The sequence below is a fragment of the Heterodontus francisci genome, chromosome 7 (genome assembly GCF_036365525.1).
Source record: "Heterodontus francisci isolate sHetFra1 chromosome 7, sHetFra1.hap1, whole genome shotgun sequence".
In the NCBI taxonomy this organism is placed as follows: Eukaryota; Metazoa; Chordata; class Chondrichthyes; order Heterodontiformes; family Heterodontidae; genus Heterodontus; species Heterodontus francisci.
In genome coordinates this window covers 95,759,674-95,890,003 of record NC_090377.1, presented here as the reverse complement: position 1 = coordinate 95,890,003, position 130,330 = coordinate 95,759,674, and the positions used below count along the sequence as shown (strand labels likewise).

The following is a 130,330-nucleotide window of genomic DNA, read 5'->3' as shown; positions in this document are numbered from 1 at the left end:
GGCAAAGGCAAGATGAGTCTATTGACCAATTTGTTGCAAGACAGATTGCCAGAAGGACATTGATGAAGACTGTACTCGTGTAAACAGCGAGCAAGCATTCCACATAGTCAATCCGGAGTAGCATGTCAATGCTATTATGCAATCTGAGGCATTCACCATGATCAGGATTATATGTCCACAGAAGCGTGGCAAGCACAAGCTCAGAGCAAAAGTTGACATGGCAACAAATGTGAATATTCTGCCAATTCGTATAATGAAGGACATGTACTCCAAGAACTGGAAATTAATGGCTAATGGCCTACAATGGTTCTCCAATCAAGTGCATTGGGACGATAACCTTACAGTGCAGCTATGGGAACTCCGAATGGCGACCGTAAGCATTCGGCATTGTAGACACAACTAGACCGCTATTGCAGAACTTCCAGTCTGCCAGGATTTGCGAATTATCACAATACATAAAGTCAGAAATGCACAAAAAAAGCAGAAAATGACTAGATCGAGCATGAAGAGGTGGTATGACCGGGAATCGCTCCTTAGACTTCAGTTCGTTGCAGCAAGTACTCAGAGGCCGGTGATTGTCTATGTTGCCAGTCATCATTTTTATGAGCTTTCCAAACGCGGGAAAGCATTCACGACTACCAGATCCGGATGAATAAGCGAACCTCCTCTAAGATTTAGAGACTGTTAAGTTTGCATATCTGTAAATAATGTTTTGTTCAATCATATATCGTTTGTCCAAACCACAACATGATTGTTTATTGTAAATATGTTTTTATCTTTGGAAAAAAAGGGATGTTGTGGGATGATCTTAAGGGCAGATCACCGAAAGGACATCAAAGTAAGTGATGTCAAGTCACACATGACCAGTTAGTTGTGGGTGGAGCAGGACATAGTAAGATGTGCTCCTACAATTAATACAGTTATTATGTATGTATATATGTTCCAGTTCTATTATAATAAAACTCCACATTTATTTTGAATATTACTTGTATTCCTGTGACTCTTAATTTGCAGAATTGTATTCAATCACAATCTGTAACCTCATGGCCCAGCATATCCCCCACTCTACTATTACCACCAAGCCAGGGGACCAACCTTGGTTCAATGAAGAATGCTGAAGGGCATGCCAGGAGGAGCACCAGGCATACCTAAAAATGTGGTGTCAGCCTGGTGAAGCTACACAACAGGACTACTTTCATGCCAAACAGCAGAAGCAGCATGCACAGGGCTAAGCAATCCCACAACCAACAGATTGGATCTAATCTCTGCAGTACTGCCACATCCAGTCGTGAATGGTGGTGGAAAATTAAACAACTGACAGGAGGAGGAGGCTCCACAAAGATCCCCATTCTCAGTGATGGGGGAGCCCAGCACATTAGTGCAAAAGAAAAGGCTGAATCATGTGAATCCATCTTCAGCCAGAAGTGCCGAGTGGATGATTCATCTCGGCCCACTCCTGAGGTCCCCAGCATGACAGATGCCAATCTTCAACCAATCCGATTCACTCCACGTGATATCAAGAGACGGCTGAAGTTACTGGATACTGCAAAGGCTCTGGGCCCTAACAACACTCCAGCAATAGTATTGAAGACTTGGGCTCCAGAACTAGCTGCTCCCCTAGCCAAGCTGTTCCGGCACAGCTACAGCACTGGGATCTACCCGGCAATGTGGAAAATTGCCCTGGTATGTCCTATACACAAAAAGCAGGATAAATCCAACCCAGCCAATTACCGCCCTATCAGTTTACTCTCGATCATCAGCAAAGTGATAGAAGGGGTCTTCGACAGTGCTATCAAGAGGCATTTGCTTAGCAATAACCTGTTCACTGATGCTCAGTTTGGGTTCCGTCAGGGCCACACTGCTCCTGACCTCATCGCAGCCTTGGTCCAAACATGGACAAAAAAGCTGAACTCCAGATGTGAGGCAAGAGTGACTGCCCTTGACATTAAGGCAGTATTTGAACGGGTATGGCATTAAGGAGCCCTAGCAAAACTGGCTTCAATGGGAATCGGTGGGAAACCTCTCCACTGGTCATACCTAGCACAAAGGAAGATGGTTGGTGTTTTAAGGTCAATCATCTCAGTCCCAGGATATCACTGCAGGAGTTCCTCAGGGTAGTGTCCTAGGCCCACCATCTTCAGCTACTTCATCAATGACCTTCCCTCCATCATAAGGTCAGAAGTGGGGATGTTCGCTGATGATTGCACAATGTTCAGCATTATTCACGACTCCTCGGATACTGAAGCAGCCCATTGCCATATGCCGCAAGACCTGGACAACATCCAGGCTTGGGTTGATAAGTGGCAAGTAACATTAGACTCATAGAGTCATAGAGAGATACAGCACTGAAACAGGCCCTTCGGCCCAACGAGTCCGCGCCGACCATCAACCACCCATTTATACTAATCCTACATTAATCCCATTTTCCCTCTCACATCCCCACCTTCCCTCAATTCTCCTGCCACCTACCTACACTAGAGGCAATTTTTACAATGGCCAATTTACCTATTAACCCGTAAGCCTTCGGCACTTGGGAGGAAACCAGAGCACCCGGAGAAAACCCACGCGGTCACAGAGAGAACTTGCAAACTCCGCACAGCCAGTACCCAGAACCGAACGCGGGTCACTGGAGCTGTGAGGCTGCGGTGCTAGCCACTGTGCCGCCATTGCTGAATCTTCCACTATCAATATCCTGAGGATTACCATTGCTCAGAAACTGAACTGGACCTGCCACATAAATGTTAAAAGAGCAGGTCAGAGGCTGGGAATTCTACGGCAAGTAACTCACCTCCTGTCTCCCCAATGCCTGTGCGCCATCTACAAGGCACTGGTCAGGAGCATGATGGAATACACTCCGCTTGCCTAGATGGGTGCAGCTCCAACAATACTCAAAAAGCTCGACACCATCCAGGACACAGCAGCCTGCATGATTGGCACCCCCATCCACTACCCTCAACATTCACTCCCTCCACCATCGACGCACAGTGGCAGCAGGGTGTACCATGTACAAGATGCACTGCAGCAATTTATCAAGGCTCCTATCCCAGCACCTTCCAAACCCGTGACCTCTACCACCTCGAAGGACAAGGGCAGCAGATGCATGGGAACACCACCACCTGCAAGTTCCCCTCCAAGCCATACACCATCCTGACTTGGAACTCTATCGCCGTTCCTTCACTGTTGCAGGGTCAAAATCCTGGAACTCCCTTCCTAACAACACTGTGGGGTGTGCCTACACCCCAAGGACTGCAGCGGTTAAAGAAGGCAGCTCACCACCACCTTCCCGAGGGCAATTAGGGACAAAGCCTGGCTCGTGTATAAAATTAAAAGCTGACCCAGGCCCGACCTGACAACAGCCAACCCGAACCCGACCCGGGCCCAAGTCCTTTAATTTTTTTAAATGCCTGACCCAACTCAAACCCGACACATGTAGTCGGGTTTGGTCGGGTTCAGATTGGGTAGTCAGGCTTTAATAAGGGATGGGCAGCAAATGCTGTCCTAGCCAGCGATGCCCACATCCCAGGAATGAATAATAAAAGAGAACAGATCACACACCAATGGACAAGTAATATTACACTCACAACCCTCCAAGCTTTCTGCACATCTAATTCTGGTCTTTTGAGTGTCCCAATTTTAATCACTGTTACCATTGGTGGCCGTTCCTTCAGTTGCCTAGGCCCTAAGCTCTGGAATTCCCTCCCTACACCTCTCCGTCCCTCTAACCTACTTTCCTCCTTAAAGACACTCCTTAAAAACCTACCGCTTTAACCAAGCTTTTGGTCATTTGACCTAATATCTCCTTATATTGCTCAGTGTCATATTTTGTTTTATAATGCTCCTGTGAAGCACCTTGGGCCTATTATTATGTTAAAGGTGCAGTATAAATATAAGTTGTTGTTATCTACAAGACGCACCACAGTAATTCACAAGGTTTTTTCAATCATAAATGGGGAGAAAGGCAAACAATGAAAAAATAACTTAGCCATTCATGTTTTACTCGTCTTATCCCTTTCATAAGCTATTTGACATTTAAGAAAATAGAACTGTATTTTGCTTCTGCTGTCAATCTTTACACCAACTTTGTTAGTTTAAAATCTCAGATTTTAGGAGAAACTATATAATTGATCAGATTAAATATTGGCATTTCACCAGTGGTACCTGGGTATGAATGAGACCTATGGATGGGACAGATATATCAGGCTGAATTTTTGGGACCTGCCAACATTGGGAATGGAGGCACCCCACAAGGCGGGCAGGCAATTAGGCTCATTAAGAGTCTTATTAACCAGGAATTAGGAAGGCCAATAGGGATTTTCCAGTTGGGCAGGCCGATCAACTGTCTGGCAGCGGGCACCCCACAGCAGGCTATGGTGACAGCTCTCCAGGTAGGCCTACAGGCCCTCCTTGCCTGCCTGGGTAGGGGTTTAGCCCTTTAGAGGGGCTACACTCCGCCCCCAAACCACCCCCCCCACCCCCAACCACCTGCATAGTGATGGCCTGGCTGCCTTTTGAATTTTTTATTTAAATTTTAAACTTTCTTATTGAAGTGCTCTCCGAGTTACTTACCTTATACTGCAGCCAGGTGCCCCTCTGAAGCTGGAAGGCCTCTGATTGGCCCTCCAGCTTCGAGAGCCCACCCATCACCCTTAATTGGACAGGGAACCTGTATCCATGCCAATTATGGAGGTGCCCCAGTCAAAGTTCCAGGTCATTGACTGTTTACCCAACCCCCGGGGGTGGGTTCCAACCCCAAAAATAGTCCTGGCACCTATTTCCTGCCCCCGAGGTGAAAATTCAGCCCATCCTGTTTGATTGTAAGGATGATAGGATAATATGTGAAATAGGTTTGCACCATCTCAACCTGGTTCCTACTGATTGTTGAGGAATGCTGCATGAAATTTCTTTGTAGAATAGATTTTTCATCTATATGTGTACAATATTTCATAATCTGCAAAACATAACGTACAATTAAAGGATACAAAATATTGCCCCATGATGGCTCAGTGAGTTTCTCAAGTGAGGCATCCAGGTGAGCTTGGCCAGACAATGCATCAAGCTAAAATCAACCACCCAGCAGCTATAGCCAGCCATTACTTGCAACCATTTACCATTTATAACTGAGCCATAACCAAGTCATCTGACTTGGAAATATATCTAGAAGCCAACCTAGAGCCAGCAGAAACCACCCGCTGGAAGCTAGCCCAGCACCACCAGCTGCTAGAAACCAACCAACCACAACCAGCTACTAGATGTTATCTATTCATAATTATCAGCCAGCCAAACAGAGCCAGTCTGTACACATACAACAGTAGTAAGTCTGTAGCTCAAAGCAGCTATCAGTAGGAGACTCGGAGTTGGGAGGAAGGCAGAGGATTCAAGTGCCTTAGGTTACAGGAGTTAGAATTGGGGAGTGTAAGACAGAATTGGAAGAGGCAGCAGCACTTGTACAGGCAGTTCCTCCTTGCTCCTCCCCTTCACTGCTTCTTTCTCCTCCCCTTCCCAGTTCCTAACTCCACCCCCTCCCGGCTCCTCGCTCCTCCCTCTGGTCTCCTTACTCCTTCCAGGAAAGATATATCAACCTTGGAGTCGGTGCGACGCAGTTTCACCTGGAAGATACTGGGGCTAAATTATGAGGACAGTTTTCTTGGATTAGCCTTGTAATTTCTTAGGTATAGGAGATGAAGGGGTGAGCTAACTTAGTCATTTAAGATGATTAAAGCATTTGATAAGGAAAATGGAGAGAAACTGTCCTCATGGAGGGTTAACTAGTACTGTAGGGGAGGGTTTAAACGAATTTGGAAGGGAGATGGGCACCAGAACGAAATATTAGAGAGGAGAAACAAGGTACACAGAGGACTGGGACAGGCAAATAGCACTAGAGTGAAGAATAGTTCAGAAATAGGAGGGATCTGACAGGGGGAAAGTGTGAAGCAGTGTGAGTTGGGATTAGATTACATTTATATAAAATGCACGGAATGTGGTAAATAAGGGTGTGATCTGCAGACACAAATTGCCAGATAGGACTATGATATAATGGCAATATCAGAGAATTGGCTCAGAGGATTAGGAACTTAATGCGCTAGCAATTCCGTTGCAGAGGTCAAGCACTGCATTTTTGGAGTTGGTGACCTGTCCACAGAAAGGCTGCAACAGGGCCAGTCTTCTGCGTCCACAGCACGACAGGGAGATGGAGCAGAGGCTGCAGAGAGGGCAAACTCTGTGTCATGCCTTCTGCTAACTTGAGCCGGACGGACCACTCCATGCTCCTTCTCAGTGACAAGAGGCTGCCTGGCAAGGCACCCAACATTTCAATGTGTATGCCCATCAGCACTCTCTTGTACGCTGCCCCATAGAGGTCCTCAGCTGAGTCCTCTGCAGCAGAACTCATCTGCAACCTCACCCTCCAGTGAGCTAGCAAACAAACCCTTTATCCTTGGCCTGGCTGTAGCCCACTCATGCCCACATGACTCACCACATCCCAACTCTGTTTGCCTTGAAGGATGTGCAATGCCAATATCTGAGCTGGTGGCTGTAAGTTTAAATCAAGTGATGGGTCCTCTTCATCAGTGCTGTGCTGCTACTCTCTCTTCCTCCTTGGGCTGCTGTGGCTGGGCAGGTGGAAGTTCTTGGGTGTCTGAAAGCAGGAACTCAGAAGGGGAAGGTTGGGGTGAGGGAAGGAGAGTGGGGTGGGAAGTGAGAGATCCACGGTCACACCATCAGCAACTTGCTCATGCCAAATATTAGGATGATGCTGTGCTAGGAGTTGAGGAGAAGCATATGGCAGGAACATACCTTCATCTTCAATGTTCTCAGCGACACCGGATGCCATGGGCTCTGTTGCAGCCAGTCTTGTGATGCAGCTGATCATTTCCTCCATAGGGTTCAAGAGATGTAGGTGTCCTTGTCCCCTGCTCCTTCTGCTCTATTCCCTTCTATTGTGTGCTCTGCAGGAAAGACAGCAGAATGTCAGTGATTGTGCAGTGCTGTGTTTAGGTGATGTTCCTGCCATAGTATAGGTAGAGAGGGTTGGATATGAGGCTGGCAGCATTGGTACATTTGTGAGGTTTAGGTGGAGTATCTGGATGTTCGACCTGAGACCCGAGTTGGTGATATCAAAGATTAATGCATTGATCTTGACCACTGACGTGAGGTCATTAGACCTCTTGTGGCACTGTTGAGAGGTTCTTGGGTCTAGAATCTGGGAAATGACCTTCCTGTTCACCTACTCCCTTCTGAATGTGGTCCTTGAAGGCCTTCTGCCCACCTGCGGCTCCCCCCCCCCCCCCCACCCCGCCACACATCCCCCGCAGAACCAGGGCATCTTTCTTCCTCCACCATTAATGCCTGTAGCGCAGCATCCTTCACCCTAGAATCCTTTCTCTATCCTGCTGTTCACTTTGCCATCATTTAAATTGCAACAATATTCTTCAATGCAGCTTCCCTATAAAAGGGACAGCCTGCCTTTTAGAAGAGCTGGCTGAACCACGTGGTGTGTGAACAATCCTATTGGGCTCCCCTGCTGAACACAGTAGCAGCTTGCAGCGTCAAGAAGACAGCAGTGCTGGACCCACTCGGTCAGATGCTATGATCAGTCAGATGAGGTAGGTGCACCAAATTTTCGAGTCACCCAACTTGATCTGAATGGGCAAGTCATGATCCCCACACCCAAAAATTGGGGCAACCCACTTTCTAGCCCAATATTCCTGCCTACAAGGTATTTAGGAAAGATGGGAAAGGAAAAATAGAAGAGGTTGTGGCAGTATTGATCAAAGAAACAACTATAGCACTGGGGAGGTATGATGTAGTTGAGGGGCCAAAGACAGAGTCTATTTGGTTAGAATTAAGGAACAATAGAGGAACTATTACTCTCCTGGGTATATTGTTAGGACCGCTCCAATCAAAGGCCTCAATCAAAATATATAATTCTGATTGTGGTGGGAGAAACGCACTGTTAATTCAATCCCGTCCCTCTACAGGTCGCCTAACATATCATTTTACTTTCCAAAATAAAGGAAGACCAAATTGTACCATCTATTAACCCCTGAACGAGGCTAACCAAACAAGGTGTCTTTAAATCAACAAGTTAACTGTTTAATTAGAAAAACTAAATTCTTAAACACTACTAAGACATAAACAACATTTAAAATAGAAAAAAATTAGAGTCCTTGCAAATTTACAGTCCAATGTTGCTTGAAGTCCTCACAGCCGTCCGATGTGAAAAACAGGTTCTTCCACAGTAAAACAGTCCGTAGTCTAACTCCAGCAGTAAGTGATGCTTCCTTCTTCAGCGATGGATTTCAACAATTAACAACTTACAAACACTTTCAATAGAATCAATCTGACTTTAGAGTTTTTGAGGGATAAAAGATTGTCACAGTCTAACTTCCCTTCCTTCAGTTTAAATTATCAGAGATCTCTGTTTTGGCTTGACTTTTTTAGAATTTTGAGAGATAATAATAATTAAACAGACAAAATTCTCTTCCTTCAGTTTAAATGGGTGATAGCTCTTTTTTCAGGTGCTAATACCAGCTGTCTGTGTTCTTAGTTTAGTGATACAGCACTGAAACAGGCCCTTCAGCCCACCGAGTCTGTGCCGACCATCAACCACCCATTTATACTAATCCTACACTAATTCCATATTCCTACCACATCCCCACCTGTCCCTATATTTCCCTACCACCTACCTATACTAGGGGCAATTTATAATGGCCAATTAACCTATCACCCTGCAAGTCTTTGGCATGTGGGAGGAAGCCGGAGCATCCAGAGGAAACCCACACAGATACAGGGAGAACGTGCAAACTCCACACAGGCAGTACCCAGAATTGAACCCAGGTCGCTGGAGCTGTGAGGCTGCGGTGCTGACCACTGCGCCACTGTACCACTCTGTTAGAACAGACTGTCTTCCACTAAATACCAGTTCAAAATTGAATTGTAACAAATGTATCGCATGATGCTCAATCTAAATGGCTGTATCCATGGTAACAAGAATGCACCCTTTGAACCGCAGACTCCAAATGACTGTATCCAAGGCAACGAAAATGCACCTTCTCGGTAATTCCGGAGGCCTGCTGGTTCTTAAAGCAGTACTGATCCTTTGCAAGCCTTAAAGGTACACTGCATATTCCTGGAGAGAAAAAACTACAGGACCATGACAATATATTATAGCCCACCAAATAATGGGAAGGATATAGAGGAGGAAATTCGCAGGAAAATTTCAGAAAGATACCAGAACCACAGAATAGTAATAATGGGAGACTTCGATAATGCTAATATAGACTGGGATAGTAATAGTGCAAAGGACAAAGAGAGATAAGAATTCCTGAAATCTGCAAATGAGAACTTTCTTGATTAGTATGTTTCCAGCCCTCTGAGGAAGGAAGCAGTGCTGGATCTTGTTCTGGGGAATGAAGTGGGGCAAGTGGAGCATGTTTCAGTGGGAAAGCATGTGGGGAAGAGTGATCATAATATCTTAAGGTCCAGAATAATAATTGAAAAGGACAAGGTGCAATCAAGTGTAAAAGTACTTCACACAAGGAGGGCTAGCTTCAGTGAGTTGAAAAGGGATCTGACCCAGGGAGATTGGAATCACAGATTGGTAGATAAAACAGTAAATGAACAATGGGAGGCCTTCAAAAGGGAGATAGTTCAGGTACAGAGTAGATACATTCCCACGAGGGAGAAGGAAGAGCTATGAAAAATAGAGCTCCCTGGATGACTAAAGATATATTTTTAAATGAGAGTAAAAGGAGGCTTATTTCAACTGGAAGATTCATAATACAGTACAGAACCAAGGCCGATAAAGAAAGTACAGAGGAGATGTATAAAAAAGAAATGAGGGATATAAAGTATGATAATAGTTTAGTGGCTAACATAAAAGGGAACCCAGAAGTCTTTTGTAAACACATAACTAGTAAAAGGTTGTCAAAGGAAGGGTGCGGACAATAAGGGACTGAAACAGAGATCTTTGGAGGCAGAGGGCATGGCAGAGGTTTTAAATAAATACTTTGGATCTGTCTTCACTGGAGAAGAGGATGCTGCCACTGTAGCAGTAAATGAAAAAGAAGTAGCAATATTGGATAGGATAAGAATAAAGAGGATGTTGTTACGACCTCAGTCAGAACGTCAATGTTAAAATACGACCCCACACCAATTTAAAAGAATTACATGACAAGGTATCACATTTTAAGACCTTTATTATAACAATTAAACTAAAAGAAATCCCCAATACCTAAATAGTACTTTGTAAGTACCTGGTACCCCAAATCACAAGGAAAGTATTTTCTTTACTTATTAAAACACTTGAAAACCTCGTTACACAGTCCTCCTTGATGGTGAAATCTTTAAGGTTATAAGTCCCAAACTCCTGCCAGTTGCAATAGGTTGGATCTCCCAGACCTTTCTTAAAGTCAATGTCCTCTTTGCTCACTTCTCAGAGCACTTTTAACCTGGACGTCCATGAATAAGGCGATTTCTGGTGATCCTGTTGGTATTTTCATTCTCCGTAAACTTTGGGGGAATTTTATGCTCTCTTCCGCGGTGGGTTTTGAGGCAGGGAGAGCATAAAATCGGGTGGGATGGTGGCGGGGAGGGGTGGAGGGTTCCTGCCTCCACCGACACTTAGTCCGGGGTGGGTAGGCCTGTGTATGGTCTTTCTGCCTGTCACCAGTTGAGGCCCTTAACTGGGTAATTAACCAATTAAGGGCCTCTTCCTGCCGCAGCCTTAATTATCTGTGTGGTGGGCGGCCCTGTCGCTGTACAGGAAGCACGGCATGAAAAACCATGCAGGCTGCTTCCTGGCTCCAGGGGGGGCCATCCCTCATTCAAAGGAAATCAGTGCCTGAACGAGGCAACTGGCCACCCCCTACCCTAGCTGCCAACCACCCCCCCCACTCCCCGTGACCCCCATCCCAAAAGATCCCTCCCGCCCTGACCTACCTGAGGCCTGGTCCAGCGATGACCCTTGGCCTCCAGGACGGTCATCTCCAGCAGCAGCCACTGCCTCCGCGCTGGCACTAAAGCTGTCGGCATCTGAGTGGCCAGCAGCTCTCCAAGGTCCAGACGTCAGGCGAGGGAGTCCTAAATCCTATGGAAGGCTCGCCATTGTCCACTGAAGTGCCTGATTGGCACTAAATTCGGCAGGCCTTCTAGAAAAGAGCAACGCAGGGGTCTTGGCATCGGTTTCCCCCAATGTCGAGACCCCCACCGCCAGCATAAAATTCCCTCCTTCAACTTTCAAAACAGGTTCAAGTTTTTGCAGCCTTTTGCTGTATCAAGCTTCCGCGAGCAGTGTTCCCTCTCTCTTTCCTTTGAGGTTGACACTGCTGATTGTCTTCCTTACAGCCTGCTCAGAGGCTGAAACCGCTGGACTTTTTTACAGTCTCTCTGCCTTGAGAAAATCTGTTGAATTTAACTGGAATCAAAAGTCAATAGCCCATTGACCTTTTCCAATATGCAAAGTCCACAAGTCTGGCTTTCCATTGTTTCCAGATGTTTGGAAGCTGCCATGCACATTTGCATCCTCAGAATCACTAACTCCTTGTTTACGATCCAAAAATCTGGATGGGTGAAACACAACATTCTTCAGGGCTATATCACTGCAGTCTCTGGTTCCCTGGTGTCTTGCTAACCAAGATTTCTATCTTGTCTTTAAGCAGAGTTGATGTGAGGTCACTTGACTTCCCTGACTCCATCTTAAACTTTTAAAAGTTAAAATTTTTAAAGCATTATCACATTACAAAGTCCAGCGTTCTTAACAACGTACTTAAAAGATTGGCAGTGCTCAAAGTAGAAAATGCAGAGGCTCTGGCCACAATCTTCAAATCTTCTTAAGGGTCACTGACCTGAAACGTTAACTCTGCTTCTCTCTCCACAGATGCTGCCAGACCTGCTGAGTATTTCCAGCATTTCTTGTTTTTATTTCAGATTTCCAGCATCCGCAGTATTTTAATTTTATCTTTGAATCTTCCTTCGATATGGAGACGGTGCCAGAGCACTGAAGGATTGCAAACGTCATCCCTCTTTAACAAGTAGAAGAGGGATATACCCTGTGACTACAGGCCAGTCAGCATAAAGTCAGTCGTGGGGAAACTTTTAGAGACAATAATCCACCCCAAAATTATTTGGCATTTGGAAAACTATGGGCATATAAATAAAAGTCAACACAGATTTGTTGAAGGGAAATTGTGGTTGACTAGTATGATTGAGTTTGGGGAAAGTTGATGATGGTAATGTAGATGATGTTGTGTATGTGGACTTTCAAAAGGAGTTTGACTAAGTACATAATAGGCTTGTTAGCAAAATTGAAGCCTATGAGTAAGGGGAAAGTGGTAGCATGGATAGAAAATTGACGAAGGGACAAAAAGCAGAGAGTAGTGGTGAATGGTAACTTTTTAGACTGGAAGTATACAGTGTTGTTCCACAGGGATCAGTATTAGGACCAGTGCTCTTTTTGATAAATAGTAATAATTAATAAGCTGGACTTGAGTATACAAGGCATAATTTCAAAATTTGAAGCTTTTTTTTTATTCATTCATGGGATGTGGGTGTCGCTGGCTAGGCTTGGAGAATTGTAGCAGACTCCAGGAGCAAATGGACAAACTGGTAAAATGGGCAGACACGTGGCTGATGAAATTTGTTGCAGAGGAATGTGATGTGGCACATTTGGTAGGAAAAATGAGGAGAAGCAATACGAACTATATGGCACGATTTTAAAAGGTGTAGGACAGAGAGACTTGGGATTGTATGTACACAAATCTTTGAAGGTACCAGGACAAGCAAAGAAGGCTGTTAGAAAAGCAAATGGGATCCTTGGATTTCTTAGTGGAGGAATAGAGTACACACACAAGGAAATTATGCTAAACCTTTATAAACACTGGGTAAGCCTCAGTTGGGATATGTGTTCAATTCTAGTCACCTCACTTTAGCAAGGTTGCAAAGTATGGAGGGGAACAGAAGTAATTTACAAGAATGGTACCAGTAATGAGGGACTTCTGTGGAGTGACTGGAGAAACTGGGGCTGCTCTTCTTAGAGCAGAGAAGATTAAAAGGAGAGTTGATGGAAGTGTTCAAAATAATGAATGGTTTAGATAGAGTAAATAAGGAGAAACTGTTTCCAGTGACAGAAGGATCGATGAAGAGAGGAAACAGATTTATGGCGATTGGCAAAAGAACCAAAGACCACACGTGGAAACGTTGTTTTACACAGTAAATTGTTGTGATCTGGAATGTACTGCCTGAGAGGGTGGTGGAAGCAGATTCAATAGTAACATTCAAAACCGAATTTGATAGATACTTAAAGGCAAAAAATGTGCAGGGCTATGAAGAAAGAGCAGGGAGTGGAAATAATTGAATAGCTCTACCAAAGGGCAGGCACAGGTACGCTGAGCCGAATGACCGCCTTCTGTGCTGTATCATTCTATGATTTCAGGCTGTTCTCGACTCCAATCAATAATTCAGTCAAGCTTGATTACTAAGTATAATAAATCTTCGCATGTGAATTCTTGGAGAGGGGGGGTAAGGTAGAAACAAAGTGTACAATCTTCAAATTGCCACCGCCACCCTGACTGAATACATCCTCAACAGTTCCCTGCCTGTACTTTTGGAAATGCACAAAGCTCAGCAGCAGTTTTCCTCCAGGCGGTAGTTTATAGGGTTAAACCGGTCTATTTGGAAATCCAATGACGTTCTCTTTCCGTTCATTGGCTGCCTGGTGGTTGGGAAAGTTTAAAAAGATCCGTTGGCCGCGCGCGGAGGCGGCGGTTGCAGGAGGATAGCGCACGCGCAATCCCCACCCCCCGGGAAAAAAAAATCAGTGGACAGCACGCGAGTTTTTGCGAAGTAACCGTTTGTTTGGCGAAATAAAGCAGCTGGTCGTCTGAAGCAAGGAGATCGGTCTGCTGTCTCTCTGAAGTCATTTCTAAATCTGCGAGCGTGAGAAGTCGAAGGGACTGGCCAGTGCCGCACCGGCACGTGTCCTCGTTTACGGTTAAAGGAGCCGGTGGTGGAAGTTTAGAGCGGGGCGAGGTGTGGGAGAGGAGCGAGAATGTGCGAGAGCCGTTGCAGGAGGCTGGCGGACAGGGACAAGCGGTCCGTCTTATTCGCTCATATCCAGACCTCTTTCACGACAGACTCCTTCTACAGCAACTACACGATGGCACCGAAGGAGCTAGGCAGGTGAGCACAACATTTGAAAGTGCACGCACACAAACTCGTTAGTTTGCGAATGTTTTCGTGTAATTCGGTCACTGTTGTGTCGTTAATGGGGCAGGATTGCATGTCGAGTTGAAGTTTATAGGGAGGGCTCAGGGCGTGATCTGACTTTCCTACCAGTTTGTGACTTTTTTTAAACGCCTCCGTTCGTTGCCTTTAATCCTTATACTCTGAAGTTATATTGAATGATGTACAACAACTTAATTTATATAGTGCCTTTAACGCAATTACAGCAGCCAAGGCACTTCACAGGAGCATTCTAAAACAAAATATGACCCTGATCCACATGAGATATTGGGTCAGATGACCAAAAGGCCAGAGATGGGCTTTAAGAGTGATGTAGAGAGGTGAGTAGGTTTGAGGAAGGAATTCCAGGGCTTGGGGCCTAGGCAATTGAGGGTATGGCCACCAATGGTTGTCTGCAAACTTAGAAATGTTACATTAATTCCCTCACCCAGGTCACTAATAGCTCACCCAGGTCACTAATAGCTATTGCGAATAACTGGGGCCCCTGCGGTATCAGAAAAAGACCTGTTTATTCCTACTGTGCCTTGTCTGTCAATCAGTTCTCAATCTATTCCAGTATGTTACCCCCAATCCCATGTACTTTAATCTTGCACACTAACCTCTTGTGTAGGACCTTGGCAAAAGCCTTCTGAAAATCCAAATACAACACATCCACTGGTCTCCTTAATCTATTCTACTAGTTAAATCCTTAAAAAAACTCCAGTAGATTTGTTAAGCATGATTTGTAAACCCATGCTGACTTTGCCCAATCCTGTTTATACTTTCCAGGTGTTCTATCACATCCTTTATAATAGACTGTAGCATTTTCCCCACTACTGATGTAAGGCTCACTGGTTTATAATTCCCTTTTTTTTTTCTCTTTTTTTTTTTAAATAGTGGGGTTACATTTTCTACCTTCCAATCTGTAGGAACTGCTCCAGAGTCTATAGAATTTTGGAAGATGCCCACCAATACATCCCCTATTTCCAGGGCCACTTCCTTTTCTACTCTGGGATGTACATTATCCAGTCCTGGGGATTTGTCAGCCTTTAACCCCATTAATTTCCCTAGTGCTTTTTTTTTTCACTAATACTAACTTCCTTCAGTTCCTTCCCCTCATTAGACCCTTGGTTCCCTAACATTTCTGGGAGGTTATTTTTGTCCTCCTCTGTGAAGATGGGAATTGTTCTGCCATTTCTTTTTTCCTTATTATAATTTCCCCCACTTCTGACTGTAAGGGACCTACATTTGTCATTACTAATCATTAGAGTAGTCAAGTCTAGAGGTAACAAAGGCATGAATGAGTTTCAGCAGCAAATGAGCTGAGAAAAGGGCAAAGTTAAGGAGGTGGAATAGGTGGTAAAGGTGCAAATGTGGTTGGAAACTCCTTTCCGGGTCAAATATGACACCAAAATTATGAACAGACTGATTTAGTATCATAAAAGCTAAATAATGTGGATGCTGGAAATCTGAAATAAACGCGTAGTGCTGGAAATACTCAGGTCTGGTGGCATCTGTGGAGAGAGAAACGGTTGATTTCTCAGGTCTGAGAGACTTGAAACGTTAACTCTGTTTCCCTCTCCATAGATGCTGCCAGACCTGCTGAGTATTTCCATAGAGTCATAGTCATAGTTATACAGCATGAAAACAGGCCCTTCGGCCCACCATGTCTGTGCTGCCCATCAAGCACCAAACTATTCTAATCCCATTTTCCAGCACTTGGCCCGTAGCCTTGTATGCTATGGCGTTTCCAGCACTTTATTTCTGGTTTAGTATCGGACTATGTTGCCAGGGTGACGGATGGAGTTTGGAGTGAAGACTGAAAACAATGGTTTCAGTCTTCCAATATTTAATTGGAGGAAATTTTTGTTCACCCAATACTGGATGTCAGATAAGCAGTCTGATATAGCAACGGTGGAGGTGTTGAGGGAGGTGGTGGTGAGGCAGAGCTGGTTTTTGTCAAGTTAAGCATGAAGGCTAAAGCTGTGCTTTCAGTTAATGTCGCCAAGGGGCAGTGTGTAGATGAGAAATAGGAGGGGGCTAAGGGTAGATCCTGGGGACACCAGAGATACTAGTGCAGGAGCAGCAGAGTGTCAGTTGAGCACATTAAAATTTTGATTGTTTGCAAGGAAAGCAGGTAAACTAAATGCTCTGGTCAGACATCCTCCATGTCGCCTGTGGCTCAATTGGTAGCTGCGATTCTTGCTTTTGAGTCGAGATTGTAGGCTGAAGTACCGCTTGAAAGGCTATCTAATCTGACACCCAGTACTGTACTGAGGGAGTGCTATGCTGTCTCTTAGATGGACACACTGGATCCTATGGCACTATTTTTGAAGAGCCTGGTGTTCTGGCTAATATTTACCCCTCAATCAATATCACAAACCGATTATCTGGTCTTTATTACATTGTCTGTGGGGGAGCTTGCTATGTGCATATTGGCTGCTGTTTCTTACATCTGAGGCCCCCTTCCTGTGTTTAAAAAGTCCATGGATCCCTTGTAACAGAATGCAAGTATTTTTCTGTCTTAAAAAAATTATAAAATTAAACACTTAATACTTTTTGTTTTACTTGGTTAGAGCTGGTCTCATTTAGTTTCACATTTTTAGTCTTTGGTCGAGCTGTATTTTCAACCAGCCTGAAATAGATCTGCTGAATCAGAGGGTGCACTGGCAGACAGGTTCCTTCACATGCATGACTGCTAAGCCTTGGTACCTTTGATTCTCCTTCATAGTTTCTCAAGTTTAAATAATGGTCCAATTTTAACTTGGTCTACTAAACAGATATGGGCTGGCAGGGGCCCCAAAATAGCTCTGCTGCACAGAACCACTTTCTTTTACTCCGATCTTGCTCGTTACCGTATTTTCTGGGGTCTTTGGCTGGGTGGGCCTCACTACTGCATGCAAATCAGGGTCCTACGTAAGTAAAACATGGATATGGTTAGAGGGAAAAGAAAGTTATTAAGTAATTCTTGTAGGGGGAAAAAAATAGCTATACTATGCTGTTCTGATTCCTCTACCAAATGCAGAGGAAATCTATCCTTGGCATCAAAGTTCTGAACCCATTCTTATGGCTTCATTACATGTAGCACATGACTAAGATCTTTCCCTACATATTGACAGTTGCTTAGTTAATCCTGTCCTCCTCCCTCCACTGAAGGAGGGGTGCTGTTTCTGGCAGTTGATCACCTGACAGTGCTGCTTCCTCTCCCAACACCTGACACAACAGCTGGGGAGGGCACAGGTGGTCAATAAGTGAGTGAGGGTGTGAGGCATAAAGCTGGCCAACCCCTATTGTGGCTCAGCTTCAGAGGAGTATTGCAGATAGAAGCTCTGGTTAAAGCACATTTGCTGTTGTGGGGGAGGAGGCAGTCTGCATCCAACAAGTGGAGCCTTTGCAAATGGCGTGGGAATGCTGATGGCAATGACTCTCCCTCCTCCACCCCTCCCACCCTATTGCAGGTCCTTTGAAACCTTCTCGCAGACCCCTAGGGGGCTGCCGACTCATGATTGAGAGCCCTTGTTCTGCACTTCATTGGCTGTAAAGCACATTGTGACATCCTGAGGTCATGAAAGGTGATGTTTAAATGCTTTCTTAGCTCTCAAGAGGCAGTGCTCCATGTTGTCAGAAAATGGTTGGGTAGTAATGCCATTTGCAGTAAGTGTCCTTTTTAACTCTTCAGGCAACCAACAAGTTTGCAAGTTCTCCCTGTGTCTGTGTGGGTTTCCTCCCACAGCCAAAAGACTTGCAGGTTGATGGGTGAATTGGCCATTATAAATTGCCACTAGTATAGGTGGGTGGTAGGGGAACATAGGGACAGGTGAGGATGTGGTAGGAATATGGGATTAGTGTAGGATTAGTATAATATGGGTGGTTAATGGTCGGCACACACCCGGTGGGCCGAAGGGCCTGTTTCAGTGCTGTATCTCTAAATCTAAATCTAACAAACTCTGCACTGTCTTGGAGCACTCCTAGCAGTGACAATTTAAATACTTTCCAATTCAAGCACCTGCATTGTCTAAAAGTTTGGAGTGTAAATACACCAATGCACTAACAACTTGTATTTATATAGTGCCTGAAGATAATGTCCCTAGGTGCTTCACAAGCATGAAATCAGTCCTCAAAAAAGATACCAAGCAGAAGAAGGATTCATTAGAGCTGGTGATCAAAAGCTTGGTAAAAACAGGTTTTAAGGAGTGTCTTCAGAGAGGAGGTGGAGAGGTTTAGTGAGGAAATTCCAGAGCTTCGGCCTGTACAGTTGATGGCACAGTTGTCAGTGGTGAGGCAAAGGAAATTGGGATTGTACAAGAGGCAAGAATTTAGAGTTCCTATTTGGTCGCAGGGTTGGAGGAGGCCACTGAGATGCAGAGGGGTGAGATTGTGAAGGGCTTTGAATACAAATTTGAGAATTTTAAATTCATGACATTGTTGGATCAGGAGCCATTGCAGCAGATGGATAAACAGCTCTTGGTGCAAGTTAAGAAATGGGTAGCGGAGTTTTAGATAAGCTCAAGTTTATTGGTTTATATTCCCATTTTTTTTTTCCTACAGTTAATGTAATTTTTACCAAATGGAGACTAGCTTTCTCTGAAGAAAAAAATCTTAGTTACAATCATTCCATGTTCCTCCAGTCGTTTTATATTTTGCTTTGATTTGGGGAGAGTCATTTTTTTTCCTATTGCGCTCATTTAGATTTATCACATTAGTCTTTGTAGTCCTGCTGGGCTGTGATTTTGTAATGCAGCCCAATTGTAAGGAGTGTTATCATGCTAAACTATTTTTGATCTCGTACTGTGGAATGAGGAAGTCATTAAGGTTGTACTAAAGTGCCTCTCAGGAAGAGAGATCATGAGATAATTAGAATTTTTATTTTGAGTTTGAAAGTGATTTAGTTCAGTCCCAAACCAGAGTTTTAAATCTAAACAAAGCAAACTACATAGGTGTAAGGGATGAGTTGGCTAAGGTAGATTGTCTATCATATCTTTTAATGTAGTTTCTCAAATGATGGATAACATTTCAAGAAATATTACATAATTTGCAAAAGAAAAATCATTTTTTTTAAGGCACAAAGACGCAAGTCCAACCATGGCTAATGTTACAGACAGGTGGAAAGGGGTGTTCCTGCTGTTCACCTCCCAACTGATTGCAATTGTGCTTTGTTAAAATGATGCGTTAGTCCCTGAGGAGTTTTGGGGTCAAATAACTGGGCAAATTTAGTTTTTTAAAACTATAAAATTTATTTTTATATAATTCCTGAAATGGTCGCAACTTCACCCATATACACATTCACCCCCACACCCATGCACAAGAATAGATAGAGAGAAAATGGTAGGATGTAGTTTACTGTAGTAAGTGTTCATGGTTTAGAGTAAACCTGTTGAAACGTCTCTGGAGGAAATTTTTTTTAAAAGGTGCGGGCCTGGGTGTTTGTAGTCTTGAACTTGTTGGCCAAGATTTTGCTGAGCTCCTGACATCTGGCTACAGCTGCAGCCCACCACTGAGTCTGACGCTGGGAGTGTTGGGTCTGGTCTTCCCGGTGGCGGCAAGGCTCCATGGCAGTCCCCTTGCCGCTGGGCGATGGGACCCAGACTAATGTACTTAAATTAATACATTTAAATAAAATCCACAGTGCTCTTGCCTTCAGGCTGCAATCTTCTGAGCGGTGGCCAACACTTGCGCCTTTGCTTTCCCATCAGGGAAGAACGGGTGCCACCATCGTAGGGAAGGGGGGAACTTATGATTTTTTTAGTGCAGTGGGGGGGTGGGGGAAGAAATGGCGTTTAATGTAAATTACTAGTGTAGGGGAGGGTGGGAAGGAGAGACCTCTGCACTTGAATGGGGAGTAGGAAAGGGCAAATGTTGAATTTAATTATAGTGTGGGGGGGGGGGGGTGGAGGAACAGATTTATTGGCGATACATTGGAGGTGGGTAGCCCTTTTAAAATTTTAAATGACCCAGCAGGGCTGGCTGCCCTTTAAAAATGGCACCAGTGCTTGCACATGGGCAGCTGACACCATTGCTGGCATCTGAGAGCCCACTCCTCCATGTGATTGGGGCACAGGGGTGGCCTGACCTCATTATCCTGCGCCACTGCAAGGCCTACACATGCGGGCTGCCATTTTTTCCACCTGCCGCTGCCAGGAGAAGAAAATCCAGCCCAATTAAGTGTTGTAGAGTTCTAGTGGTTACAACTCAATATGAAGCTATTGGTGTGGCTTTTGTTATCTTCATAGATAGAGAGTCTCAAAATCATGTCTGTGCTGTAGTGGCTGTTCCAATTGTTCAGTCGGGTCCTACTTGCTTGACTGGATCTCTTTCACAGCCTCTGGCTGGACTGGCTTTGAGGTTTTGGCTTGATCTCCCTTCCCTCTCCAGAGGGCTACTTTTTTTTTAAGGTTAAAGATCAATTACCTTAGAGTTTGTTATTTAGACACATGGCCCTTTCCCCTGGTGTAACCACAATCGTCCAGGATCTGATAACCATGGCTCTCGATTGATGTCTGAATGGGGACCATTCTATTAACACACTGCTACTTCACCCCTATTAGTTTTGGTTTGGGCTGTGAGTCCATCTGTCTCTAGAATCCTTTTAGTTCATTCATTTCATTAGGGGTCATTATGCAGTAGTGTTCCTTTCTATTTCAAAGGGGTTTCCCCAGAGCTATTTTAGATGAGGTTAACTAGTTTAATCTTTACACTTTGTTGATTTCCAGTACAGGAAGGATCACATGTTGCTACTCCAGTTTGACTGGGGCAACTGTCCATATTCTTGTGGTTTTGTTTTGAGTTGACTTTTTTTTTTAATTCTTCCATTTCATTGTTTCATCAAGGCTCCTTCCATGCATGATGCTAATGAGGAGTTAAAGGTAGCATTAGATCAAAGGGAAAAGCTTATAATGTTGCCAAAGAGTATAATCCTGAGGATTAGAGTCAGTTATACAGCACAGAAACAGGCCCATCGTGTCTGTGCCGGCCATCAAGCAGCTAACTATTCTAATCCCATTTTCTAGCACTTGGCCTGTAGCCTTGTATGCTATGGGTTTCAAGTGCTCATCTAAATACTTAAATGTTGAGGGTTCCTGCCTCTACCACCTCTTCAGGCAGTGCATTCCAGATTCCAACCACCCTCCTGGGTGAAAACATTTTTCCTCAAATCTCCTCTGAACCTCCTGCACCTTACCTTTAAATCTAGGTACCCAGTTACTGCCCCCTCTGCTAAGGGAAAATGTTTCTTCCTATCTAACCTATCAATGCCCCTCATAATATTGTATACCTCAATCATATTTCCCGTCAGCCTTCGCTGCTCCAAGGAAAACCACCCTAGCCTTTTCAGTCTCTCTTCATAGCTGAAATGCTCCAGCCCAGGCAACATCCTGGTGAATTTCCTCTGCACCCCCTCCAGTGCAATCACATCCTTCCTATAGTGTGGTGCCCAGAACTGTACACAGTACTCCAGCTGTGGCCTAACTAGCATTTTATACAGCTCCATCATAACCTCCCTGCTCTTATATTCTGTGCCTCGGCTGATAAAGGCAGGTATCCCATATGCTTTCCTAACCATCTTATCTACCTGTGCTGCTGCCTTCAGTGATCTATGGACAACTACACCAAGGTCCCTCTGTACTTCCCAGGGTCCTACCATCCATTGTATATTCCCTTACCTTGTTAGTCCTCCCAAAATGCATCACCTCACACTTCTCAGGATTAAATTCCATTTGCTACTGCTCCGCCCATCTTACCAGCCCATCTATATCGTCCTGTATTCTAAGGCTTTCTTCCTCGCTATTTATGACACCACCAATTTTCGTATCATCTGTGAACTTACTGATCATACCTCCTACATTCACGTCTAAATCATTAATGTATGCTACAAACAGCAAGGGTCCCAGCACCAATCCCTGCGGTACACCACTGGTCACAGGCTTCCACTCGCAAAAACAACCATCGACCATTACCCTCTGCCTCCTGCCACTAAGCCAATTTTGGATCCAATATGCCAATTTCCCTGGATCCCATGGGCTCTTACCTTCTTAACCAATCTCCCATGTGGGACCTTATCAAAAGCTTTGCTGAAGTCCATATAGACTACATCAACTTCTTTACCCTCATCTACGCATTTCATCACTGCCTCAAAAAAATTCAATCAAGTTAGTCAGATACAATCTTCCCCCGACAAAGCCATGCTGACTATCCTTGATTAATCCCTGCCTCTCCAAGTGGAGATTAACCCTGTCCCTTCGGAATTTTTTCCAATAGTTTCCCTACCACTGATAGACTCACCGGCCTGTAATTACCTGGTTTATCCCTGCGACCCTTCTTGAATAATAGTACCATATTCGCTTTCCTCCAGTCCTCTGGTACCTCTCCTGTGGCCAGAGACGATTTGAATATTTGTCAGAGGCCCTGCAATCTCTTCCCTTGCTTCACATAACAGCCTGGGATACATCTCATCTGGGCCTGGGATTTATCCACTTTTAAGCCCACTAAAACATCTAATACTTCCTCCCTTTCAATGCTAGTATATTCAAGTATATCCCAATCCCCCCACCCCTCCCTGATCTCTACACCTACATTGCCCTTCTCCATAGTGAACACAGATGAAAAGTAATCATTTAAAACCTCACCCTGTGTCCTCTGGCTTCACACACATTGCCACTTTGGTCCCTAATGGGCCCTACTCTTTCCCTGGTTATCCTCTTGCCCTTAATATACTTATAAAATGCCTTAGGATTTTCCTTTATCTTGCCTGCCAGTGTTTTTCATGTCTCCTCTTCGCTCTCCTAATTACGTTTTTAAGTACCCCCTACACTTTCTATACTCCTAGTGCCTCCACTATTTTCAGCACTCTGAATCTGCCATAAGCCTCTCTTTTTTTTTAGTGATCCAATCCTCTATATCCCTTGACATCCAGGGTTCCCTGGACTCGTTGGTCTCACCCTTCACCTTAATGGGTACATGTTGGCTTTGAACTCTCTAATTCTTCTTTGACTCCCACTGATCTGATCTGATGTTGACTTTCCTACAAGTAGCTGCTTCCAGTCCAAAACCGGTTGTAAATGTTTCTACAGGTATGTAACTAGAAAGAGATTAGTGAAAGTAAACGTGGGCCCATTAAAGACAGATGGGTGAAAATATGATGGGGACTAAGAAAATGGCAAAAATATTAAATACTTTATAACTGTCTTCATGGTGGTAGGTTAAAAACATTCTGGAAATAATGGGGAACGAAGGGTCTAACAAGAATGAGGAACTTGAAGAAATCAGTATGAATAAAGAAATGGTACTGGAGAAATTAATGGGACTAAGTGGCGACAGATCCACTAGATCTGACAACCCGCAATCTAGGGTTTTAAGAGGTAGCTGCAGATACAGTGGATGCATTGGTTTTGATCTTCCAGAATTCCTTAGATTCTGGAACAAGTCCCAAGGATTGGAAGGTAGCAAACATAACCCTGCAAATTAAGAAATGAGGAGAAAGTAGGGAACAATAAGCCAGTTAGCCTAACATCAATAGTAGGCAAAATGTTAGAATCTATTAGGGACATGGTAACAGGGCACTTTGCAAAATCATAATCTGATTAAGCAGAGTAAACAACATATTTATGGAAGGGGAATAGTGTTTGACAAATCTACAATAGTTCTTAAAGATGCAACCTGTAGGATGGATAGGGGAAAACTAGTTGATGTAGTGTATTTGGATTTTCAGAAAGTAGTTGATAAAGTGCTCCAAGAGGTTAATTACATATAATCAGGACTCATGGGATTGGGGTAGTATGTTTGTATGGATTGAGGATTGGTTCATGGACAGAAGAATGGGAATAAAGGGGGCATTTTCAGGTTGGCAGGCTGTAACTAGTGGGGTGCTGCCAGGGTCAGTATTTGGGCTTCAGCTATTTACAGTCTATATTAATGACCTAAATGAAGGGACTGAGTTTAATGTGTCAGCAAACTTGGATACTACAAGGCTAGGTAGGAAACTAAGCAGTCAAGAGGATGCAGAGGGATGTAGACAAGTTGGGTGAGTGGGTAAGAACATGACAGAATCCAATGTGAAGTGTGAAACTATCCACTTTGGTAGGAAAAATAAACAGAAAATGTTTTGAATGATCGACTGAGAAATGTTTGCATTCAAAAGGGACCTGAGTTTCCTTGTCCATGAATCCAGAGTTAACCTGCAGGCGCAGCTAGCAATTAAAAAGGCAAATGGTGTGTTGGCTTTTGTTACAAAGCAATTGTGTATAAGAGTGAAGAGTATTACTACAAATTCTTTAGGGGCTTGACGGTAAGTGCTGAGAAAATGTTTCCCCTGGCTTGGGAATCTAGAACATAGGGTCACAGTCTCAGAATTAGGGGTTGGCCATTTAGTATTGAGATGGGGAGAAATTTCTTCAAAGGGTTGTGAATTTTTGGGTTTCACTACCCCAGAGAGCTGTGGATTCTCAAGTATATTTATGACAGAGGTTGATTTTTTTTTTAATTTTTGGGGTATTTAGCGATTTATAGGGATAGTGTGGGAAGGTGGAGTTGAGGTGGAAGATCAGCCTTGAATGGAAGAGCAGGCTTGAAGGGCCAAATGGCTTACTCCAGTTCCTATTATGTTTTTGAATGTAGCAATGCTGGATTTCTTGTTGAGGCATTAATTTTACAGTTTTACTAATGTTTGCCTACATTGGGTGTAAATGGGGCAGGGGGGAATAAGTTTGTACTGTGTAAGCTTGTAATGCTGAACTTAAATGTCAGAACTGAGCATTTCAGTATTTAACATTTGAAGGCTAGTATACTAGGAAGTGGGTGTTGTGATTATCACTTGTATTTCGGATTGAATCAGCAGCTGCAGTGACTTCATTCTTTTGGAGATCACTTTACTGCAATAGAGTTTGGTAAGTTTTTAAAGTAACTGCTGTTCCTGAAACAGGGTTTGAAATTATGGCTGCAGCTCCCATGGTGAGGGGAACTACTTGTGCTCAAGTCATGAGTGCCTTGCAAGGAGGAAGAGGTTGACTTTGAGAAGGAAATGCAGGAATTTGAGGAGATGCTGAGTGCATGGTCAGTTTTTAAAGAAGCTTCTGAAAATGGGTAGAAAGCTGAAGTAGTTGTGTTTGCATCCCTACCCTGTAGAATTTGCCATGTATGAAATAGTGGGGTCTGGAGTAATTTGAAAAACAGGATGAGAATCTTGACTATTTCCTGGGGTAGAGAACCAGTGGGGAGTTACGGGGACAGGGGTAGTAGTCTCGCGCTGTGCAGGGCAGAGCACTCGGGCTGCAGAGTTTTGGATTAACTGCAGTTTATGAACAATGGTGACAGGGAGGCTGGTAAAAGGAGCATTTGCAAACTTCGATAATGGATGTGGTTGAGAATTCTGCAGTGAAGGTAAGAATGTAAGTGGAAAATGTTCTGAATGTGGAAGAAGGTGACTGAAGCAGTAAATTGGGGATTTGTGGATTATGTAATCTGATCTATTCCATCATATGTTCCACTCTTGGAGAGACTTCTGAAACTCCAAGTTAAAGGGCTGGCAAAATTGGGAATCACATTACCACTGTTTGTTGAACAAGGGACTTCTTAAAATCCATTTGTAGCTTCTTCAGAAAGGATAGATGTGGCACTGTTCTAAACAGTTGGATACTGTCTCATGTAAAATTGTCCCTAATCCTCAACACTCTGAGCCTTGTTTCTCCATTTCTTTGTTACACAAGTTCTGTACAGTTCTGAATTTTTAAAGCATATTTTTTGCAAACTTTTTGTTCAGTTAGATTTTGCTGCTGCATCTTGCTTTGGAAAGATTACCTTGGTTGAGTTTCCCCCCAACCTGAGTCAGTCGTGGTATTTTGACTTCATGATCTAAGCTGAATGCTAAAGAACTCCGCTATCAGTACTGTGTTATCCACCTAACTACACTGCACAACTTCACTACAGTTTCCAGCACAAGAGTTGTCTAGCCTCTCTTCATAACATTTCACACCACCATCTCTATCTTTACCTAATCCTCATTTAAAACTATTCATTTAAAACTATTACTCTGTCCTGCTCTGGTACAACCCTCATCTCTGATCCCTTAAGCTGAAGGACAGAGACTTGAATGTATGTGACTAACAGCTAGTTTAGCCATTTACAGCCAGATATAGCTAGACCACATAAAGCACCATCAGGTCCTCCTCATCTGCCAAAACTTTACTATTCCAGAATTATCTTGGAATGCAAAAATAACCCCTGGCTTTTTTTTTCCTACTGCAACCTGTCCTAAACCCCTCTCCACTGTCTTTTTTCCAACAAGTGCAAGGAGCTTGTAGACTTTTTTGTCATTAAGATTGAGACCATCTGTTTGTCTGCCTCTGCCACTTCCCTCCTTTCCTTGCTCTGATGGGTCCAAACTTCCTCTAAGGTCCCCTACCTCTGTCCAAGCCCTGAACTCTCCTCTTTCTCTAGTTTCTCCTGTCTTCCCTGATGCCCTCAAAGATCATCTCGTCCATGAGACTTACCAACCTCCTGGTAGCTTGACCCTATTCCCACTAAATTGCTGATGACCTGTGCTCTCTTTCTGACACTGCTGCCCCATGTTAGTTGATATTGCTAATGGTTCGCTCTCCTCAGTTGCTGTCTCCTTCTCAAAACAAAACCCTTGATTCTTCTGTCCTTGCAAATTAACTTACCATCCGGGAGTGGACCTGTGGGGGAAAAAGCCGAGTGAGAAGAGGATAAATAGAGCCTGAGGATCGCAGCCTGGTCACTTACCTTTCTGGAGCAGAGAGCAGTCCAGACGCACCAGAGCTTTTGAAGGAAAAAGAAAAAAGTCAACAGTGATATCACAGGAAAGCTGCAAGGTGATTGGTTGGTGAGTAACTGCTGTTAGGGAATAACTCTATAGCTGGGTTAGGAACTAAAAGTAAAAAAAGGTTTTAATATAGTAGGTAGTTTTTTTTTTAGAGAGTCGAGGTCCATAGTGTAAATATAATTTTTGGTTGATTTAAGGGGATAAATTAAGGTTAAGTCATGGCATGGCAGCTCAGCAACATGGTGTGCTGCTTCTGTGCAATGTGGGAAGTCAGGGACACTTCGTGTCCAGGGTGAACACATGTGCAGGAAGTGTCTCCAGCTGCAGCTACTTGATCTGCATTTCGGATCTGGAGTGGTGGCTGGAGACACTGAGCATCCACAAGTCAGATCATCGTGGATAGTACGTACAGGGAGGTGGTCACACCGCAGGTGAAGACTGCTCAAGCAGAAAGGGAATGAGTGACCGCCAGGCAGAGTAGAAGAACTAAGCAGATGGTGCAGGAGTCCCCTGGGTCTGTCTCCCTAGCTAACAGATTTTACGCTTTGGATACTTTTGGGGGAGATGGCTCTTGCTGCATTCCCCCGAGAAGCTAGGTCTGTGACACCATGGGTGGCTCAGCTGCATAGGAGGGGAGGAAAAGGAGCAGGAGAGCTATAGTGATGGGGGATTCCATTGTAAAGGGTACAGAAAGGTGTTTCTGTGGCTGCAAACGTGACTCCAGCGTGGTATGTTGTCTCCCTAGTGCTAGGGTCAAGGAAATCACAGAATGGCTGCAGAACCCGACTGATCCACAGCAGACCCAAGCCCGACCTGGCCAGAGTCCCTCCAATTTTGACCCGACCATCCCTTTACTTGCGTTCTGACTGGGAAGCTGCAGCACATGTGATGTCACTCGTTCACTGTGCAGACCCAGTTTCGTCCTGGACTCCCAGCTCCGGTAATTTTTTTTAAATTTCAGTACTTACCTGCAGGGCACTTACCATGTGTGTCTAACCGGAGCCTGAAAGCCGGGCCTGACCTGACCCTGACCCATGTCATTGGGTCCTGTCGGGTAGCCAGCCTTTAGTCTAGGAGTCCCCAAAGGACATCCCACTTTCTAACCGGTATTCAGTTCTGGATACCAATGGGAAAGAGGGTTCCTCTGGAGAATGCACAATCATAACTGGAATATCATGAGTAACTAAGCTGTGCTAGGATGGAGAAAGAGACGAGGGCAATAGTGGTAGGGGATTCTGTGGTCAGAGGAACTGATGGGTGTTTCTGTGGTCGCAAATGTGATTCCAGGATGGTATATTGCCTCCCTGGTTTACGGGTTATGGATATCACCGAGCGGTTAGAGTCCTCTGGAGGGTGAGGATGCACAGCCGGAGGTAGTGGTCCATGTTGGTGCCAATGACCTAGTTAGGGAGAGGGAATGAGGTCCTGAAAAAAGAATTTAGGGAGCTAGATAGTAGATTTTTGAAGTAGGACCTCAAAGGTTGTAATCTCTGAATTTCTTCTGGTGCCACCAGCTAGTGAGTATATGAATAGAAGGTTAAAGCAGATTAATGCATAGTTGAGGAGATGGTGGAGGAGGGAGAGCTTTAGTTTCCTGGATCACTGGGCCTGTTTCTGCCAAAGGTGGTATCTGTACAAGTTGGAGGGGTTACACCTGAACCGGAATGGGACCAACATACTTGCTGGGAGGTTTGCTAGTGCTGTTGGGGGGGTGGGTTTAAACTAATTTGGCAGGGGGATGGGATACAGAGTGGATGGACAGTAGGGGGTGATGTACAATCAAATATAAATGAGAAGCTAAGTCAATTTGGAGGGCAGAGTAAATGTAGACCTGTTGAGGCTCAAGCAAATAATGCAAGGCTGGATTGTATCTCTTTTAATATAAGGAGTCATGCTAGTAAGGCAGATGAATTGAGGGTGTTGATTAACATATGGGAATATAATATTGCTATCACTGAGACATGGTTGAGGAAAGGGCAGGACTGGCAGCTTAATATCCCAGGGTATAGAATCTTTAGATGTGATGGGGGAGGGGGTAAAAGAGGAGGTGTCATTGCACTGGTGATTAAGGAGTCAATTACTGCAGTAAGGAGGGATGATATCTTCGGTTCCTCTAATGAGACCATATGGGTAGAACTTAAAAACAAAAAGGGGCAATCACTTGCCTGGGTGTACTACAGGCCTCCAAACAGTCAGGGAGAGATAGAGGAGCAGATATATAGGCAAATCTGAGGTGCAAAAATAATAGCTTAATCGTAGGGGATTTCAACATCCCCTGTATTAGAGAGGATAGTAATGCAAAAAGTTTAAAGGGGATGGAATTCAGGTGCATTCAGGAGAGCTTTTTGAGCCAGCACATAGTCCTATAAGAGGAGGAGCAGTACTGGACTTAATCCTTGGGGATGAAGCCAGACAAGTGGTAGAAGTGTCAGTGGGGGAGCATTTTGGGGATAATGATCATAACTCTAAGATTTAAGGTAGTTATGGAAAAGGACAAAGAGGGACTGGAAATAAGAGTACTGAATTGGGGCAAGGGAGATTTCAATATGATGAAACAGGATCTGGCCAGAGTGGACTGGGAGCAGCTTATAGGAAAGTCTACATCAGACCAGTGGGAGTCATTCAGAAAGGAAATAGAGGGTTCAGGTCCAATATCTTCCCGAAAAGGTGAAGAGTAGGACCAACAGGTCATGGAACCATGGATGTCAAAGGATATAGAGGATTGGATAAGGAAAAAAGAGGCTTATGGCAGATTCAGAGCACTGAGAACAGTGTAGGCCCTAGAGGAGTATAGAAAGTGTAGAGGAGTACTAAAAAAAGTAATTAGTAGAGCAAAGAGGGGCCATGAAAAATCACGGAGACAAGATAAAGGAAAATCCCAAGGCATTTTAAGGGCAGGAGGATGACTAGGGAAAAAGTGGGGCCCATTAGGGATCAGAGGCAATCTGTGGAGCTGGAGGACATAGGTGAGGTTTTGAATGATTTACTTTTCATCTGTGTTCACTATGGAGAGGGACGATGTAGGTGTAGTGATCATGGAGGGGGATTGAGGTATACGTGATCAAATTAGTATTGAAAAGGAGGAATTATCCACTGTATTAACGGACTTAAAGGTGGATAAATCCCCAGGCCCAGATGTGATGTATCCCAGGCTGCTATGTGAGGCAAGGGAGGAGATAGCAGGAGCTCTGACACAAATTTTCAAATCCTCTCTGGCCACAGGAGAGCTACCAGAGGATTGGAGGACGGTGAATGTGGTACCATTATTCAGGGATAAACCAGGTAATTATAGGCTTATGAGTATGTCCGTGGTAGGGAAATTATTGGGAAAAGTTCTGAGACAGGATTAATCGGGGACAGTCAGCATGGCTTTGTCAGGGGGAGATCGTGTCTAACAAACTTGAATTTTTCAAGGACGTGACTAGATGTGTAGATGAGGGTAAAGCAGTTGATGTAGTCCACGTGGACTTCAGTAAGGCTTTTGATGTCCTGCATGGGATCCAGAATAATTCGGCACTTTGGATGCAAAATTGGTTTCGTGGAAGAAGGCAGAGGATGATGGTCGAGGGTTGTTTTTGCAAATGGAGGCCTGTGAGCAGTGTGGATCAGTGCTGGGACCCTTGCTGTTTGTAGCTTCTTGCTTCTGAGAATGTGAATGTTTGTAGTGTACGTTAATGATTTAGACGTGAATATAAGAGGTATGATCAGTAAGTTTGCAGATGACATGAAAGTTGTTGTAAATAGTGAGAAGGAAAGCCTTAGATTACAGGATGATCTAGATGGAGTAGTGGCAAATGGAATTTAAACCTGAGAAGTGTGAGGTACTGCATTTTGGGAGGAATAACAAGGCAAGGGAATATACAATATGACCCTAGGAAGTACAGAGGGGCCTTGGTGTACTTGTCCATAGATCACTGAACGCAGCAGCACAGGTAGATAAGGTGGTCAGGAAGGCATATGGGATGCTTACCTTTATCAGCCGAGGCATAGAATATAAGAGCAGGGAGGTTAAAATGGAGCTGTATAAAACGCTAGTTAGGCCACAGCTGGAGTACCCTCTACAGTTCTGGGCATCACACTATAGGAAGGATGTGATTGCACTGGAGGGGGTGCAGAGGAGATTCACCAGGATGTTGCCTGGGCTGGAGCATTTCAGCTATGAAGAGAGACTGGAAAGGCGAGTGTGGTTTTCCTTGGAGCAGAGAAGGCTGAGGGGGGACCTGATTGAGATATACAAAATTATGAGGGGCATTGATAGGCTAGATAGGAAGAAACGTTTTCCCTTTAGTGGAGGGCTCAATAAGCAGGAGGCATAGATTTTAAGTAAGGAGCAGGAGGTTTAGAGGGGATTTGAGGAAAAAGTTTTTCACCCAGAAGGTGGTTGGAATCTGGAATGCACTGCCTGAAGGGGTGGTAGAAGCAGGAACCCTCAACATTTAAGAAGTATTTTTTAGATGAGCACTTGAAATGCCATAGCATACAAGGCTACAGGGCCAAGTGCTGGAAAATGGGATTAGAATAGTTAGGTGCTTGATGGCCGGCACAGACACTATGGGCCAAAGGGCCTGTTTCCATGCTGTATAACTGACTCTATGACTCTAATGTGCCATCTCCAGCCTGCCTTACTATGCTCAAGGACAAGAGGAATCCCTTCCCAAATCCATGACCCTTTTCCAGAATTGTTTATTTGAATCCCTCCTCCAATCATGTTTCCAGCACTGAAACGGCTCTTATTGAAGTCACAAATAACATCTGTGTGACTGACCATGATAAACTATCTCTTCTGTCCTTCTTGACTTTCTGCAACCTTTGACACTGACCACATCATCCTTCCCTAATGGCTCTAACACTATAGGGACTATACTCGCTTGGTTTCTGTCATAACCTTAGAATCTGCACCTACAATGGCTTCTCTTCCTGTTCTGGCCCCCCTCCTATTTCTCATCTACATGCTGCTCCTCAACATCACCTCTTTCAACCTTCCACTGTCACTAAGTTGTATGATATCCAGTACTGGAAGAGCAGGAATTTTCCATTCTTTGTAAACTTGAGATCATCCAAAGCTCTTGCCCATGTCCTAACTCTCAAGCCCCATTCACCAATTACCCCTTGCTGAATTACATTGGTTCCCAGTTGAGTAGTACCACAGTTTTTAAAATCCTCAACCTTGTTTTCAAGTCACTCCCTGGCTTTGCTCCTCTTATCTCAAACCTCCTGCAGCCCTACAACCCTCACATATCTGCACTCCTCCAATTCTGGCCTCTTGTGCATCCCCAATTTTAATTGCTTCACCATTGGTGACTCTTCCTTCAGCTATTGAGGCCATAGGTTCTGGGACTCCTTCCCTAAACCCCTCTCTGTGTCTCCCCTTTTTTTAAGATGCTGCTTAAAACCTCTGACTAAGCTTTTGCCCTCATCTCCTTTTTGTGGCTGGGTGTCAAATTTTGTTACTCTTGCGAATTGCCTTGGGGTGTCTTTTTTTTTCTTTTTTTTTTTCTTTTTTTTTGGACCTCCTTATCTCGAGAGACAATGGCTACGCGCCTGGAGGTGGTCAGTGGTTTGTGAAGCAGCGCCTGGAGTGGCTATAAAGGCCAATTCTGGAGTAACAGGCTCTTCCACAGGTGCTGCAGAGAAATTTGTTTGTTGGGGCTGTTGCACAGTTGGCTCTCCCCTTGCGCCTCTGTCTTTTTTCCTGCCAACTACTAAGTCTCTTCGACTCGCCACAATTTAGCCCTGTCTTTATGGCTGCCCGCCAGCTCTGGCGAATGCTGGCAACTGACTCCCACGACTTGTGATCAATGTCACACGATTTCATGTCGCGTTTGCAGACGTCTTTATAACGGAGACATGGACGGCCGGTGGGTCTGATACCAGTGGCGAGCTCGCTGTACAGTGTGTCTTTGGGAATCCTGCCATCTTCCATGCGGCTCACATGGCCAAGCCATCTCAAGCGCCGCTGACTCAGTAGTGTGCTACTATGTTAAAGGCACTATATGAACACTTATCAGTGTCTTTGAGAGGCCTTGTTTTCAAGAATCACTAAACTTAACATTTTGCAATAAAAAGAATAAGTACTGGTTCAAGAAGCAATCTTTCAGCTCCATATCAAGAACAGAATGAAGTTTCAATCGTGATCTCTGTTGGGAGTTACCTGAATGCTCTCTTTAACCGAGAGGTAAGAGATAAAGCAATGGGGTCTTAGAACTTTAATGATCAGAGTGTTCACAAGATCAGGATTCTTTACTGACTAAGGAAAACATTTTTGGGGGCACTTTTTTGAATATTCACCACTTTTTGTGTAACTCCTTATATGTAAATAGCCTAACTGAGCACGAAGTCACTTAATTTAATAGCTGCTGGAGAGTACATATGAGGATAATATCGATGACATTCAACTCTTTTTTTTTGAATTTAGTTTGGATCATTCTGTAGTTTTACCCTTTTTAGCTCTGTCGAAAGAGTTCTTTTAAATAATACAATATTAAAATTTCAAAGTGTGTAAAAGTGAAATATTTTGCAATGGCATGGGAGGTGAGGAGAAGGCATGAGTAATGTTTAATTTTGGTTCCCCTTGTTGCTGCAGCACTATCTTGATTTTTAAGGTGAGGAAAGAGTAATGAAAGTAAAAGACTAAAGACCTAATCTGCAAATGTAACTCTGCTATTCAAGGAAGGATGGAGGGAGAAAACGGGGACTACAGGCGAGTTAGCTTGACATAAGTCGTCTGGGAAAATGCTGTAGTCCATTATGGGTAGGTGGTGGCGTAGTGGTGGTATCACTGGACTAGTAACCCAGAGACCCAGGGTATTTCTCTGGGGACATGGGTTCGAATCCCACCACAGCAGAAGGTGGAATTTGAATTTAATTTGAATTGAAAGCTAGTCTAATGATGGCCGTGAAAGCATTGTCGATTGTTGTAAAAACCCATCTGGTTCACTAATGTCCTTTAGGGAAGGAAATCTGCTGTCCTTATCTGGTCTGGCCTACATGTGACTCCAGACCCACAGCAATGTGGTTGACTCTTGCATGCCTCTGAAATGGCCTAGCAAGCCACTCAGTTGTACCTAACCGCTACGAAGTCAATAAAAAGGAATGAAACCGGACTGACCACCTGGCATCGACCCAGGCACTGGAAACGACAACGGCAAACCCAGCCCTGTCGACCCTGCAAAGTCCTGATTACTAACATCTGGGGGCTTGTGCCAAAGTTGGGAGAGCTGTCCCACAGACTAGTCAAGCAACAGCCTGACAGTCATACTCACGGAATCATACCTTACAGACGATGTCCCAGGCACTGCCATCACCATCCCTGGGTATATCCAGACCCACCAGAGGTGGTGGAACAGTGGTATACAGTAGGGAGAGTGTTGCCCTATGAGTCCTCAACATCGACTCTGGACAACATGAAGTCTCATGGCATCAGGTGAAACATGGGCAAGGTAACCTCCTACTGATTACCACCTAACACCCTCCCTCAGCTGATGACTCAGTATGCCTCCATGTTGAACACCACGTGGAGGAAGCACTGAGGGTGGCACGGGCACAAAATGTACTCTGGGTGGGAGACTTCAATGTCCATTGCCAAGATTGGCTCAGTAGCACCACTACTGACTCAGCTGGTCGAGTCCTAAAGGACATAGCTGCTAGATTGGGTCTGCGGCAGGTGGTGGGGGAGCCAACGCGTGGGAAAAACATACTTGACCTCTTCCTCACCAATCTGCCTGCCGCAGATGCTTCTGTCTGAGTGAATTGGTCGGAGTGGCCACTGCACAGTCCTTGTGGAGACGAAGTCCCGCCTTCACATTGAGGATACCGTCCATCGTGTTGTGTGGCACATCACTGTGCTAAATGGGATAGATTTCGAACAGATCTAGCAATGCAAAACTGGGCATTCATGAAGCGCTGTGGGCCATCAGCAGCAGCAGCAAAATTGTACTCAACCACAGTCTGTAACCTCATGACCTGGCATATCTCCCACTCTACCATTACCATAAAGCCAGGAGACCAACTCTGGTTCAAAGAAGAGTGCAGGAGGGCATGCCTGGAGCAGCACCAGGCATACCTCAAAATGAGGTGTCAACCTGGTGAAGCTACAACCCAGGACTATCTGTGTCAAACTGCGTAAGCAGCATGCAATAGAGCTAAGCGATCCCATAACCAGCGGATCAGATCTAAGCTCTGCAGTCCTGCCACATCCAGCCATGAATGGTGGTGGACAATTAAACAACTAACTGGAGGAGGTGGCTCCACAAATAATTCCCATTCTCAATGATGGGGGAGCCCAGCACATCAGTGCAAAAGGTGCATTTGCAACAATCTTCAGCCAGAAGTGTCAAGTTGATGATCCATCTCGGCCTCCTCCTGAAGTCCCCAGCATCACAGATGCCAGACTTCAGCCAATTTGATTCACTCCGTATGATATCAAACGACTGCAGGCACTAGATACTGCAAAAGCTATGGGCCCTGACAATATTCTGGCAATAGTACTGAAGACCTGTGCTCCAGAACTTGCCGCGCCCCTAGCCAAGCTGTTCCAGTACGGCTACAACACTGGCATCTACCCTGCAATGTGAAAAATTGCCCAGGTATGTCCTGTACACAAAAAGCAGGACAAGTCCAACATGGCCAATTACTGCTCCATCAGCCTACTCTCAATCATCAGTAAAGTGATGGAAGGTATCATCAACAATGCCATCAAGCAGCACTTGCTTTGCAATAACCTGCTCAGTGATGCTCGCTTTGGGTTCTGACAGGGCCACTCAGCACCTGACCTCATTACAGCCTTGGTTCAAACCTGGACATAAGAGCTGAACTCGAGGTGAGAGTGACTGCCCTTGACATCAAGGCAGCATTTGACTGAGTATGGCATCAAGGAGCCCCTACAAAACTGAGGTCAATGGGAATCACGGGGGGTAGTGGCGGGGGGGAGGTGGAGAGAACCTTCTGCTGGCTGGAGTCATACCTAGCACAAAGGAAGATGGTTGTGGTTGTTGGAGGTCAATCATCTGAGCTCCAGGACATCACTGCAAGAGTTCTTCAGGGTAGTGTCCTAGGCCGAACCATCTTCAGCTGCTTCATCAATGACCTTCCTTCAATCATAGGGTCAGAAGTAGGGATGTTCACTGATGATTGCATAATGTTCAGCACCATTTGTGACTCCTCAGATACTGAAGCAGTCCATGTAGCAATGCAGCAAGACCTGGACAATATCCAGGCTTGGGCTGATAAGTGGCAAGTAACACTTATGCCACACAAGTGCCAGGCAATGACCATCTCCAACAAGAGAGAATCTAACCATCTCCCCTTGACATTCAATGGCATTACCATTGCTGAATCCCCCACTATCAACATCCTAGGGGCTACCGTTGACCAGAAACTGAACTGGAGTAGCCATATAAATACTGTGGCTACAAGAGCAGGTCAGCGGCTAGGAATCCTGAGGCGAGTAACTCACCTCCTGACTCCCCAAAGCCTGTCCACCATCTACAAGGCACAAGTCAGGAGTGTGATGGAATACTCTCCACTTGCCTTGATGGGTGCAGCTCCAACAACACTCAAGAAGCTCGACACCATCCAGGACAAAGCAGCCCACTTAATTGGCACCCCATCTTCAAACATTCACTCCCTCTACCACTGACGCACAGTGGCAGCAGTGTGTACCATCTACAAGATGCACTGCAGCAATGCACCAAGGCTCCTTAGACAGCACCTTCCAAACCTGCGACCTCTACCAACTAAAAAGACAAGGGCAGAAAATACATGGGAGCACCACCACCTGCAAGTTCTCCTCCAAGTCACACAACATCCTGACTTGGAACTATATCGCCATTACTTCACTGTCGCTGGGTCAAAATCCTGGAACTCCCTTCCTAACAGCACTGTGGGTATATCTGCCCCAAATGGACTGCTGTGGTTCAAGAAGGCAGCTCACCATCACCTTCTAGAGGGCAATTGGGGATGGGCAATAAATGCTGGCCTGGCCAGTGACGCTCAGGTCCCGTGAATGAATTAGAAAAAAGTCTTAACTATGCACTTAGAAGATCAGTATGATCATACAGAATCAACATAAGGGCGCGCAGTGGTTAGCACCGCAGCCTCACAGCTCCAGCGACCCGGGTTCAATTCTGGGTACTGCCTGTGTGGAGTTTGCAAGTTCTCCCTGTGTCTGTGTGGGTTTTCTCCAGGTGCTCCGGTTTCCTCCCACAAGCCAAAAGACTTGCAGGTTGGTAGGTAAATTGGCCATTATAAATTGCCACTAGTATAGGTAGGTGGTAGGGAAATATAGGGACAGGTGGGGATGTGGTAGGAATATGGGATTAGTGTAGGATTAGTATAAATGGGTGGTTGATGGTCGGCACAGACTCGGTGGGCCGAAGGGCCTGTTTCAGTGCTGTATCTCTAAACTAATAATACAAAAAATTGTTTGACATATTTGAGTCTTTTGAGGATTTAACTAGTAGGGTAGATAAAGGGGAGCCAGTAGATGTGATGTACTTGGGATTTCCAAAAGGCATTCGATAAAGTGCCACACAAGGTTAAGACATTAGATAAGGGTTTGTGGAGTTGGGGTAACAATTAGCATGGATGGAGAATTGGTTAATGGACAGGAAGCAGAGTTTAGGGATAAGTGGGGCATTTTCAAGTTGGTAGGCTGTGGAGTGCTCCAAGGATCAGTGCTGGGGCCTCAGTTATTTACAATCTATATTGGTGATTTAGACAGAGGCTGAGAATAATGTGTCTGTTTTCTGACCATACAAAGCTAGGTGGGAATGTAAGCTGTGAGGAGGACAGAGGCTACAAAGCAGTGTAGACAGGCTAAGTGAGTGGGCAACAAGGTAATTAAGTACAATGTGGGGAAGTGTGAATTTACTCACTTTGATAGTAAGAATAGAAAAGGAGAATTTTATAAAAGATGTGAAACCTTTTTTAATGTTATAGATTTGGGTGTGACATGATTTGACTTTAACCCCATATAGGGACTAAACCAAATTAAGTGTACATCCCTGAGTCTCCCTTAAGTTCAAACTAGACAGGTTCCTACAGACACTTGTTTGTTTGGGTCTGAAAAACTGAACTAGTCGTCCCTCAAAGAAAGAAAACTAACAATGTTACTATCTTCGGATTGCCTATTTTAAAAAATAATTATAGCTGTCCTAAATATTCCTGATGGGAAACTCTCTCCAATAAGTATCTCCCCGCTTAATGAGACAGGGGGTTGTTGTAGCTGTATACAGAATGGCATACGAGACAGTTTATTAACTTTTTTTATATATTTGAAGAATTGAACATGCAGTACACTTTAAGTGGCTAAGTATGCTACAATATCAAAGATTACTAAGATGTAAAACAAATCTTAGTTCTAAAATAGAATCCAAAAGTTCAACCTTGACCATGTTACAGCAAAATCTTAAAATATCCATCAAAATTGAAAGTAAACTTACCTTAAAGTACCTGAGTAAACCTCCTGCTTAACGAGACAAAACGCTTTCAGTTAGGAGCAGAATTCTCCTGTCATGCAGTCACTCATTCTTAACTTCGGTTGAGGAGCATTGATGAAGGATTCAGTTCTTCTGGTTTTTGATTCAAAACTCATGTTTATACGGTTTCTTTTCTCATCTCGTCTTCTGGAATGTAGGTGTTACCTTTGTTCCTGCTTTTGTAATCCATATATGGTAATATCATTAGCTATCATTCCCACTTAATTTATTTGCTGAGAATTCCCTTCTCTTGAAGTTGTGAACTTTTATCTGGTCAAAATGTTTGTTTGTAATTGGGTTTACTTGGCATCTGTTTTTGTAAGTACCATTCCATTTTGTGGTTTATCATCTGTAATTGTCCTTTTTTTTTATGGTACCTTGTACCATCCTCTTAAGTCAGTCTGTCTATATCACTAATGCCATCAACTAATTAAGTTTATAGTTATCAATACGGACCTCCTAGCATGTCTGTGTTTCATCAAATTCCATTATCAGAGACCTTGGAATGGATTTTTTAACTTGAGGTGTTTCTGGTTCACATTCTATTGTAATAGGGATGTTTATGGATTTTTAACCCTGCCCTTAAAAGGGGATTTCAGTGAGTCTTGAAAACTGACCATTTATTCAATCTTTAATGCAAAAAGGTATAATGTATTAACTGATCTAAATTCTACCTAATTAAGTCTATTATACCTATGTTTCATCACAGATGTACTTGTTTACGGAACACAAAGTTAGCATGCAGGTACAGCAAGCAATTAGGAAGGCAAATAGTATGTTCCCCTTTATTGCAAGGGGATTAGAGTACAATAAAGTCTTGCTGCAGTTGTATAGGACTTTGAGACTACACCTGGAATGTCATAGTCCAGAAAGCCTGTTGTGGTAAAGGATCATACCGGAGTCCATCTTAACTCTGTCTTGTGTTCCACACTGTACAGTTAAGTATATACCTCCCTAACTTAACTACTGTGCCCCCCGCCACAGTCTCAGTAGATGTCTCTTTTTTTTTTTCTGTACTGAAATAAGACTCCAATTAATGTCCTCCATCAGCTTATAATTGTAAATCAATTATATTTAATTAACATGGAACACTGTGCAGTTTTAGTCTCCATATCTCAGGGAGGGTATACTCACCTTAGAGGTGGAACAATAAAGGTTCACAGTATTGGTCCCTAGGATTAGAGGGTCATCCTATGACAAGAGGCAGTTATTTTGGCTTGCACTGTCTGAAGTTTAGAAGAATGAAAGGTGATCTCATTGAAACATACAAGATTCTGAAGGGGCTTGACAGGGTAGATGCTAAGAGGTTGTTCCTCTGACTAGGGCATCTAGAACATGGGTCATGGTCTCAGGATAAGGGACTGATCATTTTTGGACAGAGATGAGAAATTTCTTTACTAGGGTTGTGGATGCTCCATCATTAAGTATATTTAAGATTGAGATCAGTAGATTTTTGATCTCTCAATCAAGCAATTATGGGCATTGGACAGAAGTGGAGTTGCAATAGCTGATCAGCCATGATCGTAGTGGTGGCAGAGCAAGCTCAAGGGGCCAAATGGTCTACTGCTATTTCTTATGTTGTTCTTCTCTCCCTCACCTCGTAAGAAGAATTTTGTAATAGTTAGCCAGGCTGTCAGATAAAGCTACCCAAGTTTGAGAAGTCCATTTGCCAGTCCTCTTTTTCTACCAGTTTATGAAGAAAGTCAGAATTGAGAATGATCGCTGATTGCAGTGTGTTCAGCACCATTTGCAACTCATACTGAAGCAGCCAATGTCCATATGGAGCAAGACCTGGACAACATCCAGGCTTGGGTTGATAAGTGGCAAGTAACATTTTGGCGCACTAGTGCTAGGCAATGACCATCTCAAACACAAGAGAATCTAACCATCTCCCCTTGACATTGTCTTTGGGAGTCACCATTGACCAGAAACTGAACTGGAACAGCCACGTAAATGCTATGGCTACAAGAGCAGGCAGGTCAGAAGCTGGGAATTCTGTGGCGAGTAACTTGCCTCCTCTCTCCCCAGTGCCTGTCCACCATCTACAAGGCACAATTCAGGAGTGTGATGGAATACTCTCCACTTGCCTGGATGGATGCAGCTCAAATAATCCAAGAAACTCGACACCATCCATGACAAAGCAGCCCGCTTGATTGGCACCCCATACGCCACCTTCAACATTCGCTCCCACCAATGCACAGGGGCAGTAGTGTGTACTATCTACAAGATGCACTGCAGCAACTCACCAAGGCTCCTTTGACAGCATCTTCTAAACCCACGACCTCTACCACCTAGGAGGACAAGGGCACAGATACATGGGAACACCACCACCTGCAAGTTCCCATCCAAGCCACACCATCCTAACTTGGAAATATATTGCCATTCCTTCACTGTCGTTGGGTCAAGACCCTGGAGCTCTCTTCCTAACAGCAATATGGGTGTACCTACACCCCAAGGACTGCAGTGATTCAAGAAGGCAGCTCACCACTACTTTCGAGGGCATTGGGGATGGGTAGTAAATGCTTGCCTAGCCAGTGTTGTCCACATTCTCTATGAATTTTTTAAAAAGAGTTTGTTGATGCACCAGTGCAGGGTTACATTTAGAATCTTTCATTGTTTCGTATTTGTATAGAACCTCTAATCCATATTTCAACAGTTTTGCTTTTGTTCCAAATGCTGCATACTAGTTTAAAGCAAGTTTGATACTTACTGGAGGTATGTGTTGCAGGTAAAGCTTTAACAGTGCACTGATATTTATAAATCAGGAAATTTAAAGCTCAATGTCTAAGATAAATTGCATCATTACACTTCATTCTGATATAGTAACCCTTTTTTTCTGGTGCAGAGGCAAATTTGCTGTCGTTAAAAAATGTGTAGAAAAAGCTACCGGGAAAGAATATGCAGCTAAGTTTCTGAAGAAGAGGCGTCGAGGTCTAGATTGTAAAGCTGATATCATACATGAAATTGCTGTACTTGAAATGGCAAAGTCAAATCCACGTGTGGTGGGCCTGTACGAGGTGTATGAAACAACTAATGAAATCATCCTTGTATTAGAATAGTAAGTACATTCTCCCTCTGTTGCTGAAACACATGATGTTGGCATTAACAGCTGTGCAGATGTTAAGATGATCTTTGCTACTTGAATATTGATGGCATATGCCCAAAATAAAACTTAAATTTAAGCATTTATTCTGTGTTCCACCATGCCTTTTCTTTGCGCCTTTTTAAAAAGACTTTCATTCTTTTCCTGGTAAATTTTTTCCCCTCGTCTCAAAAGTTTTGATTGCTTGCTGGGATACAGTTTCATGGGGCTGCTGATTTATGTTGATTTTCAAAGGTATTTGATGAAGTACCACATACCAGGTGTGTGAGCAAAATTGAAGCCCTTAAGAGTAAAGCAGCAGTGGCATGCAGATACAAAATTTGATGTGAAGCAAAAAGTAGTTATTTTTCAGTCTAGATGGAGGTGTACAATATTGTCCAATAGGGAGTGGTATTAAGACCACTGCTTTTGATATGTATATTAATGTCTTGGACTTGCATATAGGAGGCATAATAAAGTTTACAAATGACATAAAGCTTGAAACTGTACAGTGAGGAGGATAGTAACAGACTTCTGAAATGAACAGACACATCGCAGATTAAGTGTAATGCAGAGAAGTGTGAAGTGATGCATTTTGGCAGGAATAATGAGGCAATATAAACAAAATTATACAATATTAAAGTGTACAAAGGAACATAGATAAACCTGGGGGTTCACATACATGCTTCTTTTGAAGATGGCAGGTCAAGTTGTTGAAAAATGTGCATGGAATCCTTGACTTTATAAATAATACATATAGTATAAAAGCAAGGAAGTTAAGTTAAACCTTTTATAACTTGCTGGTTAGATCTCTGAGAATATTGTGCCCATTTCTGGGCACCGCACTTGAAGGACATTAAGACTGTGGGGAAAGTACAGAGGAGATGTACCAAGAATGAGGAGTTTCAGATATCTGGTGAAGCTCTGATTATTCTCCTTGAAACAGAATATTAAGGAGAGATTTAATAGAGAAGGTCAAAATTGAGTGTTTTGGTGGAGTAAATAAGGAGAAACTTGTTCCATTAACATAAGGGTTAGTAAACAATACACCTGTGTAAGATAATTGACAGAAAAGGACAGGGGCAGATGAATATTAGAATTAATTGGTTTCTCATGTTTAAATTTGTTTCTAGTGCTGCTGGAGGAGAAGTTTTTAATCTTTGTGTAGCTGACCGAGATGAAGCGCTCTCAGAAAAGGATGTGATCAGACTTCTTCGACAGACTCTAGAAGGTGTAGCTTTTCTTCACCAAAGGAATATTGTACACCTAGATTTAAAGGTAAGTATTTTTAAGGTTGCAAGATCTTATTTTGCACAAGTGTTGCTTCATCAGTGAGGTTTTGAACAAGTTTGAAAGTAAAAGCTTATGTTTTTTGTTTTTAAAAACTGGTAATTTTTTTAATATAAAAAGTGCTGGACATACTCAGCAGGTCTGGTAATTTTTTTTTCTATTAAAAGCAGTATATTACCAGTGTTAAAATGGCTCATAATTTTGTTATCTATCTGGAATTTGAGTCCAGGCTTCACATTTTAATGATCTGGGTTATGTGCATTTGTCTTTTTACCTTTTTGATTTCTTGAAGGATAATTGTGGATAGGCCTAACTTATTGCTAAGAATAGACATTCATACTCCAAATAGGTAAAACACTCATGACCATTTTTGAGAACTGACCAGGCTTTTTGCAGATGGCAGTACTAGAAATTGAATTAATGACCATGCTTGGGAATGAATTGTTCAATGTGATTTGAATTGATGGACTGCCCTAACATTTTAAGTAGTGCAAGTTTTTTTGTTGAGAAATGTGGGTCAGAACAAGACTCTAAGGTTGACTAGCACTGGATAGAAGATCAGATATGAGAAGTGATTTAGGTGATGCTAGGCTTCAGTTCTAAAATCTTAATTGGTTGCAAGGGAGCTAAGGACAAGAGTTGCACAGTTTTGGATCTTGAATGATTTGAGGTAGAGTTTCCACTTTGGGCACAAAATCAGCAAACTGGGTGAAAATTGATCGCTTTCTCAATTGAATATTTTGCTCGAGTTTCTGCTCAAACTTTTAAGCTACCTTGGCAGGGGTGTGAGAGCCAGAAGATAATACAGGAGAGGAACAAAGGTGCTCACAGAGTTAGAGACCGATTTTTTTTTTTTTTTTTTTTTTTCCCTACTCTAGTGTAATAGTAAAGTGTTAAGTGGGGTTTGAGTAAGAGGAAAAGTAATGTCTAAATTAGGGTTACTATGTATGTGAAAGCATCGTGTGGAAAATAAGGTTGGTCAACTGCAGGCCCAGATAGCCCTGTGGAAGTGATATTGTGGTAAGAGACCTGGCTCAAACAAGACATTCAATTCTGGAATGTTAGGATTGGTTCAGTTGATACTTTTTTGCTTTTGAAGATTTTCCTTTTGTCATTGTCAGCAGTTTGAATACACAAAGGCCAAACCTTTTTCGACAACTCTTCGTATTTTATTCATTGGCATGCACACAAGAAGTGCAATGATACAATGTACTATGTAGGAGCACATTCCCCATCTGCACTGTTGGCAATGATTAAAGTATTGGCAAAAAAGGGGGGAAATCTTGTCTAAAACAAAACTGATCAGGACTTGGTAATCTCCGCTTTGAAATCCATTCCATCTTTGATTCATCTTGTTTGCTCAGTATACCAAACAAAATTGAATACTGTCCTAACTCCATCTTCACATTCAACCTTCTCTACACACTTGCCCTTCATAGAAACCATTGGGAGGGAAGTGGGGCTCAGCTTAATAAAATAGTTTAGGCGTAGCTATTAATGATATAGCATCTATTCAAGGGCGGCGCAGTGGTTAGCACCGCAGCCTCACAGCTCCTGCGACCCGGGTTCAATTCTGGGTACTGCCTGTGTGGAGTTTGCAAGTTCTCCCTGTGTCTGCGTGGGTTTTCTCCAGGTGCTCCGGTTTCCTCCCACATGCCAAAGACTTGCAGGTTGATAAGTAAATTGGCCATTATAAATTGCCCCTAGTATAGGTAGGTGGTAGGAAAATATAGGGACAGGTGGGGATGTGGTAGGAATATGGGATTAGTGTAAATGGGTGGTTGATGGTCGGCACAGACTCGGTGGGCCGAAGGGCCTGTTTCAGTGCTGTATCTAAATAAAATAAATAAAATAAAAATAAATAATTGCTGCCTATTGATATTGAATATGTTCAGGAACAGACCTTTTTTTTAATGCACAATGTTCTGGCTAAAATGTCTTTACAGCAGCCAGCAACTTCTTTATTCTTTAGCTGTTGCCTTCTTGAAGATTGCCACTAAAGTGGCTTCATAACCGATAAACTCTTGTCGGACCCATTAAAGTCAATTCTTGAAATTAGCTCTGCAAGACTCTTGTGCTACCAAATTGGAGATGATGCTGATATTGGCAGTTTGTAACAAACCTTTTAGCTTTGGTTTAGGTGTAGTTGAGATTTATGCTACATAATCGGGGTAGGATTTTACTTGATTTGGGACAGGAAACCATGTCTACATAACCTCCCTGATGCATCAGTGTTGCAGCTCGGCCTGCAGCTCAGTGACTGAGCCGAAGCTCCTCAGGCCCCAGACGCTTGTGACAGATGTGGTTGCCCTGGCATCCAGGAGCTCCCACATACTGCAGCTGTGACACATCACCTGTCCTGCTATCTTTTTATTGTATTAATTTAATTTTTTTCTTAATTTATAGTTCCCCTCACTTACTGAACTCCCTTCACATTCTGTACCCTCCAGCTACATTCAGTGCAGACAAGCAGCAGAGTCCCCTGAATTTATATTTTCTGAAAACAATGTTAACTTTGCTGGAGCTCAGAAACCAGTTTAAGCTAGCTACCTAATTAACTAGCGACAGCTGCTCAGAGCTTGTATACCCCTGATTAAAACTCTTAAGAAATGTAACTTGCCTCTTAACTTGAAGTAATTTCAGTTAATTGCAAAATGTGAACAAAACAAAAACTAGACTTTAGAGAGATTAACCCTTAAAATTCCCTCACTTACCAAACTCCCTTCTTCACACTCTGCCCTCCAGCAGCACTTTGTAGAAGATGGGCTTAATTTTACCAGCCCCTCTGGTCGTGGCCAGGAGGGCCTATAAAATACTTGCCCACCACGACCCCTGATGCCAAGAAGGCCCTGCTGCATTTTACCGGCATCAGCAAGGCCTCAATAGCGGGGCCTTCATTTACATATTTAAATTAATGAAAACTATGCTAATTGACTTAACATGGTCCCAGCAGCCATCCCACACCATTTTTTCAATGGCTGCCAGACGCAACTCGCGCGTCTTTGGAACTCCAACCAGTGAGCCATGAGGGAGGAGGATTGAAATTATCAGGGTGGGAGGAGTGGGAAAACAATTCTTGGCTGTGGGGATGGGAAGGGATTGAAGGGCAAAAGTGGAGAGGCTGGGTGGGGGCAAGTTTGGGTTGAGATTGAACTAAGATTTTATTCATGGCAGCCAATTTAAAAAAAAAAAACATTGAGGTTGGGAAAGGGCCTCCAGCTTTTAATTAATAAAATTAAAAATGTTAAATCTTTAAAAATTCAAATCTATGCTAGGGGCTTGAAGCCCTTTAAAAAAAAAAAAACAGCGCCTGCAAGGTGGTGCCGGACACCATTGCTGGGGATGGAGCAGCTGCCCCCTCTACATCAGCAGGGGCGCCCTCTCTGCCCCCTCCATTTTAAATGAGCCCCTGCACTAAATTATTGTGGGAGCTCAGTGGCGGCATTTCCGTATTTGAAGGCTGCCGACTGCAGCAGCGTGCTTTGAAATGTGCAGCATGCCAGTAAAATTCAGCCCGATATGTCAGTGTATCTCCTCCGTATTTCTCCAGCGATATTGTCAGGACCATAAGCTTTGTTTTGCATCAAGTTGACAGCAGTTATCACTTTGTCATGCTTGGGATCATCATCTAGTTCACGTCTGATAAAGTTATGGGAGGTTCTCCAAGTGCATGTCCACTCGAGTTCTGATTTGAGTAGTTCTACTAAGTGCTCTTCCCAGGGGGTGTGGATACTGTCAGTCTTGCCATCTTTGGATCTTACTGGTGTCAGTCTATGTTGAAGGTCTGTAAATTTCTTTGGTTGCCTTGAAAAAGGCATGCATGTCAGTGAGGAGTTGAATTTCCTCAGCCTTCTCTGTCTACTATTTGTTCTTCAAATCACAGGTTGTTCTTTGAACTTCAGCTTTGGCTGTCTGGGCGAGCTTCTTTTCTGTGATGTTTGGGTCACGTTGCCAGGTGTGGAATGCTGTCTGTTTACAATTGATATTGCATATTTCTGTATCGCTTCCATCAAACCAGTCTTGGTGTGTCTGAAGATTTTTTGGTGAGTGATGGATTTCAGTGATTGCTGGTCATCTTGGATGTTGCTGGATGGTGTGACCATTGCTCCTGTAGTTTGATTGATTTGCTCTTAATTCCTTGAGCTTGGTGTCATTTGACAGGCCCGAAACCTCGAACGTTCTCCATTCCTGTTGTAGTTGTTGGCCCCTTTTTTTTTTTTTTTGGAGGCCACATCAAGCAGCAATACTGAGCGTATGAGTTAGTGGACTGTCCAGCATTCGTTGGCCATAACCAAAGCACATGTAATGTGCACATCTGTTCAATTCCTGGTCCTTACTATCATCACATGGTCTAGTAAGTGCCAGTGCTTCAATCTTGGATACTGCCAGGGTGTAATGATCAGCCTCTAATCAATCTTCATGGAAGCAATGGAATCCAGAATACTAATGATTGGAAATTGTGGCAGTTTATCTCTTGGCTTGATAAAAATAAAGTTTGGAATGGGAGGAAGAGGTTTGTATTTATTTAAATCATTCTTCAAGCGGCCAGAACTTAGGCTTTGGTTATTCCTAGAGGTTTGCACTATTAACAGTGACTTGGGAAATTTGTTAGAGTAGATTTTGTGCTATGTGCCCCATTTTTCAAAACTCTTTTGAATTGCTCAGGTCTGAAAATTTTGATAACACAACATAGGTATTTTTGATTGCTGCTAGAACATAAGTTCAAGCAACACTTTCCTAACACCAGGCTAAAATACTCCATTGTGGAGAAGGGAGGAAATGTAAAAACTGCTACAAAAAAACTTGCGTCTAATTTTTCAGGTGCTCTGTACAAGTTTGCAGTATTCCAAGATGCTATTTTTGTTCCTCCATTTTGAAATGGACAACATGACTGAGGAGAATAGCACTTTTAAAATTTTCTTTTCAAGACTATATGTCTAGAGCAGACGTTTATTTTGCCATTTGGTGTTGCTCTTTGGGACTTGAGCTGACGTAGATCATGCAAATGAGGATAGGCAGGTTACTTTCCAAGTCTTGGGTTATGTTACTAATGAACTAATTGAGCCCCGACAATCAAATTTTTCTGCAGCACCTGTGGAAGAGCCTGTCACTCTAGAATTGGCCTTTATAGCCACTCCAGGCGCTGCTGCACAAACCACTGACCACCTCCAGGCGCTCACCCATTGTCTCCCGAGACGAGGAGGCCAAAGAAGAAGAATTGAGATCCTTTTTTGAGTGTGGCCTAGCGATACATAGCTTTTCATGGCAGTGTTACTCAGCTCAATTAATAATTTTTATAGGGCATTTCAGTCTGAGATTCAATAAATATATTGCTGAAAATACCAAATTTGTACAGTGTAGCTGAATCTCTTTTCTAAGTTGGACTTTTGTGTTAGTGATATCATTGAACACACATCATAATAAATTGAGACATAAAAAGCTACTTTTGTTAACATTTTATAAGTTTTGCTAACTTTATTGCTTTTATTTTTTGTTCTTTTTAGCCACAGAATATTTTATTAACCAGCTCATCTCCACTGGGTGACATAAAGATAATTGATTTTGGCTTGTCCAGGAGAGTTGACAATGTTGGTGAATTAAGAGAAATCACTGGAACACCAGAGTACATTGGTGAGATTATTTTTTAAAGTTTATTTATGGAATTTAGGTGTTTTTTTGTTGACCAATTCTTTAATCCGAGTGGAGAGCCATACTTCAAGACCATGCAAGTGGCCAATTTGGTGCTGCAGCTTTACAGCCCTATTCAATCTGCATTCCCTTTTGTGCATGCCTCCCCCCCCCCCCCCCCCCCCCCCTGGATATTTGGGAATCTGTATTTTGCCCCAAGATCCAAACGTATCTCTTGCACAAATCTTGAATTTTTGCTTGACACAAATTGTAATTTTCTTTGAAATATAGACTTCTGAAATTGTTTAATCTGCTGTTTAACTTGCAACATTTGCAGAATACATTTCAATGCTTAAATGTAGGTTAATATTCAAGGAAGGGTGCAGAAATTATTTGAGGGACTTCAGTTATGTGGATAGGTTGGTGAAGCTGGGGCTGTTCTTGGAGAAGAGAAGGTTGAGAGGAGACTTGATTGAGAGGTTCAAATTTGAGGAGTCTAGACAGTGAGATAGATTGTTCCCATTGGTGAAAGGGTCGAGGAACAGACTTCCTTTGTCTTGTACACCAGCCCCTTTGCAATAAAGGCTAACCATATCATTTGTCTTATTGCTTGCTGTAGCTGCACCCTCTCTTGTATGAGGACAGTCAAATTTCTCAATGTAAACATTTAAATTTGTCACCATTTTAAATTTTCTATTTATATAAAAAAGTGAATAACCTCACATTTTCCCACATTTATGCTCCTTCTGCCATCTTACTGCTCACTCTCAACCTCCTGTATAGCTCTTTTGCTGCCTCTGTCCTCTCAGCTTGCTGTCCAGCCTCGCTTTGTATTGTCAGCAAACCTGGAGACAAGACTTTTGATCCTTTCATCAGTCAGCATTATAATTGTAAATAGCTGAGGCCCCATTATTGATCAATGTGGCACCCCACTAGTTACAGCCTGCCAACCTGAAAATGCCCCACTTATTCCTACTGTTCTGTCTGTTAACTAATCTTCTATCTATGCTAATATTACCTCAACCCCATGAGCCCTTGTGTAATTTTTTTTTGGCAAGTTATTGAATGCCTTTTGGAAATCCAAATATACTACATCTACAAGTTCCCCTTTATCTACCCTTCTATGTTATATTCTCCAAGAGCTCTAATAAATTTGTCCAATGTGATTTCCCTTTCATAAAACTTGGTCATACTAATATTTAAACTTAATGTAATTTTTCTTTCTCTTGCAGCCCCTGAAATCTTGAACTATGATCCAATTTCCACAGAAACGGACATGTGGTATGTTTAATAAAAGCAAAATACTGCAGATGCTGGAAAGCTGAAATAAAAACAAGAAATGCTGGAAATACTCAGCAGGTCTGGCAGCATCTGTGGAGAGAGAAGCAGAGTTAACGTTTCAGGTCAGTAACCCTTCAGCTGAAGGGTCACTGACCTGAAACGTTAACTCTGCTTCTCTTTCCACAGATGCTGCCAGACATGCTGAGTATTTCCAGTATTATTCTATCATTTCATGGTAGATTGGTGCAATGATGTCTATGCAGGCCAGTACATGACCATAAATGTTCACTGCAAACTTCACATAACCACATTCCTGGGCAGGTTCTCCAGACATTGCTGATCTTTGTCTCCTTGTATATTGCCTCCATACTGGTGCAGCACTGACTCAAACCTTTGCTCTTCTCAGTTCAGCATGCACTATTAATGGCCATGTTTTCTCGAGAGTTAACAAATATGTGCACTACCTCAGAGCTTGTAACATAGTACTATATTAACGATATTTCCCAACATGATTTGAGACATTGACATTTAACCTGGTCTAATATCTGAAACCAAGTTTTAAAAAAAAAAATTAAATCATCTATTTTTCTTCACAATTCATTTTACCAATAATTTTTAAATTGAGAAGTCAAAATGACAATTGTAATTTTGTGATGATCACAAAACATTCAAGGCCATCAAAAACACTAAATAAGTAAATTCTCACCATATTCCATTCTATTTTGCCAATACTAATCAATGATCTTATGTGGCTTCCCAGGAGCTGGTTGATGCTTTTCATTATTTAAGTCTTCAGACTAACAGTAAGCATGCAGCTACTATCAGAAGCTGCAAATCTATATCTGTTAGCTGACTGTCCCCTTCAGAATGCACTACAAGTGTGCAGCCATTAGCATAAAGAAGTTCTTGCATGATTTATTTGGAAAAGCTGGATTTCTTCTCCCTGGAGCCCTTGCATTTGTATCATAATTCCTATCTGCATGGCTGCATAAGAGGGCAAATAAAGTAGAGCCTGGTACACATCCTTGTTTCTCACTATTTTAAACTGGAACTTATTTGGACAGAGTACTGTCTTGTTACCTTGCTGTTCTCATCGTTGTGCACGTGTGGTATTTTAAAGAGTGAAATGTGTGCCAGCCGCTATCTATGCCCTCTATCACGGTTGTGTAATAATATGTATAGCTGGGATTCTTATTTTTTTAAATGGGGCACAACAATTACAGATTCTGCTTCACCGCTTTGTCTTTTATGTCTGTTACCTACAGGAGTATAGGAGTTTTGGCATATATGATGCTGACAGGAAAGTCTCCATTTCAGGGTGAAGATAAACAAGAGACTTTCCTCAATATCTCGCAGGTTAATGTTGACTATTCCGAAGAAATATTTGAAGGCATCTCTAAAACTGCCATTGAATTTATTCAGCAGCTTCTAGTCAAAAAACCTGAGTGAGTATACATTTGATGGGAAAATAGTCACATTCCCAGGAAAAAGCATCCTAAAATGGTTCAGATTTTGCAATATGTTCATGTTCTTACTCCACTACACATTTGTTAAAGTAGTTGCATGGTGTTTTTGATGGCCTTAATGTTTTTTGTGATTGTCACTAAATTACAATTGTCATTTTGACTTGTCTCAATTTAAAAAAAAAATTAGCATTGGTAAAATGAATCGAAGAAAAATATTGAGGATTTGTTTTTTTTTTAAACTTGGTTTCAGGTATTAGATCAGGTTAAATGTCAATGTCTCCAATCATGTTGGGAAGCCTTCTGTTCCAAGCTCTGCCATGGGAGAGATGATGTGTTTTTCTTGGAAGGGAAGAAAACTCACTTTGGGCATCCCTTGCCAGTTACAGAATGGCAGGAATGGAATAAATTGCCTTTGTGTGCTCTTAACTGGAGTATTGTGTGCCTGGTCCTGGGATTGAATGATATTTCAGTACATGGGTGATTTTCTTGTGACTACGCAAGTTTTCCAGAATTATGAAATTAGATAATTGAGCTTGCATTTATATGCTGTATGTGGAAGCAGCATTAACATCACTACTGACCAATCGGCTACAATATTCTACCAATGCATAGTCCTTCAGCAGTTCTTGATGTTTTACCGTTTTGCTACCTGTGGCATTTTAAATCAACACTCTAGTTTTCAACATTGCAGCACAATGAACTGCTTTCCAATCAGCTATGATGAAAATAACTTTCTTTTTAAAATGGCTGGGGTAGCAGAAGCAATAGGACAGAATGGCAAAGGCAAAAGAAGAAATTAAAAAGTGGGGCAACAGCCCATATATTTAAATGGCAAAGCATATGGGCTCCAGTGTGCTTGAGCTACATTGGCATGTTGTATCCATTAAGTTGGTGAGAAGAAAAGGGAAGGTGTGTGTGATGGGGGAGAGGGCAGGAGAGATTAAATGACAAAGATGATATGGAACAAAGGCAAAGGGAGTGTTAATAGTTATATTAAAAGACAAAGCATTAGTCTAGAGAGTGTGAATAGCAGAATAATGAACGGCTCTGTCCGAAAGCAAAAATTTGAAAAGTAAGTTTCAGACAGGCACGTGGTTTTAAAAAAAAAATTAAAATATTAAAGGCAGTCATGCTCTGAAGTTGTCGAACTGAGTCCAGAAGGCTGTGAAATGTCTAATTGGAAGATGACGTGCTGTTCCTCAAGCTTGTGTTGAGGTTCACTTGGAATACTGCAGCAGGCCAAGAACAAATGTTGGCATGAGAGCAGGGTAGTGAATTAAAATGGCAAGCAACTGGAAGCTCTGGGTTATGCTTGTGGGTGGAGGGGAGGTATTCTGAAAAGTGGTCACCCAATCTGTTGAACTTCTAAGTTGTACGTAGAATACTGAGTAATTTTGGCCAGAAAAGTCGGCCAAACAGCTTATTGGGTCCATGCCAGCTCTCTGCAGAGCACTCCAGTCAGTCCTGCTCCACTGCTTGATCCCTGTAGCCCTGCAAGTTTGTTTCCAAGTGCCCATTCAATTTCCTTTTGAAATCATTGCTGGTTTCTGCTTTTACCACCTTCATGGGCATCATGTTCCAGTCATTACCACTCACTGCTTTTTATTAAAAAAAAAAGTTCTTCCTTACCATTCCCCCTGCATCTTTTGCTCAAAACCGTCAATCTGTCCCCTAGTCCTTGTACCATCAGTTAACAAGAACAGTTTTTCCTTGTCTAACTTACCTAAGACTGTCATAATCTCGTACACCTTGATCATGACTCCCCTCAATCTCTCTCTTCCAGGGAGAAGAACCCCAGGTTTTCCAACCTGTTATGATCAAGTGAAGAGGGGTCTAAAAGCTCCCCACTTGCCCCTCTCCTCCCCCTTATTTGACTGCAGGGTTTATTTCTTTTAAACAGTGGATGTGCTGATCAATTCAGTGAGTGGTTAACCCTTTTATGTGCTATGATCATAACCAATCGGACAGGTTTTCTTGGGCTTAAACAGAGGTTAATTTATTGCCCTTTGCCCAACCATCTTCAGCTGTTTCATCAATGACCTTCCTACAATCATAAGGTCAAAATGGGAATGTTCAGCACCAATCGCGACGACTCATACTGAAAGTCAGTGTAGAAATGCAGCAAGACCTGAACAATATCCAGGCTTGGGCTGATGAGTGGCAAGTAACATTCTTGCCACACGAGTGCCAGGCAATTACTAACTCCAATAAGAGAATCTAACCATCACACCTTGACATTCAATGGCATTATGATCGTTGAATGCCCCACTATCAACATCCTGGGGGTTACCATTGACCAGAAACTGAACTGGAATAGCCATATAAATACTGTGGCTACAAGAGCAGGTCTGAGGCTAGGAATCTTGCGGCGAATAACTCTCCTCCTGAATCGCCAAAACCTGTCCACCATCTACAAGGCACAAGTCAGGAGTGTGATGGAATACTCTCCACTTGCCTGGATGGCTGCAGCTCCAACAACACAAGTAGCTCGACACTTGGCACCCCATCTACAAACATTCACTCCCTCCACACTGACGCAGAGTGGCAACCGTGTACAATCTAAGATGCATTGCAACAACACACCAAGGCTCCTTGGACAGCATCTTCCAAACCCATGGTCTCTACCACCTGGAAGGGCAAGGGCAGTAGATACATGGGAACACAACCTACAAGTTCCCCTCCAAGCTACGCACCATCTTGACTTGGAACTATATTGCTGTTCCTTGACTGTCGCTGGGTCAAAATCCTGGAGCTCCCTTCCTAACACTAGGTGTACCTACCCAACATGGACTGCAGTAGTTCACCACTTTGAGGGCAATTGGGGATGGGCAATAAATGCTGGCCTAGCCAGTGACTCCAACATCCCAGGAATGAACAAAAATCTTAATCAAAACCGATAATAAGTAAAAATAATGAACTGCGCTCCAACTTTCTCTCGCCAAGAGACACAACCTGGGTCCTGGACTGGTTAAAATTCAAAAGCTTTTCTGCTGTGTACAAGAGAAACCAAGATTTCACAAATGGAGATACTGTCACATGATTGTCCCATGTATTCTCTTTTGCACTGTAATGTGATCCACGTCTAAGAATTCCAACCTCGCTTAGATCGTCTTGTTTCAATGTTTACTCTTAAACACTAGTCGGGACGAACCTCAATGTTCCAATATAAAAGCAAAATACTGTAGATGTTGGAAATCTGAAATAAAAACAAGAAATGCTGGAAATGCTCAGCAGGTCTGGCAGCATCTGTGGAGAGGGGAGTTAATGTTTCAGGACAGTGACCCTTCATCAGAACTGGCAAATATTAAAAATGTAAAAGGTTTTAAGCAAGTAAAGTGGGAGTGGGGCAAGAGATAACAGAAGAGAAGGTGTTGGGACAAGGTCAGAGTAACTGACCAGAAGGTCATGGTGCAAAGGCAACCAGTATGTTAATGGTGTGGTGAAATGTTCTGAAATGGCTTTGAATGTCTAATGAAAGCAATATCAGCTAGCTTTTTCACTGTCAAGCCATTGCTCTGTCTGAAGGCTATTCAGACATTTGTCTCTACCTCAATACCTTGGAATGTGAAGTATTTCAATGCAAATTGCAGTGGCTATCATGGCTGCTTTCTTAATTTAGGTTTCCAACCAATGAATTAAAAATCATTCAGCATAGCAAGTTCATTACAAACCTATCCTTATAACTAAAATCTCTTCACCCTCCTCAGGTACCCTCATGTCCTTTCTAAAAATATTGTGACTTGAACTGGACATGATACTCTAGTTGGGGCCTAACCAGACCTTTTATAGAGGTTCAGCATAACTTCCCTGCTTTTGTACTTGATGCCTCTATATGAAACCCAAGATCCCATATGCTTTGCTAACCACTTTCAATATGTCCTGCCACCTTTGAAGATTTAATGCACACGTATCTCCAGGTCCCTTTGTTATGATACACTTCTAGAAATGTGCCCATAAGTATACTGCCTCACCTGATCTTTTCTGCCAAATGCATCACCTCACACTTGTCTATATTAAATTTCATATGCCCATTCTGTTATCTATGTCCTGTTCAGGTAATTTGTAACATCCTCACTGTTTGCTGCTCCAAGTTTGGTATCATTGGCAAATTTTGAAATTCTATTATGTGCCAAGATCCAAGTCATTTATATAAAAGCAAAAAAAAAAGCAGTGGTCCTAGCACTGACCCTCTGGAAACACCACTGTTTACCATCCTCTAATCTGGCAAAACAACCACCATTTACCATGACTTGCTATTTTCTGTCCTTAAGCCAATCTTTTAACCAACTGGACACTGATCCTCCTTTTCTGGGAGTCTCAATTTTGCTAACTAGCCTTTTATGTGGTACTTTGTCAAATGCTTTCTTAAAATCCATATAGGCAACATTCGCCACATTTCCTTCATCAGCCTTCTTTGTTGCTACTCCAAAAAATTCAATTAAGAACATAGGAGCAGGAGTAGGTCGTTCAACCTGTCGAGCCTGCTCCAATTAAATTAAATCATAGCTAATTGACTTCAACGCCACTTTCCTGTGCTATCCCCATATTCCTTGATGTCATTAGTATCCAGAAATCTGAGTTTCCACTGCCTTCTGGGGTAGAGAATTCCAAAGATTCACCACACTGAAGAAATTCCTCCTCCCCTCAGTCTTAAATGGCCTGCCCCTTATTCTGAGACTGTGTCCCCTTGTTCTAGACACGCCAGCCAGAGGAAACATTCTATCTACATCTGCCCTGTAAGCTTCAATGAGATCACCTCATTCTTCGAAACTCTAGAATACGGGCCCATTCTCCATCTCTTTCATAAGAGAAGCCTGCATCCCAGGGGTTAGTATAGTGAACCTCCTTTGCACTTTGTATGGCAGGTATATCTTTCCTTAGATGAGGAGACTAAAACTGTACACTATACTTCAAGTGCAGTCTCACCAAGGCTCTCTACAATTGCAGCAAGACTTTTTATTCTTTCATGGGATGTGGGCATTGCTGGCTCGGCTAGCATTTATTGCCCATCACTAATTGCTCTTGAGAAGGTGGTGGTGAACTGCTGCAGTCCATGGGAGGTACATACACCCACAATGTTGTTCAGAAGGGAATTCCAGGATTTTGACCCAGTGACAGTGAAGGAATAGCGATATAGGTCCAGGTCAGGATGGTGTGACCTTGGAGGGGAACTTGCAGGGGGTGGTGTTCCCATGCTTTTGCTGCCCTTGTCTTTGGTAGAGGTCGTGGTTTTGGAAGATGCTGTCTAAGGAGGCTTGGTGCATTGCTGCAGTGCATCTTGTAGATGGTACACACTGCTGTCACTGTGGTGGTGGAAGTGAATGTTTGTAGATGGGGTGCCAAACAAGCAGGCTGCTTTATCCTGGATGGTGTCGAGCTTGAGTGTTGGAGCTGCATCCATCCAGGCAAGTGGAGAGTATTCCATCACACTCCTGACTTGTGCTTTGTAGATGGTGGGCAGGCTTTGGGGAATCAGGAGGTGAGTTACTCACTGCAGGATTCCTGACCTCTGACCTGCTCTTGTAGCCACGGTATTTATATGGCTACTCCAGTTCTTTCTGGTCAATGCTAACCCCTAGGATGTGAGTGGGGCATTCAGCGATGGTAATGCCGTTGAATGTCAAGGGGAGATAGTTAGATTCTCTCTTGTTGGAGGTGGTCATTGCCTGGCACTTGTGTGGCACGAATGTTACTTGCCACCTATCAGCCCAAGCCTGGATACTGTCCAGGTCTTGCTGCATTTCTACATGGATTGCTTCAGTATCTGAAGAGTCGTGAATGGTGCTGAACATTGTGCAATCATCCCTACTTCTGACCTTATGGTTGAAGGAAGGTCATTGATGAAGCAGCTGAAGATGGTTGGGCCTAGGACACTACCCTGAGGAATTCCTGCAGTGATCTCCTGGAGCTGAGATGATTGACCTCCAACAACCACAGTCATCTTCCTTTGCACTAGGTATGACTCCAACCAGCTGAGAGTTTTCCCCCTGATTCCCATTGACTCCAGTTTTGCTAGGGCTCCTTGATGCCATACTCTGTCAAATGATGCCTTGATGTCAAGGGCAATCACTCTCCCCTCTTTTGTCCATGTTTGAACCAAGGCTGTAATGAGGTCAGGAGCTGAGCATCACTGAGTAGGTTATTGCTGAGCAAGTGCTGCTTGATGGCACTGTTGATGACCCTTTCCATCACTTTACTAATTAAGATTAGACTGGGGCGGTAATTGGCTGGGTCGGACTTGTCCTGCTTTATGCGTACAGGACATACCTGGGCACTTTTCCACATTGCAGGGTAGATGCCAGTGTTGCAGCAGTACTGGAACAGCTTGGCTAGGGGCGTGGCAAGTTCTGGAGCACAGGTCTTGAGCGCTATTTACGGAATATTGTCAGGGCCCATAGCCTTTGCAGTATCCAATGCCTTCAGTTGCTTTATATCACGTGGAGTGAATTCAATTGGCTGAAGTCTGGTATTTGATGCTGGGGACTTCAGGAGGAGGCAGAGACTGTTGCAAATGCTTCAGCCTTATCTTTTGCACTGATTTGCTGGGCTCCCCCATAATTTGAGGATGGGGATATTTGTGGAGCCTCCTCCTCCAGTTTAATTGTCCACCACCATTCATGGCTGGATGTGGTAGGACTGCAGAGGTTAGATCCTCCCTGTTTTATAAGATCGCTTAGCTCTATCTATAGCATGCTGCTTCTGCAGTTTGGCACTCAAGTAGTCCTGTGTTGTAGCTTCACCAGGTTGACACCCCATTTTGAGGTATTCCTGTTGATGCTCCTGGCATGCCTTCCTGCACTCTTCTTTGAATCAGATTTGGTTTCCTGGCTTGATGGTAGTGGGGGATATGCTGTGCCTTGAAGTTACAGATTGTGGTTGAGTACAATTCTGCTGCTGTTGGCCCACAGTGCCTCATTGATGCCCAGTTTTGCATTGCTAGATCTTTTTGAAATCTATCCCATTTAGCATGTCGGTAGTGCCACATAACACAATGGAGGGTATCTTCAGTGTGAAGGCGGGTCTTTATCTGCACAAGGACTGTGCGGTGGTCACCCCTACCTATACTGTCATGGACAGATGCATCTGCAGCAGGCAGCTTGGTGAGGATGAGGTCAAGTATCCTTTTCCCTCACCACATGTTGCATAACCCAGTCTAGCAGTGATGTCCTTTAGGGCTCAGTCAGTAGTGCTGCTACTGAGCAACTCTTGCTGATGGACCTTGAAGTCCCCCACCCAGAGTATACTCTGCGCCCTTGCCACCCTCGGTGCTTCCTCCACGTGGTGTTCAACATGGAGTACTCCCTCTTCAGCTGAGGGAGGGCGGTAGGTGGTAATCAGGAGGTTTCCTTGCCCATGTTTGACCTGATGCCATGAAACTTCATGGGGTCTGGAGTCAGTTGTTGAGGACTCCCAGGGCGACTCCCAGGGCAACTCCCTCCCAACTGTATACCACTATGCCACCACCTCTGTTGGGTTTGTCCTGCCAGTGGGACAGGACATACCCAGGGATGGTGATGGTGGTGTCTGGGACATTTGTCTGTCGGGTCTGATTCTGAGTATGACTGTCAGGCTGTTGCTTAACTAGTCTGTGGGACAGCTCTCTCAACTTTGGCACAAGCCCCCAGATGTTGGTAAGGAGGACTTTGCAGGGTCAACAGGGCTGGGTTTGCTGTTTACGGTGCCGAGGTCCGGTTTTATTTTTTAAAAATTGACTTCGTAGCAGTTCGATGCAAGTGAGTGGCTTGCTAGGCCATTTCAGAGGGCATGTAAGAGTTAACCACATTGCTGTGGGTCTGGAGTCACATGTAGGTCAGGACAGCAGATTTCTTTCCCTAAAGGACAGTAGTGAACCAGATGGGTTTTTACAACAATCGACAATGGTTTCATGGCCATCATTAGACTAGCTTTTAATTCCAGATTTTTTTTAATTAATTGCATTCTTTACTGCTGTACTCAACCCATTGTGATGAAGGCCAACATACCATTTGCCTTCCTAATTGCTTGCTGCACCTGCATGCTAGCTTTTAGTGACTCATGAACAAGGACACCCTGGACCCTTTGGACATAAAAACTTCTCCCTCTCTCTTTTTTAAAAAAAAATACTGTCTTTCTGTTTTTTCTACCCAAGTGGATAACTTCAGATTTGCATTATATTCCATCTGCCATGTTCTTGCCCATTCACTTGGCCTGTCCAGGTCCCCTTGAATTCTCTTTGCATCCTCCTCACAACTTGCATTCCCATCTAGTTTTGTGTTATTAACAAAGGTGGAAATATTAATTTAATCCATATATACAAATCGTTGATATAAATTGTGAACAGCTGTGGCCCCAGCACTGTTCTTTGTGGTACCCCATTAGTAACAGTCTGTTATCCTGAGTGACCTGTTTATTCCTACTGTTATCTGTCTGTTAACCAGTTCCTAATCCATACCAGCATATTGCCCTCAATCCCATGCGATCTAATTTTGTTTACTAGCCTCCTGTGTGGGACCTTTTTTTTTAAAATCAAAAGCCTTCTGAAAATCCAAATACACAATGTCTACTGGTTCTCCTTTATCTATGCAACAATTAACATCCTCAAAAAAACACCAGGTTTGTCAAACATGATTTCCCTTTCACAAATCCATGTTGATTCTGCCCAGTCATATTTTCCAAGTGTCTAGTTATCACATCCTTTTATAATAGGTTCTAACATTTTCCCTACTACTGACATCAAAGTAACAGGTCTGTAGTTCCCTCATTTCTCATAGTGGAGTTACATTTGCTATTTTCCAGTCTGCAGGAACCTTTCCAGAATCTAACATTTTGAAATATAACCACAAATGCATCCACTATCTCTACAGCCATGTCGTTCAACACTTGGGGATGTAGCTCATTTGGTTCAGGGGATTTTTTGACCTTTAATCCAATTTTTTGAGGACTACCTCCTTTTTAATTTCTTTCAGTTCCTCATTTTCACAAGTCCCTTGGTTCCCTAGTATTTCTGGGAGATTTTCTGTATCTTCCTCCATGAAGAGAGACACAAAGTAATTGTTTAATTTCTCAGCCATTTCCCTATTCTCCATTATAAATTCTGCTGTCTCCGTCTGTAATGGAGCCACATTTGTCATTGCTAACCTCTTCCTTTTCACATACCTAAAGAAGCTTTTACAATCTGCCTTTGTTTCTCACCTAGCTTGCATTCATATTCTCTTCCCTTTCTTTATCAGCTTATTGGTCATCCTTTGCTAGATTCTGAATTGCTCCCAATCCTTGGGCTTGCCACTTTTTTTTTCTGGAAACCTTTTTATAAGCCACTTTCCTTTGATCTAATACAATCTTTAACTATTGTTAGCCATCGTTGATTCTTTCTTGTTGGGTTTTTGTATCTTAGAGGAATGTATGTTTGTTGCAGATCATTAATACTTTAAATACTAACTATTGTCTGGCTGTCAAATCTTTTGGTGTATTTCCCCAATCCACCGTAACAAACTTGCTTCTCATACCTTCATAACTACTTTTGTTCAGATATGAGCCTAGTTTCAGAATAAACTTAAAATTTTACATCAAGTTTAAAAGTGATATCATTATGGTCACTATTTCCTGAAGGTTCCTTTTACAGCAAGATTTATTAATTAGCCCTTTCTCATTACATAATCTAAAATAGCTGGATCCCTAGCTAGTTCTTCAATCTACTGCTCCAGAAACCATCTCACTCCAGGAATTCATCCTGCACAGCATTAGTGCTGATTAGGTTTACCCAGTCTATATTAGTTAAGCATGATCATTTACAATTCCATGCTGGCTATCCTTAATTAACTTGAACCTTAAGTGTCTTTTTTTTTTCTGATTTATAATTTCTAAAACCTTGCCCATCGCTGTTAAACTAACTGGCCTGTAGTTGCTAGGACTATCTTTACACCCTTCCTTGAATATGGGTGTCACATTTGCCACTCTCCAATCCTCTGGGACCTCCCCCATATCTAGGGAAGATTGGAAGATTATAGCATGTAAGAAGTTGTGACCTGAAACCTTGTTGAAAGGTCAGACAGGAAACGTTAACTCTGTTTCTCTCTCCACAAACCTGCTGAGTATTTCCAGCATTTTCTGTTTTTATTTGATTTCTATTGTCTGCAGTACTTGGCTTTTTGCCAAAGGAATCCTGACTGGCAATCTTTTTTTTTTAAATCCTTGAATTGTGGATTGCAGATATATTTAGGCCCAGTAGTACATCCATCTGGATGTTGTGAACCTACTTGGCTTAGTGGGTGGCTGCCCTTCAGCAAAAGTGAAAAAGGACAAAGGCCTGGTTTGTAAGTCTTGGTCAGATCACTGAATCAGAGACTTGGTTTGAAATTCAAAGAGGCTTGAGACCATGGGGATATTATCCTGTGGAATGCAACTAATCAGGGTCGAATAACTTGGATTGTTCTGAAGTCTGTAGGTGAAACTTGCATGTCAATTGTTCAGGTCCCACATGATATTAAACAAGGTGGCATCGTGATTTGTAGATTTTTTTTTTTTTTAAATTAACTGTTTGAAGTGAATGGTCCTTTTCATGTTTCATTTATATACCTTATTAGTGTCCTAAGGAAAATATTGATGGTGCAAAGTGTAGCACTGATCCTAACCTGGGTAGTGAAGTTTGTGTTTGCATGCCTCCCATTGTGTTGTAATGGATTAGAAATTACCAATCCATTCATTTTGACCATCAATAACTTTTTTTTGGCACAAGGAAGCGAGTAAACATTGGTGAACAGATGATCAAATATTCCAATTGTACTTTGCTTAGGTTTGCCTCCAATACTTGCCACTGAAGTGTCTTAAGTGGTTAGTTGATTGTATTGCTATCACTGCAGAACCACTTTATTGTTGCAGCTACTTCTTCGATGCCATATTGCAGCATTCCTCTTCAGGTCTTTTGTTGGAGTAGTGCTTAACACTTGTTTTAATGTAAGATTTGGGAAAATTTTAATGTTTGCTATTTTTGTTCTCCGATTTTAAAAAGCTGGTGCAAGCATTTTAGAATACATAAGCAATGCTTTGAATGTAGTAATCAAGGAGCATACGAATTAGGAACTAGAGTAGATCACTCTGCCCCTCGAGCCTGCTCAGAAATTCAAGATCATGGCTGATCTGATTGTGACCTCAACTCCACATTCCTGCCTGCCTCTGATAACTTTCCACCCCCTTGCTAATCAAGAATCTATCTACCTCTGCCTTTAAAAACATTCAAAGACTCTGCTTCCACTTACTTTTGAAGAGTTCTAAAGACTCACAACCCTCAAAGATTTCTCATCTGCCTTAAATGGGCAACCTGTTATTTTTAAACAGTGGCCACTAGTTCAAGATTCTCTTGGAAACATCCTTTCCGCAACCACCCTGTCAAGACTCCTGAGGGATCTTTGTTTCAATCATGTCGCCTCTTACTCTTCTAAACTCCAGCGGATACAAGCCTAGCCTGTCCATCTTTTCCTCAAAGCCAACCTGCCCATTCCAGGTATTAGTCTAGTAAACCTTCTCTGAACTGCTTGCAATACATTTACATCTTTCCTTAAATAAGGAGACCAATACTGTACACAGTACTCCAGATGTGGCTTCACCAATGCCCTGTATAACTGAAGCATAACCTCCTACTTTTGTATTCAATTCCCCTCAATAATAAAAGATAACAATCTATTGGCTTTCCTAATTACATGTTGTACCTGCACACTAACCTTTTGCGATTCATTCACTAGGACGCCCAGATCCCTCTGCATCTCGGAGCTTTGCAATCTCTCTCCATTTAGATAATGCTTTTTTTATCCTTCCTGCCAAAATGGACAATTTCACATTTTACCACATGATACTCCATTTGCCAGATCTTTGCCCACTCACTTAACCTATCTATATCCCTTTGTAGCCTCCTTATGTCTTCACAACTTATTTCTTCCCTATCTGTCAACAAATCTAACAGCTATATCTTTGGTCCCTTCATCCAAGACAATTTTATAAATTGTAAAAAGTTGAGGCCCCAGCACTGATCCCTGTGGCACACCCCTCATTACATCATGCCAACCAGAAATGACCCATTTATACTTTCTGTTTCCTGTTGGCTGGCCAAACTTCTGTTCATGCCAAATTGTTACCCTCCTACGTGAGTTTTAATCTTCTGCACTAACCTTTTGATGTGGCATCTTATCAAATGCCTTCTGGAAATCGAAGTACAGTACATGCACCAGTTCCTCTTTACCCACAGTACATGTTTCTTCAAAGAACTCCAATTAATTGGTTAGACATGATTTCCCTTTCTCAAAACCACATTGAACCTGCCTGATTACCTTGAAGTTTTCTAAATGCCATTCCATAACATCTTTAATAACTTCTAACATTTTCCCTATGGCAAATGTTGAGTTAACTGGCCTGTAACTTCCTGCTTTCTGTCCCTCCCTTTTTGAATACATTGGCTATTTTCCAATCTAATGGAACCTTCCCTGAGTCTCGGGAATTTTGGAAAATTAAAACTAATGCATCAACTATCTCATTTGCCACTTCTTTTAAGACCCTAGAATGAAGTTCATCAGGATCTGGGGACTTGTCTGCCTGCAAGTCCAACAATTTGCTCAACACCACATCCCTGGTGGTTGTAATTTTCTGGAGTTCCTCCATCCCTTCCATTTCCTGATTTACAAGAAAAACTGAAGTTCATGCTTTACATTATTTTGGTGTCTATATGGAAAAGTACTTTTGCTGTTCCAAAAAAAATTCATAGGGTTTTTTATCCTCAGCAATTTTTCTTTGCCTTATATTGGAGATAGAGCAGGGCTAAAACATGGAAGAGTCCTGGAAAACTCTGAAATTTGTAGTAGAGCTGCCTGGGGTATGACCACACTGTGGGAGAAGTCCCAGGACCTTGAAGGAATGAGGGAGTGTCACAACACTCTAAATGCTATGCCCTTAAATGTGAGCAGAGTTGGGGAGATCTTGGAATAGTGAGGTATAGTGCCACTGAAAGGCAGCAGGGATCTGTTAGTGATAGAGGTGTTGGAGTGAGCTTCTGCTGTCTAGGAGCAGTGTCAAGGTCTAGTGAAGGATGAAAGGGCCTAGGGTTATGAGCATTGGAGAAAGGGTCCATTAGTTGTCGGAATGAGGTCCTGGGATGACTGAGTAGCTTTATGGAGAACCAGCATGGACTTGATGGGTTGAATGGCCTCCTGTGCTGTAAATGACACCCACTGGAATGGCATCCTGGGTTGAGGAGTTCTGAAAGTGCCCTAAGAGGACTGCTAAGAGGTACTGGGAGAAGTGGGTCCCAGGATGTGGCAACACTGGGTTGATCGTGTCAAGAAAACATGCTATGCCAAATGAGGATTTTTAATTCATCGGTTGGAAACGTGCATTCTATTTTTTAAAAAAAGAAAAGCTGGATGTTCCAACCAGGCGAGAGGGTCTAAGGGTTCCCTCAGCCTTTGCTGGTTTAACTGTAACCAGGTTTAATTTTAGAAACTATTTTTAGCTCCCCCTTCAGTGAATCCTTGTTCACTGCTCTAATTGTAAGGCAAAGAAATCAGACAGGTTTCCTTTAGATTTTAAACAAGAAAAGTAGAAGTTTATTAATCTTAAACTCTAATCTGGTTAACAGCTACGAATGTGACGCGACCACACTAGCATGCATATGCAATAAGCACACACAGATAGAGACAGAAAAAGTAGAAAGAATAAAGAGGAAAAGTTTGAGGCAATATTTGGCCATTTACTATCCTTTTTGAAGTCTATGTGGAGTCTTTGGTTGTCGGTAAGTCCTGCTATTCATTGGGGCCCAGTTCGTTCATCTTTCAATGTCTGTCTGAGTCTTTTCTCTCTTGGGGTGTAAGTGTCTTCCGTGGGTCTGGTGGCTTGGGAGAAGGTGAGAGGCACAGCCAGGAGAGAGGCTTGCTTGTTCCAGCTTGAGTTGCAAAACTGCCTTCTGTTCCTTTCTGTGTGGCACAAATAAAAAAGGTTGGTCATGTGACTAACTGGCTTAACCACTTCTGTGTTTGTGGATTGTATTATCTTAAGCCCTGGAATGTGTTTCCTTGCATCTTCAGTGTCTGGATCAAAATCCATTTGGGTTAATTGGATCAGGGAATAGTCCTTTGTCTCCACAAGCAGCATCTTAGTATGCAAATGTCTGATCTCTTTAACAAATCATTTCTTCACTCCAGCAACAGTTTAAAATTGATGTGACAAAATTAATATGCCTCATTTTTGGCAGGTGGGGGTCTGCAGGACATGGAATATTAAACACTTTGACAAAGACTTTGCCACAGCTAAAAATGGCTGCCACCATTGCATTTGAAAACTTTGCACATGCCAAGGCATCAAAGTGGAGATACATGTCTGATTAGCCTGTAGCCAAAATAATGGCTTGTCATATTGATTGAACGACTGGAGATTTCTCTGCTTGTGCTCCTTTTTTTTTTTTTTTTTTTCTTCCCACCACCACCCAGCACACCTGCTGTGGGGCATAGATCCAAGACCAAGACACAGCGAAGGAAGCTCTCTGCTCAACTGTCTACAAGAACAACTACCAACACCACTTCAGGACCACAAATTCAGCTGGAAGCCCATTTAAGTCCCCAGTCACCACAGCCTATTACTTTTTATTTGTTCTGGACTCTAATCCAACACATCTGTTCCCCATCACTCCATAATCTGTGTGCACGCAGGCATGAAAGTGTAGCATCATATTTTTATTTGATCGGGTCTTGGTTTTAAGTATAAACTCACCTCTTGTTTAAACTCAAACCTGTCTAGTTCTTTAACGATCACAACAAAGGGAAAACACTCACTGAAGTGGTAAGCACATCCACCCTTTAAAAAGGAATAAACCCTGTTGTGGTCAAAAGAGGAAGGATGAGGGGAGCCTTGTGACTCCTTCCCTCCTGATCATAACAATGGGATTAGGTGAGCTGGGAAGAAATCATAACGACATTGGATGTATTCTATATAGGGATTCCTTAATGTGCATGTTCTATGGAAGTTGGAGAGGTAGGGTAGTGGTTTGGGTCTAGGAGAATTGAGATCAGGATTTCTGGAACAGAGGCAGGCTTATTGGACCCCTCCCACCTTAAGGTGGATTTGTAATTCTATGCATAAGCAATTTGCTGTTTCTTCATTCTGCCTACCTATTGCATGAATTGGAGTTAGTGTAAATTGCACTTTTGTGGATGCTTTGTGCAGCTTTTTCCCTATCTACATAAAAGGCCAGAACCTATCTGGATCAAAAGTTCAGCAATTATATTGCTCGCACTCGTCCAATGTGAATATTTCCAAGCAAATCTGTTGCCAGCTAGCAGATGGAGAACTTTGATTTAGTTGAGGAATATTTAAATAGGTCAACTTTGCCTATGTGAGCTAATCAGAAGATGTTGGTTGTGAGCATTTTCGACGTTTCCTGGATTATTTACCATATCATTCCAAAGTTTGAGTTGTTATCAAAAGCTGATCATGATCTAACTACCAGATCGGTTGGTCTGTCTGACCTCGTCTGCCTGGAGGTTGGGTCATTGGGTTATCTTTCTCTCTATATGGAGGATACAAAAAAGAAGCTAGGTTACCTGACTTCTAAGGTGTCTTCCACTTTTTTTTTCCCCGCCAGTCCATCCATTTAGTCTTAGAATTATTCATTTTTCTTTTGGCTAACCATTTCATATTTCAGTACTTTGTCCATAAAGGTAAATCAATGGTTCTGGCTGAGATTCATTTGTATGACAAAGGGAAAATCCTATTTTCACTGATGTAAAATTTGTTAAAGGAACATCTTTTTGTACTATTTTCTGTATTAGACTCAATCCGGTGGTGTTTAGCAGATCCTTCAATTTGAAGGAGGAAACATCCCCTCCTAGATTTGGTAACCTTTCTGCATATCAGTCCTGAGTCTGATTTCTGTATTCGGTGTTTAGTCATTTAAAGATTGACCTAATGGGTTGCTGTAAGTTTTACTAATGCTCTTTTGGTTTTAAAGTTAAACCAGCCATAATTTGAGTGCCATGGAATTGGTCTTTAACTATTCTAAGTGACTGTGGTAGGTACATAATGGTTTGGTTTTAATGTGATTGAGCAACAATTTTAACTATTCGAACTTGTATCTATCCTTTTTGTCGTCTTAAAGTTATTTGACATAATTTCTCTTTATCTTTAAGGGAGCGATCAAATGCTGAAGAATGTCTTTTTAATCCTTGGCTGCAAGTTGAAGAATTGATGAGTAATCCTGTGCCTGAAGTTATGTGTGTTTCACAGTCAGAAGAGCAATGCATTAAGCCTTTAGAAGAAAATCCCATCCGATCCCCCTCATTTGGAGTGTGCAGACATTTGGATAAAGAAAATATTTCTGAAGAATCAACTATCGTTCCCAAACGATTCCGATTTGATGATTCATATAAAAGTTGCCATGAGGTTACAGGGGAATTGGTATTCTGAAATTAGAGTATAGTTAGATACAATAAAAAGCACTTTGGGGAAAAATTCCCCTTTTTTTTTTTTAAATATTGGGTTTGATCACTATAAAAGTGATCCAGATGTATAAGATACATAAGTGCGTTAATGCTTCTTGATTTTAAGCAGCAACTCATTGGAGCACTGATCTATTAGCACTTTCAAATGTTTTTAAAAGTTACATGGAAGCACTCATCAGCCTTTTTGCACTTATCTCAATAGTGGCTCAAAAATAGGAAAGTGAGTTAGAAATATGGCTATTCTGATTTGGAATAATGAGCAAATTGAAAATGTCTTAAATGTCTACTTGATTCATTCCATGTCATGTGGTTCAGGTAGTACCTGGGTATGAACCCTTTTTTTTTAGGGCAGCTTGTATATACTGGAGAGCTGTAACTGGGTCAGTGATTGTAGTTTATACTTCTTACATAATAGTTATTTAAAATCTCTCAGTTGCAACAGCTCCATGAGAAGATTAACTTGTTTAAGTATATTATCTGAGAAAACATGGTGGTTCTGTATGTAAGCAAGTTGTTTAGACTTGCTCAAATAGTGTGTTGCAATTGTAGTTGCAGGTTGAAAATTAAGTGCAACAATAAAATTTTTTTGCAAAATACATAATTCCCTGCAGTAAAAATTGCTTACTGTTCAATAACATGCATTCCTTTCAGTTGTACCAGGATTCATTGCTGGTTGCTTAGCCTGGCAAAAATCTGATTCTTTTCAGTTCTTGGTATAAATGTGCATAAATCTCAATAGAAATAATTCCAAATACACAAAGTTCTTAACTGTTTCCATATAACATTGTGACTGGATTTTTAAAATTTCTACTGCTGTGCTCAGCTACTAAAGATTTTCTATTCGTTATGAATAGAAGAAAGATTTGTGGGTTGACAAGTGCAGGTCTATATCTATTTATGTTCTGAATCTGGTGCAAACAAATTTAGTATTCATTGTTCTCCACCGTTTCAGAAGGAAATCTTGAAATTCGTAAAGGATTGTGATTTGCATGTGTTTCTGCATATTAAACTAAAGGATTAGATGTAGTAATTAAAAATATTTGGAGCAAATATTTTTATACTGTTTTCCATGTATGTGACAGTTGCCTTATTTTGGAATTAAGGCAACAGGTTTCACTTTTTGAAGTAACGATATACATTTTGAAGTGGTTTGCCACAAATGTGAATAATGTATTTGGAAATATATTGCATGTATGTAGAGATTCATAAAGATTCATATTTTGATTCTTGATATCCAGTCAACTAAAAATATAACCATTTAGGAAGCCTGAATCAAAGCTTTAAATGTAGAATACCTGGGTTATGGCTGCTATGGAAGCCATGAAATCTGAAACCCAAGAAATGATTTTTTCCCCTGTGACAATTTAAAACTCTAAGGTCATTTATCTAACTTTGAAAAATTCAGTGTCTTGTAATTTGAAAATTAAATCTGAAGTATAGCTTTCCATGCCTGGAAATCTCTCTTTTTGACATTTTGCAAACTACAATAAATTTAATTTCTCAGGAAGCATTTGTCAGTTTTTCTTTTTAAGATCTTTGTTTATTAAACATGCATGTTTTGTTTTTCAAATAAAACTTTAATCATAGATTAAGATGAATTTATGCACAGCAATTTCCAGAATTTAGCCTTTCCTGCTCTTTTAAAGAAAAAAACAAAACCATTGCTTTCTTAGTAGAAGGAAAGGCAGGTGGGTGCATTGTAAACCTCTTGCAAAAGCAGATGTAGTGAGAGCAGCATTTATGTTGGAATAGTGAGCCAAGAGATTCCTACAGCTATGGTTCAACATATAAAGAACAAGCATGGTGGTTCTTTATGCTTAAAAGGGTCAGATGTCAACTTCATTACTTCAGAAAATGTGAATCTGAAATTCAGGCTTCAAAACAAGTTGTCATGACAAATTTTGAGAAGTCGTGCTCCTACATGAGGGATACTCAATTGACATTGTCTACTTCGACTCCCAGGAAGCTTTTAACCAGGTACAGCATAAGAGGCTTCTCCAAGATCAAAGCCTCTTATTAGTGGTAATATTGTGATGAAAGTCCTTTTTTTGTGCTACAAAGCTCTAGTCAATGTATCAGTGGTTGTTCATACTGAATTTGGGTTCAGTAGGTATCCGATTAGAACAGACATGTTCTGGTTGTAACTAGAGGTCCATCTACCTTACTGCTGATGCCTTGTACAGGTAGATGAAAATGGTTACACCTGGAACATCTGGTTCTTTAATGTTGCAATAAAGGTTACAATTTTTTTTAAAGGCAAGGGCCCCTCAGTGCAGTCACTGTCCTGTTGATGTTCTGCGGCTATAGTGGAGAATTTCTTCTTTGTCAATTATATTTGAAGGAAAGCCATCAGAATTTTTGTTGGTTAGTGAAGCTCTGTTTGTTTTAGGATGCCTATCTTTTTGTGTGGGCATCGATATTTGTCTGCAACTGTTGTACTGGATTGGGAAAGCTGTTTAGGTGGGAGCTGAGTGCCATCTTGGAGATTTACCTGGAGAAGAGTAGTGGCAGCATTTGCCATTTTGTGCCTTTTTGGTCAGTCTGAGTTTCATCTCACCTGTTCTGTGGACATTATGGACTTGGCATGTGAGCTCATAGTCAACATAATTGAAATGGAATATTCACCACAGACCACAATCGAGCCTCGAACCAAAAAAGTCAAACGTGATTGTATCCACTGTATAATGTATCATTTTAATTGATTTTGATTTGACTTGCCTTAAAATACAAAAAGTGAGATCTTTTTGTTGTGTTCATTTGATTACTATTTTGTTTGGTTGATTCCAACATGGATCATATCAAAATATTGAACTGGCTGGAAAGCTATAAGCAGAAAATAGTTGGATGGACTCCGATCTGTTTCAAGACCAATCTATTGACGTAGGTGTTGGCACTAAGTTTGAAGATGCTAAGAATTGTAGGATGGGGGTGTTGAGGACTATAAACTATGCCGTAAGAGGTGGTAATATCTTTAATTGAAATTTGTGGTTGAGACTTGAGGCTGTCCAACCCAAGAACAGCAATAGTTTAAATGAAATATGTGAATCTATTCTGTCCAAATGTACAGAAAACTAACTGAACCAGACCAGCATGCATTGCGACAGCCAAAAGGGCTTTTTGAGCTTAAGTAACCTGTTGCAAGCTGCTTTCATTAAAGTCACTGGTGGGGAAAAAACATTAAAGCTATGGAATGTTTAGCAAAAAAATCTTTTAAAAAATTAAGTTGAAACCAAGAAACAGCAACTTTAAAACTATATGGTTCGCTTTGATACTGAGTTAGAACTTTGTAGTAAATTTACCTATGCAAAAACATAGCCATGGTAGAGTCCTGCTACCTGACCCGAACCCGACTGGACCCGATGATGTGTCTGGTTCGGGTCGGGCCCATCTTCAGGGTACGGGGGTCGGGCCAGACACACGGTAAGTGCTCTGCTGGTAAGTATTGAAATTAAAAAAACTTGAGCTTGGAGTCCAGAACAAAACTGAGTCAGTGAGCGTGTGATGTCACTATGACGTCATCGCGCATGCGCTGCAGCTTGATGGAGATTGAGTTGGAAGGTAAGCAAAGGGGTGGTCGGGCTCAGGGCAAAATGGGAGGGACTCGGTCGGGTTCAGGTCCGCGGTGGTTCATTCGAGTCGGGTTGGGTTCCTTTTTCCCAACCTGAGCAGGCCTCTAAGCTGTGGTGTCTGAAAACATTAGCTTTTTTTAAAAAAAAGCTAATTCAGCTGTCTTAAGTGATGCACTGCGTGCTTTGAAAAGCTGAGTGACAAACTGACGCTGATTGACATCAGAGTTTGCTGTCTTTTTTGAATTGTAGATGAAATAACTCCAAGAAGTGGTTTTTATTTATATATGCTTCATCAGATAAATTGTCTTTAATTCTCCAAGCAACAGTTGGTAGAAATCAGTAATTTAAGGGACTCTTGTTTAATTTGTCTTGTGGTTTTGGAATGAGTGAGACCAGGAAAGGAAGCTGCTATTGTTTTTACTGAGCAATCCGAAAGGCACCTGCAACATCCTTAAGAGGTGATGAAATTACTGAAGGAAATGTAAACATATACTCATCAAGGTAGTTTCTGATATTGTGGTTTGAACAAAGAATTAGATGCCTCATTGGGCAATTGTGGCTTGAGGTGGATAGGCCAGTATGAAGTTGTCAATAAAACATCCTGCCCACCTTTGGAAAGTTTTTATAAAAAATTGTTGCAAATTGTGATTTGATGCTTAAGCCTAGGAACTTGGTCAGTTGCGAGGTTCTTGCTCGTGCTCTCTTCTCTCCCTTTCTGAAGGCAGCTCTCAGTGCGTAGGACGTCTGCTCCTGGGGTCCTTCTAATCCAGGGGAAGGTCTGCTGTCCACAAACTGCCTGACTGGCACTTGATTCTGAGGACCGTCCTGAAAGGAGGTGACGCAGGGATGTCACTAGCTCTCCAGCTGGTGGGTGAGACCCCCGTTGCCTACATTAAATACTACCCATTGTGTTTTATATATGGGCAGAGTGAATGCTGAATATACGTACACCCTTCAGCAGAGGGATAGATCGGGTGATAATTGGAGAGAATAGGATATATGGGTACATTTATAAGACAACTGAATTAGTATGAAGCATACTACTTTGCCTTTGTGCACGCTTGTGATGATGCCTCTGTTAGAATCCTGTGTCCAGTGTTGCTCTCCTCACATGGTGAGTGTAACTGAGGCTTTGAAAAGGGTGCAAAGGAGGGCCACCAGATAAATTTGCAATTTGAAGCACCTTGGTTATCAAGATAGGCTAAACGAACTGGGATTCTCTACTTTAGAGTGTAGACTTTGGGATGATTTGATATGTGAGCAGATGCATTGTTCCAATTAAATAGGTTAGGGTGGACCAGGTGTCAAACTTTTAAGTTGTACAAGGCCAAATCCAGGTTGGATATCCAGCGGTAGTTCTTTTCCCATAGAATAGTGAACCTGTGGGACAGGTTTGTGTGGATTTGCTGGATTCCTTCAAGCAACAACTGGACCTGTTTCTGGTTGGAGTTGGATCAGCTTGTACAAAATAGATATTGCTTCTAATTATCTGGGCCAGAATAATCTGCACTAATTTTGATCTAGGAGTTGGAGAGACTTTCCCCCCCCCCCCCCCCCCCCCCCCAACCCACCACCAAATTGGCCTAGGCATTTCAGTTTCTTGCCTCTCCCGGGAGATCACATCGTTTTGGGTGGGATGTGGAGTGTATATATTGTGATGCGCAAGGTGTCGCAATTCTGTGGGACAGGCTGGATGAACCTAAGTGTCTTTTCCTGTCCACCATTGTTTGTAAAGCACTTTTGTCCTTGAAGGAATCCATTTCACAACGAGCCACGGGCAAATGGGAATCTCTCTATACTGTTCAAGACTGAGATAAAGCTGAAACTGAAACCTTGCTGTTGGGAGTTAGTTCTGCATCCATGGTTCCTGTATTCCATTCTATATAGCTTCACAAACTGGGGTTGGTACACCATGCTGAAATTTTTTTTAGTTAATTGGTGATTCTATTGATAGTAAGAGGTTCCTTTAGGATAGTGTCCTAGGCACAACCATCTTCAACTGCTTTATCAATGACCTTTCCTCCTACGTAAGGTCAGAAGTGGGGATGTTCACTGTAGAGTTTTCATTACTCCGATATTAAAGCAGTCCATACCTGCATGCACCAAGTCATGAACATTCAAGCTTGGGCTGATAAGTGGGAGGTAACATTTGTGTCACAAATGCCAGGCAATTACCAGCTCCAATAAGAGAGAACCTAACCATTTCCCTTTTGACATTCAACAGCATTACCATTGCAGAGTTCCCCCACCAACCTCCTGGGAGTCACTATCTGGAAATTTCCTCCAGCACATAGTGCAGCAGTGTGTACTATCTACAAGATGCACTGCCATAACTCGCAAGGCTCCTTTGATAGCCCCTTCTAAACCTGTGATCTCTACAGCCTAGAAGGACAAGGGCAGCAGATGCATAGGAATACCACTGCCTATAAGTTCCCCTCCAAGTCTATCACCGTTCTGACTTTGAACTATATCACTTTTCCTTTACTGTTGCTGGGTCAAAATTCTGGAACCTTCACCCTACTAGTACCTAGGTGTTCCTACACTAATTGGATTGCAGCAGTTCGAGAAGGTAGCTCACCACCACCTTTTCAAGGGCAATTAGGGATGGGCAATAAATGCTGGCCTTGGCAAAGGCACTTCCATTCCAAGAACAAATTTATTTTTAAAAAATGTATGTCTGAGCCCTTAGTGTAGCTTATCTGTTTGAGTCTTTGTTGGAAGTTAGTTTATGATGCATTGCAGAGAGAAAGAACTTGGAAATATCAATGGTCCTATTAAAAATGATTAAAAACTGCAAAGGATGAGAAATCAGTTTACACTTGGTCAATGAAGAATGTGCATTATAACAGTTTGCACTTTATGGTTTCCTCAAAGAAAAGCATACTACTACAATGGCCAGATGTATGAACAGATTTTTTTTTAGATGTTTTGGCTCTTTTATGCAATGCTTTTCTTCACTTCTATCAAGACTAAATTTTACTGAAGTTTGAATTCACGCTGTGCTATATAAGTGAAGTTACTGTGAGCTAACTTTCTCACTTGATTCATTTGTTGAGGTTTTAGCTCTGCTTTATTGCAGTGGAATCTAGAGACTGAACACAAGACTCTGCTTTGAAATCATGATTTCATATTGTCTGATACATGTAATATAATATGGTTGGTTTCATACAGCTACTAGTTAAGTACCAATAGCACCTGTGAAGTGATATGAGTCAGGAATCTGTTACACTTTTGATCACTCATGCTTATTGTGGAGTTGGGGCTGAATGTGTTCCAAGTATGTGTACTCAAAAGTATGTGCAAATTGGTCCTTACTGGCTGCAGGCAATTTCTACATACTCAAGCAGTACAAATTAAAAGGTAGCAATTGTAATATAGCTTTTTCAAAGGCTATGAAAATTAAGTGCATAATAAGTAGGCTTCGCACTAATAGTAGTTATAGTCCTACCAGCAAAAATAAGTTCTTGGAGTGTGTGCCCAAATATTGAACTTCTGATTTAAATCTACTGATCATCTCAATGCAATATTATTAGTACAAATAGTCAAATATATCCTGAAGGAAATTTTACAAGCAGCTTTCCATTATTTAGAAATTATACAAATGAACATGCAGTAAATCAAGTTTTAAAATCCGTTGATCTTTTGAAATATTTTCCAATGAAGATTGCAGTTAAATGTCTTTTCAGCTGAGAATGGTATTGCCTGTCACTTACTTCACCAGTTAAGATGTCTCATCAGTTTACAGGTAAGCAGTCAGGACAACAGTGATAACTGAGTATTTTATCTTGAAACTACGAAAAACTTGCGTTGTGCATCTTGTATTGCTACAAGAGCATTTTATTAATTGATTATGCATCATTGATTTAGGGCAGTTTTAAAATACCAGATCGGAAAATCCCAGGAGAGAATTTCTGTTCAACTGATCTGAAAACAAAGTAACTCATCAGCCAGTTAGTAGGTTCAGTGGCTTGTCACAACTCTTACTATCCAATTTGCTACCGCAGAGGATCCTGACTGGTTTCCTTTCTCTAATGCTACAGTACCCTTCCTGCCACCCCAAATGAGACCGGTAAGCAAGAATTGAACCTGGGAGCTTCTATTTAATTTGGCTGCATTCATTCACTGTTTGTAGGTTTAAATCCCATTACATCACTTAATCTAGGCAGACATTCTAGTGCAATAGCAAGGGAATGCTGTCTTTAGGCTGAGGTGTTGAACCATGACCCTGTCTGGCTGCTTGGATGGATGTGAAAGATCCCATGGGTATTATTTGTCCTGGTCAACCTTCCTACCTAAAACAGCACTTCCAAAACTGAATAATTGGCCACTCAGTTGCTACTTGTGGAATCTTGCTGTGTAGAAATCATCTGCGATGTTTGCGCTTCAAAATTAATCCCATCTGATGTGCTTTTTAAATGCATGTTCTTTCTTTACTTGAGCCCTTGGGACAACCATTTACAGAACTGTTGCAAAAACTATCTGCCAAAACTGCAGAATTTCAGATCTGGAGATTTTCATTGCCTGTGGAACATGTATGAATAAACCTACGTATGTTGAATGATTCATGGGAACCCTGCAGATTTGGCAGCTGTTATGTCCTATCCAAGTTTATGAAGTTAAATTAGTGGGGAAATGACTGGTCGAAACACCACAGTTTGTTTAGATCCTTGGTGTACACTTCCTGAGAAAAGGATTATTACTAATGTAACCCACAAATTTTCTGTTCTCAACATCACCCTCATGACAAATTTCCTCATTCCGGTTGGGGTGACTCACTAACAATTACTGTAATACTGTAAGAGATGACTCATACCATTGAAGTCATTCAAAAGGACTTCCTTGGTTCCTTTTTAAAATGTTTTCAGAAGCACAGGTTAACTAGTTGCAACTCCCACAATCCTTTTTCTCCCCCCCCCCCCCCCCCAAACCCCAACATAAGATAGGGTAGAAGTCTCAGTCTCACCCTCTTTCTCTGTCCCCACTATAACTGGCTTTTTTGTTTGCATGCAGTGGAACATCAATGGACTAGATAATACCACAAATTCCCTTTTAGTAGATCTTCTCTCATTCTGCCACTGCTCTGAACTGAATTTCAGGCCCCATGTCTTTTTAATTTTCAAGTCTTTTCATCAATGGCATTCCTAAACTGGCTAAAATGGATGAGAACAGTTCACTGATTTGTTTTTCTCCTTTTTTTTTCCCCCCGCCCCCACTACTCCGCTACCAATCAAACATGTCCATCTAGCTCTTCTCTGCTGTGACTTCTTACAGTACCACTACAGTTACAAACTTACACCATAGGGAATCCTACAATGAACCGTGTCCAATTATGTGCAATATAAAACCATGGAATGAATGCATATACTGCACCAACGAATTTTCTTTGAGAAAATTAAACATGAGCTTGTTCGAGGTGGAAATTGAAATTTTGACTATCCATGGGTTTCATAGGTGTCCCGGGAATTATCCCAGCCCCGTAAGAGGGAGAGTGAGTCAAAGAGAAACTCTTCTTTCCAAATGAAGATGCTCTTGGCACTGCACAGGTGCCAGGGAGAGTGGGTACTCGGGTCTCAGGCACTGAATGGGGTCATCACACTCCCCAACCCCAGCTTCACAGCAGCAAGGCCGCCGATCACAATAGGGCGGCCACCTGTCCAAGAGGAAAGCTGCAGCTGGCAATGAAGCCACAACTGTTAGAATTTGGGCCCAGTGGTGATGTGGATCCACAGGAAGGGTGGAAACCCAAGCAGCAGGAGAGCATGGGAGAAGAAAGAAGCGCAGGAAGGGAACAGAGGCCATACCCTCAACATAGGATCTACTGCCAAAAACAGCTACCTGGAGATAAGAGATTCAGTGCTGCAGGAGACTGCGACTTTTCAGGCAGATGGTCACCAACATCTGTGACCTCGCACCTCACAGCACTGATTGCCATGCCCTGCCAGTAGCTGTCAAAGTCACTGGCCTTGAACTTCACTTCTGGCTCCTTCCAAGGATCAGCTGAGGATGTTGGTGGCATCGCCCAAACGGCAGTACACTGCTGCAACTCTTGGGTCACTGATACCATCTTTGCCAGAGTTGGACAGTGCATTCATTTCACGACCGACACAGCCTCACAGGGACCGAGGGCATTGGATTTGGATTTTGCTGCCAACGCTGAATTCCTCCATGTGCAGGGCGTCATCGATTGCACTCGTGGCATCAAAGCACCCAGTAACCACCCAATCTGATTCATCAACAGGAAGGGCTTCCACTCCCTCAATGTTCAGCTGGTCTGTGATCACGAGCTGTGATAACTCCTTCATCCTCCACCAGTCCAGACTGCCTCAGATCCTCACTCCAACCTCCAAAGTGCATTGATGGATCCTAGGAAACAGGATTAAAGATATAGCCACTCACCCCCTCTATGGAAGCTCCAGACAGAGGCACAGAGGTGATGCAACCAATGCCACCTATTCACTCGGACAGCTGTTGAGCAGGCCATGAAACTGGATCAGATAGTGCCCTCCAATCCCTCCTGCAAGGGTCTCGGTCATTGTGGTGGCTTGCTGTGCTCTCCATAACATGGCCCTCCAGAGAGGTGTGGACCTTGAGGACTGAGAGGCCCTGGAAGGAGACAGCTCACTGGGGAGGAGAGGAATTTGTGGGGGAAGGAGTTGACACTGAACAGAGGTGCACCTGCTGCACAACGAGGTGGCTGGGCACAGCTCAGCGCGCAAAGGGCTTGTGAGGATACCATGAATACCAGGGATCTCTTGATTCAGGAACGTTTCAATGGAGCCCCGCTGACCCAGGACGAGTGGGCATAGCCTGGTAGGGATTCTGCAACACCTGGAGCAGAGCTAAATAACAACGTCAATAGATAATGAGTACATAGGAACACAAACAGGTGTAGGTCAATTAGTCCCTCATGTCTGTTCTGCCATTCAATAAGATTATAGCTGATCTGAGACCTAACTCCATATACCAACCTTTGCCCCATAATACCTTAATACCTTTTGGTTAACCAAAATCTATCAATCTCAGATTTAAAATTAACAATTGATCTAGCATCAATTTCATTTGTGGAAGAGAATTCCAAACTTCTACCACCCTTTGTGTGTAGAAATGTTCCCTAATTTCATGACTGAAAGATCCAGTTTTACTTTTTAGACTATGCCCAGCAGTCCTGGGCTCAAACATCGGAAATAGTTTCTCTCTAATCTACCCTATATGTTCCCCTTAATATCTTGAAAACGTCAATCAAATCACTCTTTAGAATTTAGAAGGTTAGTGAATGCAACTCTAGCTTGTGTAATCTCTCCTCATAATTCCCTTAGAGGGTCATTCTGGTAAATCAACGCTGCACTCTCTCCAAGGCCAGTATATCCTTCCTAAGATGTGGTGCCCAAAATTGTTCACATTTCTCCAGGTGTTGTCTAACCAGTACTTTGTACAGCTGAAGCATGACTTCTACTTCCTTGCATTCTAATCCTCTAAATATAAAGGCCAGCATTTCATTAGCTTTCTTGATTATTTTCTGTACTTGTTCATGACATTTTAATAATTTATATACCTGTCTAAGTCTCTTTGGATCTCCACTATTTCTAGCTTTTCTCCATTTAGAAATACCCTGTTCTAACCTTTTTAGGTCCAAAGTGGATGGATGACCTCATAGTTGCCTACTTCAAAATCCATTTGCCATGGTTTTGCTCATTCACTTAATCTATCAACATTTTGTAATTTTGTGCTTCCGTCTACATTATTTAAAATAGGTCTATCTTTGTGTCATCAGCAAATTTAGCTTTCTTTTCCATCATTCATATATGTAGTGAATAGTTGAGGCCCAACACAGAACCTTGCAGCACTCCACTAGTTGCATCCTGCCACTCAGCCAATTTTCTAACCAGGTCAATAGTTAACCTTCATTCCATGAGTTTCAATTTTAGCTAACAGTCTCTTCTGAGGGGACAGTAACATATTGGTAATGTGACTGGATGAATAATCCAGAGGCTTGGACTAATGCACCAGAGACATGTTTAAACCCCAACATGGCAGCTGGGGGAATTTAAATTCAATTAATTAATTAAATCTGGAACAAAAAGTGTTAGTCTCATTAATAATCATGAAACCATAGACAGATTATGGCACAGAAGAAGCCATTCAGCCCATCGTGTCTGCGCCAGCTGAAAAAACTAGCCGCTCAATCTAATCCCACCTTCCTGCACCTGGTCCATAGCCCTGCAGGTTACAGCACCTCGGGTGCATATCCAGGTACCTTTTAAATGAGTTGAGGGTTTCTGCCTCCACCACAGTTCCTGGCAGTGAATTCCAGATATCCACCACCCTCTGGCTGAAAACCTTTGTCCTCATGTCCCCTCTAATCCTTCTACCAATCACCTTAAATCTGTACCCCCTGGCATTTGACCTCTCTGCTAGGGGAAACAGGTCCTTCCTGTCTACTCTATCTAGCCCCCTCATAATTTTGTACACCTCAATTAAATCACCCTTCCGCCTCCTCTGTTCTAAGGAAATTAACCCGAGCCTATCCAATCTTTCCCCATAGCTGCAACATTCCTGTAAATCTATGTACTCTCTTCAGAGCAATTATGTCCTTTCTGTAATGTGACCAGAACTGTATGCAATACTCCAACTGTGGCCTAACCAGAGTTTATACAGTTCCAGCATTACATCCCTGCTTTTGAATTCTATACCTCGGCCAATAAAGGAAAGCATTCCATGTGCCTTCTTCACCACTCTATATACCTGTCCTGCCACATTCAGGGACCTGTGGACATGCACTCCAAGGTCTCTCACTTCTTCTACCCCTCTCATTATCCTCCCGTTTATTGTGTATTCCCTCGTTTTGTTTGCCCTCCCCAAATGCATTACCTCACACTTATTTGGATTGAATTCCATTTGCCACTTTTCCGCCCACTCACCAAACCATTGATATCTTTATGGAGTCTACAGCTATCCTCTTCAACTGCGTGGCCAATTTTTGTGTCATCAGCAAATTTCCCAATCATGTGTCCCACATTTAAGTTCAAATCATTAATATATACCACAAACAGCAAGGGATCCAACACTGAACCTTGTGGAGCGCCACTGGAAACCGCTTTCCATTCACAAAAACATCTGTCGACTACTACCTTTGTTTCCTGTGACTGAGCCAATTTTAGATCCAACCTGCCACATTCCCCTGTATCCCATGGGCTTTCATTTTTCTGACCAGTCTGCCATGCGGGACCTTGTCAAATGCCTTACTAAAATCCATGTAGACCACATCCACTGCACTACCCTCATCAATCCTCCTTGTTACTTCCTCAAAAAACTCAATCAAGTTAGTAAGACAAGACCTTCCCTTAACAAATCCATGCTAACTATCTCTGATTAATCCGTGCCTTTCTAAGTGGCAGTTTATCTTGCCTCTGAGAATTGGTTCTAATAATTTACCCACCACCGAGCTCAGACTGACTGGCCTATAATTATTTGGCCCATCCCTCACACCCTTTTGAAACCATGGTATAACGTTCACAGACCTCCAATCCTCTGGCACCTCGCCCATATCCAGTGAGGATTTGAAGATGATCCTCAGCGCATCCGCTATTTCCTCCCTGGCTTCCTTTAACAACCTGGGATGCAGTCCATCTGGCCCTGGCGATTTATCCACCTTCAAGGATGTTAGACCCTCTAGTGCTTCCTCTGTCATTATGCTTATCGTATCTAATATTTCACACTCCTTTTACTACAATATCTGCATCATCCCTCTCCTTTGTGAAGACAGAGACAAAAAACTCATTAGGAACCCTGTCCACATCTTCTGCATTCACGCATAAGTTCCCTTGTACATCTCTGATGGGCCCTACTCTTTCCTTAGTTATCCTCTTACTGTTACTAAACTGTTACTTCATCCACTTGCCCAGCTTCATTCCGAAAACTAAATCTAAAATTGCGCCCCCTCTCATACGGGCTTGTTGCATGCTGGCTAAAAAAGTTCTCTTGAATGCAGTTCAAGAATTTTGTGCCCTCTGTGCCCTTCACACTGTTTGTTTGTATCCCAGTTGAAATCCCCAACTATTATTGCCCTATAGTTTTTGCACTCAGAAATTTGTCTCCATGTTTTTTCTTCTATTTCGCTCTCACTATTTGGGGGTCTAAAGTACACTCCAAGTAGTGAAGCTGCCCCTTTTTTTATTTGAGCTCAACCCTTATAGCCTCATTTGATGATTCATTTAGTATATCATCCCTCCTCACAGCTGTTATTACTTCCTTAACCAATAATGCTACACCCCCTCCTTTTTTATCCCCCTCTCTAGCCCATCTGAAAACTCTATATCCAGGGATGTTGAGCTGCTATTCTTGCCCCTCTTTAAGCCAAGTTTCTGTTATAGCAATGATATCGTGATGCCACGTGTCTCTGTGCCCTCAGCTCATCAGCTTTATTTACTATACTCCTTGCATTTAAATAAATACCTTTTAACATTGCCACATTCATGCGCTGAACACTTTTTAACCTTTGCTTTTGTCTTTCAGAGTCATTCGTTAATTTTCTGCCTTCCGTTCCCTGCCCTGAAATTGTTCTATCTGAAATTGCCCTCGGGTTCCCATTCCCCCTGCCAAACTAATTTAAACCATGCCCAACAGCACTAGTAAACCCTCCTGCAAGGATATTTGACCTAGTCCTGTTCAGGTGTAGACCCAGAAATCTGAAGCTCTCCCTCCTGCACGATCTCTCCAGCTATGCATTCATCTGGTGTATTCTCCTATTTCTATACTCACTAGCATGTGACCTTGGGAGTAATCCGGAGATTACAACCTTTGAAGTCCTGCTTGCTAATCTCTTTCCTAACTCCCTAAACTCAGCCTGTAAGACCTCATCCCTCTTTCTTCCTATACCGTTGGTACCAATGTGGACCACGACCTCTGGCTGTGCACCCTCGCCCTCCAGAATGCTCTGTAGCCGTTTGGTGATATCCACGACCCTTGCACCAGGGAGGCAACATACCATCTGCGAATCATGTCTGCGACCACAGAAACACCTATCTGTTCCCCCAACTATAGAATCCCCTACCATTATTGCTCTCTTGTCCTTTCTCCTCCCTCCCCGCACCGCTGAGCCACCCATGGTGCTCTGGTTATGACTCCCGCTGCACACTCCAGAGGAACCCCCCCTCCCATCGGAACTCAGAACTGAATACCGATTAGAAAGTAGGATGCCCTCGGACTCCTGCATGACCTGCCTTGACCTTGTCTGTCCTACAGCCACCCAGTCCCTCTTTGCTTGTGCTCTCTTAAGCTCCGGGGTGACTACCTCCTGAAATGTGCTATCCATGTAGTTCTGTGCCTTGCGGATGCACCACAATGACTCCAGCCACCCGTCGAGTTCCAAAATTCAGAGCTCAAGTTTCTGCAGCCGGTGACGCTTCCTGCAAATGTGTTTGTCAAGGACATGCGGTGCATCCACCACTTCCCACATACCACAGGAGACACATTCCACTTGGCTGAGCTACCTGTCATTACTTCATTTTACAAACTAATTATTGTTAATGTAATAAGTACGATAACATACCAGTTACTTGCCAATCAGCTTCTTCCCCTGCACTGTGAAGGCTGAAAAGGCAGAAAAGAAAGACTGCAAAGATCACCTTCCCCCTAGTCAGTCAAATCTCTCACACACAACTCAGTCTTACTCTCTGTCCAAACAGCACTTTCTAATTAGCAATTATTAATAAATTACACTAACTAAAACCTTAATAGTACCAACCATATCAGTTAGAAGGTAGCTATTAGTGGGTTTAAAAAAAAAAAAGCTTTTTTCTGATTTTTTGAAAGCTATTTACTGGCAATAACAACTGTTACTTACCAACCAATCAGCTTACGGATTTCCCATGATTTATTGTTAGTTTTTTTTTTCCACTTTTCAACCCAGCATGCAGGGACACAGACTGCTGCTCCGGTCTTCAAGTAAGTGAGGTCCTTGAGCCCCACTCTTGATTTATAGCTCCCGCTCTGGTCCCAGTTCCTCCTAGGTCTGCTGACTGCCGCTCTGGTCTTCAGGTAAGTGAAACTACTAGATTGTCGTAAAAATCCCATTGGCTTCACTAATGTCCTTCAGGGGAGGAAATCTGCTATTCTTATCTGGTCTGGCCTGGTCGACATTTAGGAAGGACAGGCAAAAAGGAAAAGGAGGTGGGGTAGTGCTGATAATAAGGGATGGGTTCAATGCATTAGGGAGGGAGGACCTTTGATCGGAAGAACAGGATGTAGAATCTGTTTGGGTGGAGCTAAGAAACAGCAAGGTGGCATTGTCACATGACGCAAATTTAAAAATAGAACAGAAACCCTGGTAACTGGAGAAGATGTGTAGAGAGAAGTGATGGGTCAGAAGGGGGACTTTCTGTTTCCGGTTTCACTTTAGAATTTTTTGGAGTTGAAGAAGAGAAAAAATAAAAAGGGAGTCAACTTCCAAGGAGAGAAGAGAACTTCAAGAAGGAAGAGAATTCCCAAGGAAGGAGAGTAGACCACAACCCAGAACAGCTTTCCAGCACCTTTCTAAAAGTACTGTGTCAACTCATCTCGCCTCCTGTCTTTGAAGACAAGCCTGCTAAATTAATTCTCAACGCCGCCTAAAAAGAACTGTTCTAAAAGATCCCAGTGACCCGTCTATTCTACTTGGAGGCCAGACTGTATATCAGTTTTGGAACACAACATATCTCATCTGCTGTTTCTTGAAGAATGACAAGTATTCAGCCCATTTTTATTTTGTAAAAGAGCTCTAAACAAAAATCCCTTTTTTATTTTTCCACTTAACTGGTGGGTATGTGTGAGTGTGAGGGGCTAAGGTAAAAAGTGAACTTTAATATTTCAATCTATGTGTTTATGCTTTACTTCATTACTGGTTCATACTTGTTTTATAATAAACCGATAATCTTGTTTATTAAAGAAACCTGGTTGGTGTGTTTTTTTCTCTGGGGAAAATAGAGTATATGATTGACTGTATTGCTAAGTAGGAAAATTTAAATATATGTTGTGACCTGTGGAGAAGTGGGACTGAATTAACAGTGCACTCCTCCTGCCTTGGTTGTAACAATATAGACTGGTTAAATCTAATGAGCACCAATGCTGTGGAAGAAGAATGTGTCTGAGATGGTTTTCTGGAGCGATATGTTGAGGCACCAACGAGGGTACAGGTTATTTTGGATCTAGTATTGTGCAATGAGAAAGGTCTAATTAATCTGGTGGTAAAAGAACCTTCAGGGAAATGTTACCATAGTATGATAGAATTTTCCATTAAGTTTGGAAAAGATGTAGTTCAATCCTAAACTAGGATCTTAAATCTAAAGGGCAATTATGAAGGTATAAGGAGCACGTTGGCCTTGGTGGATTGGAAAAATATATTAAGGTTTGATGGTAGATGGGCAATGTCTAGTATTTAAAGAATTAATGCATGGTTTTCAAAAAACATACATTCCTTTAAGGCAAAAGAACCCAATAGGGAAAGTGAGTCAGTCATGGCTAACAAAGGAAGTTAAAGATAGTATTAGATCAAAGGGGGAGGCTTATAAAGTTGCCAAAAAAAGTCATAAGCTGGAGGATTGGGAGAATTTTAGAATCCAGCAAAGGAGGACCAAGAAATTGATAAAGAAAGAATAGAATATGAATGTAAACTAGCAAGAAATATAAATTCAGTTTGTAAAAGCTTCTAGAAGTATGTAAAAAGAAAAACATTAGAAAAGACAATGTCCATTACAGGCAGAGACAGGAGAATTTATAATAGGAAACAGAGAAATGGCAAAGAAACTAAATAATTACTTTGTGTCTGTCTTCACGGAGGAAGATACAAGAAGTCTCCCTGAAATAATTGCGCTCTAAGTGTCTAGTGAGAATGAGGAACTGAAAGAAATTAGGATGAGTAAAAAAATAATATTGGAGAAATTAATGGGACTGAAAGTTGACAAATCCCTGGGACCTGATGATGATCACCCTAGAGTGTTGAAACCGAGATAGTGGATGCATTGGTGACCATTTTTCAAAATTCTATAAATTCTGCAATGGTGCCTGCAGATTGGAAGATTGCAAAAGTAACCCCACTGTTTAAGGAAGGAGGGAGAGAGAAAACAGGGAACTGCAAACCTGTTAGCCCAGGGTTGTCCAACCTTTTCGGGCGGAGGGCCACATTACGATTTTTGCTTGGCCCAGGGGGCCAGTGAGAAAATTTTGAAAGATAAAGCATTAAAAATTTATCTTACTAAAACAATAACAAATGTGCATTTTTGTGAAGAAGTTTTAAATGAGAAGACTAATTTATTGATTTACTTTCTCGTCACTATATTGAAAATTGATTTAGTGACATACCTGGCATTATTTTGCTTGCATAAGTAGTTCATCTCTGCCCGTGCACTTGATGTAGTAATGCAGAGTATTCTGGGTAGATGTCCATCTTTCAGGAGAGACCTTGACCTCTCTTCTCCCCCTGCGGCTTGGTGTGTGCATGTCTTGTTCTCTCTTTCCGTCTCTTTCCCCCACCCTTCCCCTCCTCCCCTCTAGGACTAGGGGACACAGATCAAAACTTTTGTGCAAAAGATGCAGGGGGAATATAAGGAAGCACTTTTTTACGCAGCGGGTGGTAATGACCTGGAACTCACTGCCTACAAGGGTGGTGGAAGCGGACATGATCAATGACTTCAAGAGGAAGTTGGATGGCCACCTGAGAGAAATAGACTTGCACAGCTACGGGGATCGAGCCGGGGAGTGAGACTGACTGCATAGCTCTGTGGCGAGCTGGCATAGGCTCGATATACAGAATTGCCGTCTCCTGTGCCGTAAGTAAATGACTCTTTGACTCTCTCTCCCCCCCTCTCGATCTGTCTGTCTCCCTCTCCCCACCCCCCCCCCCCCTCTGTCTCCCTCTCTTTTTTCCCCCTCCCCCACCCCCCCCCCCCCCCCCCCCCCCCGCCGCTCTGTATCTTTCTCCCCTCTCTCTCTCTCTCTCTCTCTCTCCACCTCTGTGTCTCCACTCTTCCCCACTCCGGACTTAGTATTTGTTCCCCACTCCGGACTTAGTACTTGTTCCCCGCTTTTTCTGTTCTCCCCCCACCCCCATCTCTCTCTCAGTTGCAGAGAATGGAACACTTAGCAGATGTTTTTTTAAAAAAAAAATGTCATGCTGTTAGTTTCACTGCTGATGGCTGTTGACATTGGGAACAGCCGTTTCACAACAAACCCGGGGTTTCTGGATGGCTTTTTGAAAAAAAATGTCAACTCGCCGAAAAACTCCAAGTCTGTTGTGAAATGGCTGTTCCCAATGTCAACAGCTGTCGGCAGTGAAACTGACAGCGCGATGTTTTTTTAAAAAGGCTGCTCTGTAAGAAGGTGACAAAGGGAAATTTCTCATTTCCAGTCACTGTGAGGCTGCGGAATGGCCCCGGGTACAGTTTACATCCGCGGGCCGCATCATGGCCCGTGGGCCGTATGTTGGACAGCCCTATGTTAGCCTGACCTCAGCAGTAAGGAAAATACTAGAATTTATTACAAAGGATGTGATTACTGGACACTTAGAAAATAATGGTCTGATTGGGCAGAGTCAACATGGATTTATAAAAGGGATATCATGTTTGACAAACTTGTTAGAGTTTTTTGAGGATGTCACTAGCACAGTGGATAAGGGGGAACCAGTGGATGTGGTGTATTTGGACTTTCAGAAGGCTTTTGATAAAGCCCCATATAGAAGGTTACTCATAAAAATTAAAGCGCATGGGATTGGGGGTAAAATACTAGCATGGATTGGGTAACAGGCAGAAAACAGAGTAGGCAGGCTGTGACCAGTGGGTATAAATGATTTGGATTTGGGGACCAATTGTAATATTTGAGTTTGCGGATGACACATAACTTGGTGGGAATGTGGGTTGTGAGGAGGAGGCAAAGAGGCTTCAAGGGAATTTGACCAGGCTGAGTGAGTGGGCAAGAAATGGCAGGTGGAATATAATGTGGACAAGTGTGAGGTCATCCACTTTGGTAGGAGGAACGGAGGTGCAGAGTATTTCTTAAATGGTGAGAGAGTGCAAAATGTTAATGTCTAAATGGACCTAGGTGTCCTTGTTCATAAGTCACTGAAAGCAAGCATGCAGGTGCAGCAAGCAATTAGGAAGGCAAACTGTATGTTAGCCTTTATCGCAAGAGGATTTGAGTACAGTCTTGCTTCAATTGTATAGAGCATTGGTGAGGCCGTACCTGGAATATTGTGTGCAGGTCTGGTCCCCTTGCCTGAGGAAGGATATACTTGGCATAGAGACAGTGCAGCGGAGGTTCACCAGACTGATTCCTGAGATTGTGGGTGTCATGCTAGGCCCCCACCTGCCAAAAATGCAGCATATTAATTTTGTCATGAACATTGATTTTAAACTGGTACTAGAGTGAAGAAAGGACTTGTTAACAGATCAGCCGTGGCTGGAAAAGACATTTGCATATTAACAGATGTTGATTGGAAGGACAAAGGACCATTCCCTGATGCATTCAACAACAATTGTGTGTAGGAGGAGGATTCCAGAGACTGCTAAGGTGATAAAAATCCAAGACGTAGTCAGACCAGTTAATCACATGACGAACCTGCTTGGCAACCTGGGTTTTTCTGAATTGTACAAACTGAGAAAGTCTGTTTGCTCCTGAACTGAGAAGATCTCTCCTGCCTGCTCCCATCTCTTTCTCACAAGGCTCTGAATCCACTGAAGACACATGAACTGCAAGAGAGAAAAGTCTCCTTCAGCGAACAAGATTTAAGAAGAGTACTGGGCCCCAACGAAAAGCAAGATCTACCTACCTACCTACAATCAAAGACTCTACAGTGAGCTCGAAGAACTGTAACAACAACTCTTCAGATATTGGCCGGAATTTTACCGTAATCGCTGGCTCCGGCACGGGTGGAACTCAAACGGATGCGGCCTCCGTTCCCGCGCTGCGTCTCCTATCCACCGGCATCACGCGCAGGGCAGCCAATTAGCGGCCCCGCGGCGTAACTGAGACCTGAATCGGCTCGTGCGGGCGGGAAGATTTACATCATTGGGGGCGGAGCCACATCCAGGAATGTCTGACGTAAACCCTTGAAAAATGTTTACCTCAATGAAATTGACCAGGTACTCATTCATTGTTTAAAAATCAGCAGTAGTAGTTGTGGTTCACTGAGAGGCTACAGTTCTGTTAGTGCAGAAGGAGTTAAGAGATTTAAACACAGGTGGAGGAAGTCATGGAGGGGAGAAGCACTCGCTCAGCCCCCCACTTTTCGGATGATTCACTACAGGTCCTCCTTCAGGCGGTTGAGGAGAGGCGTGATATCCTCCTCAACCCAGATGGTAGAAGGCGACTGTCGACAGTGACAAAGAGGGCCTGGCTGGAGGTCGCGGAGGAGGTCAGCAGCCATGGCGTCGCTCGGCACACATGGATACAGTGCCACAAGCACCTCAATGACCTGCTTCGCTCTGCTCGGGTAAGGGGAATTCCTCATTCATCTAATCATTATTTTGTCAAGGGAGGGTGTATTTGTATTCATGATGCAATGTGGAACTCCTGCATGATCATTGCCTGGCTGCCAGAAAGTGGTGTATTAGTGCATTTCGGGGGAGAGGGGGCAGGGTGGGGGAGCATTGATGGGCAAATGTTATGAGTTACTAATGAACATAATTAGGCCCTCAAAAGTCCCATCACACTGATGTGACCATAATGGACTCAAATACATGTTCTCCACTCTGGCTTTCTGATCAATATGATTTTCCCAGCAGGTGATCGACTGCATGGAACAGGAAGCGTCTCAGCTGTACCACCATCCACCTCTCAGGTTGAGGAGGGCGCCTCAGAGGGCACACCGTCACATCCCCACGACGCACCAAGCACCAGAGCAGATACAGACACCTCGGTTGGGATTTGCGTGTCCGTGGATTCGATTTCACATCCAGGTGTCAGCACAGCACAGGTGCCAGGCCAGCCACCGGAGGCAGAATCGGCCGATGCCTCACACAGTCGGAGGAGTGTGGGAGGCCAGGCCAGTGCAGTGCAGCAAGCTGATGACATGCCTTTGAGAACATCCATTCAGCGGGAGATGTTGCAGGTGCAGCAAGCGGTCCTTGAAAATCTGGCGGAGCTGCCTGAGACAATGCGTGCAATTAATCAAACTCTGGCTACATCCATCCAGAGTATGAGTTCTGCTCACTCTCAGGCAATTGAACGTCTGGCTTCCCCCATTGACAGATTGGCAGCTGCAGTGGAAGGGCCAGTTCTGGATGCACTTTGTGACGTTGGATCGATTGTGGCCTCCCTGGACCAGAGCATCAGAGAGCAGAATCTGATGCGCTGGCGCCAGGTCAAGGCCGCTCATCCCTCTGATGTCACCATTGAGGATCGTCCGAGCCTCACGAGGGCACGGGCAGCAGATCGCATCTGGGAGCTCCTCTCGGGGCGACTCTGGTGCATCCTGCCGCTCCTTGCTCCATCTGCCAGGGACACGTGATCAGCGAAATCCCAGGGTGTTACAGGGTACTCATGAGATTTCTCAGGAGAACCCTGAGATGCCAGGGCCCTCACGGCCGCGAGCAACCAGAGGACGTCCGCCAAAGTCATCACAAGCAGGGCAGCAAACAGTTCAGCCACCTGCCTCTGCTGTGTCTGGTGGCGAGGGATCATGCACCCGAAAGAGCACTCGGAAAAGATTTAAGAAATCACTTCAACATCACTAATGGTTCACAGGGTGAACTGAAAGGTTTGTTATTTGAATGTGTTATAAAATATTGTAATAAAATTGGGTTCTCTGAGATTTTGTCATGGCTTTCCTGAAATCATGACAACATCGTTGCTCAACAAAAGTAGTTCAACATGTGAAGTCTCACACCTGGGTGGCTTTCCTCATGATGTGAAGGATTGCATCGTTGCATTCTCTCTCCCCGTGAAGGTGAGTGAATTTGCCCTTTCAGAGCCTCACAATTAGTTTGTCATACGGTAATCCCAATTGTGCGAAAATTTACAGACTCTCAATGGAAATGTCTGCCTCTTAAAGTCACCCTTGTCTATCAAGCACTTAGATCCAAATTAAATTCAGCTTCCTCTCCATGACCATCAAGTCAGTGGTGTCCAGCTTCATCAGAAACATCATCGTCATCTGATGACACATCGCGCTGACACTGATCCTTCTCCAGTGCCTCTCCATTTTCAGTCGCCAGGTTATGCAAGGCACAGCAGACGACAATTATTCTTGCAACCCTTGAAGGTGCGTACTGCAGTGCTGCACCTGAACGGTCAAGACACCTGAACCTCATCTTAAGCAGGCCTATAGTTTGTTCAATGGTCACTGTGGTGGCCGCATGGCTCTCATTGTATCGTTCCTCCGCATGACCCCTTGGATTCCTCACTGGTGTCATGAGCCATGTCTTCAGAGGATAACCACTGTCGCCAAGTATCCATCCCTCCATTCTGTCTGGAGGCCTGTAAAGTGCAGGTAGGTGGGAGTTTCGGAGAATGAAGGCATCATGACAAATCCCAGGGTAACATGCACGCACCTGCATGATTCTCTGACAATGATCACAGACGAGCTGAACGTTCATTGAATGGTATCTCTTGTGGTTAATCAGTGCCCCCAACTGACCTGCTGGGGCTCTGAAGGCCACATGAGTACAGTCAATCACGCCCTGTTCCATTGGAAACCCAGATATAGTGCTGAAGTCTGGCTCTCTCAGCCTCACCAGGGTTGTCCGCCTTGAACGTGATGAATTGGTTACCACGTTGGAACAATGCATCAGTCACAACCTTGATGCAGTGGTGCGCTGCTGCTTGTGAGACTCCGCACAATTCTGCTGCTGAGGCTTGGAATGAGCCAGACGCATAGAAGTTAAGAGATATTGTAACCTTTAGAGCGACCGGCATTGGATGGCCTCCGATACAGTTTGAGGAAACATCCACTGCCAACATCTCAGAAAGAGATGTGACAGTCTCCTGTGACAGCCGCAGTCGTCTTCTGCACTGGCAATCTGACAGCTGCATGTAGCTCAGACGCAGCTGGTATGCCCCTCCTGGTGGCTAGGCACGTATCCTGACATGTGTTCGCTAACGGGCGGCTCTGCCACCTGCTCTCCCTCCCACATCACGATGGTGCACTGGGTCAGCTTGTTGCACGTTCCCCTGCACATTTGTCCTTCTGTCCCTCATAGGGGCAAGGTCCTCCTCATCTGATTATCCACCTCCACATTGAACAATTCCCATTGCTGTATTACTCACCAAATGCTCTGACCACAGGTATTAGCTTCCAGCAGTTAGGACTGGCTCACGAGATCCCCTTCCTTTCACCACATAAATCAAAGTTGATGGGTCCCCATCAGCAGTGCAGAACATTCAGATGAATCCTTTAGTACTAGTTGCAAGTCACACACCTTGTCAGGATATACAAATAGCATTAGAATTATTTCAGAGCAACTGAAAAATGTACTTCCAACTCCCTCCTGAATCAATGCCTGCCGCCCTTATGTAGCTGCCGGCTGGCCGACACGCCCCACGAGCTGATTTACGGACGTTAAATCAGACCTCAGATGTAAAATTGTAGTCAATTGCTTTGTAAACTACCTCAATTACCTTTCAATTACTTGTATACGGACGGAGAGCGCAGACTCGCTCACGCCCGACTTCCGACGGTAAAATGACATCTGCGCGTAATGACGCCGGGGACACAGCCTGACATCGTGCTTCATTTTACCATCCGGACGCCTCCGAAGAGACACGTTTAATGCCGGTAAAATTCCGGCCTCTGCCTCAAACTTTCCACTTTATTTTTCTTCTCTTTTCTGTCTCTATTTGCATGTGTGTATCGCGTATGCATACTAGCGTGGGCACGTCGTGTATCCTTAGGCGCCAACCAAATTAGAGTTTAAGGTTAATAAATTTCAACTTTTCTTCTTTAAACCTAAGAAAGCCTGTTTGTGCTGGTTTCTTTGCCTTATGGTTGGAAAGCGGCGAACAAGGATTCATCAAGGGGGACCTAAAAACACTATGTTTAAAATTAAACTCTGTTACAGTAAGACCAGGTGAAGGCTGAAAGGGAACCCTAGACACCTTTCTCACCTGGTCGTAACAGTGGGATTGTCCTTTGAGGAGAGATTGAGGAGTCTGGGCCTGTATTCTCTGCAGCTTAGGAGAATGAGAGGTGATCTCATAGGAACCTACAAAATTTTTAAAGGGACAGACAGGGTAGATGCCAAAAGGATGTTTCCACTGGCTGTGGGGTCTCGAACCAGGGTACACAATCTCTGAATAAAGGGCAAGCCATTTAGGACTGAAATGAGGAGGAAATTCTTCACTCAGAGGGAAGTGAATCTTTGGACTTCTCTGCCCCAAAGGGTGGTGGAAGCTCAATCACTGTGTTAGTTTAATACAGAGATTGATAAATTCCTAGTTGCTAATGACATCAAGGGATAGGGGGATAATGCAGGAATATGGCGTTGAGGTAGACGATCAGCCCTGATCTAGAATGGCAGAGCAGGCTCGAAGGGCTGAATGGCCTACTGCTGCTCCTATGTTCCTATGTACCTCCAGACCTACAGCAATGTGGTTGCTTCTTAAATGCCATCTGAAATGGTCTAGCAAGCCACTCAGTTCAAGGGCAATTAGGGGTGGGCAATAAATGCTGGGCTTGCCAGTGATGCTCACATCCCAAGAACGAATAAAAAGAAAACTTTATCAAATATCTTCTGGAAGTCCATAGACATTTCCTTGTCCTGACTTTTATCACCTGTTCAAAAAACTCAGTCAGGTTCATCAGACATGACCTATTCTTTACAAATCTATGCTGGCTCTCTGATCAGCTGAAAATGTTCACACTTTCCATAATTATAGACTTTAGCAATTTCCTGATAATAGGTGTTAGGCAACTGGCCTATAATTCCCTGTCACCTTTCTTAAATAGCAGAGTGACATGCAATTTTCCAAACTGAACAAACGGTTCCTGAATTGAAAGAACTTTGAAAGAATATAGTCCAGGCATCTATGATGTTCTCACCTACTTCCTTTAAAACCCTGGGATGGAAACCATCTGGTCCTGGGGATTTTTCATTATTTAGTGTAATTTTTTTCATTACTGCTGTTTACATTAATTTTGGTAAATCCTGTTTCTGATTTAATATTGGTTTCCTTGGGATGTCTGGCATACTTCCTCTACTGTAAATGCTGACTCAAAGTAATTATTCAGCATGTCCACCATTCCCTTATTTACATTGACAATATCACTTTTCAAGGGACCCACATTGCACTTGACCACCCCCTTTATCCTAATATAATTGTAAGAATTTTGTATGTTCATTCTGATATCCCTTGCAAGTTTCTATTCATACTCCCTTTTTCAGGTCTTACTATCTCTTTTGTCATCCTTTGCTGTTCTTTGAATTCTTCCCATTCTCCAGGATTTGCTTCTTTTTGCATTTTTGTATGCTTATTCATTTAGTTTCATATTGTCTCGCACCTCTTTAATTCTCCATGGTTATCTTTGTGACAAGTAAAGCTCTTGCTCCTTTAGGGGTATAAACTGGTTCTGTATCACAAATTCTTTTATGAACACCTCCCACTGATCTTCTACAGATTTGTAGAGTTTAATCTGGATAGTCTCTGTCTCATCCTATTGTAGTCAGCCTTGCCCAAATCTAGGATCGGAGTAGTGGTTTCATGTTTCTCCCTTTCAAACACTGTGTTGAACTCGCTCATATTATAATTGTGATTATATAAATGTTCATGTATCATTAGGTTGTTACCTAAATCTAACTCAATCCCCATTACTAAACCTAATATGGCATGCTCCCCTATTAGTTCTAGGACATAAAACTAACATTCAAGAAATTCACTACTTTTCTGACATAGTCTAATCTGCTTACCCCAATCTATATGAAAGCGAGGAAGCCCCATTAAAACCACCCTGCCTTTGCTGTAATATCACTAAACCATCAAGCGGAAAGCCCATTGACACAGTTGTCTAGACCAGCATAGAAACAGACACATTAAGGGCATAGCTCGAAAGCCACCATGGAAACTGTGGTGATGAGGTGGTTAGAATTCAGCTCATCACCAGGTTGGATCAGATTTTGAATGAGTAGGTTAAAAACTGTGTAACTTAGCATATTGTTGCACACCAATACAGGATATTCATGCAGAATAACTATGACAAACGCATTGTCAGATTTAATTGCACAATGTGATTGCTCAACCCTACACTGACTAATAAAAACAAGAAATGCTGGAAATACTCAGCAGGTCTGGCAGCATCTGTGGAGAGAGAAGCAGAGTAGACGTTTTTGGTCAGTGACCCTTCTTCCTACACTGACTTTCATTTGCATAATACTTCCTTAAATTTACCTATATGCATGCCACGAAAACGAATAAGGAAAACACCTCATGTAGTTTTTTTCCAAATAATTTTAAAACAAGCTGGACCATAAATTTCAGAACTTTTTATGAACTATCTATTTTCAATTGGTATTTTTAATTTTAGGGAGAGGCAACTGCTGAGAGAAATAAACAGTTTGTAGAGGAGACGGGTAGAGAGACATGTGATCTGAGAACTTAAGTTTTATTTTATTCATAATTCAAAAATAATTATGTAAATTTATTATTTTCTCAGTAAAATTGGACAAATATTTCCTGAATTAAAAATGCTATTTATCAGTTTATCTTTTCCAAATTATTTTTCAGGTTGAAGTTTCAAAGGAAACCTATTATCAGCTGCTTAGTTTTTACTTTCAAAATAGAGACAGTCTATTCTAATTTGCCAATATTTTGACTTTCACTCGAGAACTGTTTTATATCAAACTGGATAGAAGTATACTGTGATGTCTCTAAAGGGTCAGTATTAGGACCACTGCTTTTTTGATCTATATCACTGACCTGGATTTGGATATAGATAGTACAATTTCAAAGTTTTCAGATGACACACTAAGGCTGCACAAGTAAGGGGCAGTAGTGGCAGTGCCTCCGGATTGGCAGCACAACAGAGAGATAGAGCAGAGGCTGCAGAGCGGAGACGTTCTGCGTGATGCCCTCTGCCAACTTGGAACAGGCCAGCTAATGCATTCAGCTTCTCAGTGTGCATGCCCATCAGCATTCTCCTGTATGCTGCTCCATCAAGGTCCCCGTCTGAGTCCACTGCAGCAGAACTCATCTGCTACCTTGCCCTCTGGTAAGCTAGTAAATGAACAATCCATTTCCCGTGGTCTGGCTGCACTACTCTTGTGCCTGATGACTCACCACATGCTGATCCCAACTCTATATATGCCTCCAGGAAATGTACAGTGCCAATATCTGAGCTGGTGGCTGTGAGTGTCAGATCAAGTAACGGGGCCTCTTCATCGGTGTTGTGCTGTTGCTCTTTCTCTTCCTCCTTGGGCTGCTGTGGCTAGGCAGGTGGCAGTTCTTGGATGTCTGAAAATAGGAAATTAGAAGGGGAGCATTGAAATGAGGGAAGGGAAGGGGTGGGGTGGAAAACAAGAGGTCCATGTTTACACTGTCAGCAGCTTGATGATCATGCCAGATTGCAGTTTGAGGGTGTGCTGAGAGTTGAGAAAGGCCATAAGGCAGGAATATACCATCATCCTTAAAGCTCTCAGCGACACAGGATGCCACGGGCTCCGTTGCAGCCGGCACCATGATGCGAAAAACCATTTCCTCTGTAGTGCTCAGGAGATGCAGGTGTCCTTGTCCCGCCGTGTAGAGGGCAAAAATTGTGGCCGATGCAGCTAAATAAATACATACACATATATATATATTTTATTTATATATATATATATATATATATATATTTACATATATTTACAAAATGGGGTATTTACCCAAGGCATTGTGGGACAAGTTAGTTAGCTTGCAGCCTTGAGCATGGTACTGCTTAGCACAGGCAATTAACCTGACCAAGGAGGGCCCCCCATATCAGTGCATAAGACAGCTGCTCTGTCTAATTGCGGACTACACAAAGCAACTAGGAATGCAGGCCTGATAGAGGTAGAAGGATTCATTGTGAAGACTCAAGGATAGTTGATAAGGGGGGTTTGGTAAACAAGCTGAGATGGTCAGGGGCGTACCATGAGCTATCCCCACAACCACATGATGCATTGTGTTTGGGTGATGTGCCTGCCACAGCTGAATAGTTGGAAATATGTAGCAGTGAGGGGTTGGGGTGAGGCTGGCAGTGTTGGTAGGTATGTTAGGTGAGATGGAATATCTGGATGTTATGCGTGAGTCCTGAGCACCAGGAAGTGCTCCTGGGTGAGTGAAGGGATGTTGTGCATTGAGCAACATGAGAGATCGGTGGTGTGATGAGTCAGAGATGTCATGTTTAGCTGTATTCACTGACTGTGACCACCCATGTGAGGTACGCCCCTGACCATTTCAGCTTGTTTACCAAACCCCCCTTATCAACTATCCTTGAGTCTTCACAATGAATCCATCTACCTCTATCAGGCCTGCATTCCTAGTTGCTTTGTGTAGTCTGCAATTAGAGCAGTTGTCTTATGCACTGATATGGGGGGCCCTCCTTGGTCAGGTTAATTGCCTGTGCTAAGCAGTACCATGCTCAAGGCTGCAAGCTAACTAACTTGCCCCACAATGCCTTGGGTAAATACCCCATTTTGTAACAATATGTGGCGACACTTTCGTCTGGTATGTATATATATGTGTAGGTGTGTAAATCCTCTGAAGAAGGAATTTTCCTCCACACAAGATCAGGGGGCAGGTTGTTCAACCTTGCCCGTCTAAGAGCGAAGTCCAAAGTACGGAAAGTCCTCATCAGAGAACTCCTCTTTGCCGACGATGCTGCTTTAACATCTCACACTGAAGAGTGCCTGCAGAGTCTCATCGACAGGTTTGCGGCTGCCTGCAATGAATTTGGCCTAACCATCAGCCTCAAGAAAACGAACATCATGGGGCAGGACGTCAGAAATGCTCCATCCATCAATATTGGCGACCACGCTCTGGAAATGGTTCAAGAGTTCACCTACCTAGGCTCAACTATCACCAGTAACCTGTCACTAGATGCAGAAATCAACAAGCGCATGGGTAAGGCTTCCACTGCTATGTCCAGACTGGCCAAGAGAGTGTGGGAAAATGGCGCACTGACACGGAACACAAAAGTCTGAGTGTATCAGGCCTGTGTCCTCAGTACCTTGCTCTACGGCAGCGAGGCCTGGACAACGTATGCCAGCCAAGAGCGACGTCTCAATTCATTCCATCTTCGCTGCCTTCGGAGAATACTTGGCATCAGGTGGCAGGACTAGATCTCCAACACAGAAGTCCTTGAAGCGGCCAACACCCCCAGCTTATACACACTACTGAGTCAGCGGCGCTTGAGATGGCTTGGCCATGTGAGCCGCATGGAAGATGGCAGGATCCCCAAAGACACATTGTACAGCGAGCTCGCCACTGGTATCAGACCCACCGGCCGTCCATGTCTCCGCTATAAAGACGTCTGCAAACGCGACATGAAATCGTGTGACATTGATCACAAGTCGTGGGAGTCAGTTGCCAGCATTCGCCAGAGCTGGCGGGCAGCCATAAAGACCGGGCTAAATTGTGGCGAGTCGAAGAGACTTAGTAGTTGGCAGGAAAAAAGACAGAGGCGCAAGGGGAGAGCCAACTGTGCAACAGCCCCGACAAACAAATTTCTCTGCAGCACCTGTGGAAGAGCCTGTCACTCCAGAATTGGCCTTTATAGCCACTCCAGGCGCTGCTTCACAAACCACTGACCACCTCAAGGCGCGTATCCATTGTCTCTCGAGATAAGGAGGCCCAAAAGAAAGAAGGTGTGTATTTATTTAGCTGCATCAGCCACAATTTTTGCCCTCTGCAATCCCCCCCTTTCGGCAAAGGACTACCCCTAGTCCTGTTAACTGACATACCTACTTTATTATCCCCATTTTAACCCTGTCCGGTATTCCCTGCCTCTTCGTGCTGGCCAATCACGTGATTTCAGAAATCCCGGTCACTTAAATCAAATCAATATGACCCAAATTATCATGTCCCTTTGAGGTTAACCTCCTGTGATGTTCCTTTACCAAAGCCTTTGCTTTCTTTTCGCTTAGTATATTGTCCGCATGATCTACAAGCCAATATTCCCCCGGAGGGAGCCAGTACCAATTGCACTTCACCAACACGTGATATTATCCTGATCCAAGGGTGAATATTGACGTTCATCCCCCAATACCAAACTCTTCCCCACCAGCTTGTACTTTGAAGTTCCTGTTCATTATTTTCCTTGAGAACCTTTAACTTTCTTTTTAACTGATGGTAAAGCTTCACCGAGTGACCTACTTTGTCCCGTAATCCACTCAATTTCTCATCTATGTGTAGGATTGGGGCTTGCTCTAACTCTTTATAATGCTGGAGGTGATCATGGAGCTGATCAGTTGCATTAACGGTTTCTAGTCCCCGCTGTTTGATATAAACTATCCAGGCTAGTCCTATAGTGACTGGTTGTTGAGGGGTAAAACAGAAGTCTGGGTATGGTATGGGACAGCATCAACTTTCATAGCAGTATGATGTTTCGATGGTGGAAACGCAGTACTTCCCATTTCCCTGGTACCCCGACCTTGCAAAATCTCTGTCAGATAATATCGGAGCGAGGTATTGCCCCGTCGATCCAATCTGGTACCTCCCCCCTTTGGAGCTGATCGAGGTTGTGTCTCATTTGTTCGACCATCCATAGCCCATAAGTGTGGCACAATTGTCCCTGCTGGGTACGGCATCCAAAGTGATTAATAGTCTTGGCATAGGCCTCCAGCACGGCTATTCCATCTAATTGTATTTCCATTGTTCTCTGCCCCAGACCTGTTTGATTGGGCCCCCTCAGCTTGAATTGTGAGCTCCCTTATAACCCTCCAGAGTCGTTCCACATTCTCGTTTACTGCTTGTGTATGTAAAGAATTGATTAAAGAAGTCCCAGTATTGATCCCTGTTACTTCATTTAATATTTTTTCCCTCTTGTATCTATGAAATGGGTTACGCCCCCTTATCCTTGTGGCCCCTGTGGCATCAGCAGCTTGTCGCACTATTAGTGGCTAACATACTATACATAGTCTTAGCCTGTTCTGAACAATACTCTGGCATCCGGATACTTGAGACATTGATCAACACAGGCACAATTTCATGTTTTACATTATCATACAACACTTCCCCTGGGCTCGATGTACCCACACACATCCATGTTCCTTTCAACTTTCCTCATCATCTGTTGCCCAATGGGAGGGGCACAAACAATTCCAAAGACACAGCGCTCAGTTACCCCTTCCCCTTTCTGTCTGGTCATGCAGTTAGCATGGTCATCTGTGGAACACCGTACACATACTGCATCTTTGCCCGGATTCACCGTAAGCCATGCATTCAAGTAGGTTTACTCGCTGTTATACACTTCCCATCCAACATGTTCTGCAATGCCCCATAGTTCATATAGTCCATATTAATACTCCTTTCATTAATCCGTTGTGCATCCATTACCGGGTATTTGTTCTTCCTCTCGGGATATTAGCATCAGGCCCCACAGCCACTGCAGTCCGGTTCTTTCCCATTTGCCACTAGTGGTTATATCTGTAATTTAAACACACTACCCTGGTGGTCACCAGGTGTTAGTACTTGTCCATGTTATGAGTATCCCCTGATGAGGGATACATGTCTACCTGTGGGGACCGAACATGTCCTGGGGGATCCAGGAGTTAATTTATATTCTTATCATCTCTACTCTTTTGAAATTATCTATATGGTCACGTCGTGCTCGGGCTTCGTTCCCCACAATCCTTGCCCAGTTAGTAGCCCATCTAATAATAATCCAAATGCCTATCAATACTACCATTATTCCCAGCCCCCCCGAGTAGTCCATTCTCAAGTGTATTCTTCCATTCCCGGTATCTCTTTGCGTACCAGGTGGTCTTTATTTCGGAGTCTATCATTTGCTGTTGTCTTTATATACCTTCAGTTGGGACCAATGTTTCCATCAGCCTTCCCTTTACTATTACTTTGTCTCCCACAACAGGCACCTTTGTCTGTTCCTCTTTCATGTTTCTGTTGAACCTCCTGCCTCACCTTGTGCAGTTGTCTGCACAACTCCTTCAAAAATCTTTTAACCCTTTCTCTTGCGGGTCCTATTTCCTCACTACCTGCTACGACATCCCCTGGCAACCTCATTGCCCTTCCTGTCATTATTAAGGTGTTTAATTTATCCTGATTATTATAAAGTAATTTTCTCTGTGAGTTGTCTCACCACACTGGCTGCATTAAACATTTCATGCCATGCTCTTTCGCAAGTCAGTAAACATGTTTGAGACCCGTTTGTCGGGTGATCTTATCAAAAGATCAAAAATGGCCAGACTTTCAAATGTAGCCCTCTTAAAAACTCATATCTCCAAAGAAAACTATCAATTGCCAGTCTTATCTACACTTTCCTGACTTTCACTGGAAAATTCTAGACTTCCTGGAAATTTCACACTATATTAATTTAGCTGTTTGAATTCTAATTTCATCATTTGTTTATCCCAGAATTCCTTTATTGGCTCTTGCATCAGCCAGATCTAATTGCCAATTCCTATTAATCATAATTTTACTTCATTTTGAGCCCTGGAGAACCTTTACAATCAATATTCATAATTCCTTAAAACAGAAATCAAACTTTTCCATTTGATTCCAGGCATTACGATATATATATATATATTTTTTTTTACCTTAGACGACATTTTAATTCCTTAAATAACTTGCCAAATTAAACCTGGATTTTTGACATCTCAGATTATTCCAAATTCAAACAGTAAATTTCCCTTTGAATGCTTTAAATAACCACTCATATCAATTTAATTTTGTTTATCGATTCCAATTTCTTATGCCCAGACTTGGTGATATTGCATTTTTAAAAATTAAAGACAGAAGTACTTGCAACTATTTCTCCTTCTGAAGCACTTTGTCTCATTGTTAAAGATAGCTGCAGCTAGGTTAATTTCTTTGCTTGTCTCCAAGGGGGCAGAGCAAAGCATTCTCAGCTGTGTTGCTTTACGTAACGTTTCTTTCCTTTTCGAAAAGAACTAAACTCCATTTTAAACGTTTTTTTTGGTATCCTTAGGATTTTCAAACAACAAAATCTTTAGTAACATTATCGACTTCAAAGGAAACCATCTCCATCAGGAAAGACAGCATTTTAGATTAAACTCCAATTGTTTCCAAACTTTTAGCATCTTTTGTAAGAGATTTCTAGTCCAAGGATTTTATACGACCCAGATGATTACAAATTCCGGTTCACGTCAATAAAGTTTTCCTCAACTTAACAGGTTAGTTAACCTTAACAGTATTAATTTAATTCAGACTTATTAACTTATAATACTTATTAACTAAACACAGAACAGAATAGCACGTGCCTTTTTAAAAGATAGGTAAATTTCGTCATTTTTCTTGTTATTTCTTCAGGCGCCTTTTCAAATGACTGTAATAAAACCAAAAACTGAAGAAAAAGTTATTTAACATTCTTATAACAAAAGATTTAACACCAGCTTTTTAAACAGACAGAATCTTTCCTATATCTCCTTTGTTTATCCATCTCTCTCTTAAACCAATATCCAATTCCTGACATTTGCTACTTAAAACAATCAGTAAAACATGTCTTTAATTTAAACTCCAAAAAAACTAGAACAGATTTTAAACTGGAACTCCAATTAAAGCAGGAGTTGTAAACTTCAAATTGGATTTCTGTCAAACATCTTCAGACCTTCAAGGCTGAAGCTTATCTCTTAGAAAATTGTTCATTGCCTTTTCACAGTTGCAAAACCAACTTTTAAAATCAAAATAAAATTTTAACTTAAAATATAATTCAATTATATATCCCATTCCTGGGTGCACAATCGAAACAAACACACTCAACAATCCCTTTTCACACTCATTCAATTCCAAACAACTTAATAGACTCATGCTTTCAACATTCAAGCCAGACAACAAAGAGTTAACGACAGTCAGTTCTGCAGAACACAAGTTCCACAGAACACAAGCTGCACATCCCAGACATTCAATTCATGCGTGGAAGCTTCCAAAATTCTCAGTCGAATCAAAGACAGTAACTTGTTTTTACTCTAAAACAGTCTTTTATGTCACTCTGCCATAAACATAGTGAATGATTTTCTTCATTTTGTCACCACTCCACGGCAGGGTCGTGGGGATTCCAATTAGATTTAATCAACTTATCGATAGGTTTCTTGTTCTGAACTGCCAAACAACACGTAAGGGAACCCTCTGGTCCCCGCTCGAGCTCTATCTTTACACTGGCCAGGTTTGGGTAGGATTAGAACCATTAGAAATCTACTCTCAGAGGTCCGCTTTCAACCTAGCGCAACTTGTAGTAGACCGTCTCCTGGCTAACTGTTGGGTCACAAGTCTGTCAGTATTTCACACAAGCTTATGATATATATACGCATACATGTATTCCAAACCCTTCTCGACAGTGCCTACGTATCTTAACGAACTACCTACCACCGTTTGACCATTGGTCAGATCCTGTTCACAAACTTGGCATTCGTCGGTCGCGGAACCCCACCCGGCCCCAGGATAAGCTTTAAAGATACTCACCCGGTATTCCTGATGGCATCAAGCGACCGCCGAATCCTGTTCTCAAGTTCGGGATCAGGCTCCAGCCAACTCCCCCTTGGCCCCTTCGGGGTTACAGAAGAGCTGACTTACACCTGATCCTGCCGACTACGCCAATTGTTAGCAGGAATGAATCTAGAAGAATCACTCGACACTCAGGTCTGCTCCAATGTCAAACAGTTTATTGAGTTACGCCAGCGGGGAGCAGGTCACTGGGCTGTCCAGATGCGCCTCCACCGAACAAAGGAAAATCCACAACAGGAATACAGTTACTCAGCCCATCCCAGCTGGACATAATCCAATCATAACGGTTATTGATTACATATATTACATTCATTACCAATAAAATTATTAATTATGCATCATGTGGTTGTGGGGATAGCTCATGGTACGCCCCTGACCATCTCAGCTTGTTTACCAAACCCCCCTTATCAACTATCCTTGAGTCTTCACAATGAATCCTTCTACCTCTATCAGGCCTGCATTCCTAGTTGCTTTGTGTAGTCCGCAATTAGACAGAGCAGCTGTCTTATGCACTGATATGGGGGGCCCTCCTTGGTCAGGTTAATTGCCTGTGCTAAGCAGTACCATGCTCAAGGCTGCAAGCTAACTAACTTGTCCCACAATGCCTTGGGTAAATACCCCATTTTGTAACAATATGTGGCTACACTTTCATCTTGTATATATATATATATGTATGTGTGTGTATTTATTTAGCTGCATCGGCCACAATCTTTTCCCTCTACACTATCCACTCTGTCCATGCCGCTCATAACTTTGTAAACCTCTATCATGTCGCCCCTGCACCTCCATCGTTCCAGTGAAAACAATCCGGGTTTCTCCAACCTCTCCTCATAGCTAATGCCCTCCAGACCTAACAACATCCTAGTAAACCTCTTCTGTACCCTTTCCAAAGCCTCCACGTCTTCTGGTAGTGTGGTGACCAGAATTGCACGCAATATTCTAAGTGTGGCTTAACTAAAATTCTGTACAGCTGCAGCATAACTTGCCAATTTTTATAATCTATGCCCCGACAGATGAAGACAAGCATGCCATTTGCCTTGACTACCTTATCCACCTGCGTTGCCACTTTCAGTGACCTGTGGACCTGTACGCCCAGATCTCTCTGCCTGTCAATACTCCAAAGGGTTATGCAATTTACTGTATACTTCCCACCTGCATTAGACCTTCCAAAATGCATTACCTCACATTTGTCCGGATTAAACTCCATCTGCCATTTCTCCGCCCAAGTTTCCAACCGATCTGTATCCTCTGACAATCCTCATCACTATCCGCAACTCCACCAACCTTTGTGTCGTCCGCAAACTTACTAATCAGACCAGCTACATTTTCCTCCAAATCATTTATATATACTACAAAGAGCAAAGGTCCCAGCACGGATCCCTGCGGAACACCACTAGTCATAGCCCTCCATTCAGAAAGCACCCTTCCACTGCTACCCTCTGTCTTCTATGACCGAGCCAGTTCTGTATCCATCTTGCCAGCTCACCTCTGATCCCGTGTGACTTCACCTTTTGTACCAGTCTGCCATGAGGGACCTTGTCAAAGGCTTTACTGAAGTCCATATAGATAACATCCACTGCCCTTCCTTCATCAATCATCTTCGTCACTTCCTCAAAAACTCAATCAAATTAGTGAGACACGACCTCCCCTTCACAAAACCATGCTGCCTCTTGCTAATAAGTTCATTTGTTTCCAAATGGAAGTAAATCCTGTCCCGAAGAATCCTCTCTAATAATTTCCCTACCACTGACGTAAGGCTCACCGGCCTATAATTTCCTGGATTATCCTTGCTACCCTTAGAATTAGAATTAGAATATTACAGCGCAGTACAGGCCCTTCGGCCCTTGATGTTGCGCCGATCATCTGACCTACACTATTCCATTTACATCCATATGTCTATCCAATGACCACTTAAATGCCCTTAAAGTTGGCGAGTCTACTACTGTTGCAGGCAGGGCGTTCCACGCCCCTACTACTCTCTGCGTAAAGAAACTACCTCTGACATCTGTCCTATATCTTTCACCCCTCAACTTAAAGCTATGTCCCCTCGTGTTTGCCATCCTCATCCGAGGAAAAAGACTCTCACTATCCACCCTATCTAACCCTCTGATTATCTTGTATGTCTCTATTAAGTCACCTCTCCTCCTCCTTCTCTCTAACGAAAACAACCCCAAGTCCCTCAGCCTTTCCTCGTAAGACCTTCCTTCCATACCAGGCAACATCCTAGTAAATCTCCTCTGCACCCTTTCCAAAGCTTCGACATCCTTCCTATAATGCGGTGACCAGAACTGCACGCAATACTCCAGGTGCGGCCTCACCAGAGTTTTGTACAGCTGCATCATGACCCCGTGGCTCTGAAACTCGATCCCCCTACTAATAAAGGCTAACACACCATATGCCTTCTTAACAGCCCTATTAACCTGGGTAGCAACTTTCAGGGATTTATGTACCTGGATACCAAGATCTCTCTGCTCATCTACACTACCAAGAATCTTCCCATTAGCCCAGTACTCTGCATTGCTGTTACTCCTTCCAAAGTGAATCACCTCACACTTCTCCGCATTAAACTCCATTTGCCATCTCTCAGCCCAGCTCTGCAGCCTATCTATGTCCCTCTGTACCCTACAACACCCTTCGACACTATCCACAACTCCACCGACCTTCGTGTCATCCGCAAATTTACTAACCCACCCTTCTACACCCTCATCCAGGTCGTTTATAAAAATGAGAAACAGCAGTGGCCCCAAAACAGAACCTTGCGGTACACCACTAGTAACTAAACTCCAGGATGAACATTTGCCATCAACCACCACCCTCTGTCTTCTTTCAGCTAGCCAATTTCTGATCCAAAGCTCTAAATCACCTTCAACCCCATACTTCCGTATTTTCTGCAATAGCCTACCGTGGGGAACCTTATCAAACGCCTTACTGAAATCCATATACACCACATCCACGGCTTTACCCTCATCCACCTGTTTGGTCACCTTCTCGAAAAACTCAATAAGGTTTGTGAGGCACGACCTACCTTTCACAAAACCGTGCTGACTATCGCAAATGAACTTATTCTTTTCAAGATGATTATAAATCCTGTCTCTTATAACCTTTTCCAACATTTTACCCACAACCGAAGTAAGGCTCACAGGTCTATAATTACCAGGGCTGTCTCTACTCCCCTTCTTGAACAAGGGGACAACATTTGCTATCCTCCAGTCCTCCGGCACTACTCCTGTCGACAATGACGACTTAAAGATCAACAACAACGGCTCTGCAATCTCCTCCCTGGCTTCCCAGAGAATCCTAGGATAAATCCCATCAGGCCCTGGGGACTTATCTACCTTAATGCTCTGCAAGACGCCCAACACCACCTCCTTTTTGATAACGACATGACCGAGACTGTCTACACTCCCTTCCCTAGACTCATCATCCACCAAGTCCTTCTCTTTGGTGAATACTGATGCAAAGTACTCATTTAGTACCTCGCCCATTTCCTCTGGCTCCACACATAGATTCCCTCCTTTCTCCCTGAGTGGGCCAACCCTTTCCCTGGTTACCCTCTTGCTCTTTATATATGTATTAAAAGCCTTGGGATTTTCCTTAATCTTGTTTGCCAATGACTTTTCATGACCCTTTTCAGCTCTCCTGAATCCTTGCTTAAGTTCCTTTCTACTGTCTTTATATTCCTCAAGTGCTTCGTCTGTTCCCAGCCTTCCAGCCCTTTCGAATGCTTCCTTTTTTCTTTTTGACTAGGCTCACAATATCCTGCGTTATCCAAGGTTCCTGAAACTTGCCAAACTTATCCTTCTTCCTCACAGGAACATGCTGGTCCTGGATTCTAATCAACTGACGTTTGAAAGACTCCCACATGTCAGATGTTGATTTACCCTCAAACAGCCGCCCCCAATCTAAATTTTTCAGTTCCTGTCTAATATTGTTATAATTAGCCTTCCCCCAATTTAGCACCTTCACCCGAGGACTACTCTTATCCTTACCCACAAGTACCTTAAAACTTATGGAATTATGGTTACTGTTCCCGAAATGCTCCCCTACTGAAACTTCGACCACCTGGCTGGGCTCATTCCCCAATACCAGGTCCAGTATGGCCCCATCCCTCGTTGGACTATCTACATATTGTTTCAAGAAGCCCTCCTGGATGCTCCTTAGAAATTCTGCCCCATCCAAGCCCCTAGCACTGTGAGTCCCAGTCAATATAGGGGAAGTTAAAATCACCCACCACTACAACCCTGTTACCTTTACTTCTTTCCAAAATCTGTCTACATATCTGCTCCTCTACCACCCACTGGCTGTTGGGAGGCCTGTAGTAAACCCCCAACATCGTGACTGCACCCTTCCTATTCCTGAGCTCCACCCATATTGCCTCGCTGCATAACCCCTCCAAGGTGTCCTCCCGCAGTACAGCTGTACTTCCCTTTAAGATGGACAGCCTGCCTTTGAGAAGAGCCGGCTTAACCATGTGGAGCTGGATTTTATGGGCCCACCTGAGGCAGGGTCAGAGGTGGGGAGGGGGTGGGTGGGGGGCCAGGGCAGGGTCAGAGGTGGGGAGAGGGTGGGAGGGTGGGGGGGAACAGAGAATTGCGACAGGAGGTGGGGGGGGGTGGAGGACCCATCGACAAACGATTTTGTCGGGGGTGAGATTGGCTGATAATGACCTTTCCGACTCCGGCCAATGAAGGCCGTTAAGTGAAAATAACAGCCGCTTAAGGCCCTCTCTGTGGGGGAGGCCTCTGCCGGGAAAAACTCCACCTCCCTAATCCCCCTCCCCCTACACAATGCCCACGCCTCACTTCCGGACTGGCTCTGGTGACCCCGCCTCACTTACCTGTGGCCTGGGTCTCCAGCACTGGGCCTGGGTCCAAGGCCTCTGCAGTATTGGTCGTGGGCAGTGTTCCCAGTGGCGCTGCTGATACTGCTGAGCTGCAGACCCTGAGATTGGCCAGCAGCTCTTGGAGGCGGGATCACCATCTTTAAAGGGACAGGGATCGTGGCACCGGCCACTTAAGTCTCGGAGCAATGTAAGATCGTGCTGGGGGTGGGGAAGGAGGGCGAGCTCCGAAAGGTCGAGGTGGGGCTCCCCCCGCCTTTTCAGCCCAGTGCTGGGAACCCCACCAGCGCCAGAAAATCCAACCCATGGCGTGTGAACAATCCTATTGGGCTCCCCTGCTGAACACTGAGGCAGACGGCAATATTAAGCAGAAGACAACAGTGCAGGACCTGCTTGGCCAGGTGCTACAATCAGGCTGATGGGGTAGGTGCATCAAATTTGTGCTGCCCGCCTCAATCTCAATGGGCATGGGAATATTGCAAATCATGGTTCCTGTGCCCAAAAATCGGGGTAACCCAACTTCTAGCATTTTGTGTCCATAAAGGCAGAACACAGTCACAGCAGAATAATAAATTTTGTGTTACATGGTATTATATGCCTGTCATTATAAAACTTGTATCCTCCGACTGGCAAAGTAACAAATTAAATTTAGAAATTATTTAGCGCTGATATTATTCAGTGATACTAGTAGTAAAACTTCTGTACTGTTGCTCCATGTTTGACTTTGGCTGTAGAATGCTGTTCAGCAAGTCAGGCAGCATCTGTGGAGAGAGAAACAGTTAATGTTTTTGATCTTTTGACCTTTCATCAGAACTAGAAAAGGTTTTTTCTTTTTCATGTTGGTTGAGAGAAGGATGTTCACCAGGACATGGGAAGAATTATCTTTTTGAAATGATGTCTTGGAAGCTCTAACATCCATCTGTACCTTTAACAGCGACACAGGGACATTGGTTTAGGATTCCATTTGAATACCACCTCCAACAATCAACAATGCAGCACTCCCCAGGTATCACACAATTAAGTGTCAGCCAAGGTCATGTACTCAAATCCTAGAATGTGGCTTGAACAAAAGTCTTAAAAATATTTGACTTAAAATCAACAGAGCATTGTGGGTCCTGTTATTTGAAAGCTCCATCCCCTTGTAGTACATTGATGGGAAAGTGCCCAAAATAGGAACTTAAATAGGAAAATCATTGAAGATCTGTGCATGGTTACTTGGTTACAAGGAGAGATCAGGAAGTTCAATGAAGTGTGTTTGATAAGAGCATAAGAACATACGAAATAGGAGTAGGCCATATGGCCCCTTGAGCTTGTTCTGCTATTCGATTAGAACATTGCTGATCTTTGACCTCATCTCCACTTTGCTGCTTGATCCCCATATCACTTAATTCCCTTCAAGTGCAAAAACCTATTGTTCTCAGCCATAAATATACTCATCAACTGAGCGTCCACAGTCCTCTGAGGTAGAGAATTTCAAAGATTCACAACCCCTAATTGAAGAAATTTCTCCTCATCTTAGTAGAGCATAGCTACCTGACCTGAACCCAACGGGACCCAACGACATGTATCGGGTTTGGGTCAGGTCGGTCTTCCGGGTCCGGCATTTGGGCTCGGGTTGGGTCGGGCTGGGTCGGACGCAGTGACAGCCAGGACGTCAAGGCGGGAAACACTCTGCACTAGTCTGCAGTGACCGATTCCATCCAAGGTAGATCACAACCTCTCTAATATAATCAACTTTATTCCGGTGGTTGGGTCAGCTCGGGTCGGGCGCGGGAAAGAATGAAAGGACTCGGGCCGGATCGGGCTCGGGTCGGATATGGTTCTGTTGGCTCGGGTCGGGTTTCGTTTGCAGACCCGAGGAGGCCTTTACATCTCAGTCCTAAATGGCTTACCCCTTATCCTGAAACTATGACCCCTAGTTCTAGACAGTCCAGCCAGGGGGAACATCCCCTCACCATCTACCTTTGCAGGAGAAGAGAGGACACAATTTGGTGACAGGCAGAGACCTGGGGATGGGGGTGGGGAAGGGGCAGGTGAGGAATAGTGCAGGTTGCCCTCCAGTGGCAGACATCTTATTGGACACTAGAAATGCATGCCCGCTGGGAAGGAGGTTGTTTCAGGAGGCTGCAGATCTTAGCAGCGACCTACTGTGAGACCCTGAGCCTCCTGAGTGTCATACTCCAGAAAGCCAGATGATGAAGGATGGATCTGGAGCCAATCTTTATGCACTTTTATAAGCATTTATTTACAGAATTACACATTACAAGCATACACATCCTAACCCAATAATCAGTTTCAGTCTGTTATTTATAGGGGCACAAGTGAATCTCCAGTTAATGCCCACCACCTGCATGCAATTATACATAATTAATATACAATTAACCAATTCCTTTCTCTCTTTAAATGAAAATTAGAGTTTATATGTACAACAAAATTTTCAAAACAACTTAAATCAAAAATTTTCATATTCTTTGCAAAGCATTACATTGCAAGATGTCCCTCCTCTAGGTCTCAACAATTTCTTTGTACATGCACTTCTTTGTATAAAACAATCAGACAGTTGATATCTTGCATCCACCCAATTAATTTTAGAGATTTCCTTTCTCTCCAGTATTTGTTTCAAGCCATCAAGGTCAATCCATAACCTTTTCTCACTCTCAGTTTTCGTAGAGTGTACATTATCCCACAATGTACAATTATTTACATATTTTGCAATCTTTTTCTTTTGGGCCTCCTTATCTCGAGAGACAATGGATACGCGCCTGGAGGTGGTCAGTGGTTTGTGAAGCAGTGCCTGGAGTGGCTATAAAGGCCAATTCTAGAGTGACAGGCTCTTCCACAGGTGCTGCAGAGAAATTTGTTTGTTGGGGCTGTTGCACAGTTGGCTCTCCCCTTGTGCCTCTGTCTTTTTTCCTGCCAACTACTAAGTCTCTTCGACTCGCCACATTTTAGCCCTGTCTTTATGGCTGCCCGCCAGCTCTGGCGCACGCTGGCAACTGACTCCCACGACTTGTGATCAATGTCACAGGATTTCATGTCGCGTTTGCAGGCGTCTTTAAAGCGGTGACGTGGACGGCCGGTGGGTCTGATACCAGTGGCGAGCTCGCTGTACAATGTGTCTTTGGGGATCCTGCCATCTTCCATGCGGCTCACATGGCCAAGCCATCTCAAGCGCCGCTGACTCAGTAGTGTGTACAAGCTGGGGATGTTGGCCGCCTCGAGGACTTCTGTGTTGGAGATACGGTCCTGCCGCCTGATGCCAAGTATTCTCCAGAGGCAGCGAAGATGGAATGAATTGAGACGTCGCTCTTGGCTGGCACACATTGTCCAGGCCTCGCTGTCATAGAGCAAGGTACTGAGGACACAGGCCTGATACACTCGGACTTTTGTGTTCCGTGTCAGTGCGCCATTTTCCCACACTCTCTTGGCCAGTCTGGACATAGCAGTGGAAGCCTTACCCATGCGCTAATGGAATACTATCTTCAGCATGCCCATTGTGCAGAATCTCACATGAAATTTTTGATACATAGAATTCCATGTCCACTGCCTCCACAAGAGCTGATGTTCAGCAGCCAATGTACTTTTACCAGCCCTTTTTATTTAAGCGTCCCAAGCGAAAGGACAAAAGTTTTCATTTAAATGCATAAGAAATATTATGAAATCGGCTGCACTAGAATACGCATCAGAAAGATTAGCATTTGAAGCATCAATAAAAATAACTGTCATTTTCTTTCCGTCAACTAAGGATGGAAACTTAAGTACGAATTTCTCCAGATTTGATGTTTTTTGCCTCTTATTAGTTTATCCTCAGGTTTGTTGGCAGCCACAAAAACTTCCCGATCATGAGGACTTCTCTCATGAGCTCTGCATCCTTGCTACTAACTCCATCCTCCTTCCTGGCCAGTTTCTCAGCAAGATTATTCACAATCTTGGTATTCTATTTGAACTCAAGCTGAGTTTAAGACCCCATATCCTCACACAGACTGCCCACTCCTTCCTTCAAAGTAATGCCTGCCTCTGTCCCTACATTAACCCATCAGCCGCTGAAACCTTCATTCATGCCTTTGTCACCTTCAAACTTGAATCTTCCAAAGCTTTCCTGGAAGAATCCTAAATCAAGTCCAGCATACCCATATTCTATATCCATTCTGACATAAATTGGCTCCTGGTCCCCTAATATCTCAAATTTGGTATTGTTATGACCAGTTGAGAACGGGGTCTAGGGGTTCCCTCTCAGCCTTTGCCTGGTTTAACCATAACAGATGTGGTCTCACCAATGTCCTACGCAATAAACACCTATGCAGATAGAGGCAGAAAAGTAGAAAGAATAAAGGGGAAAAGTTTGAGGCAATAGCTGGGATTTATTTACGGTCCTTTGAGTTCAATATAGAGTCTTTGATTGCCGGTACGTCTTACCGTTTCGTTGGGGCCCAGTGCACACTTTAAAACTTGTTTTAATGTGGGAGTCTTTTCTTTCTTATGATTTAAGTGACTTCATTGGATCCGGAAATTTGTGAGAGTGAGAGAGCGCTAGCCAGGAGAGAGGCTCTCTTCTTCCAAGTTCAGTTGTAATCTGACCCAAACTGTCCTGTGAGCAGTTCAAAACCAAAAACCTGGGCCAGCAGCTTAGTCATGTGACTAGTTGTTTTAACAAACTCCTGCGTTTATGGATTCTCCATCTTAGCAGACACCCTGGAATGCTGGCTTTCTTACACATTCCATGTCTGGTGATCAAAAGCCATTTGGGTTAATTGGATCAGGGAGTTGTTTTATTATCTCCAGACACAGTCTCTTAGTACGTAAATGTTTTCCAGCCACTGCTGATCTCTTTAAACAAGTCATCTCTTCCTTCCAGCAACAGTTTAAAATTAATGTTCATATGACAAAGTTAATATGCCTCATTCTTGGCATGTGGGGTCTTCATGACAGTATACTTATCCATATGTTTAAATCCTTCAACAGCATTACCCCTCTTTATTTCTCTAACCTTGAGTGTTACAACCCTTCGCCCTGAACTCTTCATTCCTTTGAATTCCAGCCTCATGCAGCACCCCCCTCCACATTGGCTGTGCTTTCAGATGCCAAGAGGGAATATTCTGAATTAGTTCTCCAAATCCCTCTACTACTCCACCGTCCTCTTCTCTTTTAATATTTTCCTTAATACCCACTTCTTTTGGTCACCCATCCTATGTCTTTAAAATGGAGCCCATCATTTTCCTTGCATTATGAAGCAACTAGGAACATTTATCCACATTAAAGGTGCTAAATTTTAATTATTAGTAAACTGTGAAGTTATTTGAAACTGCGTTAATTTTTGTAAACAGTAGAGGAAGATTTTTTACTGAGTGCACTGATTTGCAATAGAATTTATTGCTATTTTACAACTTTTTCAGTCCACCCATGCATGCACCTAAAATATTTGAATTAATTTATTTAGTGCAACAATTATTCTTTAGGCAATTCATTCCTGTATTCAGGATATTCAAATTGTCTAAGTTTAGTTTAAAAACTGGAAATGACATCTTCTTTCCCTTTCTGATTAACATTTGATAGACATACTATCTGCAATTTTCTTTTTGGTAAGATAACTAAAGGCTCTCAAAATGTCAACATAACACGGGTGATAATCATGTGAGATAATTAAAGCTGCTTTGTCAACACAACAGCCGATAATCGATGATAATTGGTGATTGTTTGCTTCAACGTTCAACTAACTCATTTTTGAACAATGAGCTCAATTACAATGAAAACTTCTGATGAAAGGTCACAGACCTGAAATGTTGACTGTTTCTCTCTCCACAGATACTGCCAGACTTGATGAGTATATCCAGCAATTTCTGTTTTTATTTCAGATTTCCAGCATCTGCAGTATTTGCTTTTACAATAAATGCTTGCCTTGCTAGCAATGCTCACATCCTCTGAACAAATTTTTTAAAAAGGGAGTTGTGCCCATAACCAACTTATGCTGGAGTAATCACAGCCTTTTATGCTGGTTCAACAGTTCCCACCCACAAAACTGGCCATGCCCCTAGATCAGAATAGTGAGTTTCTGCCGATTGCGCCCAGGTTCTCGGGCACACAGACATCCATAGTCACATGAATCCAGCGTTAATCACCTGTACCTGTAGTGACCAACATTTAATTGAAGTCTGACCCAGTTCTATTTCTTCTGCTGTCACTACAATTACTTTAAATTCAGTTTAAATTAGTTTAAATTCAGTCAATTACAGCAGAAGAGGACACACCTGCATGTCTTCAATTGACTGTTGATCACAGGTCTTGCATATCAAGGGCAGATCAAAGCAATTAATTGAAGCCAATTAAAACAACAAGACAATGAGCATTAAATCATTCAGTTGAAGAATAGCTCATTTCATGCAATCCGACTCATACGAACATGCGAATTAGGAGCAGGAGTAGGCCACTCGGCCCCTCAAGGCTGCTACACCATTCAATAAGATCATGGCTGATCTGATTGTAACCTCAAATCCACGTTCCCACCTACCCCCAATAACCTTTCATCCCCTTGCTTATCATGAATCTATCTACCTTTGCCTTAAAAATATTCAAAGATTCTGCTTCCACAGCCTTTTGAGGAAGAGAGTTCCAAAGACTCATGACCCTCAGAGAAAAAAATTCTCCTCATCTCTGTCTTAAATGGGCAACCCATTTATTTTTAAACAGTGGCCCCTAGTTCTAGATTCTCCCACAAGAGGAAACATCTTTTCCACTTCCACCTTGTCAAGACTGCTCAGAATCTTTTATGTTTCAATCAAGTCGCCTTTCACTCTTCTAAACTCCAACGGATACATGTCTAGCCTGTCCATCCTTTCCTCAGAAGATAACCCACCCATTCCAGGTATTTACATCCTTCTTTGAACTGCTTCCAACGTATTTACATCCTTCCTTAAATAGGGAGACAGTACTGTACACAGTACTCCAGATGTGGTCTCACCAATGTCCTATGTAGCTGAACCATAACCTCCCTACTTTTGTATTCAATTCCCCTCGCAATAAACAATAACATTCTATTAGCTTTCCTAATTACTTGCTGTACCTGCACTCTAATCTTTAGTGATTCATGCACTAGGACACCCAGATCCCTCTGCAATCTCTCAATTTTTAGATAATATGCTTTTCTTATTCTTCCTGCCAAAATGGACAATTTCACATTTTCTCACATTATACTCCATTTGCCAGATCTTTGCCGACTCACTTAACCTATCTATATCCCTTTGTAGCCTCCTTATGTCCCCTTCAGAACTTACTTTCCTCCCTATCTTTGTGTTATCAGAAAATTTAGCAACCATATCTTCAGTCCCTTCACCCAGTCATTTATATAAATTGTAAAAAGTTGAGGCCCCAGCACTGATCCCTGTGGCACTCCACTCGTTACATCTTGCCAACCAGAAAATGTCCCATTTATGCCTACTTTTTGTTTCCTATTAGCTCACCAATCTTCTATTCATGCCAAAATGTTACCCCTGACACCTTGAGCTTTTATTTTCCACAATAACCTTTTTTAAAAAAATATCTATAGAAACTCTTACTATCTGTCTTTATATTTCTGCCAGCTTTCTTTCATACTCTAATTTTTCCCTCCTCATTAATCTTTTAGTCGTTCTTTGCTGCTTTTTTATTCTGTCCAGTCTTTTGATCTGCCACTCATTTTTGCGCAATTATATGCTTTTTCTTCAAGTTTGATACTATCTTTAACTTTTTTAGTTCACCACAGATGGTGGGTCCTCCCCTTGGAATTTTTCTTTCTCATTGGAATATATCTATTCTGTATATTCTGAAATATCCCCTTAAATATCTGCCACTGCAAATCTATTGACCTATCCCTTAACTTACTCTGCCAGTTCACTTTTGCTAGCTCTGATTTCATGTCCTCACAATTACCCTTATTTAAGTTTAAAATACTAGTCTTAGACCCACTCTTTTCTCCCTCAAATTGAATGTAAAAATCAATCGTATTATGATCCTTGCTGCCTAGGGCGCCTTCACTATGAAGTCATTAATTAATCCTATCTTGTTGCATAATACCAGGTCTGGTATAGCCTGCTATAATAAAAGCAAAATACTGTGGATGCTGGAAATCTGAAGAAGGGTCACTGACCCGAAACGTTAACTCTGCTTCTCTTTTCACAGATGCTGCCAGACCTGCTGAGTGGTTCCAGCATTTCTTGTTTTTATTTCTGGTATAGCCTGCTCTCTAGTTGGCTCCAGAATGTGCTGTTCTAAGAAACTATCCTGAAAACATTCTATGAACTCCTTCTCTAGGCTACCTTTTGTCCATCTGATTTTTTCCAATCTATATGTAGATTAAAATCCCCCATGATTATTGCCGAACCTTTCTGACAAGCACCCATTATTTCTTCCTTTAGACCCTGTCCTACCATGTTGTTAGGGGGGCCTGTACACCACTTCCACAAGTGATTTCTTGCCTTTATCATTTCTCATTTCGACCCAAACTGCTTCTACATCCTGGTTTCCTGAACTTACGTCATTCCTCTTTATTGTGCTAATACCATCATTAATTAACAGAGCCACCCCTCCACCTTTTCCTAGCTTCCTGTCCTTCCTAAATTTCATGTACCCTTCAATATTCAGATCCCAATCTATGCTATCCCGCAGCCATTTCTCTGTAATGGCTATCAGATCGTACTCATTTATTTCTGTTTGCGCTATCAGTTCATCTGTTTTGTTCCAAATGCGACATGCATTCAGATACAGAGACTTTAGTTGTGTCCTTTTATTATTTTTGTAACCTCTAGCCTTGTCTATTGACTTACTCATCAGTGTCCCTTCCTGTCACAGTCTGTTTATCTTTTCCCGTATTGATACCTTTCTCTCTTGCCTTGTCTCTACTCTTTAATTTACCACATCTTCCCAAATTTGATCCCTTGCCCCCACTATTTAGTTTAAAACCCTCTCTACTTCCCTAGTTATGTGACTCGCTCGAGCACCAGTCCCAGCACGGTTCAGTAGACCATCCCAACGGTACAGCCCCCACTTTTCCCAGTACTGGTGCCAGTGCCCCATGAACTGGAACCCACTTCCACTACACTAGTCTTTGAGACACACATTCATTTCTCTAATCTTATTTGCCCTACCCCAATTTGCACATGGCTCAGATAATAATCCAGAGATTATTACCATTGAGATTCTGCTTCTTAATTTGGTGCTTAGCTCCTCATCCTGACTATGCAGAACCTCTTTCCTTGTCCTGCCTATGTTGTTGGTACCTACATGGACCACGACGACTGGATCCTTCCTCTCCCACTGTAGGTTCCTGTCCAGCCCTAAGCAGATGTCCCAAACCCTGGCACCAGGCAGGCAACACAGCCTTCTGGACTCTCACTCTGGCTGCAGTGAACAGTGTCAATCCCCCTCACTATACTGTCCCCTACTACCACTACTTTCCTTTTTGCTCCCCCCACTTGAATGCCTTCCTGTACCATGGTGCCATGGTCAATCTGCTCATCCACACTACAGCCCTCTCTCTTGCCCATCCAAGCTGCAAGAAAGTTGAACTTGTTGCTCAGTTGCAAGGGCTGAGGCTCCTCCACTCCCACCTTCTCGATCCCCTTACCTGTCTGACTCACAGTCACACCCTCATGTCCCAAACAGATGACCCTATCCTAAGGGGTGTGACTGCCTTCTGGAACAAAGTGTCCAGGTAACTTACCCCCTCCCTGATGCATCGCAGTGTCTGCAACTTGGTCTCCAACTCAATGACTCTGAGCCAAAGTTCCTCAAGCTGCAGACACTTACTACAGACGTGGTTGCCATGGTTTACCGTGGCATCCAGGAGCTCCCACATACTGCAGCCAGGACAAAGCACCTGTCTTGCCATCTTTATTGTGTTAATTTAATGACATTTATTTTCTCTTAATTAACTTATAGTTCCCCTCCCAACTGAACTCCCTCACTTAGAAAACTCTCTTCTTCTCACACTGTGCCCTCCAGCAGAACTCAATGCAGACATGTAGCACTGAGAGTCCCCTGAAATTATACTCTCTGAAAACGATGGTGTCAGCTTTGCTCGAGCTCTGCTAGAGCTCAGAAACCAGTTTAAGATAGCTACCTAATTAACTAGCTACAGCTACTCTCCGAGAGCTTGTATACCCTTGTTTAAAACTGTAAGAAACCTAACTTGCCTCTTAACTTAAACAGTAATTTCAGTAATTTGCTAAATGTAAACAAAACAAAAACTAGACTTTAGAAAGTTTAACCCTTAAAATTCATTTACTTGCCAAACTCCCTTCTTCACATTTTGTGCCCTCCAGCAGCACTCAGTGCAGGCTCCTCTTTGTAATGTCGAATACCCTATTCCAGTCACAAATCAATAACAACTTGCATTTCTATAGCATCATGAACATAATAAAGAGTCCCAAAGCGCTTCACAGGAGCATTGGCAAGCAAAGTTTGATATTGAGCCGCATAAGGAGATATTTGGGCAGCGGATCAAAAGCTTGGCTAAAGACAAAGGTTTTAAGGTGTGTCTGAAAAGAGGAAAGAGAGGTAGAGAGGTGAAAGGTTTAGGGAAGAAATTCCAGCACTTAGGGTCTCGGCAACTGAAGGCATGGCTGCCAATGTTGGAGCAATTAAAATTGGGGAATACAGATATCTTGGGGGGTTGTAGGGCTGGAGGAGATTAGAGGTAGGGAGGGATAAGGCCAGGGAGGGATGTGTAAACAAGAATGAGAATTTTCAAAATGAAGTGTTGCCTAACCCAGAGCTAATGTAGGTCAGTGTGCACAGGGCTGATGGGTGGATGGGATATGAGGATTACTTTTCTTGATGCACTAATTTATGACAGATTTTATATTTGGACATACGCTGGTGAGTTTACACAGAACATTGACCTCTTAACTTCATTTCAGCAAAACCGATGCAGTGCCCAATCTATTTTGGGCACGTTTTGCTAATTGCGCCCTTGGTGGACACTCCATACTACAATGCTTATTCTGTGCAATAAATCCTTTCTCAAGTAGTAGTGGGTTAAATGTATTGGAGATGTTTCTATGTTTAAACAGTCTAACAACTGTTAATGCATTGTTCACTAAACTCCAAAATTTGATTAGGTTGTAATAGATTAAATGCAAATATATGCAAATTGCTTCTGGACATTGAAACTTGCTTTCTTTCCACATATTTTATTCATAAATGCAGCTACAGTATTGATGTAGTTTTCTGTTCTGCTTTTGGGTGTATTTCTGAAACACAATGTAGTAGGGTTCATATTCTATTTATTTGCTGACTTATTTTTAGGGCATGGACATAATTCCCTTATTTTAAATGGACAATGTACACAGTGAACTGTGGAGTAAAGAATTTATTTGGCTGATGAGGAAAATCTAAAGAACTCACTCCTGGACTAATTCCACACAATCCTTTTGTGTATTTCAATTAAATTGCTTTTTCTGAGTAAAATTAAAGTTTATATTTGGATTTACCTTTTATATGGAGAATCATAAGCCCTGAAACTGTTTTAATGCACCTCAGTAAATCATACAACTGGCATTTTAGAAATTCCCTTGGAAGGAGATAAAGAATTGAATTTGCAGCCTCAAAATTGATCAGATTACAGCATTCAGTCATGGAATTTGAAAAAACACTTGGCTCTATGACAAAGTGTAAAGGGATTGAATTGGTTTTATAGTCTGAGTTTAGCTGCTGTGCTGAAATTAATTCATATATTGTAGCATGGTTTAACTGTGCAGAACTAATTTTCAAAAACGCTTGACATTTTCATTGAGTGAGGTGACAGTCTGGTTCTGATTTTGGAAATGGAAGACAAATTCTCATTAAAAAGAAATAGACCATTGCTCCCCAATGGTTCACTAAATAAGTTTATTGCACGGTGTATCAATTAGCTGCATAGGTCCCAAAGGTCTTGTGTCTGATTCTTGGTCTGTGCTGAGCTGATTGATTTTATCCAGGACAGTTGGCCTCAGAATGCCAACTATGGATGTAACTAAACAGCAGTGCTCTAACGATAAGGATCAGCCTCTGCTATGATGCCCTACTTGGTTGAACAGTCTATGTAATATCTAGATTGCACATGAAATCTGGTCAATTGAATTAAAGTATTGGAGGATTGCAGGTCCCTGAGGAAATTCACTTCAGCATAAGCTCTTTCCTTCAAGGAAGGCAAAAAGGGAGGGAAACTTTTTTCTCAGTGGGGTAGGAAGAAACAGCATTCATTACAAAACCTATTGCAATTGTCTCATTGGTGCCCATGTGGGAATTGAAGCTACCCCATTGCACTGGTTGAAAATGAATCTGGGACAGTGGGAAAGGAAAGGGTGTGGCATGACATGAACACTGCAGACGAGGTTGGATTTAATCTTTCTAAAAAAAAAACTGCAAAGAATTGGTTCACATAGTCAATAATTTGTAACGGTAGCTTTCAGAATTAGATAGTTTTAAATTGAAAATGAGAAATCCTAAATGATCAAAAAGGAAGGTAAAGTCCACAAGCATCAGTAAAATGTTCAAAAATAAAGTGAAAACTCTTGTTTATACACTGGTTATGCGTTCTTTCTGACAAGGTGAATACATTTAATTACTGTGAATAAGAGGGCGCATTTTGTTTCAGGACAGACATTGGACATTTTGTGAGTATAACAGAGAATGAAAGTTAAAAGATGTCTGTTAAAGGGTGAGGAAGAGAGTGGGAAAGTGATTTCTATAATTGGGGCAAGGCAATTAGAGCACTGTCCTTTGGTAAAACAGAAGTGACCTCTACTTGTAATGCAAAGCATATCAATACCTGCTGGTATGTGACTGTGTGCAACTGTACTCAGAATTCATGTGATTTTTAAAAGCTTGAAAGAATTTGACTAGACATATATGTTTACCATGTAAATAAAGAAACACAAACATTTAATGTACACATTTCATACTGAACCAATTCTGATCTATTTGTAGAGAAGTTTGTATTTTATAACAGCATGGTATTGATTGATTTCCCTAACAAATAAATGGCATTTTTAGGTATGTGGTTTATTGTTGACTGAGATTTGTAATTTTATTTTTGCACCTAGGTGTTGCAGCTGAGCAGATTAATACTTCGAGGATGGTCTTGTTGGCAAGAAAAACAACGTAGGAACAGGAGAAATTCCTGGTTCTAATAGTGCTGCTTTTCATAATGTTCAAAACCAGAAAGAATGAGGGCAGGGAATGGACAGAAATGAGTGATCTGTTATAGGATGGAGGGCAGGATGGTAAATGTCAAAAGTGATGATGGCCGAGACAAAATGAGCTAATAATGAGACCAGTATAGAAACAAAAGGTGGGTCCAGAAGAGATATACACTAGCAAAATACTGTGAATGCTGGAAATCTGAAATAAAAACAGAAAATTCTGGGATTACTCAGCAGGTCAGACTGTATCTGTGGAGAGAGAAACAGAGTTAAGTGCCTGAATTGTACCGTGGGTGTTGAGACCCCGACGTTGGGGTGAAAAGCGGGTCCCGAGCCTGCACTTGCCGGCAGTGGGACCTGCTCGCAATTTTACCACAGGCTGCCTCGTAATTGACTGCCTGTGGGCTCGCCATCCAATTAAGGAGGGCGGGTAGGCTCCTGATGCTGTGAGCCCAATCAGAGCGCCGGCAGCTCTGAAGCCTCAGCAGCACCACTGGGAGAGGTGGTCGCTACTGAGGCATGCAGGAGACCTCAGGAGCTGGGCTATGCATGCTTAAAAATAAATTCAGGGGACTGAGGTTCAGTGACGTCTCCAGGGAGATCGATAGGGCTGTGGGGGCTGCCTTCCCTGCTCATGGCCTTCCGGCTCCGATGGCCCTCTGGCCTGTCGCAGGGAAGCTGCCTTCATTTAGCTAGCGGCCCTTGCCCTACTGTTGGCAAAATGCTGATGATGCTATAAAATGGCCCCTAATTGGGCCTTTAATTATGCTAATCGGCTGCCCACCTCCTTGGACTAGCAGCCTCTCTGCACCTGGTCCTGCCGCTGGTAAAATGTCCCAGTGGCAGAACTGTGTCAGAGCGCCGACCCAATGCGACTCTTGGCAATTTTACCACCCACCAACCCACCCGTCCACTTCCCAGCCCAGCTCCTGGAGGCTGGTAAAATCCTGACAACATTTCAGACTGATGACCTTTCATCAAAACTGTGAAAGTTAGAGATGTAACAGGTTTTAAGCAAGTATGGAGGCATGGAAAGGAGGGGGGAAGGGAAGAAAGAACAAAAGGGAAGGTCTGTGATAGGGTGGAAGGCGGGACCCCAATGTATTTTTGTATATGTATAATTCAGGCTGTAACCTGAGCTGCCCAGTGCAAAACCCCAGGAAATATGGTGGGTGGGGATGCAGAAACAAAGTGGAAATGGGACGATAGATGGAGCACTGGCAGCTGATTTTGGTTTCTTGCAGTAGTTGAGTGGGTAGCAGGTGTTACAATCGTGAGGCCCGCTCAATTATAACATTCGAGAGGTTTGAACTACATTGGTGACCTGGCCTCATTAGCATTCAGCTGGTGAGCTGAGTGCACCAAGCAGGTGTTCAGGTGTTCCGAGTCAGCTTGTCAATTGGGGAGAATGGGAAATCACATGGTTCCTGTTCCAAAGATTTGGGCAATGATCCCTCTAAATTTCAATGTTTATTTCAATGTGCAGTACCTTTAAATTTTTTTGCCCGACTGCAGACATATGGTACCTTATAGGGGACACTTGTGAGCAGCCTATGCAGTACCTTGATGATTGCCCTCCGACCACACAGCTTTAGTGGGAACATTGGACATGGGGTGGGGGGGGAGGGATGGTGATAGGCATGCAGGGATTAGTGGTGGCTGGAGTATTTGGGTGCAGAAGGAGCACACCTGCTTGCTCCTCCTCCACCCCTGCCCCCCAAACATATAAGAAGAAAAGAAAAGCCATTTGTTTTGGAACAACCTGCAGCAGTCTCTTTAAGGACCTCTGATTATGCTGCTCCATCTCAGCGACCAATGAGCAGTGCATGCATGATGCCTGTGGGTCCTACCATAGATGTGGGTCCTCAATTTAAATATTTAAACAAGGTTACACCTGTTTTGAGGTGGACAGCTGGCTGCCCATTTTGAGGCACACTTAAAGATTGAGTCAGGCGAGCCTTGGACAGCCAGTGGGCAGGACATTTAAAGCAAAATGTTGTCTGCTTACAGCTCGGTTGTGTAGCATACCAAAATCTGTGTTCAGCTATTTTAGGAATGTTACCACTCCATTTCAGCTAGGTGGGCATTAAAATCAGCACCAGAGGCTCAACTTGAAGTGTTTAACTTTTATCTTTCCAAATACTGACTCGCTGCTGTATCCGTCCACCACTTTCTGTTTTTATATCTTGGGCAGGATTTTGCCTCTGGGGTCAGGAACCTGATATCGGGACCATTTTCGGGTCCTGACCTCACCCTTGGCGGGGGTGAGTGGGGGAGGTAGTCACTGCCTGCGATTTTCAGAGGTGGGCTGCTAATTGACTGGAGGGTGGGTTGGCCAGCCAATTAGCAGCAATGGGTGTGGGATGGAGGCGGGTCTTCTAAAGTGCAGGCCTGATTTAAAGGCATCATGGCAGCCATATAGAAGTAGGATGCCAGCACCAGGGTGACAGGAAGAGAGGCAGATGCCTGGAACCTGGGGCAGGGCTGCCCCTCACTTCACTGATGCTGACCTTGAAGTGCTCTTGGAGGTTGTGAGGGAGAGGAGGGAGGTCCTGTTTCCTGTTGCAGGACCAAGTAGGGGATGGAGAGATGGGCATTCCTGGAGAAGAGGGTAAAAAGATATTGCTATTTGTACATGAGGAGGTGGAGTGCTCCCCTCCCCATTCCGCAGCATGCCAAAGACTCAGCTGCATTGGGAAGCTTCAGCACTGCAGAGGCTTCTGCTGTCAAAGCTAGTTCTCATGATCTCTTTTGTCTCCCACAGGGTCAGTCGTGGAGGGCGAGCAGCTGAGTTCTGTTGCGTCACTGGGGCGATCTCAAGAATCTAAACAGCAGAACTAGCACGTCACATTTTACAAGTGCACCCTCTACAGGCGTAGATACACTCACATCAGTGGGTCCTTAAATAAGGTGGCACTGGGTGAAGACCATGGCACGTTTGCAGGAGGAGGAGAGAGCGGCAGAGGCAGCTGTTGGCAGTTCCCCTTGGAGGATGGAGGACAGAAACATCCCTCAGTTGGGTGTGGGTGTAGGTCCTCGGGAGTCACAAGAAAGGAGACTCTACCTAGATGTGCAACAGACGTGCACCCATATGCCAGAGTTCCTTGAGGCTGAGAATGGAGGAATCCATTCAGACCATGTGCGCCGCCATGGCTCAGGACTTTGAACACATGAACTCCTCCATTGAGAGAGTGGCCAGCCTAATGGAAAGCCATATGCAGCAGCACTTGGAGTGGATGCAGGAGCAATGCATAGAATGCGTGCAATGCTCTGTACCATGGACTGATTAGTGGCACTGATGGCGCAAAGATGTTTGGTGTGGATGCCAGTTGTGCCCCAAAATCGTGGTCCCCCCCAGCAATCTGGAGCGCTGTCCAAGAGCTAAGGAAATCAGCAATGAGGATGAGGGAGCCTGTCCTCAGGGGCTGCCAACATCGTCATCAACCACCTTGGTCCCTCTAACTGAGGGACTATCTATGCAGCAGAGCTCTGTGACGGAAGTTGCCCCTGCATTGACGCTGCTGCAACAGCCTCTAGAGGTGCCCTCACGCGCACCTCGACCAGGAAAACCAGCGTGGGCATCTCAGCTGCAAGCAGAGACATGTAAGCAGGCTGCCTCTACCTCCTCCGTGGCCACAAGGGAAGCACTGCGTAGAACTGACTGAGAGTGAAGGCCACCACATCGATCAGAACACTAAGTGGTTCATTGGGGGTTGTTTCATTTGTAAATGTGCACTTTGTTACTTTTTGACCACGCTATAAGTATTGACACATGACTCCAGATGTGTGAACTTCTGTTTTTTAATGGCAAAACTGGAAAACAGGGAATAGATGGTGAAGGGAAGCAGAGGTCTTTGAAGTGGGACAGTGAGACCTCTGGACAGATCTGCATCATTTATTGGTGGTAAGGGTAACTTCCTTAGTTAGCCAAGGATGATGCATCCTTCTTGTAGACTCTTTCTTTCTCAATGGTCTATGTCTTTGTTGAGAGTTATGACATATCTCCTTAAATGTCTGCCACTGCTTCTTTACCATCTTACCTATTAACCTATTTTCCCAGTCCACTGTAGCCAACTGTCTTCATACCTTTGTAACTGCCTTTATTTAAGTTTAAGACACTAGTTTCAGACCCAAGCTTCTCACCCTCAAACTGAATGTGAAATTCTGTTATCATATGATCACTCTTGCCTAGAGGATCCTTTACTATGAGATCATTAATTAATCTTGCCTCATTACAATTACCAAGTCTAAAATAGCCTGTTCCCTGGTTCGTTTCAGAACATAGTGTTCTAAGAAACTGTCCTGAGTTACTCTCTGAACTCATCCTCAATGCTACCTTTGCCAATTTGATTCATCCGATCTATATGAAGATTAAAGTTGCCCATGATTATTGCAGTACCTTTCTTACACACGCCCCCCCCACTCCATTATTTCTTGATTTATACTTTGTCTTACAGTGTACCTACTGTTACGCCCACCAGTGACTTCTTTCCCTTGCTAATTTCTTATCTCCACTCAAACTGATTCTACATCTTGATCTTCTGAACCAAGATGATTTCTCACTGCTGTACTGATCTCATCCTTTATTAATAGAGGTACTCCACCTCCTTTTCCTTTCTTCCTATCTTTCCAAAACGTCAAATATTCAATGCTCAATGCACCACACTCCCATCACTTAAACAGCAGTAGTCCTCGGCACTCAGGACTCATGCCTAAGATCCAATTATTTAACCTCACCCTCACACACCTTTCAGTGATGCTCGCCTCACACCCAGCTCCCGCTGCTTCTGCATACCTTCAACTATTCAGCTGTGCAGTGCAAAATAATCGCTATCATTCTGCTCTCTTGCAGGATAAGGTCACACACAGTAGAAGGGAACAGAGCAGAAAGGTGGGGGACAAAGATGCCTGCATCCCTTGAGCCCTAGGGAGGAGACTGTTCTCCGTATTATGGGGCCGGCTACAACAGAGCCTATAACATTTGGCGTCACTGAGAACATTGAAGATGACAGTATGTTCCTGCCTTATGCCCCTTCTCAACTCCCAGGACACACTCATCCTGCTATCTGATGTGCAAGCTGCTGATTGTGTGACCATGGACTTAATACTTTCCACCCACTTCCCCTTCCCTCACACCAGCCTTACCTTTCTGATTTTCTTCTTTCCAACACCCAAGAACAGTCACCTTCCCATCACAGCAGCCCAAGGAGGAAGAGACAGAGCAACACCAAACCACTGATGAAGAAGCATCATCACTTGATTTGACTTTCACAGACACCAACTCAGACACTGGCACTGCATCTACCTTAGAGGCTAGTATAAAGTCGGGATCTGCACATGCTGAGCCGTTGGGCATGAGTAGGCTGCTACCACCGTGGGGGAAAGGATAGTTAGTGTACCAGCTCACCAGATGGCAAAGTCACAGACGAATTCTGCTACAGGAGATTCAGTTGGGGACTTGATGGGGCGGCCTGCAGGAGAACGCTGATGTACATGTCCACCGAGATGCTGGGTGTATTAGCTGGCCTGCCTGGCAGCCTCGAGAAGCATGGAGGAGTCTGGGTCCAAAGTGGCAGAAGGCATCGGGCAGAGCTTCTCTTTGCAGCCTCTGCTCCATCTCCCTGTCGTGCTGCAGACCACATATCACTGTTGCAGCCTGTGGATAGGTCACCAAATCCTCTTGCCTCCCTGTGAGGATGCAACAACACCTCCTGCCAAATCCAGGAACTCACCACACCACCTCCAAAAGCACTCCACAGTATTTTCAGATACTTTGCAATAGCAGATGTTAGTGTAAATCACCTTAACTGCAAATCAAGTGCTTTGCCCTTTAAATAACACTAGTGGCGGGAGGTGGGGGGGGGGGGGGGGCGGTCCCTTTAGCAGGTGTTTTTTTTGGTGAAAGACAAGGGAATATATTGAATGGACCAGTGAGGTTCAAGTTTGTACATCATGCATCAAATCAACCAGTAAACCAGTCTGGCATCATGATCTGGCAGGTTTGTATGGCAAGCCCATGTCAGCACCTTTCCCACTTGGGGCACTGCGCAGGCTGCACTGGAAGCAGCCGGAGGTGCTGCACGCCACACTCAGAGGACCTCTGGCTTCCGTAGCACCTGCTCTAGCTGCAGAACGTATCTGAATTTCAGGCCCAGAATCTCCCCCCAGAAACCTGCTTCATTCACCAAATCCACAAACCTGAGATACTAGGCTGGTAAACATGATCTTCTGTCTGTTGAGACAGAATGTGTAACTGATAATAGGTGGGATTTTTTAGAAGTTTTTTTGTAAAGCATTTTCAGCTGCAGTAATATTGTTTTTGTAAAGAGCTCTGACCTGTTTGAGATTAAACAATCCACAAATGAGATTTATATAACAACTGTCAATCTATATTGGCTTATTTTTGGGAAAAAAAAGTAATTCATAATTTTTATACCAAATCTCTTGATTTTTAAAAGTTTGCCCCTTTATGAGAGAGTGCGGTTGGTCGGTCTGCATCTCATAGGTCTATTTCCACCAGAACATTATAGCACAGAAATTGCTGTTGATGTGCTATTATATGAGATGCTAAATTTTTTTGGGAGAGATCTCGCCTGCCACTTAACAAGTTGCATTTATATTGCACCTTTAAGTTGCTTCATAGAAGTGATTATCAGACAAAATTTGACATCAGGCCACATAACGAGATATTTGGACAGGTGGGTAGGTTCTAAGGAGTGTCTAAAAGGAGGAGCAGGAACTAGAGAAGTGCAAAGGTTTCGGGAGGTAATTTCAGAGCATAGGCAGCTGAAGGCATAATTGCCAATGGTGGAGTGATTAAAATTGAGGGTGCGCATGAGGCCAGATTTGGAAGAGTGCAGAGACCTCAGTGGGTTCTAGGGCTGAAGGAGGGTACAGAGATAGGGTGAATGGGATTGGTGCGAGTTTAGAATCTGGGCAGCATAGTTTTGATGAGGCCAAATTTATGGATTGTGGATAATGGAAGGCTGTCCAGGAGAACATTAGATTAGCCAAGTCTAGAAGATTAGGGTTTCAGCAGCAGATGGTCTGAGGAAGGGTCGGAGAAGGGCAATGTTATGCAGCTGGACGTAGGTGATCTTGGTGATGAAGCGGATATGTAGTGGGAAGCTGACCTCAGGGTAAATAGGATGCCAAAGTTGTGAATGGTCTGCTTCAGTCTCATACAGTGGCCAGGGAGAGAGATGGAGTTGGTGGCTATCAAGAGAATTTTTGGTAGCTTTGGTTTTCCCAATATTCAGATTGAGGAAATTTCAGCTCATGTAGTACTGGATGTTGGACAAGCAGTGTGACAAATCAGAGACGTGGAGGGATTGAGGAGGTGGTGGTAAGGTAGAGCTGGGTGTTGCCAGTGTACATGTGGAACCTGACAAGTTAACCCCCAATATTTCTGTTTTTAGCGGCATATGTAAAATTCTGTAATCACCTGCCCGCACAACTGGCTGCGCAATGGAGTGCAGAAGTGATTATGCTGCAGAGGAGCACTTAAGTAGATTTGGTGACTAAGCACTGGCACTTTTCATCCAAGAGTAGAACAGAGGGACACTCTCCTCAAAACACATTTGACTTAGCAAACATGGGAGCAGATATCGATGGAGTCAGTTTTGTGTGCTTTACCCAACTAATCTGAATTGAGGTCAGGAAGAAGCTAACTTGTTAAAAGTTAGCATGCAGGTGCAGCAAGTAATTAGGAAGGCAAATGGAATTTTGGCCTTTATTGCTCGGGGATTAGAGTTTAAAAATAGAAGACTTGGTACAACTGTACAGGGTGTTGGTGAGGCCACACTTGGAGTACTGCGTACAGTTTTGGCCCCCGTATTTAAGGAAGGATACACCAGCATTGGAGGCAGTTCAGAAAAGGTTCACTAGGCTGATTCCTGGAATGAAAGGGTTGTCTTACCAAGAACAGCTAAACAGGTTAGGCCTTTATTCATTGGAGTTTAGAAGAATGAGAGGTGATCTTATTGAAACATATAAGATTCTAAGGGGGCTTGACAGTGTAGATGCTGAGAGTATGTTTCCTAGTGGGGGAATCTTGAACTAGGGGACATAGTTACAGAATAAGGGGGTCACATTTAAAACTGAGATGCGAAGGAATTTCTTCTCTCAGATGGTGGTGAATCTCTGGAATTCTCTACCTCAGAGAGTTGTGGAGGCTCGGCCACTAAATGTATTTAAGGAGGAGGTAGATAGATTTTTGAAATCTCGGGGAGTCGAGGGTTATGCGGAGCAGGCCCGAAAGAGGAGTTGAGGCCTGGGACAGATCAGCCATGATCTTATTGAATGGTGGGGCAGGCTTGAGGGGCTAAATGGCCTCCTCCTTCTCCTATTTCTTATGTTTTATGTTCTTATGAAGAAAGCTGCCAAACTAAGGCTTCAGTACTTTTATGTCGTGTGCATGCCCAAGTATGCATTGCCACAAAGAATGTGCTCATGACCTGTAATTAACTTTGCATTGACACACCCTCTGCATTCTTAGAAGCTCAAACCATAGAGGTTTAACAGCACAAATGTTTTCATTGTATCGTTGCTAGCCAGATTCTACAGCAGTCAAAAACTAATCCCACTACCTTGCCCTCTCTATAGACCTGTCTCAAATATTTATCCAATTTTCCTTGACATGAAGCCATGGTCTCTGCCTCAAACACTCTCTGTAGCAAAGCATTCCACACCCAACAACTCTCAAGTGAAGAAATTTCTCCTAACCTCTCTCATCTCTCTCAGTGAAAATGTTAAACTGATCCATGACACAAAGTACATTGAATACTTATTATGCAGATTGCACCATTAGAAAATTACCAGCAGCAAAGTAACCAGAACTATGAGTAATCATAAAAGGCTTGTTAGAGAATATCCTTGTAAGACAACCCAGCTTCACAATGCATGTTAATGTGGTGTCAGCAGGATGTGCTGGACGAAGGCTAGTTGCATGTCACTGTATGTATCCTCAATACTAACAAAATCTGAAGACTTTCTGCTTGCATGACACAATGGGATATATTAACAAAAACAGCAGAACAATACTGGAGGAGGTTTCAGGAAATTTAAGGCTGGGATCCCCTTTGAGGAACCCACCCTGTACATTATTGGGCAGGGAAGTATCAAAGAACTAGAGACCATTGAAGCCATGGCTCAGTGGTAACACTCTCACCTCTGAGTCAGAAGGTTGTCGGTTTAAGTCCCACTGCAGAGACTTCAGCATATAATCTAGGCTGACACTTCAGTGCATCAATGGGGGAGTGCTGCCTTTCTGAGATGTTAAACTAAGGCCCCATCTGCCCTCTCAGGTGAACATAAAAGATTCCACAACACTTTTTGTCCTGGCTATATTTATCCTTCAATCAACACCACTGAAAACAAATTAATTGGTCATCTACTTCACCACTGTTCATGGGGCCTTGCTGTGTGCAAATTGGCTGCCACATTTCCTACTTACAACAATGACTACACTTAAACAAATGTACTTAATTGGCT

General features: G+C 43.2%; 1 protein-coding gene across 2 annotated transcripts; it reads left to right on the top strand.

Moving 5' to 3' along the window:
* Nucleotides 1-13,774: 13,774 nt before the first annotated feature.
* Nucleotides 13,775-69,165, top strand: LOC137371752 (serine/threonine-protein kinase 17B-like). 2 transcript variants are annotated; one of them, XM_068034597.1, is made up of 7 exons: nt 13,776-14,175; nt 41,312-41,524; nt 42,682-42,826; nt 48,343-48,469; nt 49,699-49,747; nt 51,013-51,192; nt 67,356-69,165. In XM_068034597.1, the coding sequence occupies exons 1-7, from the start codon at nt 14,045-14,047 to the stop codon at nt 67,630-67,632; spliced, it is 1,122 nt and encodes a 373-aa protein (XP_067890698.1). In that variant the 5' UTR covers nt 13,776-14,044; the 3' UTR covers nt 67,633-69,165. The 2 variants fall into 2 exon arrangements, with proteins under 2 accessions (XP_067890699.1, XP_067890698.1); XM_068034598.1 differs by lacking the exon at nt 41,312-41,524 and having other exon boundaries at nt 13,775-14,175.
* Nucleotides 69,166-130,330: the final 61,165 nt, after the last annotated feature.

Bases quoted from the DNA above. Each gene is read 5' to 3' on its own strand.
- LOC137371752 (XM_068034597.1), top strand. From the start codon at position 14,045: ATGTGCGAGAGCCGTTGCAGGAGGCTGGCGGACAGGGACAAGCGGTCC. The intron at 41,525-42,681 runs GTAAGTACATTC...ATTTGTTTCTAG, and splicing joins ATCATCCTTGTATTAGAATA to TGCTGCTGGAGGAGAAGTTT. The intron at 48,470-49,698 runs GTGAGATTATTT...TTTCTCTTGCAG, and splicing joins TGGAACACCAGAGTACATTG to CCCCTGAAATCTTGAACTAT.